A 125,801-nucleotide genomic window follows, 5' to 3' on the forward strand; every position below is an offset into this window, starting at 1 on the left:
AGCTCTGGATCCAGTCCGTGTTTTCCGACCCAGTTTCTGGCTTGCCAGTTTCCGAGCCCCAGTAAAGCAGAGTGGTGCGGTCGGGGAACAAGAAACCTGGAGGTCCGGGGAGACTGGGGAAGGCCAGATGCAAAACAGCAACGACCAATATGATCAGTAAAGGTAAACAAGGCAGGCGAGAGAAAGATTTCATCAAAGTTTATCAAAGACTAAGTGAAGATCAAAGCACAGGAAGCCTTTTGAAATTACTTTATTTTTGTACGAAAAGCTTATAAGTGAGTACACACACACACACACACAGAGTTCTGATTGAGAAGGCTAGATGGTCATCATTATCACTGTCACTAATAATATTATTATTATTGTTGTTAATCTAACCCCTGACTAGCAATGTAGCACCATGATTCGAAAAACTGTACAAAAGTAAGTACGATGACAAAAAGGAGTCATTTTCAGGTCTTCAATTTATTTTCATTTGAGATGGATTCAAGGTATAAAAAAAAAAAACAATCAAGTTTCAAGAATACATAACCCCATTTCCCCATTCACTGTTCCCACATGTATAAAATTAAGGCCACTTTCAAAACTGTATGTCACTGTCCAGCAGGACTTTTTAATGACAATATACAAAAAAAAAAAAACATTCTTTACATGGTGGACGACAACAACAATAATAGTAATAGTCATAATAGTAATGACAACATCATTTATAATAATAACAATAAAGACATTAATATAACAAAAAGAAAATACACTGTTGCATTTACTGCTTTACTCTGATAGAAGTGTATCTCATGCTTCATAAGGATGCAAGCTAATGTTTCCCTTTTATGGTCCCTGCTGCCTCCTGACATGTCGCTTTACCGGAAGATTAAGAAACACAGATGACTGTGCCGCCGCGGTTTCCAGGATTTTGTGTTTAAGTGAGGGTGTGCAAATTAAAAAAAGGGCACTTGGCCGAGCGATGAAACAACAGCGTCTGCTTACGCACAGAAACATGCTGAAATGGATGTCATGAAGATGCAGGTTCGAAGTGGAAAATTCACAAGAACACAAACACTGACCACTGACAAAAACTAAAAATATGACATTGAAAAAGGCTAAAACAAACAGCAATGAGCTGGCGTCAGTAACCGCAAGAAGAGAGGCAGAGTCAGAAAGGAGAGGAGAGGAGAAAAATGGAAAGGGCTGAGTGGTTGAGAGATAGAGTCAAAGGAATCTGGAAGTGGTAAGAAGAGTTGAAAATGCAAGTCTGACAGTTTTCCTTCGACTCTTTCTCCTGTTCTGTCTCTTTCTGTTCTGCTCCCTTATCTGTGTCTCCACCGCGTTTTCTTCTTCTTCTCTCGCCTTCTTTCTCTCCTCTCTTCTGCCCCTCCATCTCTAACTACACCTTGTCCAATAGAGATCGTTGGCAGTAGAGGAGTCGGCGGGGAGTACCGTAACGACGGAAAAACAGCAAGGCTGCCAACGTTGCGATCACACACACTACCAGAAACAGCGGCACAACAAACGCCGCTGCCCCGCTGCCACTATCTGTCTCAATAACTTTCACATCAATTTCCTCCTCCCTCTCAATCACCTTCTCCCTCTCTCTGTCCCTCTCTCTGTCCCTCTCTCTATCTCTAGTTCTGTCTCTGTCTTCCCTCTCTCTCTCCCTCTCTCTCTCTCTCTCCCGCTCCCTCTCTCTCTCCCTCTCTCGCTCCCTCTCTCGCTCCCTTTCCTTCTCCCTTTCCTTGTCCTTGTCATGTCCACCTCCGCCTCTTCCTCCGTCTGTCTTGGGGTCTTCATTGGGGCAGCCCATCCAGTCACGAAGGGCTGATTTTGGATATCCAGGCTCCACTCGCATCACCTGGTTGTTGAACTTCCAGTATTTGTTGGCTTTGTAGAAGTAGGTGTACGCTGAAGGGTGGAAGAAAGACGTGCAAGAAAAAAACAACATGTACCAATAAGTATCCAGTCACAGTAAGATGTGATGAATAATCTAGATAATCTGACACACGCCACCCTTACCTTGATCTTTGCTCATGAAGGCTGACTTGATGTTATCAGGAACGCCCTGCCACACGCTAATAGATTTTGGATAGCCATCGTCAACTGTCTGGGACGCTTCATTGAAACGGTAATAGCTAAACAGGAAACGAGAGGAGAAATGTAGAAAAAAAAGAGATATGGTGAACTGATGATTCGGCCAGTGCTAGAAACTCTCCTCTTTACCCACATGAACAGTTGTGGATGGACTTTGGCTCTTCCTAAAAGACCTGACATTACACTTATCTTAGACTTGTCTCAAACTAAATACACGACTCGGTTGGACTTGAGAACAGACATAGGCTTGGGTTTAGTTTTTTGATAGCTTTAAACTAGTTCAATTAAATTGAACCTGCCACAGATTACTTAGGACTTGAGTTTTCTTTGCTTTAAACGCTTTAGAACTTGGTGTTGATAGACCTGTTTGTGCCTACAGGACTTGAAACTAGGCATTCGTTTTCAAACTAGACCATTTGTAGTTGACTTGTGTAGAGTGACTTGACTTAACTTGAGAACTGTCCTTACAGACCTTAACTAACTTTTCTTGACTTGCTTTCTAATGTAAAAACCGCACAGCCACAGTCAGTGTTGTCTCTACAGAAATTGCCGCTCAACTACCACGAACTCTTCTAGAACCTAAACGACAGCGAGCTGAGGTCTTAGGAAAAGTGCAGTAACGTACGCAGCTATATTCACTTTATAATCCAACTACTATAATTCGACTGCCACATGTCATCCACTTTTTATACCCATGGAAAAGCTCAGCAAGCGTAACAGTTCCTTCAAGGTGAATTTTCTTGTTTAACTGAGAGGCAGATTTGGATTGGATGGTAAGTGTTTGAGTTTACATGTTTTAACCTCATATGGTCAAAACATATCTTTTACCGGCGGTGATGTCAGGGGAAGTTTCCTTGTAATCACCTACTTTTAAAACTTCTGCATATGATAAACACACACACACACAAAACTGACAATGACTAACTTGTTTCCTCTGAAGAAATATGTCTGTCCGGTGGGGGTGTAGTAGAGAGCAGCGTCTATTCGATCTTTGGGAAGCCCTGTGCCCATCTCTTTAAGACTCCTGGGGTAGCCAGAGTCAAGAATTGATTCGGTGAACACCCAGTACCTGTCTCCTGTAGAGCAATAAAACCGAGGACCCGAGAGATGTTTTTTTAATTTCATAATAATAGTAAAACAATTTCTTTGCTGATATATTAAAGCCAGACTTGCCTTTAAAGAAAGCAAATTTCCCATCTTCCCTTTCAAAAGCAGCATTAATATGAGTGGGCAATCCCCTCCAAAAGTGACCAATTGGCATTGGGTATCCGTCCAACACGTGGTTATTACGCACCCGCCAGAACCACTTATCCTGATAGGGAAAAAAAAAAGAGAAAATTCTTAGAAACTTACAAGATGACATAGACAACAAGATAACAATCTATAAATGAAATCGATATAAATGGCCCAAAGTTTCTCCAGCAGCTTTTTACCTTGAACACAAACATTTCTCCCCTGAGGATGGCGATGGTGTCAAAGTGCCCATCGCAGATGTTGGGGCCAAAGCGAGGCTTGTCGGGTGAATATGGGGGATCGGGGGGGTTGTAAGGTGAACGCGGTGTTACAGGTGGGGGCTGTGGACCTGATCCTGACCCTTTGTGAGTAAGGACATCGAACAATTCTTTAAACGACAAAGCCTTAACTTTAAAGCAGCAAAAAAGTCTGTTTTTATCCATCTTTGGAAAGCTGTTACTTGTGCTGTAATTTACAATGTAATGTTTCAGGTTAGTATTTCCCCTAGTGTAGAATAATAATGATTAATTGTGATTTGTACAAACCATAAAGCTGCTGTATGCCTCTGCGGTCATCATCTGGAAGCTGGAAGTTCTCAGTGTCCATCCACTGGTAGAACGGAGCCATGATGGCTGAGGGGTCGTTAGAGTGCTCGAGACCCATGGCGTGACCAAGTTCATGCACAGCAACGAGGAAAATATCATTCCCTGAAACAACATAAACAAGAAAAATTACAGTTTAACAACTTTTTTAAAATTGAGCCAAAGTGTTAGACATAAAGTGGGAGGATTTTGAGACAGAGTCCTAAAGGAGAATGAGGAAAAAGTGCTGTTTCCTCATTTTCAAGTGACTCAGAAGCACACAACTAGACACCAAGCAGTTAAAAATAAAATGAGCAGCAGCTCATGTGAAGATGTGTTAGACTCGAGGAGCTGACGCTGCAGTTTGTGTGTCTGCTGCATTTTCGCACACAGGTACTCACTGCCTGAAGTGTACAAACACAAGCTGGGGCCTGTTGCGGCTTAGGTTTTGCTTTTGACAGCAAAACAGAGTCAGAGAGGTCCCCTCCCAACATTTAAGCTTTTCTTGTGTCAGGTTTTGCGGAAAAAAAAAAAATCCCTCATCTATTGAAATTTCAGTTTCAACATGAAACTTTACCTAACAGGTCCCGGTTTCCAACTGTCCACGGCTCAGCCGAATCAAAGTGAGTGTCTCCACCGATGCCAATGCTAGGGAAATAGGCGTGTGCCAGGAAACCCCCCTCGCCATCAAATGGGCTGCTGTCACCGTGGAAACCCTCAGCAAAGAATATCATGATGTCAGCAAACTCCTCCACTTTGTCCCGTATGTAGCTGTAGGGAATTTCCCGGAAGCGAAGCGGGGTGACGCCCTCCCACACCTTGAAGGCCTTCCTGATGGCCTCGTAGGTCTCATACTCACCCACCTTTGGGGTGTAGTTCTGTATACTAAACAGCGTGTTAAAAAGGCGAGACAGTTAATTCCTTTTTACAGAGACATAATTGCAGGCTGCTTCATGTTTATTTCATAACTCTGTGACTTACGAGAAAGTGATCTCTGTCTTGGGCCACTTCAGGCCCTGGATGGCGTAGCGCTTCCTCCTCAGGTTGCTCTTGAGCTCAGCACCAAACTTATCAGGGACACCACAGCGCGGTCGCTTCATGGCCCTGCCAGACAGTAAGGCACACCGCGCTCATGACAACGTACGCTTAAATGTGCTTGAAAAAAAAGGCACTGCGTGATACTCACTTGACGGTGTCTGCGTCAAAGGTACCACTGACGGTGAGGCCATAGAACCTCTGCATGGCAGCGATGGCGGAGGAGATGGAGTTTGGGGAGCGAAGGGCATGGGTTCTCAAGTCCCCTGGGGGAAGGTAGCCATACTGTTGTAGCCATGACTGCAGTGCAAAACAAGATAAAAAAGGAAAACATGATGAGAAGTCTTGCGAAATATAGCGAGGAAATTCCACTTTTAGCAAAGAAACAAAAATGAAAAACAGACACAAAAACACTCCACACGTCACCTGAAAATGTTGATCATTGGTTACTGGGAATATGAGAACAGGATGTTTTCCTGTGACTGCGATGAAAACACATTCCACGCCGACGGCAAGAATAAGCTCTTAAATAACTTCTCTCTGTGTTTTTGTATTTCGTAGCCAGAGGGAGCAACATCAGTTTCAAGCAACTGGCACGGCTCCATGTCGTGACTAAACACAAAAGCTATTTAACCATCAACACTGGACTCTCCAGTAAGTGCGGCCTGAAAGTAGAACTGGCCTGAGGAGCCAAAAAAAGCTTAAGACAAGGACGGTTCAGGTTTCATCCAAAACCCTGACACAGACACTGAATGAGGACACAGTTAAAGTTTAAAACTCATGTTATTCTGTACCTACATCAGTTCTAGCTAAAGTCATCGAGTTTGTACAATTCGTAAATGAAAGCGTTTTTTTATTATGATGGTCACCGAGTTCTCTGGTGCTCCAAATCCCTCGCTCTCAGCTAAACTTGACCTTATTTTCCCCTGGAAACCCATTTGCCTGCGGTGCTGGTTTGACATTTGGACGGGTGCCGATAGCTCTGCTACGCACCTCTCCCACACAGCTTCTCCTGAACTCCTTCCCTCTCAAGCAAGAGATGAAAAATAACACTGAGGCTATTGTGAGCGTGGTGGAAACCAAGAACGCTCTGATATTCTGCTGTACAGTGACTTTGTGAGCTTGTCGTGGCACGTTCAGGAAGTGTTTTATGGTTTGGAGCCGCTGATGACTTTTGTCTTTGTTTGGCACAGCTTGACGTGACTTTGCAGCTTAGCAGGATCTATTATTTCATCTGGATTCAGAATTACAGGCGTAGTTGCTGTAGAATATGTGCAGAGAAGGACATTGGGAAAACAGAAGAGAAAAAGATAGGGAGTGTCCCAGGGTGAGACTCAGGCCTTGGGCAACCTCAGTCGAGGTCTCCAGTCAAGCAGTAAAGTCAGTCAGTAATTTAACTGGGAATTTCTTCCTCGTCGCATCCAAACCTCAAAGTCAAACTCTTCCCCCCACGTTCGTGTCTCTGTCTTTGCCTTTTCACTCCACCCCTTCTCCTCTGCCTCATCCCTCTCTTATGGAAAACCCACAGACTTGAGGGTAAATACTCATGAACAACCACACCCTGAGCCGCTCGATTATTGTTGTTAATGCCTATCTGCTGCTGCTAATGGATGTTAAACACAGTTAAAGCGAAATAAATCTACTCCCTTATTTTAGAGTTTTCCACTGAAAATGTACAGTAAGTGAATGTGCTGACGTGGTTGTCCGACTCTGGGCTTTAGGTCGGTATTGACGCCCCTGACGTTCATTCAGCTTAGCCCTGAGCTGAATGGCAGCTTTGGAGGCCCTTGAAAGTCTGATCTCTGCCTCTCTGTCTGTCCTAGAGAGACATGGAGGTCTACGTGTTTAGACTTTACTCCTGAATGAGCCCTTTCTCGTCTTGACTCACCCATGGAGCTCCAGTGGACACATAAAGAGTCACTGTTACAGCACGGCCGCATGAGCGGGAAAAAGAGGAGCACAAGGAAGGAAAGATGAAGGCTAGTGGGATTTAGAGGTTGTAATTAACGGCCATAATGAAACGCCTGCAGTTTGCTGGGATAAACAAATAAAGGTTTTGCTTGTACCAGAGTCAAATACAACCATTACAACCATTAGCAACTTGGATAATTTGCCACAAATGTAAGAGATTTTAAGGCCTGATTTGAGCTCGAAACCATATTCTTCCAGTTCACACATTCCCTGTTTTCTTTTCTACAAAAGGCCCAATTTTGCCCTCGGCTCAGTCAAAAGACTGTTGTTGAATGACACTGAACACTTGTTTTAACTTTAAGGCTCCCACGCCTCATTCATGGGTCCCACAGGTGACTCTGACAAAGTCTTATTCACTGTCGCACCACGCTATTTTTGCCCACGGTAATAAGTGGAGCAACTAAAGCTGCAGCAGGAAGAGGAAGTGGTGAGTATTTAGAGAAGAAGAAGAAAGAATAGTCCAAACTAATACAGTCTTTTGATGTGAAGCAGTGGTTTCCAGCTGTTCTTCCCCCCCCCACACACACAACTTATTTACTACCAATGATTTCAAAGCTCAAATGATATCATGTTTCCTGTTCCTTTAGTTGTTGTTAACTATGGAAAAACATGGAGGTGTGACAACTGACTTAGTGTTAGGCTGTCCATTTTAATAGATTTAACTACAATTTGAGTGATGAGCAACACTTTAAACTGATGCCTGGAAGCACTTGTGTTAAATGTAGTCATCACCCCTTGATATTTACCCGTGCACAGACTTAAAAAAGTAGGGCGCAAAGGAACCTTGCCAGTCCAGCACTTTGATGTAAAGCTCACTCATGTGCAGTGACTTACTTTATTGTTTAATGGAAGACCTACAAGAAGCAGACAATGTTTGCTGTGGATGTTTCTAGGCAGTGTGCTCATTTTGCATAGGATGAGAAAAGGAGGAGGAGAAGAAGAAGGCATAGCGAGTCAGTTGTTCCGTTTGCTGAAGGCCAATGGAAAGAAACTCTGGTCAACAGCGATGGGAGTCCAACTGAGGCATGCTCAGTATACAGCGCACACACAGGGCAAGAGAGCTCATCATTACATATCCACCCACTCCATCCAGAAAGCTGGGATATTCTGTCACATGTCTTAAATGTATGAAATTATGACTCCCACTTTACGTGCAACAGCAGGTTACGGGCCTTTTGCGTGCACCCGTGTGTACTTCAGGGAGTTTATTGTGGGTAGGATCCCTCCAACACTTTATTAACTTTTTCTTTTTTTTCCTCTACTTTATAGGCATTTGCCTGCTATGCTCTTGATTCAGGACGGCATTTACAACCTCTCTGACCCCTCTGGCCAACAGCTCCTGCGCACACACAAGCAGAAACCCCTTTGGTTGTGTGTAATCCCCCAGCTGGTGTCTATTAAACAACCTCTCTCTAGCCAACACCAGTAAGAACCGATGACACAAGAGTGGAAAAATTCATCTCTGCCAGTGTCATTTGAGGAGTCAGTCAATCCCAGGAAAAAGGAAGAATTTTATCCTAAAATAAATTGGCCTCTTTGTTTCAGGAACAGGAAATGAGATGATGACTTTGAGCATTACCTTATTTTCAGTTTACACCTTTCCTCAAGGAAACTGCCCAAACACAACTAACTGCTGATTATTAAAACAATGGCTTCCTGGGAAAACTGCACTCCTACTTCCTCAAAACGACTAACAAGACTAGTCCAGCATGGGACTAGTATAAAGTTACCTGTTTAACTGTTCTCTTTGGGAACAGAAGGAGTGTGACATCCAGTACACTCACACAGGATGTGTGCATGACAACTATGATCTGCATCTTGTCTCGTACAGTTGGACAGTTGCTTCATTTTCCGTCTTTTCCGAAAAGATTGCATCACTCCCATCTCCACAATAGCCCCCTTTCTGGTCTGCGACAGGCTCCTCAGTGTCCTCCCTGCCTCGTTTTCATCATCTCATTTCATGACAATTTCATGACAATTAGCTACGAGCTGAAGTCATTCTTTGTACTGAATGACCTCGGCTTGTAACCATTTCTGCAAATTCGAGCACAGGGGAAAAAAAAGATGTGTGTGTGATAGGCAGGTGGTTGCTGACACACCAAGCTGCCCACTTCCTGTCTCTACCACACGCCACAGGAAATGAATTGTGTCCACTCAACCTCTATCTCACAAAACAGACCCACTGACCAACACGTAACCACTGATCTAATTTTATTTATTGTTAATAAAAAAGTAAATAAAAAAAATCCTGCTGACTTGTGGGTTTGTGGAGGCTGGAGATTTCTTCAGCTGTATGGAGAGTTTGGTCTTATGTTAAAAAAAAAAAGAAAAGGAAAGAAAAAGAAAAAAAAAAGCACTTTTTGACCATAACTTAACTAGCGATGGAAAGCCCCACTTCCTGCGGTGCAGACATTTCACATGTTTATCATCCTCATTAACTTCCTTATTTGATTGCACATTGTTGACTGATGCTATTCTTAATAAATGTAATGACAGAAAAGGGTTTTGGGGTTTTTTTGGTTTTGCATGACTTATTATTTTCCAAAGAAATAAAATAGGCAAGACATGTTCATCTAATTAATTGAAGTTCTTCACCGAAGCCCAGATGATCTGCAGCATTACTCGCTTTAATTAAAGAGGCTTATTATGCTCTTCCTTATTTATTTATTTTATCCTGTTATAGCAGTGCATACTCATATTTAACAAGGCCAAAGTTTCAAATGATGAGGTCAGTGTTTACACAAGTAATCCCAGTTGAGCAAAAGCTCAGACTGTTCTAAATACTGGGTTTCAAATCTGTTTTCTCCTCATGGTTCTTTATGATGTAATTGATGGGATATCCCTAATATGGGCATTTCAGATACACAGCTCTGCCTGGGAAAGTTAGTCAATCAGAAGAAAGCTGACTGAACAGGACAGAGCCCTTAAAGTGCGAGGAGCTAAAAGTGATGTTTTTTCAGCTAGCAGATGAACTGGGTGACAAATAAGATTGAGAATGAGAATTATTTTAAACTCTCAGTCGTGCAAAGTTACAAAAGACCCAAAATAAAATATGGAGTTGAAAATCAACCATCATACTAGTATTTTGAAATTAGTAGGTCAAATATCCACTTTTTATCTGGCCTTTATCATACTTGTGGTTCACACTGGTAGCTAATGCACTTTTTTATGAGAAAATTCTGCACTGTAGAGTACTGGTTGTTAAAATGTGCTGATATGTAAAAATTCCTTGAAATTTGCTTGCCTGAAAAGAGTTGACTTAACCGCAAGCCCATCTTGACAAAATCTAATCAAATCTTTCCCAGAATAAGAAAATATTAATCACTTAGATTTACTGCTGCACAGCGTGTGTGTGTGTGTGTGTGTGTGTGTGTGTGTGTGTGTGTGTGTGTGTGTGTGTGGAATGAAAGTTAAATTATGAATTATGTAGGCGACACATTGTTTACATTTTTAGCAGATGGTGCTTTGCAGTCTCTGGTCTAAATGTAGGTCAATTGAGTAACTTTGCTCCATTTTCTTCCACTGGCATAAAGCTGAGCTATAACTGCATCGGCCACAGGCAGGATACTTCAGGCGCCACTGTATGTAACAAAATATGAATTCTTTGATGTCCTGTGTGAGCAAGACCTCGCCGTATTTTTCTAATGGCACTGAAGGAAGCAGGTGTGTAGGAGTATCATCACAAAGTCACTTCCTGGAACATTAACACAGGACTTCCTAACTTTGCTCTGGCTATGGGATTTGAGAGCTGCTGATTCTGCAAGAAAAACAGATCTGAACAGACAAATGAGATCAGAACAATAGAGAAGGAGAGGAGAAAGGAACAGATGTGAACAGCAGGGAAAAAAAAATCTCAGCTGCATCTTCCTTGATTAGTAGCCAGCGCTGTTATTGGAAGAAATTGGAAAACGTTTAGTGCTCAGTCTTTTGTATTTTTCCACAGATGAGAAAGGGTGAGATGCTGCAGAACCTCTTTCTTTCTGTAACTAACCCCCCCACCATTGGTGCTGTACTCAGACATAACTCAGGACAGATGTCAACAATTACATCTCCCCATCCCTTTGAATAAAATTACACCCACAACTCTCAAATTGCCTCAGTCTCTGCAGCGACCACAATACAATCTAATGCATTTCTTTTGTTCTGGCTCCGCTGCTTTTGCCCTCTCAGCATTTCTGTGTTTTCACGAGCGTTATCATCATTAAGGGCTACTTCCTCTAACCCAGGGTCAGAGCCAATTTCCCATATCCCTGTGCCAACAATAGTCAGCTGCAGAAATTATTATCAAGATGCAAAGTTCTAACAAATTCTGCATAGGAGCCATAAAAAAACAAGCTCCACACAAATTTGAAAGATGAATATAATAATAAAGAAAATATGCTATGTATTATTAACTCATAGATAGAAACAGATCTCCTTAAATTTAATTATATGTCACATCTGTCTAACATTATTAACTGTTTTGCTTAATTTCTCAACTCTGAGTGTATTTATTGGAGATATATATGTTCCAAGTGTACATTAGCTATGCCTTTATGGAGTATTCATCCAATTTTAATCCTGTTTATATTTATCTAACTTTAATCGTTTAATGCGCATTCAAACATTATGTGGCTTTAGTCTTGCATTCTGCATGTTTTACTCACCTCTGGATTCAACTGTCGCTCCGTCGCTCCTTGCGCGCTCAGCTCCCACACCACCGCCAGCAGCAGCAGCCGGGCTACCGATTTCAGCTTTAGTGCCATCAGTCAATTCTCAAAAAACTTAACAAACGAAGATGATGTCCTCGGGAAGGTTGCGCGATTCTCTCTCTCTCTCTCTTTTGTCAGAACATTATCTGTGTGGGGGAGGGAAGCATCCCATGGGCAAAACTTTGGACGTCAGCGAGATCAACTTCGCGCAAAACACACAAAAAACTGTTTCCCTGTGCAACCGGTTGCCAGGACGATTTAAACTATTAGACTTGTTTCTCCAGCATGTACTTTCTTCTCGTGTCTTAGTGAATTGGCAAGATTACAATCGGACGTTACTGGAAGCGAGAACTGTGTAAAGGGGCTCTGGAGCCGCAAGCGGTGCGTACTTTATGTCCAAATTCAGCTTGCGGTCTGCTCCGATGTTGCAGCCGACTTTGATGGAACCGTCTTTACTCCTCCTGTCCTATCTTTCTTGTCGGTTTATTTTGACCCCCTCTCTCCTCTGCAGACGTGGTAGTTGATAGCCTACTTTAGTTGGAAAGTAAAGCGATGTGAACCACCCCCCTCCAAAATAAGCCCGCCCCTTCAGAATCAACCGGATGACCCATCGAACTTGGCACGGCTCCTCACTGGGACTAAAGCGTTAATGCGCCCTAAACTGTAGGAAACTGTTGTTGTTTGCAGAAGCGAGCAGCTCAAGCTGTTCCAAATAAGGACAAAATACAAAAGTTTATCTGGGAATGTATTCAAGATTTTAGTTATTTTAGTGTGATCTGTCAGTACAGTCATCTGCTTCCATGAATATATGTGATAATAACCCATCATCTATAAAGCCATCTCTTCAGCCAAAAGCAGCCTTTTCCCTAAAATCTCGTTTCAAGCCGAAGATGGTAGACTGTTATGTTGCTGTTTTTAAAGTCTTTTAATCTTTAACAAATTAATTTTTTCAGATTTTTATTAAGGGTGTTAGAAAAGTTCTCAAATGCACTGTAGACATCATTTAATAATTTAGCTACACTAAGCAGCAAACTGTGCTAAAAAAGGGGGGAATTGCGCCCTCCAGTGCGCTACTTGCACACATCCAAATGTGTGCCTTTTGTCTTGCATGCTTTTCTCGTTTCTTTTTCTTTGTCCTCTGTTTTCCAAAGAGTGTTGCTTTTGTTTCTCTCCATAACTGCAGTCTTGTTTAGTGTGCATGTGTTAAATTCCTCTGGTTTTTCTTGGCGTTCATATAAGATAAAAATACAATAATTAAACAGGAGCACTCAGACGATTAAGGGCTTTACTAAAACTTTGATGTTTTAGGCTGATGTCAGCACTGGTAATATGGAAATCCCCAATAATGCCATCTGTATTGTTTCACAGATCATTTGTGCTGATGTCAGTATTGTTAATATGAAAATCTAGTTTCGCATATAAATCATTTTGTGTCATTGTGAAATGTGTAACATTGTGCTGAAAAAATAAGATTTTAAACAGCTCAAACAAAGAAAGTGCTTGTAGATAATATATTGCTTTAAAGTTCGGAAATGATTCTATGGAAACTAAAGCATTTTCCTAATTCATGTGACCCTGACCTTCGGCCTATGACCATGACGCATTACATACTAAAATGGTGTATTTTGTTATCTTTTTCCTCATGACTGGAGCAGAACTAGCTGAAATCTTTGGCTTCTAAAAGCTGTAAAGACCTGAAATTTTATGATATAGTGTATGAAACATTATGGTGTCACTGTGACGTTGTAGGAATTGAAAAAATATAAAGTGTGTTGTATGGCTCTACCCATGCTCTTTCATATCGTATATTACTCAATATGGATTCTTGAAATTTATTTTCAAGGTTAACTTTGACCTTGGGTGCTAGCAATGAAGGTGAAGGTCAAATATTGTTGTGAAGTTTGAAGATGATCCATAAAAAAAGTTGTGTTTTATAGAAACTTTTTACTGATTTTCAACATTTAATGTGAAGTTGACTTTGACCCAGTTTTCACCTCAATTAAATCAGCTGGAGATGTTATTGATCTCTACCATCATACAAAATTTGAAAATGACATGTTGAAGACTGTGGAGGCTAGAGTGCTAACAAACAGAAAAACTGAACCGACTACATACAACAAGACTGAACAATATATATTTTTTCCCAAATTAGTTTTTAATGTGGAGATACTGAAATAACAGCGTACAACAAACAGACATAGATTTCTTATAGATTCTATACACAAACTTAAAGTTTTAGTAACTTTAGCAACTGAAAGGGTTTTACAGATAGTACTTTTGGACCAAACGACAATCATAATACTCACAAAGCTGAAGGGCAAAGGTCACACAAAGGATCGCGCCCCCACTGGGCTCACAAAAACTGCAGGTGTGCTTCTGGTTTGACAGGACAAGGTAGTAAAAAGGAAATCACAGCAGGAGCAACTAGTTTTAAGAGCCACAGGACGGGGACAAAAGACTCCATATACACCCCCCCTCCCCCCAGTAACACATTCATATTGTTCACCTTGTTGACTTTTACAAAGCAAGATGTAGTTTAGATCCAATAATTTGTTTGCTCATCCTTATCAGCAAAAGGATCATCTTCATATGAAACATTCATGGGTTGGCTGTAGTATTTTCCAAAATATTTTCTTTTGGTTGGCTCAAGTCTCCTTTGGTGCCAGATGGATGAGATTTGGTACATGCCACAACAGAACAAAAGTGTTTACATGTTTACAACACTACCAAAAATGGTTTAAACTGGTTATTGTAGCTTCATTTCCAATGACTCAAAGCCAGTAATATCAGATTTATCTATCTGAGCCTGTTGGGATGTTTAAACGTAATATGAATCATGACCCATACTCTTTTTTAATAACCAAACATTTCAAATTTTACTCTGTTAAGAACTTCAGACAGACAATGGTAGTTTCACTTTTTAACAAATCCAGCAATAACTGGGCTAATTTTGTTACTTTGAATATATGCTTTTTTTATTTGCACTACAGCTGTCTCTTTTTTAATACAACAGGACCAAGCTGATTGACTCACAACTTTAAATATACAAAGATATTATTCTGACTATCATTGACAGGCAACCTGAAATGTGTTAAGGAAGCAGTACTAATGATATGCCCGTACAGTTACACCAAGACGTAAACAACAATCAAAAACACCGTAACATTTACCAGCCAGTTACGGCTATGCGAGTTATGACCCTTCGCTGGACTCTTCCCCAGCTTCCTCGTGGGCTCTTGGATCCATCTGTGACAAAACAGGAGATTTTGACGATTCATTTTCTCCTCGGCCTGCAGTGGTTGGGTCATCAGTTGGCTCAGCACTGGTGTTGAGGAATGCTTGATACTGGTTCCAGAAGCCTGCTGAGCTCCTAGTGGCTGGAATGTTTGAGGAAGTCATAGATGTAGAAGAAGGAAGTTGGTCAGTGGAGGAACGACGACTCCGGGCTGACGGACGTGATGTTTTGGATACCACGCCGTGATGCTTCATGTGACCCTAAGAATGAATGGAGTTGAAAGATTTTTATTTATAATCATCATCTTGTTAAGACAAATCTTGATAGGATTTGGGTAGGCTAAAATTGCACAGCAGAGGTAATTTTAGAGTCCAGCTTAATTCAATTCAGTTTAATTCAATTTATTTAGTGCCAAATCGCAACACCAGTCACCTCAGTGTGCTTTATATTGTACGGTAAAGCACTTGGTGACAGTGGGAATGAAAAAGTCTCTTTTGTCTAGGACGAAATGCTCTGTTCAACACAGTAATTGTGCAAACATAACTACACATTGTTGCGGATTCAAATATTGAGAAGAGTACAAAACAATGATTTTATTTGAACACACGCGCGGGGAGATAATTACTGCACACAATCAGCATGGATCTCCGCCCAAAATACACTTCAGATTGCTTTTATATCATCAGGGTATTATAACGCCCCCTCTTGCATTTACAAGCACATAATTTGCATCTTAAGAACATTATTTGCCTCTTTTACAGACAATGATCAACTTTAAGAGATAAATGCAGACACAGAAGTTCCCCTTTCTGGCATCTTCTTCCAAATGAGGCGATGGTCTCAGGCCTTTGAGGTCCCCATGGAGTTGGCAGTTCGTCTTGTAACTTCCGATTACAAGACGAACTGCCAACTCTTGAGCCACGATCACCCCACAGGACAAGAAAACTTAAGTGATGCAAAATTGTGGCTGATGCAAAATTTGGAGAACTTGTTCCTTACCTTCAGCCCACTGCGACTGGCGTACTCTTTTCCACACTCAGCACAGCAGTAGGTCTTCTTCTCAGGACGAGACATCGGAGACGGGAGGGTTGGAGCAAGGTTGATGGGGCCAGAAGCATCCAGTATTGAACTTGAGCCGAATCCACTTATGCCATCTGCCCGTTCTTCCCTCCCATATGAACTAAAATGAAAGCTTTGACGTGTCTCTCTTACAAAAGTGGCTGTTTTCTGGGGTTCGCCTCTTACTTCAGCGCCAGTGGTGTCTGTATCCTCCAAAGCTGACGTCAGCTTGGGTTCTCCTTCTGGCACAGTTGCTTGGTCTTGCTTTGGTGTTGGGGGTGGAGATGAGAGCTCTTTATCTTTATTTATGGGCTCTGGTGATTGGGGTCTTGGAGAGAGTGGGTCTGATTCCAAGGTTGTTGTTGTATTACCGTCACAAAGATTGGGGTTAGAGGTGGTGCTGGGACAGGTGTAGGAAAAGGGATCATCGAGAGCAGGTGTGCTTTGCAAGTCCTCTACGTTTGATTTAGAGCCAAGGAAGGCATCGGAAGAGGTAGATACTTCATCCTCTCCACAGTCCATCTCAGTAGCAGTAGGTGATTCTGTGGTTTTGGTAACACTGGAAGTAAATGGTGAAGGGGTAGATTTTGGAAGATTGAAACCAACAGTGGCTTGTGGAACTTGGTTGTCTTCGCCAGTTGGTGAAGCTTGATCTGTCTGCTGGGATGCTGGCAAAGGGACACTGACAGTAAGCACAGGGGGGTCTGCACTGCCTGGTGGTGAAGTCTGTGTGGTGGGATTCATAAAGGGGTCAGGGCTAAGGTCAGAGGGGGGAATGTGGTCTGGGCTGGAGGGTGCAGACTTGCCTGGATTTTGAGTGAACTCAGCTGATTTCATACTGTCAGAGGCTGGAACAGAGGCAACTGTTGCAGTATTAACTTGTTGAGTTAAAACTATGCTCTTTGAATGGCCTGCTAGGGGAGGTGTATTACTTGAAGTAGCATTTGGGTCAGTGCACTGGGACTGAGATTGTACCAAGGATATGGCTTTAGATTCAGCTGGCATCTCATGTGCAGAATCCTCTGTGCCATCTGGAGGCAATTGTCCACCAAGGTGCATACGGATGTGGTGCTGAAGCACGAGAGCATTAGTGAACTTACGTTGGCACAGTGGGCAAGAGTTCTGTACACGTGCATTGGGGGGCCGGGCATGATGGGTGGCAATATGGGATCGCAGACTGCCTTTGGTAGAGAAGGATCGTCCACATATCTTACATGGAAAAGGCCGTTCTCCAAGGTGTGTGGCCTGGTGCAGCCGCAATGCTCTGGGGCAGCTCAGCACTCGTAGACACACCCCACACTGATTGGATGTAAGGTTACCAGCTGGATCTGTAATCAGTGATGGTAACATGCCTCCTGCCATGGCACTTGCTCCATTGGCACCCATGCCTAGGGCAGCTACCATTTCGCGAGTGAAGTTTGAAACCGAAGTAGTAACAAGGCTAGAAGATAGTGGAGATGCCATGACATATGTGGTAGAATTGCTGGCATTTGTGAAACTACTGTTTGCTGAAGTTGCTAAAGAGGTAGTGGTACTGCCAGATAACATTTCCATCACAGAATTGGAAGTATTGGAAGAACTCCATGGAGAAGAGGAAGGTCGAGGGGCCTTCTCTAGCTTCTCGACCAGCCTTTGCAGCTTAGAGGTTTCGGATGTAGGAGTGGGGGCTATGGAGGAAGGCAGGGAAGATGCATTGGTAGTTGTGGGTGGACCTGTGACTTTAGGAAAAGAAGAGAAAGGAAAGGAAAGCTGGGAATGGCTTGAAGAAGCATGTTGGTGGGAGCCTGGAGCAGAAGGTAGAGGGGTGCGGAGCAAGCCCAAAGCTGGATGGTTGTAGAGGGATGAGTGTGCAGCTGGGGTAGAAGAAGGTGTGGAGACAGTTGGGAAAAGAAGCTTAGGTAGGTGGGCTAGCTGGGAATAGGCAGCAGGGGAAAGCACCGGGGCATGAGGAGGAGTGTTTTCATCAAAGTGATGCTGCTTGGCACCCTTGAATAATCCTGTGATGGCAGAAGACGAGGACAAGGAAGGGTTTGAGAGAAGGGAGGTTGCGAGAGATGAGGTGGAGGAAGACGATGAGGAGGATGAGTTGGATGAGCCAGTTGTGATAGATGCTGCAGCAGCTACCACTGCAGCTCTATTAAGCTGCAGGAGAGAGTGGGAAATCAATGCTAGATCAACACTCGGGGGCAGGGGTAGGGAAGATGGGGTCGATCCTCCAGAAGCCCCTAGTGGTAGCCCAGTACTAGAACCACTGATTTCCAAACTGTCTCCAGATGTTTCATCCTCAGCCCTATTTTTTCGCTTCTTCTGTATCGTATTCATGGCACTACTACTGCTACCGCTGCTCATGTTTTGTCCCATATCCGATCCCCCAGTAGTCCCTAATGCAATCCCAAACAAAGACGGTGGCAGAAGTGAGAGCGAAAGCTCAGGGTTTTGTTCTCTGTGCCGCAGGAAATGAACTTTGAGGTTGCCTCGTGTAGTGAAGCGGCTGAGGCAGACTGGGCACTGGTAGGGTCGTTCCCCCGTGTGTGAGCGGAGATGTATCTGCAGGGCTGAATCACTGCTGAACATTTTTCCACAAAAGCGACAGGCATGCTGGAGACGGCCGCCAGTGTTGTTGGAACTGGATGCAGAAGAAGATTCTCCTCCATTAGAAGCAGATTGCAGAGCATGTTGTGAGTTTGGGACTATAGGTACTGATGTGGGGAGCGGTGTGTTAAGGAAGGAGAGACCACTGTGCCCGCTCACTGAAGTAGTATTTGGAGACTTCTCATGAAGATACCGACTGGGTAGAGCTAATGACAGTGCTAGTGGATAGGTGGAGGAAGCCACTGTGGTGGCAACAGAGGAAGAATTCAAGGGAGCTGATGAGCGAGAGCTCACCCTTGTGAATCCATGAGCACCAGCTGCCCCACCTGTTTCCTCCATCTGCACCTTGTGAGGCTGCAGGATTTGAGACAAGGAGGTGCATTGCTGTGTGGGCTTGTTGACTGCTTGGGAGGGAAGCAGGGAGGAGAAACATGCTAGAAGAGGAGCCATAGAGGTGGAAGGCTGAGATGCAGTTGGCTGGGTTATTGGACTAGATGCCCTTTTACTGCCTTCCAGGCAGAGCTGAGACACAGAAGGGAGAAGATGTTGGGCAGGTGTGTCTATGCTATAGGAGGCTCCACCAAGGCGTAGGACCTGTCTACAGATCTCCTCTGTTATCTGCATCTGGTGAATTTGTCTTTGCTGCAACACCCGAAGCTCCTCCAGGATCAAAGCTATGCTCAGCTGGGTCCTAGAAGGTGCGCCCGAGGCAGATGACACTCCAGGGCTTGGGGTAGGTGTAACAGGACTCGGAGGGCCTTCGGGCACACGACTGGGGCTTCCAGGGTGTGGTGGAGGACATAGAGAAGCAGAGGATGAGGAGGAGGAGGAAGAGGTTGTGGTGGTGGCTGATAGTCCCAGCTTGGGAGAGGCCATTTGTGAGCTTCTAGGAGGGTACGTAACAGCACTTACAAAAGCTGCGGAATTGCTGGCAAACAACTTAAAGCCAGGTGAGAATTGTATGTGGGATGCGAGAGGGGAGTAAGGGAAGTCTGATGAAAGGGAGGGCTGTAGGTCTTTGAGAGGCTGCTGGTGCGGCTTTATCGGTGAACAAGGTAGTGATTGACCCTCAGTAAGTTGAGAGGCGATCTGAGAGCCCTTGAGAGATGAACAGAGCGTAAGGGGCAGCTGGGAGCTTTGAGGAGAAGACAAAGAGCACAAAGTAGAATCCGTGATAAATGAAAAGAAGTGTGACTTCAGTGCCGAGGTGTCATCTGCAGGTATTGAAAAAAAGGAAAAGAAATTTAGGTGGCTACTTAATGTGAAGGGTATGAAAAAATTAAATGGTCTGTAGGAGGTGACTTTTAGCCTCAAGGGTTAATTTCCAGCCAACTAAACTAAATGTTTTCTCCTGTTCTCTTTGTGCTGCTTCTTTACTGCTGTCTGCACACAGACACACATGCTTGCACACAAACACACACATGCACTCAGAATATACTACTCACCCGCAGAGGAGACCACCTTGTTTCCAGGGAAACACACACAAGACAATGGACTCTACTCTCCCCACCTCCACTTCCCTAATAAAAAATAAGACGCATCCTAAGGCACTCTTTCATCTATGGCTTTTTTTCCTTTCTTTTTTCCTCCATTCAGTCTGTCTTACTGAAGAGCCCATCCCCCATTGGCCCAGTAGGGGTGTCAAGAGTTAGTTCTTAGTCAAGTACTGAACACTTTGCAGGGTATCTGACTGGCTAGTAAAACTGACTTTAAACAGTTGGGGGTCCCATTCCTGATAGGCCAGCCAGAGGAAGAGTTTGTCGTGCAAACAAAACAAAAAGGCCATGACAGACATGACGACTCAGCAAATATGTTCTGCAAGCAAACTCAGCCTGAACTTGCAAAACACAAAGCTTACCTGTCAATTCATGACACACAGGTAGAAAAAAGGTAACACTTTGTATACTCACGTGCACCCAAATGCATACAGAACTTCCTGCTGTTAGCTCAACAGCTACAATTTTGTGACACAATGGGGTCCCTATTCCTGTAACTGAAGTGGACAAGCGGACACAAATACACACAACTGTGTGTACAGACACACATGCGCGCCTTCACATACACGTCTTCGTGGGTATGTTCATGCTTCAGTGGCTAGCAACAAAGCTGAATGGGGACAATGGGCTGTTGCAGTTAGAACACCTTATACAGTGCCCCACAAAGTTTCCTTTTCCTTGACCTTCTCGTGCTCATGTCTTTGCTTCAAACCCTAATCCTTTTCGTAGCACACGCCTTCACCTTGCATTGTTTTTCAGTGATACTGCTTTCGATTTATTGTGTTTTTCTGAAATGTGGGTGGTCTGTGTCTTTGAAACTGGCAGTGTGAGAGGAGGGAAGATACTTGGGTTTAATGGGGCCAAGGAAGCAGCTTAAGGCTGAAACCTGCACAGAAGGAATTAAAGCGTCTGCACTCAAATTATTCCAGCAAGCCATTTTCTTAGCACACCGCTATAACATGCACATTTAACTTTGGTTAAACTTTTAGCGCAAATGAACTCAATTTAAACACTTAAATTGAATTAATTAAAGGCTGATTAAGGGTAAATGATTACATCTCAGTCAACAAAACTTAAAATATAAACAATAAAAACATATTTGAAGTCCCAAAGGAGATAATAGTCATTTTAATTCAAACTGTAAATATACCTCCTAAATAAGCGCTACACTTTTATGTACTTGTACTTGTCCACTATTAAAAGGCACAAACCACATGCTAAGAAAAGGTTACGTCTTCTATACTACGGCATCCAATGTGAATATCGTCTTACTTATTGTTGATCATTGTTCTATTGATTTATATAGTCTATGTCTCACCATGCTCAAGTTTCCGACAGGCACCCAGGGTCAGGCTCATAAGCTGCTGGGGTCGTTTCTGTTTCCGACGGGACATGCTTCAACAGGATGGGACCGACGCATGGGCGCATTGGCCAACACACAACTTTTACTCTGTCTCCCTGCGCACTGAAAAAAGCAGGTAACTAAATTACTTAGACAAAAAAATGAAAGAAAAAAAAGAATTAAATAAATAAAGACAAACTACAGCATGGCTTCCAAAAATCTGACACCGGGTGATCCGGTTCGATTAGACTTAATAAAGTGGCTCCACGTTGGTGGCATTGTGGAGAAGAGGGGGGAATACAAGAACCAAAAAGGCATGTGTGACAGTTTCTCTCAACAAGTCTTTCTATTCTGAAAACACGGCGTTGGCCCTCCTTCTCTGGACACACACAGACACACACACACTCCCACACACGCATACACACAGCTCACTTGTTCATCCACTACTTTGCATTCAAATGGCGAGTGAACACCCCATCTTTTGAGCCGAGAGTCCACTGCTTCTGTTCGGTAAACCCTTACACATTTACGCACAAGTTCATCACATTATGAGTCCTCCCCGAGCTGTCGATTATTAAAACGAGTAAAAGGTAATAGAGCGCATGGAAGGAAGAAATTCATATCCGCTAAAATCTTGCTTCCCGAGACTATAAATCAAACGCACCCTGTCACGGGGCGTCTTGTCGAACACCGACACTTCAAAGTGTGCGTGGGCTGTGTTGCCCCCTCCCGACGCCTCCACAAACAGCCTCCCGCGTGAGCTCGGTGAAACAGAGTGCCTGAAATCAGGTGAAATTTGCAACAATGACGTCGAGGGAGCGCAGCTGAGTGAACATCACCCTCTCCGAGCCTCTCCAACACATAAGGCCACTGACTGGAGACACAATGCTCCCTTTTTAAACCTTATCACGGCTGCTTAGCACGTGGAGTTGGAAAAAAACACAGCCATGGTGAGGAGAAAAATACATTTTCCACTTGGGCCCCGTGACAGTCCCCCACCCAAGAGCATCCACCTTCTTCCCTCTCTTACTGGGGCTTGGGCAGAATAATAATGGAGCCAAAATTCTAAATCAGTAATTAATACGGGTGATAACCATCCATTAGTCTGACGTTCTTAACAGCAATATTATATTGGGCAAAAGGCTCTCTGTCCAAACCAGGCAGTGATTTCGGAATATTGTAGGGATTAAAAAGGAAATCATTTGGCTAATAACCTACGCGTCATTGTGTAATCGCTGGTGTTTTGTAAAAGAGAATGAAGCCATAACTCTAATAGCAGACAAACAGTCGAAGCGGATAATCTCATCCCTTTTAACCTGGGATGATATTATCATCATTCCAACAAGGCCTTCTTATTCTTCTTAATATTGGTATGATTTTCGTGCCATCTCGCCAGTTTGATCGCGTATACAAAGGCTGAACGCGCGCGCGTGTGTGTATGTGGGCACCAGTGTTTGGAAGCCAAGCTCAAAATCTGGCCCTGAGATGCGCGTCCCCGCTACTGTACGGCGACCTGTTGCACGCCACGCGCGTTCCTACATCATAACAAGTTATGATTCATAAATATTATGACTTCTCCGGAAAAAAAAAATGCAGTCCCGGATGTGCATTTCCCCCACAGGCCGCGCGTCGCCGACACAAGCCCGTTAAATATAACACAAAGAAAACTTACCATGTTCGAAACGATGAATTTTTGGCAGCGATATTGTGTAATGACAGGAGAGAGAGAGAGAGAGGGAGGGAGAGAGAGAGTGGGGAAGCCGGGGAGCTTGTGTTGGGAAAGATCGGCTCCGTCTCTCAGCCGGGACACTGGCGCAGCATTTTCCTATTCACTGCCAGGGATGCGCAGTCACACAGCCGCATTTTTTTCAATTATTTATCTCCGTAGAAAACCGCGTTCTTTCTCTTATGACAAAGGGTTATTATGCCTGAGTGTGTTCACCCAGAGTCCAGGGTCAGGAGCGAAAGCAGGACCGGTGCAGATAGCCGTAGCCTGCTCGCTACAAGGGGAGGATTATGTTTTTTTTCCCCCTTAGCCGTAGATTACGTGCCGCTCTTCCTCCCCTCTTTGTATTTGTCGGGGCCTGCTCCTGTCCGGCCTGTCTGCGCTAGCTGCGGTGCTGTCTGTCTGTCTGCTAAGCTGGCTCGGTGTCTGTCTCCCTGTCTCTTATAATTAATGGCCCTCGCCGCCAGACGGTCCTTAGGAAAACTGTGACCACGGTTACCTCCACATTGGCTCTCAGTGTGCATGTCACATAGGAGTGCAGGCCCGGGAGCGCGCACACCTCTGATCCAGACATGAATCCATGTAGGATTTAAGATTTGTGCGGGTGACAGAGGTTCCCATTGATGAAAATAACAACCACTATTGACTCATATTAATAATGATTTCTTTTTTTCTTTTTAAAGGTTAGATATCTCTGTAGATGTAGTCCACAGACTAATGTTGTATTGAATTATCAAAAAAGAAAAAGAAAAAGTGAGCAGCCCACTTGAGCCACTCTATCATTATATTTCGTTCATTTTGGAGACAATAATGTGAAAATCCGTAGAAGTAAGTGATGATATAAAGAAAAATTCTAGTCTCCTCCAGAGTATTTACAGGTAATTTATCTTTCTTTGGTGACCCCTATGAGAAAATATGAATGTTCATGCACCGCTTGTAGTAATGCTAAACAGTGTGAAAAGCTTCTGCTGTGAGTTTCTTTGTGCAATACAACACTTATTTTGTCAGCTAATGATGTCTGTTGTGCCAGCAGCCTCATTTTTTATTAGTATTACTGTCATGATATTGATTTTTGTCTTATCTGGACTCATAAGAATATCTCCCTATAAGCAGACAGGTGCGGTGGTTTGTGTGCTACAGCAATAAAGCCACTAGGTGTCTCTCAAAGACAAAAATTAGTGGCGTGTTAAAAAAGAATACCGGTGCTACGTAATTAGATACTGAACGAGTTTACAATATCTCTTTAAACATAACATTAACTACCAAAGTGGTCAGTAAAAGGAATGCAAGAAAATCCAACTCAAAACTCTACACACAATACTCCGTAGTAAGAAAGTGAAAGTAACTGGCTTGAAATTCTTGCAAATGTATTTAAAACAAAAAAACAAAACAAAATCAAACATCCATCCATCCGCTTCCGCTTATCCTTTTCAGGGTCGCAGGGGGCGCTGGAGCCTATCCCAGCTGTCATAGGGCGAGAGGCGGGGTACACCCTGGACAGGTCGCCAGTCTGTCACAGGGCCAACACACAGGGACAGACAACCATTTGCACTCACATTCACTCGCACATTCACACCTAGTGACAATTTGAATTATCCAATTAACTTATCCCCACAAGCTGCATGTCTCTGGACGGTGGGAGGAAGCCGGAGTACCCGGAGGGAACCCACGCAAACACGGGGAGAACATGCAAACTCCACACAGAAAGACCCCGGCCTGATGGTGGAATTGAACTCAGGACCTTCTTGCTGTGCGGCAACAGTGCTAACCACCGTGCCACCGTGCTGCCCGGAACAAAAACAAACAAACACTCAAAATTGAGTTCAGGTGCATCCTGTTTCCACTGATCTTCTGTCAGTTTCTACAAGTCTACCTGTGGTAAACTCAGTTGATTGGACAATGGAAAGGTACACATCTATACAAGGTCCCATAGTTGACAGTGCACGTCAGAGCTCAATCTGAACCATGACGTCCAGAGACTTGTCTGTGGATCTTCAAGACAGGATTGTATTGAGGCAAAGATTTGGGGAAGGGTAGATCTGCAGCAGGAGGTCCCAGTGAGCACTGTGGCCTCTATCATCTGTAAATGGAAGACGTTGGGAACCAGCAGGACTCTTCATAGAGCTGGCTGCCTGGCCAGTCTGAGCAACTGGGGTAGAAGGACATTAGTTACACAAGCCTCGTGTGTGGAGGAAACCAAGCACTGCTCATCAATTGGCCAATACCATCCCTACAGTGAACCATGGTGGTGGTAGCATCGTAGCATCATCGTAATATAGATTACAAAGTCTGTGAGAGGTGAAAGGTGACTGGAGTGCAGGTCAAACCACCAGAGGAATCATTCACATAGCCTATTGATTCTGAGGCTGTGTCCCCTTTGTGAGAGTAGTAGATTGTGAAATGGTAGGCAAAGAACAAAATTGTGTCTGCTGCCACCGCCAAACCTATAACCCCCTATGGCTTCACTTCTGTCAAAGACTCTCTATCTGGCTACAAATAAGCCTGCAAGGCAGATAACAGAGGACCGTGACAACTAGAAACTAATTTGGTCAAAAAGACATAATCCAGAGTCAAGTAGGCCAGTGAAAGTATCCAAGTGGAAAATGAGATGAGGGTGGATACCATTGCAGTTTTTGTGCAGTCCCACACTGGGCAGGCCATGGAAATACTTCTCTGCAGAAATCAGTAGCATGAAAACCAAACTGGAGGTCAGACCAGTGTGCGCTATTAAAAATTCTGCTTATGATGAAGACAGTTGTGGTCCTGACCTGAATGACATCTGACAGGAGCAGTTTTATGGCAAAGATCAGAACTGCTATGTCTTCTTTTTTTATTAGACACAAGCAAGCATGGCAGGCCATGAAGCTTTCAGGCAGTGCATCTCACATGTTGCAGAGTGTGACGCCTGAGAAAATCCAAAGAAATCCCCCCAAAACATAAATGAGTTATCTGCAGAGTCAAAATCCTACTATTACACCAAGAAATTAACTAAATACTAGGAGAAATATCCATAAAAGTCTAGTAAGTACAGCTGTGATATGATTTAGGTTTAAGTGACAAAACACAAGCTGAGGATCTATTGTACAAACTTATAAAGAGGGTCCATTTCTTTTATTGAATTACTCACCTGTGCATCCGTGGTTTATCCTTTTCAATGGAAACATACAAAGCATTTCATAAAAACTTAAATACAAAATGAATATTGGGAATTATGTTATGTGTTATTGTATGCATATTTGGCTGTGGAGCAGGAATAAATTCTGGAAATCAAACTCAACAAAAGACATACCATACACGATAGCTGTTAGTGGTCACAACGGAAGGGCAATGTGAATATCTGCTGAGTTCCACTTGTCCACAGCTAGAAAACATGTTGGTATTAAAAACACACACGAGGAGGATTAGATTATTAGTCAGTGTGATTATTTTCTTCTTGTCTGTAATTGTCTGTACAACCAAATTTCCCCCTGTGGGACAATTAAATGATTATTCTATTCTATCTATTCTAATGAAGCTCGTTAATGACGGTTCTCTGCTTGGTTGCAACCTGTGGTAGCGAACGTCCACACCTGTACGGCTTACATTTATAACAATGACAGTGTTGCACGTGCTGCAAATATTTCATTTTTCTAGTTCAACAACTGCAGGCATGCACTGTTCCAGTGTGTTGAATGATACAAAGTTGAAAAATAGAAACATCAAATTTCATTTGCTACACAGTGCCTTGTGTTGCTCACATCACTTCCTGTTATCTAGATTGCATTTTACCTTAGTTTGTAAAGTGAGCGCAGTACTCAGTGTTAAGGGGAAGATATTTGTTTTTATTGTTGTTAGGGGCCCGATTGAGCATCGTCCTGACACCATTACATTCATACCACTCTCCAAAAAGAAGGAAAATGGGACAATGGTGGTCTGGCTGGACCTCGTAAATACCTACATGTCCTTACTCAAATAAAGGTAAAGAGACAATGAGTGCTACCATAGTTCAGGGATTATGCTTGACTACTCTAACAACCTCACTCTGATCCTCTTGCCTTGTCATTGAGACTTACGTTAAAAAAGTGAGTTTTGGATGCACCACTTTACTCTTAAGAGTCTAGTGAATAAAGAGCCCTTTATGATCCATCCATCCATCCATCCATCCATCCATCCATCCATCCATCCATCCATCCATCCATCCATCCATCCATCCATCCATCCATCCATCCATCCATCCATCCATCCATCCCACTTTTCCAGGGCGCTGAAAATTATCCTACCTGGCAGTGGATGAAAAGCAGGGTACACCCCAATGGGCCACCAGTCTATCACAAGGCTAACCCACTAGATAGACAACCATTCAGGCTTACATTCACACCTACAGCCAGTTTCAAACCACAAACCAGTGAAGGAAAAGTGTTTGGAGCCTGAGAGACACACTATCCATCCCGGCAACCATGGAAGCCTGGCAAGCCACAGCAGAGAACCCAGACTTATTAGGGGCGGTTTAAGGCCTCTGCTGCTCAGAACCTACTACATGCTGGATATCACTGAGGCCAGAATTTGTTTTAACCACGGGTCCAGAGAATAGTCGCAGTTATGGTAGCACCACATGGGCACGAGCATTATCACCCATCTGATGGTTTTAAGACCCAAAACATCCTATGACCTTAGGAAACATTACTGAGTGAAGAGTCCAGGATATTGTACTTTCAAATTACTCATACTGTTAAGTCAATTAATAAATAACAAAAGAGGTTTTTTTGTTATTTATTAACTTTTAGCTTCATGCCTAATTCTATGAAGTTACATTGTCATTAAAAAAAACAACAACATTTGAATATTTCAGGAGCTAATTGGCTTTTGTATCTGACTGTGGCTCGTGTTTCTTGAATGGATGTGGCAGGTCTTTGAAATTTTGAACCTTTAATATAATGAAAAAATAATGGATGTCATCAGCTCTTGTAAGTTCACACGTCTTAGAGGTGTCTGTTAAAGCATGAAAATTAGAGTAAGATCTCAATAAAGGATGCTTCCTCCAAATGTTTAGATTTCTCATGAGAGATGCCAGGAGAAAAATTGCAAAAATGTTCCCTTGACAAAAGTTCTGTGATTATTTGCTTTTCTGTGTACAGCCTTGTGCACCACATCTTTGTGCACACATTTCAACCTGCCGAAATCCAACCCAATCCAATTTTATACTGAATATTCTGAAGGTTGTGTTTTTAAATGTAAAAAAAAGGCTTGGGGAAGAAAAGAAAAAAAACCCAAGGTCTTCTTTCTCATATCTCTGCATGGAAATGTTGGCAGAAAGAAAACAAAATTACTTTATGTAAAGCTGAAGACCTGTGTTTAAGAGCAAATAACACACATATATTTGTATTCCTTAAAACAAAATGAAAAATTAAATATAGAGGTAAATACCTCGCCCTTCTGAGCTTGCTGCATATATTGTTGCTTTGTCCCCAGTATCACTGACTGAATGGTTCACGTTGATAGTTTTAATTGTGTTGGGCAAATACTACTCTCTTATACAAGCCTCAGTTATAAGTTCACTGGCCCGACAAAGTCAGGTAAAGCAAAGCTCATTGAAAGCTGCAGTCATGCTTCTGAATGACAAAAAACAAGTGTATGGAAAGCATTCGACATGTGGGACACACATGGTGTAGGACAGCTAGAGAGGAAAGCCTTTATAGCTGCTGCGACGCTGACATGTTTTAAATTGTGCAGGGACATGATGTAAGGTCTAACCCTAAACCTTGTGTCTTCAGAGTTACCTAATCAATTTCCCTGCCCCACTCCATCCACCGTTGCCCTTCCTCCCATCTCAGGATCAGCTGACCTCTCTGAGTGCAGTGAATCTGTCGGGATTAGCCTCCAATCGGCAGTCTGATCGCACACAACTCACGCACTCACAGATGGCTTTAGTCTGCAAACACTAGGAAACTAACGGGTAAGGAATGACACTTCTGAGTTTTTTTTAGTGATTTCTAATGATACATAGTTGTTAGTTAAATCATTAAAGTTTTGGGGGAAATACAGAAAAGAAGAGCACATGTGAAGGAAACTGAGCCAGCCATCTGTCTCAGATGATCTCCTGATCCCTCCACTGCAACAGCTTGAGTCTAAGTGCAGTTAATGCTCGTCTACAGTCAGTGTTACAACACCTTTGCTATTATTTTAAAGAAAAGGAACCACTATATATTACACCTAGATTTATTTGATTAATTGCTTTGTTTCATTTGATAATGTTTTAAATATCTGATAGTATATATTATTGTAAAAAAAGAAAGAAAGAAGGGTTTTGTGGTATTCTATGTCATTTCTAGCACTTTTAGTTGTGCTGATATATTCCCTGACAAAAGTGGATGAGGCCTTTCTGATATTTTTGTACACTTTCAGCATGTTTTCTCAGTAAAACTGCTTACTTTGTGAAGTATCTATTCATAGAGCACAGTAGGCAAAAGCCCAGTAGACAGGATTACTAGTCTGAGTGCACAGTTGGAGTGAAACAAGCATTCCCAGCTTGTCACCATTTCAGTGCTGCCTGTGTCTTGTGTGTGGTTCTGTCTTGTCTTAGTCTTTCTTGTACATCACACAAACATGTTAGTGTGTACAGTTGTTGATATTTGTACGTTTTGTGTGTTTGCCACTTAATCAATGTGCTTATTTGTTTTCGTCCTGTTGTATGAAACCAGTGTTTATAGTATCCTTGTCACGATGGGCTCCATGGATGAAGAGCTGACCTGTTCTGTGTGCCGAGACACCTTCAGCCAATCCCAGCCCCTGCCCTGTGGTCACAGCTTCTGTCCTGCCTGTGTCCGGGAGGCCTGGAGCAGCCAGGGTGAAGGAAAAGGTCGCTTCACCTGTCCCCAGTGTCAGGAGGAGCATGGTGAAGTGCTGTGCGACTGCTGCCCTCCTGAGGCAGAGAAAGGACAACCGCCATTGGCAGTTAAGACCTGCCTGAGGTGTGAAGTGTCGCTGTGTGCCGAACATCTCCGGCCTCATCTTGAGAGACCGGTGTTTAGCACCCACCTTTTGGTGGATCCGCTGGGCGATCTGTCCCAGCGAAGGTGCCCTGCGCACACAGAGCTGTTCCGCTACTACTGTGCTGACGAGAGAGTGTACGTGTGTGGCGACTGTCTGCTGGAAGGAGGCCACGCTCAGCACAAAGTGAAAGCACTGAGGCACGTGGAGGACGATCTGAAGGTGTGCTGGATGGATAATCAATTAATGTATGTTTTTATGTTAACGTGTGGTTGCTGTAATAGTTACTGGGTGATTTTACAGGTCATTCTTCAGACACTGCTTATAAAAGCAGAGGAAAAACTGAAAGATGGAGAGCGAATCCTCAAAGAGCATGAGAACATCGATTCCACCATGGCAGTGAGTCCACATATTTATCTGTGCAAAGGAAATCTAATGACTCACGAAGCTGTTTGTACCAAAATCACAGGTCATGTGGTTTGATTGTGTCTCAATCACTGATCTGCCAGCAATCCAGTATTCTGTCCTCATTGGTTCCAGGACTCTCTGAGGCAGGACGATGCCCAGGTGGAGCAGCTGGGCTCAGACCTGCAGGTCCAGGTCAACAAGCTAGTGGTGGCACTGAGAGACATCACCAAGAGGGAGAGGCGGCAGGTCATGGATCGTGTGCATGAAGACTGCTCCAAAGTGAGGGACCACATGCACCAGACCCTAAGAATCCAGCACTATCTGGCCTTATTGCTGTCAGAGACAGATCCTTTCCTGCTCATCTGGGTGAGTGCAGCATTAGGTTTTTCGAGAACTAGGTCATGCAAACGAAACTAAATTATGGCTTAAGACAGGATGCACCAGTTTCCAGTAACGATCCAGTCCAATCTCTGATTGGGAGATTAACTGTTGTGCGACTGCAGAATATCATTTTTAGCCAAGGAAATCCACCACTGTAGTCCTGACTGGAATATGCTGCAATACTGTGCACATATTCACAGTGGCCGGAGAGTGAAGCTTCACAGCAGATCACACATTTGGCATGGCTACATATTAGGGGAATTTGAAAATGCAAAAATGTAGAAATGTAGGAATTTATAGAAAAACTCTACCTGAGCACATTCACACAGACAGCTGCTTTTCATTCTGTTGGTGCATTTTTCTCAGCTGTCCTTGACTTTTCTTTTCGCAGGCCTTTCAGTCAGATGACACAAAGTAAGTCCAGAACAAACCAGTCAGACTGTATTAGGACTCGTCCTGAGCTGTGTTATGTTGATGTGTGTTGGGGTTGTCATGTTAGGGAGTGTTTTTATACTGGAAGCTTGAGAGAAAAAAAAGATAGAGAAACAATGAAAGACACAAAATAATAAAGGTGTTATTTCATTTGTGCTTTTGATTTGTAGGTTATTAGCTGAGCTGAACAGTCCACTTTACATCCCTGATCCCATCAGCGCAGACAGGAAGCACATTCTGGAGGACATCGAGAGCAAGTACCGCGAGTTCATCACTGCTACCCTCCGCTGTCTCAGTGAACTCAAAAGGGAACTCTGTGAGTGGAATGAATGCGTGACGACACTTACCTGCCCCGCTAATGATTTTAAAGAAATAGCTAGACATTTTGGGGAATGAAGCTTGTTAGCTTTCTTGTTGAACTTCAGAGCTTAACCCACATGTCAGAGGTGCTCTGCTGGACTGAGATCTGGTGACTGTGGAGGCCATTTGAATTCCAGTGTAATGTTCAAGAAACCAGTTTGAGATGATCTAAGTTCTGAGTGACATGGTACGTCATCCTGCTGTAAGCAGACATAAAACGTGGCCATAAAGGAGTAGACATGACCAGCAACAATATTCAGGAACGCTGTGGTGTTTAAATAATGCTCAGTTGGTCTTAAGCTGAGGCTCCAGAGTGCAGTCATTTACATATTCAACTTAGAAGTGAAAGGTCCCTGATCCTTTCAATTCCAGGCAGAGTTACATCCCTCTGAGGTTGCGTCAGGAGAAGCGTCCCCCTTAACAATCTACCAAGCCAAACATCCAGTGCTACCTGCTGTAGCAAGAGAACAGCCAAAAGTAGCATTAGTTGGTATTAAGGGGCCCAAAGTGTACCAAGAAAATATTGCCCACACTATTAGACCCCCATCAGTCTGAACCATTGATACAAGGCAGGATGAATTACACACATGAAATACACTTAATTCACCTGGTCAGATGGTAGGAGCAGCACTTAAACACGGTGTGCATTCAGAGAAGCTCTTCTGCATATCTTAGTTACAAGGAGTGGTTATTTGAGTTATTGTTGTCTTGTTGCCACCTGTTGGTATGAGTGTAGCTCATAGCTCAAGTCTGCACGCAAATATCCTTGGGCAAGATACTGAATAGATAGATAGATAGATAGATAGATAGATAGATAGATAGATAGATAGATAGATAGATAGATAGATAGATAGATAGATAGATAGATAGATAGATAGATAGATAGATAGATAGATAGATAGATAGATAGATAGATAGATAGATAGATACATTAGTAGATAGATAGATAGATAGATAGATAGATAGATAGATAGATAGATAGATAGATAGATAGATAGATAGATAGATAGATAGATAGATAGATAGATAGATAGATAGATAGATAGATAGATAGATAGATAGATAGATAGATAGATAGAAAGGACCAATGGCATCTTTGGTATGATGAAGGACTGTAAGCAGTTTTCTATGTATGTAACTATGTAACACCTCTGTAGTATAAGTTCATGTGCAGTGTTCCACATTGGGTCCAGGTAAGAGCAGTGCAGGTGATTGCCCTATGAACTCACAGCGAGCCAGTGAGTATTTCTAGAAGTGACAACATGTGTGAAGCAGATGATCTCCTGTTGTGTGCTCCGTGTAAGAAAGCACAACTTTGGACCTGATTTTTCTTGACATTGTTTGGAGTTCATGTCTGATAAAACCTAAAGAATGTGTTTGTGGGTGCTTTCATTAACACGTAGATGTCATTTGCAAATATTTCTCAGTTGGTTTCTATGGTTCACTGGAGGACACACTTGCCGACACTCAGAGACTGACAGCTTGAGCAAACAAAACAAAAGCTTTAATAAGATGCTGCTGGTAACTTACAAGAGTCTACGCAAATTCAAAAGCAGCAGACAACAAAATCCCAAATAAGGACACAAAATCTAAGCTGGCACTAAAAACAGGAAGACAAACATAGTGATCAACAAAGGCGGGGAACAGAGGAGCACAGACAAATACAAAGGTAGAGACATGAAGCTGAATACACCAGCAATCTGTTTAACAAACTCTGAGTCTAATGCTGACCTCTAATCCCGAGAAGAGAAACTCAGTTTTGATTCCAGAATAGCAAATCAGAGTCAGTTCAACTCTGAATATGTTTGCCTTGAGCTAAATAAAGAAAGCATCATCAATGGAGTTAAAACCATGATTAACCATCTATGAATGTGTTGAATAAATAGCAGATGATGTTTATGTTAAAAAGCACGAGTTTAATGACCTGAATTTTCTTCTTTGGGTAATGAAGTTGGAAGCATCATGTTTGTAATGCTTAAGTTTAAATATATTTATTCAGATGTAACGCAGTGGGGACAAAATGAAGGTGACAGCAATTGAGGATGTAGGTGTGGCTCAAAAGCATATATTTATAAATCTCTGTTTTGCATTTTAAAAGTTCTGTTTTGCTCCATAGAAACGGGCGAACAAGTTTAAGTACTACGAGGAAAGTAACTAAGATTTTTCTCTCTCCTTACAGTAACCAGTCCCTTGAGTCTGGACACAAACACAGCTCATCCTCTGTTGAGCATCTCAGATGACCTGCGCTCAGTTACACGAGTTAAAAACCGCCTGCCCTGCGCTGCTCATCCCGAACGTTTCGACCACTGGCCGCAGGTCCTCACCGTCCAGACCTTCTCCTCTGGGACTCACTACTGGGAGCTGGAAGCCGAGGGATTCTGGGATGTGGGCGTCTGCTACCGAAGTATTGGACGGAAGGGCAAAGAAGGCAATGCATTTGGGAACAACAAGGTACACGTGTGCCGCAGAGCCACAGTGGTTGATCACGCTCATTCCAGTGTTAGATTTTGTGTTTTCTTTGCTAACTAATAGAATGAGCAGGAGCCTCTGTTTGATGTCTGTCCCTGACATCTCTCAGTCTGTTTGGCATCAGTGAAAAAGATGATTTTTGCTTTGAACACCACATCATTCATTCAGTCAAAAGTGAACCTTCTTTCTATTTTCCTCTGGTGCACTAAAGCAGTTCAACAATTGTATTCCAGTTCTATTCTTTCCTCGTCTATTCTTGTGTGTACGTTTAATTTTATGTTTAGGTTTTTTCCTAAAATCACTGCCCTGATTTAACCGTCAGTGATCAAAGCATATTTTGCAGAAGGATGAGAACATTTACAGTGATACATGTCCTTGTCAACCACATGCAATTAAAGATAAAGCCAATACTTCCTTGGAACGCTGCAGTGATTTGTGCTCAATTTAAAATATAAATCAGTTACTAAAATTATCGCCAGATCAATTTTCCCCACATCAGTAATTGTTTGATAGTAAAGTTTCAGCTGACATAAAAACATCTTCCTTGATTAAACCCCTTGTAGGTTTCATGGAGCTTGACACAGCAGCACGACAAAAAGCTAGCCGCCTGGCACAACCGCAGGAAGACCCGCCTCACATACCAAATGACTGGGAACCGCGTCGCTGTAGCCGTGGACTACAGCTCAGGCACCATCACCTACTCAGAGGTGGGACCGTCTAACAACCTGATCCACCTCCACACTTTCTCCACCACCTTTACTCAGCCGGTGTGCCTGGGCTTTGGTCTCTACAAAGCTGAGCTCAACAGTCGGATCACTATTGTTAAAGTCTGATGTGATGAGAAGGACAGCCGGGAGGATGATGATGATGAACTCTGTGCTGTTTTGGCCATTCCAAAATAAAGTGCTGTTGTTTTTTCCCGTCTGTGTAACTTACATAAACCTCTGTTGGAGCCTTTGCCATGAGCTGCTGTTTCTCTGCTCCCTGCTCTAAAACAGAGCTTTACCTCTTCCTCACCAAAGAGACAAAACTGTGTCTTCTAAAGCTGCGATCAGCTGACATGTGAAAACATTTCCAGAAGACACTCAAAGGGAATTTGATACTTCCCTAAACACTAGATGGAAAGGCTCATTTTAAAGGGGACCAATTATGTTCATTTTCAACTAAATATTTTTATATTGTATGTTGAACTGTACTGTATAGACGCACATATGTTGGTGTCATTGTTTGAAACTTTGGCCATGTTTAATAATCCAGCCTTGTAGCAATGGATGTGACAGAAAACAAGGAAAAGCATATTAGGTCCCCTTTAAAAAAGATACAAATTAGCTTTAGATCAGGCTGCAACATTGTTCAGCACTTTGATTCCACAGTGATTAGAAATAAGGATGGCTGTTGTGTATAAAGTAATGTAGTTATAGAAAAGCTGGAAATTTGTTTGGCTGATATTAACAAGATAAACTTGAGCCTTTTTCTCACTCCAGCCTTTCTTAAACATCCCTGAAGCTCTACCTCTGGTTTGTGATTTCCTGTCTGTATCTAGGAGTGTCTAGACATTTAGTGCATGATCAAAGAAAAGCACAAAAGCAGCATCTTTATGGATCAAACGGTGCTGCGGATCCAGGAATCCAGCTCTATTTACCACATGCATAAAGACCTGGAAATAAATCTCGCTGTCTTGAAGATGGCGAAGGATCTTTTGATTCTTGTGAGGAGATCGATGTTTTGTTTGGGAATTACAGGGGGGAAAAGAGGAGAAAACAACTGCCACTCACTTTCTAACTTTGCTCTTTGAAGCTGCTCACACTTATTTATCTTTTATATTACTGTAAAGGTGAGTGGGCGGATGCAGCATAAAGGGTGAGAACGAAGCAGATGGAAAGGAGGGAGAGAGAGAGAGAGAGAGAAGGGAAGGAACAGGGAGATAGACAGAGAGATGAGAGCAGTCTCTATCTTGGTTGCGATCAGCCATGCTGTGAATTAATGTGACAGAGGAGCGGAACAACAAGGATATTTCAGTCCTTCAGATATGGAATACACGATCCTTTGCACGGGAACAGGTGATCTTCTGTTTATTACTTTTATTATTTTCATAATATCATAATTTTGTAGTCAGGTCATGTTTAGTCACTTTTGATGAATAGCACAATGAATTGTGTAATTCCTTGAATGAGGAAGCATGTTGCATTTGTCTCTGAATAACTTTGTTGAAGCTTAGAAGGAAACGTTTTCACCCTGTTGCTGATTTTGCAGAGATGAATGGATGTTATTTCAAAAATGCTACACTTTGAAATGGCATTGGAGGCAGGGGGCTTTGCATTTTACTCATTTCAGTGAGCTGAACCAACAGAAAGTCTTTCGAACCTGCAGAGAAGATGAACGTGTGTACGTGCGGCGGCAGCGTGTATGAGTGTGCGCAACAAGAGGCACAAGTGGGAGAAAGCGCGAGTGTGTGTGGCAGACAGATGGTCACTCAGTGGAGTTGTTCCCCATCTCTCTCTCTCTGCTTTCCTTCTGGGTCCTACATCCTCCCCCTGTCACCTCTCCAAAGTCTTACCTCATCTTTTTTTTTCCCTCTCTTCCACACCTTTTCCATCCTCGTCTTCATCCGTTAAGCCCGGACTTGGATCTTCACTCACCGTTCCGCCCCTTATCTTTTTTCTGTCTCTCCCTCTCTTCCCCTCCTCAGCTACATCTCTGCTCATTTTTTGCTGACGACATCAACTTGAAAATATCAAGAGATTTTTTTTTCTGAGTGTCATTCTGGACCCTGTTGACACAGCACAAAGGACACTGAAGAGATTTGGGGATTTGTGTGGGGGTCAAAAAGGGGGAAACTTGAAAGAAAAGACTGACAGATATGACCAGCAAACCAGTCTGAGTTAAAACTGCCTGGAAAACATAGACTAAATTTAAAAGAAAAACAGGTTTTCTTTCTCTTTCTGTTCTGATATAGAGTGTTTCTTTAGCCATAGCATGTCTATTTATTCTGCAGATTGCCCAGAGTGACTATTGTCCTTAGAAATTAGAGATATTTGAGTTAAAAAAAAAATAAAAAATCTCAGGTTCAGTCATGCACCTCGGGTCAGTCCACCCTGACATCCTGCTCCTCCTGGGCATGCTCCTGTTGTGGGGACCTTTGGGATCCAGGGGCCAGAATGACACAGAGCCCATCATCCTCGAGGGGAAATGTTTGGTAGTGTGTGACTCCACGCCTTCATCCGAGCCCGCCGGAAACGCCCTGGGCATGTCGGTGCGCTCTGGCTCGGGTCGGGTGGCCTTCTCCGCCAGCCGCCAGACTAACCACGAGCCGACAGACATGAGCAACCGCACCATGATCATCTACTTTGATAATGTGAGTTATCAGATATCTGTGTTTATTATGCCCATTTGTAACATACTGTGGCAAATTGTGATAGGTTTACTCTTTACAGTACAGAATGGGCAAATTAACACACACAAAAGCCTCTGTGCTATCATTGGTCAGGTGTCTTCTCCCACTGGGTGTGATGATGAGCTGATTGCTAAACTTTTGAACCTGTAGTGAAGCCACATAATGACAACATGGTTGTATTATGCTGCACAAGCTGCATGTCCATGGACATTTTAGGGGGATGGAGGGATGTATGAAAATAGGTCTCAGTAGTTTGGAAGTAAGCGATCTGAACAGACGAAAAGAATGACCCATGTCGTGACTTTATCATCCCCCCTCTTTTTCCTGCTGTCCTCTCAGATTTTGGTTAACGTGGGCACTCATTTTGACCAAGAAAGTAGTGTGTTCCTGGCACCAAGGAGGGGGGTGTACAGCTTCAACTTCCATGTGGTGAAGGCCTACAATAGACAAACTATTCAGGTACGCCCACTCGACTCTGAGACTTATAGCTGTCGTTCCAGTGGATCACTCTCTTAATCTCGCTGGTTCCCATCTCTTAGGTTAGCCTGATGGTGAATGGCTGGCCAATGATTTCAGCTTTTGCTGGGGACCAGGACGTGACCAGAGAAGCCGCCACCAATGCCGGCCTGGTGATTATGGAGAAGGGCGACAAGGCCTACCTCAGACTGGAGAGAGGCAACCTGATGGGAGGCTGGAAGTACTCCACATTCTCAGGCTTCCTGGTTTTCCCCTTGTGAGAAAGATAGAGGGTTGAAGCGCTGCAAAGTGAGAATGATTAAGAGAAAAAAGGGGAAGAGGTGGTGGGGAAAAAGAAAGGCTTCAATCTGTAACCTTATATAGTGCATGAAAAGATGGCTTTTATGCAAAAATGAGATGATTGTTCAAATGGACCAAAAAGAAAATGAGAGTAGACGGCAAACATAATTTCTCTGAGGAATTCATTTGCTCTGTTTTGTTTTGGGTGTTTTTTAATGTCTAAATGCTTGTTATAGGAGATACTTTGTGGCAAAATTCTAAAGTAGCCATTCAAAACGTGGGCTTCTGTGCTAGAGTACCTAAAAGCTTCTGTTCTTAAGTGTTTCAACACTGCTGTGCTCCACATGCCATCCTGTCAATGTTTGAAAAAATCTCTTTATTCTTGTGTGCTGTATGACTGGTGTTCCCCTATATGCCTGTTAGTATAATGCAACAAATGTTTATTTACAAAGAAATTTCTATCAAAGACCAAATAAAATAGTCTAAATCTGGCTCAGTATTTCACTTGAGTATGCAAGCAGGAATGCTTTCAGACAATATCTGATGAATCACCAAGACTGCGACTGTTTAATCTGCTTATACAAGGCAGTATTTCTCATCCCTTCCATTGTACCCTACCCAATGCCATGGCAGCTGTTTGTAAATATAGATCCCACCAGCAGAGTTGGCGTTGGCATGGACCGAAGGGACCAGCGTGGGACCCGGTATGAAGTGTGGTGTACGGTGGATGCTCCTTACAGGGCCGCAGACAGATGGAGGCTCTGTCGAACAGGCAAGCTCATCTCTGCAGGGCTGCCATGGATAAAGTGTGGTGTGCTGTCACATGTAGTCACTTACGCTTCCGTGGTTCATGCCCACCATCTCTCTCTCTCTCTCTCTGACTTCCTGTGTCATTTTCATCCTTGCGTTAACAGAATTATACATTTATGAAATTAGGATGATGAGTAAAAAATTCATAAAAATGGAAAAAGCCTAGATATTAATTCACGCTGTCATATTAATGCTCCCAATGAAGAATCTCTTATAATATTAACCTCAAGTCCTATGCAGGAAATAATGGCATTTCTAAATAAATCTCAGAAAACACAATGAAATCTTGCAGTGTTTGCGCAAATGTTAAAGTGCTTTTCTTTTTTATACTTTACACCTAAAGGCCACTGTACTGATTGGTTCATTCTTCAGCCATGTAGAGTGGATAACCTCCGTTGTGCCCCCAGCCCCACAAGGACCTGCAAATACAACAAACTGTCTTCAAAGCCATTGGCAATTCATTTACTTCAAGATTTACTCCACTCAAATATAATCGTATCTGTGTGGCATTCCTGTGATCTGACCTCAGAGGGCCCTATGTAGAAATCTAAGTATGAGATTATTTAAGCTTAGTTTACACTTATATGGTCTAATTAATTTGTGATTAAGGAAACTGACAAAAAAAAGAAAAAGAAAAAAAAAAGGAATCTGGGGTAATAAGAGCCCTTTTCTGTCCCAGTGCCCTGAAAACTGCATACATAACAGACTGAAAGCTAGTAATTATATTTTAATGTTAGGCCACTAGAGGGCACCAAAGCTTAATTAAAAAAAAACTGAATCGCTTATGAAAGCGCCAGACCATTACATTAATACCCAGAGGAAGCTAATATTAATGTTCCAGGTGTACCAGTAACCTTGGGAAATATATAATACGCCCTCGTCGTCTGGTTATATATATCTAGAAACTAACAGACCGATATGACAACAGGTCTTCATTCATTTAATGATGTAGGCTGATTTCTGGGCTATGGCCAGTGTAATAAACCGCTGAAAAAAATTGATGGTGTGCCATTAACAAACAGGTCTTTTGACCGTGCAGTCCATGAACACTTCAGTTTATTAAAACAATGTCTATTTTTTTCCAGCCAGCTCTAAAACTGCTGCGCTTCCTATTTCGAGCATCTACAACAGCGAGACAGCAATGTTGAAGATCACCGAGCCAAACGATCCCAACTAGGCCGCATTTAGTGTTACTTCAACCAAACTATGACTCTCATCCCGCCCGGTAGCGGCAGTACGTCTGATGGACAGCTAGTCGAGCCAATGAAATTGCCGTATGCTGCCGGCTCGGGAGGAGGCTAACCAATGATCGTTTCACGGCACCAGAGGGGCACGCTTTCTGAGCTTTCTCTGGCAAGAATGTTAGTTCCTGCTCTCTCCTGGCCGTTTCCTGTAATCGTACAGTGTTGTGAGACTCAGAAAGCCATGTGTGTCGACGCAAAGGTAAATTTAGCACCCTGAAATTATTACTGTGAGAGTTGGGGCAGTAGATATGATGGTTATTTTCACGTATTTTTGCCGAAAATAGACGCAGGCCAGCCGAAACAGCAATGCGGCCTAACCTGTGTCTGAACGTTGACGGGCAATGGTTATTGTGGCACGTTGCTTTGGTTTGGTCCGGTTTGTTGATGATATTGAAGGAGTCCGGTGGACTGAATGGTTGATAGTAAATGACTGGAAAGCGAACTAACGGCGAAGAGGACACAATTCATCGTGTTTTTGAGTCTGAATGTGTTTACGGTGCCACACACGCCTTTGTAACAGGCACATTTTTGTAGCGGTAGAAGCTAATGCTAGCCGACGGTTTTGTGAGAAAGACTGCAATACGACCTGAGAGGAAAGCATCCTGTCTTTCCAGCATCACTGACCTAATCGTATGACTTCACTGCTCGCTATTTTCATTCACTAAATGTTATCTGCGTACTTTCTCTTTATATGTTAACACTTAAGCCGACGAGCACTGTTTTTGTGTGTTTTCAAAGCTTTTAATTTCACTTTGAAAGCGTTTCTGGACGGTGTGGCCACGAGTTGGAGGATGAATTCAAAAACTATACTTTTAATGTTTCGTCTCTAGTTTACAAGCTGCTACATCCTTCTAACATTATTTTATTTTATTTTTTTATGCGGTCCATTAACAGTATTAACCGGATAATTTCCACCACAGCCACTAAGATAAATAAAAGCGTGTTTACATAAAGTGATCCTTGTTTTAGTAAACTGTTCATGTCCTTTTAACCCTTAAGAGATTTCCACTGATTATGATCTTCATATCCACCAGAAAACCAAAATAAAAAAGTACAATGAGTATATTTCTTTGCTTCCCCCCTCCTTAACTTAAGAACCCTTGTACTAACCATTGGAGCCGTCACTTCACAGTTTGATGTACAGGTCTGAGAGACGTTATGCTGTAATAAATAGTGCATTTCTTTGAACAAAGTCAGTAAGAAAATTGTGTCTAACTGTTGTTTCCTTTCCCTTCACAGCTGATTATCTAAAAATTGAGAAGAACTGGACAACAACTATTTAGTTTCCATCTCGGAGTCTTTTTAACATTGTGCCCATCTCCCTGTGTGGAGTGGGCAAGATGGCAGATCCCATTATGGACCTCTTTGAGGACACACCCCTGTTTAACTTGGATGCCCTACAGGACGACTCCTTTTCTCAGGGCTCCTCGGACCCGGTTGAGGAAGCGTTCAAGCTCGCTCTGGGCCAGGTGGATCCAACACCAGAGTCTGAGCCTGCTCCTGAGCTCGCATCTAACACGAGCCTCTGTGTTCCTGTAGAAGCTCCAGCCGTTCCGGATCCAGCCCCTGTTCAAGTCCCCACACAGCAGCCAGTGCAAGTGGCAACTCCTCAGACCATTTCCATAGCTGTAGCGCCTCCTATGACCCCTGCTCCTGGCCCTGCCCCTACTCCTACTGATACTGTGAATCAGATACAGGCCCAGACCACCATACCAATTGCCAGCAATGCCAGTGGGGCCACCAGTAGCACTGTCCTGTTGAGCTCGCCTCTGACTGTTTCTAGCTCTCCATCTACAACCACCGCCACCACCCAGCAGCTCACACAGATAACCCACCAGCTTACTCCCCAGCAGTTAGCTGCCATTACGCAACAGGCTGGTGGCAAAATTGTCATTCTCAAAGGTCCCCAGGGTCAAGCACAGGTGCTACAGACTGTATCAGGAGCCACGGGTCAGACTGGTGGAAAGGTCATCCGTGTAGTGTCTGGCACACCACTCAAACCCGGCATGTCCATCCTGCAGGGCGGAACAGTCTTGAATCAGGTAGGCCCAGGACAAACACAAGTGAAGGTGGGTGGTGCAGGAGTGCAGAGGCTGCTGCAGTCTCCTAATGGACCAGTGAAACAGGTGTTGCTCACGTCCATGCCCCAGCAGGTGCAGCAGACACAAGGCCAGCCAGTTCAAGTGCAGATTCCAGCAACAGCACAGATAACTCAAGGCCAAGTCCAACCCCAGGCTGCCCAGATTCAGGTCCAGGCACAGGGCCAAGTGCAGCTCCAAAACCAAGCTGCTCAGATCCAAGTCCAACCCCAGGCCCAGGCAGCTCAGATCCAGGTCCAGGCACAGGGCCAAGTGCAGCTCCAGCCAGCTATGCAGGCCCAGACGCAGGTAAGCAGACCACAAAGTGTCACCAGGTGACATTTGTTATACCATCAGGATAACTGCTGATTTCATGTTTTTTAATTAGTTCAGTTATAAATGTCCTTCTGCATTTCTCATTCTAGGGTGGAGAAGCGAAACGCATCACCTTGGTTCTTCAGCAGCCCTCCCAGGCTGGCTCTGCAACTCAAGCAGGTCAAGCTGTTGCAGCCCAACAGCAGGTCACCCAAGTCCAGCAAGTTCAGACGGCACAAGGAGGCCAACCTCAGCAGACCCAGGCCCCAACTAAACTGGTTCTGGGTCAGCTCCCCGGGGGAAAACTGGTGCTCCAGGGGAGCCAGCTAGCAGCCCTGACCCAGGCACGAGCTGCAGGCCAGGCTGGAGGGCAGCCCAAAGTTCTCACAATTCAGCTACAGGTGCAACAACAGCCCAATCAGCAAGGTGGTGTTAAGGTGAGAAACGAGTGCTGTAGGAGTTAGAGGTCTCTGCTTGTTTAACAGTGTTAATAAGTTTGAGTTTTGATGGCATGTTTTTGGGAAAATCATTCAAATTGCTCTTAATTTCTGTTGTTTCAAGTAAGTGGGGCCTTGAAGGTCTTTTTGTTGTTGTTGTTGTTTCCTTGCCCATCATCTTGAATACCGGTCTGCTTTTAATTTCCACCATTCCCAAGTACTATAGTCCTGAAATCTGTGAAAGTTTGCTCCTCCTCAAAGGTGTCACTGTGTAACTAATATTTTAGTTCAACATGTGTACCAGAATACACAGTGCTTCAGATGTACAAATGTAATGTTCTGTGTAATATGAGGTGACAAGGCAAAACACCTTGGCTTTGGAAATGTCTTTTAGCCAGGACAGATCAGACCAGATTAATCACCATCTTGGCTCCACTGACCGGTATCAGTTAGTATTCAGAGGTAGTTTCTCTGAACAGCTGAAGAGCATTGATTGTTTTGAAATGCACTTTGTGGTATGTGATGTGGAGGGACTGGCAAGCTTGGAGATAAAGGACGTTGCATTTTAAATATATTGACATTCTCCCCATGTCTTTGTTATGTGATATTTAATGGCTTCAGGTTGAAAAAACAGCAAATTTAGGTCTTTTAATAGGAATGTTAAGTTTATTATTACTCCAAATAATCAGATTAGACACACATGTGTGTCTAATCTGTGTCTAATCAATGTGTTCGTCTTTCTGTCAAGTTATTAGCAATTTTACATGGTCATTGTGGGTTTTTTATTTTTGTTTGTTTTGAGTTTTTTTAAACCAGTTTAAAGCAACATGACAGCAAAATTTTGAAATACCTTTGCTGTGCGTGCGTGCGTGCGTGGCACTGTGAACGATCACTACAGTAGCAACCCAACAGGCAAACCATGAAACAGGAAGGACTCATGCTAGTTTATCTCAAGCATTTGAACTTTCACAATAAGACAGAGCAAACTGTCTACTAGTAAACTGATAACATAAAGGCATTGTTTATTTATTTTTATTTTTCAGGCGTGTGTGCGTGTATTTATGATGTAGCCCACTCAAAGTCTGTATGGGTGGGAAACACCACCTAGCTTAAAGCAAATTTTGGAGTCAGAAGGAAGTCTCATCCATGTGCTAGAGGTTGCTTTTACAATTCATATGCCATCCAGTTTTAAAAACTTGTTAATACAACTTATTCTCGGAAACTTACATTTAAAAACATCTTAATTTTTAGGAAGTGCCTTGTTATGTTTTCTTTTAATCTAATACTCAGTTTGTTTGTTTGTTTTTAAATCAGTCTGATCAATCTGTAACTTGATGTGTCTCGTTCATGTGCGCAGTACCAGCTGGTTTCAGGAGCTGGGAATACCGGCGGCCCTCAGGTGTTGCAAATATCCCAAGGCCAAGGAGGGCAGCGAGTGGCAGTACCACTCAAAATGCTTCTGCAGCCACAGGTAGACCTCTAATCTGCAGATTTCATTTATTCTCTACGTTAGAGTGGGGCTTTTATTGTGAACTCAGAGAAATTAGAGAGAAAAATGTATTTTAATTTTGTAAAAATGTAATGTATTTTTAACCTTCTCTTTAACTCAGACAAGTGCAGCCTCATCCACTGGTGGCACCGTCTCTGTTGTGAAGGTCATCAACACTTCAGCAGCAGGACCGTCTTCTACAACTACCACTCCATCCCAGGCCATCCGCATTACCAAGGCGCCTGGAGAGCCTGCCTCTGTGCGGCGAGTGGAGATTCTCTGCAAGCAAGAGAAAGCTAACCGTATAGTGGCTGAGGCTATAGCTCGGGCCAAAGCTCGTGGTGAGAAGAACCTACCCAGAGTCCTTAACCAGGATGAGCTTCCAGCTACGCAGTCTTCCCCAGAAATGGGGGGTACCGTGACGGTGGTGTCAAGTGCTAAGAAGAAAACCAGCAGTGGAGGAAGTAAGAAGAAAAGCCCTGTATCTGGAGGAACGGCACCCAAAACCGCAGGAGGGCCTGACAAAAAGGGAAAAGTCAAGGCACCAGGGGGAACAACTATAGTGGCGGGAGGCACAGTAATACCCAGTGCTGCGAACAAGAGCAAAAGCAAAGCTAAGGCAAAGTAAGCAAATGAAGATGTCTCATTTAAATGCACAGCTTATTTCTGTACATTTAGAAATGCAGCTTTGAAGAAAACCATATTTAACCCCCCCCCCCCCCCACCCCACCCCCACCCCACCCCCCATCCTACAGTACTATTACTCTAGTTGGAGCAAAGAAAAGAAAGAGAAATGCGTCCTCAGACCACTCTGACGGGGAGTTGAGTCCTGCGTCACCTGCTGCGCTGGAAGATGACATGATTACGGTACAAGCACATGCATGCTGATAAAATCATACAACTAGACACAACAAATAGTGTTGAGCCATCCTTTTTTTTCTTTTTTTTGCCCCACTGTGAACACTTCATAATCGTACTGTTTGTTGGTAGCAATTGTTGACAGTACATTGCTCTGATTTGATGTCTTTGTGATAATAATTGCCACATAAAATAAACAGAAGATTAGGAATATGTGGAGTACTTCCACAGTAAAGACTTGTCCTAATAAAACCACCTGGTAGTTGCAGATGAGTAGCCTCCCTTCCTGACTCAGGTGGTTGACACACATCCAGTTATGTGCTGGGACGTCCCAGTTATGAACCGATTTGGAAAAAGGGGGCATATAAGTCAAGATACCACAGAAATATAATGAATTCTGAATAAAAACTGTCTAATGACACTCGGATCCTGCTGCACAGAATACACGTTTAAATTGCGCCCCTCTCTCATCAGAAGAGACGCTCCAATCGTGTGGTGAAGAGAAAGAAGTACACCGAGGATCTAGATATCAAGATAACGGATGATGAGGACGAGCAGGAAGATGTAGATGTTACTACAACCGCGGCAGCTGTGGCTTCCATCAGCAGTGGGGCACCAGTGCAGCTCAAACAGGAAGTGGAGCTGGATGGTGATGGATTGCCCAGTATGCAGTTCTTTGTGGTGAGTGTGGAACAATACCATTTCTCCTTATTGTCACGATGAGACGGATGCTAGTTGTGTGTATTTTGGGCTGTTTGTTTGTTTTTATTCACATATATGTATGGCTATTTGTGATGTTTGTAGTGTAAGTTTTTTACATGTATATATTTTACAGGAAAACCCAAGTGAAGAAGATGCTGCCATTGTAGACAAAATTCTCTCCCTGAGATTAACCAAGAAGGAAGTATGTTCACTTAATTAATTATAATGATTAAATTACTTAATGTAATTTAAGTTGTTGCGGGCATGATGGCTTCAAATTTGCTCTTTTATTTTTCAGGTGTCTCCAGGCCAGTATACAAATATTGAAGAATTCTTTGTGAAATACAAAAACTAGTAAGTTGCAGTGTCTCTCTGAGCATCTTTGACTCTGGCACGTGACACTTTTTTTTTTTTTATTGCTTGAGGAGATGGGTGAGTGAGTAAAAATGAGTACAACTGCACACTCTGGTTTTCAGTTCATACTTGCACTGCGAGTGGGCCACTTTGGAGCAGCTGGAGAAAGACAAGAGGATCCATCAAAAGATTAAGAGGTTCAAGACCAAGCAAGCTCAGATGAGGCATTTGTTCCAGGAGGTGAGCGGGAAGCACACGCTGAAACCTGTCAGTTCGGGTGTATCTCAGTTAGATGCACTTATCCTCATGCTGTCTGTGGCTAATGCTATTGTTTTCTTTAGGACGAGGAGCCTTTTAATCCAGACTACGTGGAGGTGGACAGGATCCTGGATGTGTCCCACAGTGTGGACAAGGACAACGGCGAGGTGAGAGATGAGGCATTAACCTTTGGCTATGTGGCCTAATTTTGGACATGGTTCTTTTGACCTCCCTTTGCAAAATTGCAAATTACTTGTGTTAATTCCCATTCGCTCTCGTCCTGTCAGCCTGTTATCTACTACTTGGTGAAGTGGTGCTCTCTGCCATATGAAGATGCTACTTGGGAGCTGAAGGAGGATGTGGACGAAGGCAAGGTTGAAGAATTCAGCAAGATCCAAAACAGACAACCTCGCCTTAAGAGAGCGGTGAGCAGTCATGTAAAAGATATAGAAATATATCTGTGTGTAATGTTGGAGGCATTATGTTGTGGCGTCTGATAGTACAACCATGTATTCTGTTGAACACAATATTACAGTGATGATCACAGCCACTGATGTGAAATTGTCAGGCCATAAGCCCAGAAATAGAATTGGTGACTGTAAAATGTGGAAGAGCACGTGATTGTGAAGATGCTGGCTTGGATGAAGATGTGTATCCAGCATCCGTGTTTTAGAATCCCAAACTACACTTAAATTAAACAATGGTGGGAGGAAGATGTAACTTTAAGTTTATCCCTGTGTTTCTCTGTTAAATGTTTAACGTAAACAGTTTAGAGAGACACTTTATGTGTAACAGAAACAAACTGACACAACCCCCAGTGCACAAATCAAAGCTACTTCTCTGCATTTTCAGTGCAGGTTACCATTCACTGTGAACCAGACTTTAGAAAATCCTCAGTTGGTCCAACAGAACTAATCTTCTCTGCATCAAGATGCAGAAATGCTTCTTTGAATTTCTTTTTTTTTTTTACCTTTATCTCCTTCCTTCCTTCAAAACTTGGCTTAATGGAAAAAATGAGAACTTATGTAAAGGAACAACGATGTTTCTTGTGAGTTTTCCATCTATTTTTTCTCTTCTCTCTTCTATTTAGGCACGGCCTCCTGCCAGTTCTTGGAAAAAGCTGGAGGAGACCAGAGAGTACAAGAATGGTAACACACTCAGAGAGTATCAGCTGGAAGGAGTCAACTGGCTGCTCTTCAACTGGTACAACAGGTATTTATCCCACACACTCTTTTGCTTAACACCATGGTCAGAAACATATTTTAACCTTCAAACTAGTTTCAGACAGTGTGAACATACCACCGCGTTTTGCACTCAAACGATGTTTCTTTATTTTAGGCAGAACTGTATCCTGGCAGATGAGATGGGTCTGGGGAAGACCATCCAGTCTATTGCACTCCTATCTGAGGTTTATGCTGCTGGTGTCCAGGGCCCATTTCTGGTCATTGCTCCCCTCTCCACCATCACCAACTGGGAGCGGGAGTTCTCTACGTGGACCAACATGAATGCCATCGTCTATCACGGCAGCCTGGCCAGCCGACAGATGATACAGCAGTATGAGATGTACTGCAAAGATGATAAGGTAGAGTTATTGGTTATGATCGCCAGCGATTTTTTTTTTTGTGTGTGTGTTTTTTGTAATATATTCATAACATGTATAATGAAAATCATGATTTTGTGTGCAGGAGCATTTAATCCCGGGTGCGTACAAGTTCGATGCTCTCATCACAACCTTTGAGATGGTGCTATCTGACTGCCCAGAGTTGAGGGAGATCGCCTGGCGTTGCGTCATCATTGACGAGGCTCACCGTCTCAAAAATCGTAATTGCAAGCTTTTGGATAGTTTAAAGATGCTGGACCTGGTGAGTGGACCACAGCTTATGTTGCTTTATAGCTCTAGATCTAATCAGATGTGCAGAGAATAACAGGAATACTGACATAATGGTGCCCAGCACAGTTTTAATTAAATTTAAATTGTTTTCATTTGCACCCCAAATGGTTTTAAAAAACTTTCAGATTTCAGCTAATCCGTTTTTTGGGGGGATCTTGTTCCTTCTGCATCGTCCCTGGTTTATCACCACACGGTTTTAAACTCGCCCTTCTTTTTTCTTCCATCTCACATTTTGTGTCTTGTGGTTTCTTTCAGGAACACAAAGTGTTGTTGACTGGCACTCCCCTCCAAAACACTGTGGAGGAGCTCTTTAGTCTGCTTCATTTCCTGGAGCCTGCCCAGTTCCCCTCTGAAACTGAATTTCTCAGAGACTTTGGAGACTTGAAAACAGAGGAACAGGTGCGACATGCCTAAATATTGGCATTAGCATCGATAACCCTATTCTGTTTGTCGTTGTTACATATACGCACCTGCTCTCTTGCCCGCTATTGAGCAGATTATTTGTTTTGGTCCTTTAGGTTCAGAAGCTACAAGCAATCTTGAAACCCATGATGCTTCGAAGGCTCAAGGAGGATGTTGAGAAGAACTTGGCACCCAAACAGGAGACCATCATTGAGGTTAGATGGAATAAAATCTTAATGCAAGACATTTTCTTTTCACAAGAACCCCCCCCCAAAAAAAAGGATCTCAATTGATGGTTGCCATAACATCACTGGTGAGCTTAAAGGGGGAAAAAAGCATAACGTGCAATTTTTTCCTCTCAGGTTGAACTGACAGATATCCAGAAGAAGTACTACCGGGCCATTCTGGAGAGAAACTTCAGTTTCCTCAGTTTAGGAGCAAGCAGTAACAGCAATGTCCCCAACCTGCTCAACACTATGATGGAGCTCCGCAAGTGCTGCAACCACCCCTACCTCATCAATGGTATTACATGACTCTTAACGTGTTTTGTTTTGTTTTTTTGTTTTTTTTTTTCCCCTCTAGTGGAGACAGCTTGTTTATCAGTTTATCCTCTGGCATTGATAAACAACATTAGGTCGAAGTTTTTTAGCTCTTTGTACCTTTGGTACATTCAGGCTCATAGACCTAAATTGTGCCATGTAGTTCATATAATCATTTGATATTTGGCAGATATTGTTAGCATGTGATGTTTCTAAAATACAGCAGCAGCACTGCAGGTTTTGCCAGCAGGTACCATATTTATTTAAAATCAATATGTTCTCGTTGTTATGTTCAGGTGCGGAGGAGAAGATCGTAGCGGAGTTGCGGGAGGTGTACGACCCCCTGGCCCCTGACTTCCATTTGCAGGCTCTGATTCGGTCGGCCGGAAAGCTGGTGCTACTGGACAAGCTGCTGCCTCGCCTCAAGGCTGGTGGCCACAAAGTGCTCATCTTCTCCCAGATGGTGCGCTGCTTAGACATTCTGGAGGACTACCTCATCAACAAGAGGTATGATGGCCGCAATGTATATGTTGCAGTTTTTCTAAAATGATAAATAAAAGTTAAATGCATGCTAAGTCATTAAAAACCTTTTTGAAATATTTTTTTAGTGCTTGCAGAATGCTGTGTGGTCGGTTAATGTAATTTGTTTTTACAGATACCTTTATGAGCGAATTGATGGTAGAGTGCGTGGGAACTTGCGACAGGCTGCCATCGATCGTTTCAGCAAACCTGACTCAGACCGCTTTGTCTTCCTGCTGTGTACCCGCGCTGGTGGCCTGGGTATTAACCTAACTGCTGCTGACACTTGTGTTATATTTGACTCTGACTGGAACCCTCAAAATGACCTGCAGGTACAAGACATAAAGTGGCATGAATATAACCAAAAGATCAAACACTCTAAAATATTTTGTGCTTACTTTTAAGCAAACTGTTCAAACTTTGTACTGTCTCCTCATTTTTGTGCAAGTTCTGCTCTCTTGACCCCTTTGTTTGTTTGTTTGTTTGTTTTTAAATGGCTATTTTAGGCCCAAGCCCGATGTCATCGTATTGGCCAGTCAAAGGCTGTCAAGGTCTACCGACTCATCACTAGAAATTCCTATGAGCGGGAGATGCTTGATAAAGCAAGTCTGAAACTAGGTCTAGACCGTGCAGTCCTGCAAAGCATGAGTGGCAACAAAGACAGCAACGTCAATGGGGTGAGAAAAGTCACAGACTCAGACTGCCGTGCCACATTATTGATCAGTTGTAGTATATTTTGTACATTTCTTTTTCAAAACTAGCCTTTTGAAATCCAGTCTGGGTAACTTGTAAATGTCTTTCGATGCCTTTCGACAGATCCAACAGTTCTCCAAGAAGGAGATAGAAGATCTGCTTAGGAAGGGGGCCTATGCTGCCATCATGGATGAGAACGACGAGGGTAGTCGATTCTGTGAGGAAGATATTGACCAGATCCTTCAGCGAAGAGCCACTACCATCACCATTGAGAGTGAGGGAAAAGGTTCCACTTTCTCCAAAGCCAGCTTTGTGGCCTCTGAGAACCGTACTGACATCGCCCTCGATGACCCTGAGTTCTGGCAGAAGTGGGCCAAGAAAGCAGACATAGACATGGACACAATCAATAGGAAGGTAAAGCTATGCTGTTTTATTCTTTTGGTAAAGAAATTCATATGAGAATTGTAAAGCTAAATGGTGTCAATTTGTATTAGATTTATTTAAAAGCACCTATCCTCTCATACACCAAGTTTGATTTGTTTATAGTGTTCATCTTAATATAATGTGTTTCCCTTCACAGAACACTCTTGTGATCGACACTCCAAGAGTTCGCAAGCAGACCCGTCAGTTCTCCAGTCTACGAGGTGAAGGTGGAGACCTGTCCGATCTAGACAGTGATGAAGAGTACCCACCTTCCAATTCCAGGCACTCACGTGCTTCTCGGCGGTCTGACCGCCACAGCGGAGGTGGTTACGGCCGCACTGACTGTTTCCGGGTGGAGAAACACCTTCTCGTCTATGGGTGCGAAGAGTGCATTTCCTGTATAAATATTTTTTTTCTTTTTAATTGGATTTGTCTTTTATTTTCACTCTTCTACCTGTGTTCGTCTTTTTTAGTTGGGGTCGCTGGAGGGACATCTTATCCCATGCCAGGTGTAAGCGGCGTCTGAGCGAGCGTGATGTGGAGACGATCTGTCGCGTTATTCTGGTCTTCTGTCTGCTTCACTATCGTGGAGATGAGAACATCAAGAGTTTCATCTGGGAGCTCATCACGCCACCAGAAAATGGGCGTGAACCACAAACGCTACTCAACCACTCGGGTATGGAGCTGCACTTAGCATTCCCATTTATCCCTCATACAGTTAGGTGCATAGATATTTGAACACTGACACAGGTTTTGTTTTTTGTTTTTTACCCGTTTATTGAAACATATTCCAGTTATAGTATATAATGGATATAATGTGTAGGCTCAACTTTCATTTGAGGGTATCCACAAGGGTTTAGGAGTTTGGCTCCTTAACATGCACCCTCTTTTTAAACGGACAAAAAGTAATTGGACAATTGACTCAAAGACTGTTTCAGGAGTAGGTTTGGGCAACTCCTTCATTAAATCATTATCAGTTAAGCAGATAAAAGGCCTGGAGCCGATTTGAGGTGTGGTGCTTGCATTTGGAAGATTTTGCTGTGAACAGACAACATGAAGTCAAAGAAGCTCTCCGTGCAGGAGAAATGAACCATTCTTAAGCTGCGGGGGGGAAAAAAAACATCAGAAGTTGATACAATATTACAAATAGAAAATTCTACAGTTTGGTACATCCTGAGAAAGAAAGAAGGCGCTGGTGAGCTCAGGTACGCAAAAAGACCTGGACGTCCACAGAAGACAACAGTGGTGGATGATCGCAGAATCATATCCATGGTAAAGAGAAATGGCTTCACCACATTAAACCAAGAGAACAACACTCTTCAGGTGGTAGGCATATCAATACCCAAGTCAGGGACACTAGTGTTTATTAATGATGTGACACAGGACAGAAGTAGCCGAATGAATTCTGAGGTGTTCAAAGACTTACTGTCCGCTTAAATCCAGCTAAATGCAGTCAAATTAATTGTGTGGCATTTTATAATATAGGTGGACAATTACCCAAAACATACAGCCAAAGCAACCCAGGAGTTTATTAAAGCAAAGAAGTGGAATGTTCTTGAATGGACAAGTCACTCACCTGGCCTCAACCCAATTGAACATGCGTTTCACTTGTTGAAGACTAAACTTGAGACAGAAAGCAAACAAACAAACAGCAACTGAAAGCTGCTGCAGTAAAGGCCTGGAGGAGTATTAAAACGGAGGAAACCCAGCATCTGGTCATGTCCATGAGTTCAAGACTTCAGGCTGTCATTGCCAACAAAGGGTTTTCAACCAAGTATTAGAAATGAACATTTTATTTCCAATTATTTAACTTGCCCATTACTTTTTACTGAAATGAAGGGATTGTGTTATTAAAAAAATGCTTTAGCTCCTCACATTTTTATGCAATCTTTTTGTTCAGCCCACTGAATTAAAGCTAAACTACAACTCAGGTGCACTTCACCTGCATCTGAGTTGTTTCATATGGTAATGAACAAAACCAAATTTAGAAAAATGTTCTCTGTCCACATATTTATGGACCTAACTGTGTAATCTGTTAATCTGTGTCAAAGCTGAATAGCAATATTTATTCTTTTTTTGTGTCTAGGCCTTTCTATTCCTGTCCCAAGAGGCAGAAAGGGCAAGAGGGTAAAAGCCCAGAGTACATTTGATGTTCAGAAGGTGGAGTGGATCCGCAAGTACAACCCTGATACCCTGCTGCTTGATGACAGCTACCGCAAGCACCTCAAACATCAGTGCAACAAGTTAGTGAACCAGTCAGCTGTGTGTATGTATATTTGTATAGATTATTTACCATGGATATAAACCTCTATTCTCCCTTGTCAGGGTGTTGCTGAGGGTGCGTATGCTATACTACCTGAAACAGGAAGTTATTGGTGAACATTCTGATTCTGTCCTGAAAGGAGCTGATATCAGGTATCTAATATATATAGACAAGTGCGCACACAAACACAAACAGCACCCAGTCCTGGCCATATACCATACGTTGTTTTCTTTTTCTTCACAGGGATGTTGATATCTGGATGCCTGAGATGGAGCAGCAAGAGGTGCCTGCAGGATGGTGGGACTCTGACGCAGACCGCTCACTGCTGGCTGGTGTATTCAAGCACGGTGGGTTCAGTGTGAGGATCTTATTGTGGTTTAAAGACAGGCTCAGTTCTTGCTCTGTGGTGGTGGTCTAAGATTTAGCGTTTAACAGCCTCGACTTTTCCCTGCTCTTAGGTTATGAGATGTACACCACCATGCGCGCTGATCCTTGCCTCTGCTTCCTGGAGAGAGTCGGCCGGCCTGACGACAAGGCCATTGATGCCGAGCAGCACACTGGTGATGCTGAACTGGGAGACGAGTGAGTGTCGTTGGCAAACTGGGCCGATTTTAGAAGTTATTTGCTTATAGATTTGTAGCAGATTTTCAAATTAACTGTGAGCTTTCAGTTTCACATTTCTGTCAGTTTTGAAAGTTTCAAATGTCTGTCTTTAAGTTAAATTAGATCACTGCATAATTGCATTGTTTACTTTCTTCCTTTTTTTTTTTTTAAATGCAGGGGTGACTACGATAAGTACTCGGAAGACCCAGAGTTTAAGCCTGCATCAAGACACACCAAAGATCTTTTTGAGGAGGTACATATCAGACCTGTCACATTTGGATGTGGCAGCACTGTTCTAATGTCATAGATTTGGATGATGGCACTAACAAATTTTTATTTTGTCCTCCAGCCCGAGTCCATGAATGTGGACGAGGAGATTTCTGTGGAAGATAAGGCACCTCCACCAGTGATCATAGAAAATTCAGCTAGCCATAGCGGTGTCTGTGAATGGCCCTCAAGCTCATCGCTCACAGCACGGCTGCGGCGGTTGATCACAGCTTACCAGCGCAGCTACAGACAAGAGCAGCTGAAGATTGAAGCTGAAGCGAAGGGTGACCGCAGGCGCAGGCGGTGCGAACAGGCCAGCAAGCTGAAGGAAATTGCACGGCAGGAGCGACAGCAAAGGTATACTGCTGCTATATTACTGTCTCAACACACAGTAGTAAAAGCTTTAATCCCACCAAATCACTATTTTGTAAATCTTGCTTAAGATTTTGGAAATATTACCTTTTACAGGTGAAATGCTGAGTTACCGTATCACATTATAAACATGTAGAGAGATTTAAGTATTTTCCATTTTAGTTCAGAATCGGTTATACAAAATGCCGTCGTCATCCTGACCCCTTTCTCTTCTGTTTCTTCCAGGTGGACACGTAGGGAAGAATGTGATTTCTACCGCGTGGTGTCAACTTTCGGTGTGGAGAAAATTAAAAAGGAGCCCGGTCTTCCTGAAGGAGGAGAGCCAGAATTTGACTGGACCCGTTTCCGTACTTTTGCCCGTCTAGATAAAAAAACCGATGAGAGCCTCAGTCGATACTTCCGTTCCTTTGTTGCCATGTGCCGGAGGGTGTGCCACTTGCGCCCAGGCCGTGAAGGTAATTACTAATTGATTGATGCTTGGCCTCTTCTTTTTTTTCCTCTCCTCCTGTAGTCAGTGTCCTACCATATCTACCACTTAATTTAACATATTTCACTCTCACCTTACTCAGATCCAGCAGAAGTTACCCAGACTGTGGCTCCCATCACTGAAGAACGCGCTTCCCGTACTCTTTACCGTATCAGCCTCCTGCGTCGCCTTCGTGAGCGAGTCCTCCCCCACCCCTGCCTGGAGGAACGTCTCGCTCTGGCTCCACCCACCTCCGAGCTCCCTGCTTGGTGGAATATTCCAGAGCACGATCGCCAGCTAATGCTGGGCGCATCACTGCACGGCGTCAGCCGCACTGAGCTCTCCATCTTCGCAGACCCACAGTTCACTTTCAGCCAGGCCCGCGAAGAGTTCATCCAGAACCAGCAGGCCCCACCTCCTCCACCACCCCCTCCTCCACCTCCACCACCCCAGGCACCACCCATCATGACACTCAGCCAGCCCAAGACTGAGGAGCACATGCTTGGGGTGAAGCAGGAGGGAACCGATGAGAATATTGGGTTGCTTGCAGGTGAAATTGGCGCTGGATTGCAGAGTACGCCCTTGAGTCACCATGACGGCAAAATGCGAGGTCAGGGCTGGAGCTTCAAGAGGAGCAAGGTGCGGGCAGAGAAAACAGAAGGGGGAAGGAAGGGGGAGGGAGCGTCTGACTCGGATTCAGACTCTGATTCGGGCTCGTCGTCCTCAGATCGATCAAGTAGCAGCGATGATAGTGGAGAGAGTGAGGCGGAGGTAGAAGGAGGTGAGCTGGTAGTTTAAAAGAAAAAATGCTGAGTGGGGCGGAAGATGAAAATGATCTGTGTGCTAAGTTACTCTTTTCCATCTATACAGGAATGAAGGTGTGTGATGTGGATGAAGATAATAGTTTACTCTCCATGACTATGTCTCAGGATGGCATTCCTCCTCCTGATCCTCTCAGAGTTGACTGGCCCAAGGTAATTTATCTATACATGTGTGAAACTACAACAGTGTGTGGGGTTTTGTCACGGTAAAAGACTCACTCATGGGATTATTTTTGTTGCAGGACCGTGTGTTGATCAACCGCCTGGACAGTTTGTGCACGCTCGTGCTGACCGGTCAGTGGCCCTCGGGCCGGCGTTACGTGTCTGAAGCTCAGCTCAACCCGAACTCGGAGCTGGTGGGAGATGAGATGGCTTACACGCGGGTGATGCGTAAACCCCCCATCATGCCTGCCGTCCCAGGGGCAGATGGAGAAGATGGCGAATTTACTGTAAAACTCCTCAAGGTGAGAATAAGGTTGAGAAATTTGAATTGTTGTAGGGATACACTGGCAAATTCTGTTCAGCTTACCTGAAGGAGTCTGTTAATGCATGTCTGCTAAAATATTGTTGACTGTGATGTGTAGTCTGTGACTAAAAATATAAACCCCCTCCTCTCACTCTGCCAGGAGGAGGGCCTGAAGCTCACATTCTCCAAGCAGGCCTTGATGCCCAATGGGTCAGGGGGAGAAGCCAGTGGCCGGAAGAAGCGCAAGGAGCAAGAGGTACAAGAGTCAGGTTTACATGTTCCTCTGCAACAGAAATCAAGCTGTGTTTGATATCACTTGATAATTTTATCATAATATCTCTTCCTTTCTTTTAGTTTTCTGACATGGATGGACTCCACGATCCGTTGGAGCGGATGCCTCGTCGCAGGGACCCGCCCACGTGGCTGAAGGAAAACCCAGATTACGAAGTGGAGGGAGACATGCTGGAGGTAAATTCATGACTCTTATTCATGTCCTGGTTCATAAACAAACCCTGGTGATAGTTTGTAGCGAAACGGGTACGGGACTATGTTTCATCATATCTCGTTTCTTCAGCTTCTTGTGAACCGGAGCAAGAGGAAGAGAAGGAGGAGGGCAGATAAAGCCATCACAGGCAGTGAAAAGGTCAAACTCATCAACATGAGGACAGGAAAGAAGGTGGGGCGCAGTTGCACACAAGCGTAGACTGGAGATGTTTATGTTTAGGCTTTATGCTGCCCCACGCTAACAAGCATTTAAATGTTTCTCTGTAGGTTGGAGCTGCTTTCTGTCCAATGTTGCAAGACCTGAGAGAATATCTGGAGGAGAATCCCGACAACGCTGTAGCACCGGAGTGGTCCGAAACAGTTCGGAATTCTGTATGTATTAAAGATGCTATAATTTTACATGACTCTTGTGATTAGATGACATCTTTATTGATAATTCTAATACATCATTGGGTAGACTTCATTATTAATTATTCATAACAAAGTAGGGCATATTAGTGTGATGCTGCAATTAAAAAGAGGCACCAATGGAGGTGGAAAGCTCTGTGCTCATTGTGCCAATTTATGAAGACTAATTCAGTCATTTTGTTACAGTAATAAAAAATGTAATCCATGCAGAGCACTGCAAATGAGCAAACCAGAGAGTGCGAGTCATCTACTAGCAACACAGGCACAGCTTGTCGGAAATAAAGCAGTCTAAGGCTAAAGCATACACATTTGATTTTGCTGACCACCTTCAGGACAAAGCCAAAGCTTTTGCACCACACTTGCAGGTGTGGATATGCAGCGGTGCTGTGCTTAAAACTGATCTTGATGCTATGGTTAAGCACAAATGACGGCGTCAGATCATGACCCAGATGGCAGTAAATTGCCTCTCACAACAGTTGTATGATAAATTTCAATGTATCAGATAATTTTTCACTCTGATTTTGTGCTGACTCGATGGATTATTCGTATTAATTCAGATAATATTGATTCTTTGCTTTTTCTCACAGGGCTTTCTGCCGGAGACCCTGTTCCACCGACTGCTAACAGAGCACTCGGAGATCCCGAAGAAAAGCCGTCGCCGTCATCATCACCACCACCACCACCATCACCACCACCACCACCACCACACTCCAGAGCCTACCCCCGAAGACCCCAACCTGGACGGAGTTGAAGAGGAGACTCTGGTGTCAGATGGAGCCTACATGATGGATGAGGAGGACCTGGAGTCCTCTCATCACTTCCTCACCAGTCCAGACTTTGATGTTAAAATGGAAGGAGGAGACAGCCTTTCCCAAGGGGACTATGACAGCTCGGATCAGGAAGCGCTATTGGACGATGTTATCATAGCACAGAAAGACTCTGACTCCTCATCAAGCTCAGAGGATTGACTGAACCCTCCTCTCCAAACACATCTGACTTAGTCCCCTTTTCCAAAACAAATCATGTTATTCCTAATCATTTATTTTTACCATTATGTATCAAATTATGGATTAATTTGTTTCGGGGTTTATTTGTTGCTACATCTTTTCATTTGTTTTACATAGGATTTTTTTCCATATGAGGAGCAGATTTGCACCCATCAATTTATTTTTTGTTTTTTTCCCAACACAATCGTGTCCAGTCCTTATTCTCCTCAATCTTCCTCTCTAACCTCTGATAAAACGGCAAAAAGCTGAGCTTTCTTACCTGTCAACTGGTCATTGTCCTCCACTTCCTCCTAAAGCCTATGAATTCCCATCACATTCCCAACCGTGACCAAAAGGGGACCCCTGCTGTACAGATACACTTTTCTTATCTAAGAACCTCAAAGCTGGTCCTCTAGCGCTACATGAAACTGGACGTGTACTGAACAGAGCCAGATCCCACAATCTCCCCTGGATCTCGTTCTGTCCAGACGAGTCTGTGAACTTTAAAGGGGATCCAGTTTATGGATGTACTGTTAGTGTTTTCACTCTATGGGAGGGTTAGGGGGAGGGAGGGAGGGAGGGAGAGGGGAAAGTGGCGTTATTAGTTACTGAAAAGTAATAGGAGGATGGGTGTATTGTACAATGTAGAGCTGGTCAATTGTGTACTATGGTGCAAAGATGACGGCATTGAGTTACTATTCTTGTTTTATGACCTGACTGTATCTGTGATATGAATAACAGCAATCTACAGTGAAAGCACGTTTGTGTGTGTTATTGCGATTTCCACTCAGCTGAAGCAATAAGGAAGATTGCTGTCTGTACACATAATGTCCTCCTGAACTGTTTAATAGTCATGCCCTGATTACAGCAGACGATGATGCATAAGAGCTCCAATTATTCCCGTTTTCCGTGAACCGAGATATGTTATGCAGTTATTAAGCTATATTGGAAACTAAAGTAGTATTTATTGTGAAGTTTACTCTGTCTCGAGTTCTCTGAGGCTAAATGTGTGAAAATAATGATGTAACACGGATGTGCGAACACTATATTTGGTGCAACTTGAGCTTAGTGTGTTTTTAGGATACAGGTGTTCCTGAGGATTGGGCTGCGATTCAGGTTTATATAACAGAGCAGTGTGAGGAAATCCTGCTGAAAGCCTTAAGTTGGGACAGGAAGCCTGAGAAATAACTCGGATTTGATAAAATTGGTTCATTAAAATCCTTCGCTAAAAGGGGAATAATTACATTCAGTAAATGCTGATAGTGGTGGGAAGCGAGATTAATGGTTAAGTTTTGTTTTTGGTCCCCGTAGTGTGATTGTACACACTATTCACTGGTGGAGGGGAAAAGAGTTGATACAGCGTGGTATCGTAATATTGTATCAATACGGGAATGTTTTGTAAAATACATTAAAATACTCTGGGAACATTACAAACGAGGCCTCATCTCGCCTGATAGGATGCAACTTTTATGCAAACAGTCACAGTGTGACTTGCACTGGCTGCTGTCACACTCAGATTGTTAAAGGATTGCACATAATTACTGTTTGATTTAAAAATGCAGACTGATTGCCAACGTGTTGCCATCAGTCTGAATGGGTCTTTGTCAACAAGCTCAACTCAGCTGGTTATATTCCTATAAAACAAAGGTTGCTGAGTACAAATGTAGTGGTTAAATGTGAATTTCTGTCTATTTAGACGACAACTGTAATATTTCCTTGATTTCTCACAGATAATTGCTGTATTGTCAGAAACAGATTGCATGTAATTACCACTCTAACTGCAGGCTGAGTATGGCTTATGGCAACGTTTATGGCCGGTTTTAGTGACAGTGTTGGAATGTTTGACAGTCAAAAAAAATAACTGAAATTTATCCTAGTGGATAAAATAGATATTGACAAAGTTTAACTTTGAGGACATAATTTGCAATTTCAAAAAAAGTGATAGATTGCAATATATGTTAGCGCAACACTTGGCGTATTGCAAAATGTTAACTGCAATATTGTATCCTGAATTACATGTGATATCATATTGTGGGCTGTCTGGTGATTCCCACCTCTATGACTCACACCACCATAAAAGAACTTGGAATCAAGCAAATATCCAAATTTGATTAGCTGCTTTATGGACATATTTTTTTGCGTATAGAAATCACATAAGTTTAGCCAACGCCAGTAATGTTTAAAGTGGTTAATGGGGATCTTTCAAGTTGTTGCTGCTGACTTGGAGAAAAACTACAAAATAGGTGAGGGGTGATTAAAACTTTCTGCATTTCTGTTGTTTTTACTGTCCATTATGTTGGAATATGTATCATGGTTTTATAAGTAGGCTAGAATTGAGAAGTATATTGATATTCACAAAAACTTAAAGATCAGCAATAGCACCAAGAAAGTAAATGTAGGTTTTGTGTTTAGAGCAGACAATTGCATCTCTAAAAATAAGATTGGGATACATGCATTTGTTTTAGACAAATTTTACATTTGTGATGATTTCAGTCTGAATTGGTCTTTTTCTAAATTTGTAAAGAAAGGTGAAATACACACATGAAATAAAGGGCTCATGAATTATTACAACCGAGCCAATAAAATGAAAGCAAACAAGCACTAAAGTATCTTGATGCATTCTCAATCATCCAGGAAAGTAAATCTCCAAAAGTTGAATCTGTTCATCTGGACGTAGCGTTTTGTGGGAGAAACTGAAGTGGATCATTGGTTGTTTAGAAGTGACTTTTGAACTAATTTTAAATCACTACATGTAATACCTACAAAATACTACCTTATAATAATCCTGATATATCATTTTTATATTGGACAAGTCTGAGGAGGGACATCGGGTGTGAGGTATGGGTAAAGACTCCATGCAAGTATAGAAATATGGACATTGGACATTTGAGTGCTTTCCTCTAGGCCAAAAAATCTATACGCAGAACAAAAAAAAGCGAAACACCTGTTCTACTTTCGTTTTCTGAACAAGCTCATGTGGTATTCGTTCATAGCTGTCAAGTTGCAACAAAACAAAACAAAACACAAAACACAGGCACGGCTACACGTGACAGTTACAATTTTTCCCACGGCCCGTGAATCTAGCACGACATACTGCTGTCGGTTAGGAGGGGGCGCTAGTCAAAGCAGTAGCAGTAGGTCTCCGGTGTTTGAATGGGTGTGTTTTGGGCCTCCGGTAAACTCTGCCTTGCGAGGCTACAATATAACACATAATATTTAACTAATATGCGAGTTTTTGGTTCCTACGAACCTTGAATCACTCCCCTTATCCTAGTTTCCCCCGGGCTTCACGACGAAGGTACATCTCTTCGAACTCAACGTGATGTTAGTCAGCAGTGTTTAGCTAGCTAGCGGCTAGCACCTTTAGTTACCACACGCTTAGCTGCTCTAAATTGGTGTGAGTTTAAAAGAAATATCCCATTTTAAACAAATTGAACAGTGTGTGCGGTAGTTTTACCTAATAATTTATTTCACAATGGACCTCAATTTCTACTCTGAGCTCTCGGACGGTTGTGCTCAAAATGTTGACTCAGAGTTTTTGGACCCCCAAGCATATGGTGGATACTCCCAAGGAAATAAGGTAACTTACCGACACCGGTGTTTTAATGAAAGGTTTATTGGAGTAACGGTATCGAACCGCCAGTTTAGAGCTAACTATCTGTGGGGTTTTTTTTGCTTGTTTGTTTGTTTGTTTGTTTGTTTGTTTTTTAAGTTTTCGGAAGGCAGTGACAGTTATCTCACCATCAGTGGAGCAGGACACCCCTTTTTGTCTTCAGAGGTGAGTGGGTTGCATGAAACTGCATGATGGTACAGTGTCACACGTTTTGGTTATACCGAACCTTCGTCACTCCATTAATTACTAACTCATTACCTCTTCTCTTGCACATACAGCAGACATTTCATACTCCTAGTCTGGGGGATGAAGTTTTCGAGATCCCCCCGATTTCCCTTGATCCAGATCCATCGCTGGGCATCGGTGATGCGGTGGCCCACTTTGAGCTGTCAGATGGGTCAGAGGGAACCGGGGGACCTTCGGGCTCCCGTAGCCTTGTTAGCAACCTTGTGGTAGAAGCCAATGACCCTTCTTTTGCTTCCACCTTTGTAAACTCTGGCTCTCAAAGCCTGGAGCAGCAGAGCCTCGGGGGAATGGGCCAGTCAGGAGGAGGAGCCCTGATGAGCTCTTCAGCCCTGGTAAGTACCTTACCTGTGAACTCGCACACACGATACTGTTTGTTGAATGCTGTAAAGGTTTATTTACAGTATTTTGTGTGTTCTAATTTCTCCACAGGAACTGGGCAACTCTGGTGGTTCACATTTCAGCAGTTCTTCCCCCATGACCATTGATGTTCAGCTCTGTGACATTGGTCATAGTCTTTTGGGAAGTGGTCACCTTACTACTATTAACCAGTCTGAGCTTTCACTGGGTCTGGGAGGTGAAAACATTGGCCACCCTTCAGAGGCGCCCAAGCAGCCTCTGTCAGCAACACCATCCCCAGCAGGTTCCTTACAGGACGAGGACATGGATGACTTCAAGGTAATAAGAAACACCTGTATCGTTTTGCAACACCAGTGTATTATTGGAACTGTAGTTTAGATTACAAACTATTTGCATACTAGTTATAATCCAACTTTTACAGTGAAGTAAACATAAAATTTTGTGTTTATCTTAACACAAAATCAAACAAGGTAACTTGATTGAACACTAAGTCCAGTTTAAAAGAACAAAAAGTGTCCCATTAATAAGTCCTAATAAACAAAAGGATATTGAGATAATTGGTTGCAGCTAGAATAAAAACACCCAGGCCTGGCTAGCACTTGATTAATCTGTTTCCAGAAGGAGATCTTGCTAGTAGCACTCCAGGATAATTAGGTGGTGCAAAATCTGATCTTGGCCTGTTGGTAACATAAACATCATAATCAGTACTGCTCCAGGACCATTCTTGGAATGAACCGATCACCTTTTAATGATGCTATGTCTTCACAACTTTGCAAAAAGACCATACATAAGAGAAGTTCATCTGCCAGAGAGGCTTGTTATATCCTCCTGAGAACCAGCCCAATCATTTATCTCCTCGGTTTTTGGTCTGTATCTTTTAACTTATTTCAGCCCCCATTTAAGTCCTGATATACTAAATAGAGGACATCCTGGGCTTTCCATTGGTATCGCACATGTTTGGGTGGCCTCTTTTAGCACCAAAGAGGAAGGAAATCACATGACTAATATATTTTTTTCCAATTTACTTTTAACCTGACCAAACTCCATCTGATTTTCTTTAAGATTGAAAATAATAGGTAATTCTAAATGAATTCTTTATATGCTGGTTTCACACAGGAACAATACCCACAGTTAGTTTCTGACCTGAGAAGAGCAGCTCAGACTGACAGACTCTCCAATGTGGCTTCAATAATGCAATCATGCAAAGAAGAGTAACAATGTCAGACTGATCTGTAGTTATTGAAAGCATTTGATTGCTGTTGTTGATGCTTAATGTGCCACATTTCGCTCATAAGTTTGGGGGCTGGCAATTACTCCTTAACTTCAGTGATGTAGGTTTTTTTTCTTGACATACATTTATCGCTTAATTTCTTTGAACATCTGACATAGTACATTTAGTAAGAGTTACATGAAGAAATTGGGAGAAGGTGGAAAATTTACCTACACTGTGAATAACAGTCACTGCTGTGTTGGAGATGATGAAGCTAATGCGTGCTCTCCCGTCTCTCCAACCGAATCTCTCCCTTCTCAGAAGAGTGTTCTGGTGGACTCTCCGTTGTCTCTCTCCTCTTCCTCTGGTCTCCCCAACATTTCGTCTCACCCGGCTCCTCCATCATCCATTTCTCCTGCTACAGCCCGGAGGGGTGGGGGTAAACCTGCCACACTAGCATCAGCGAATGTGGTTGCTGGAGCGAAAAAAGGAAGGAAGAAGAAAGACCCCAATGAGCCCCAAAAGCCGGTTTCAGCTTACGCGCTCTTCTTTAGAGACACCCAGGCAGCAATTAAAGGCCAGAACCCCAATGCTTCTTTCGGAGAGGTATCGAAGATCGTGGCCTCCATGTGGGACAGCCTGGCTGAGGAACAGAAACAGGTGTGTGCGTATAGTTATGCCTTTACTGACAAACAAAGAAGGAATATGTAGAATCCCCCCTTTTAAAGTGATTCCTTTTTAGCATGTCAGCATAATAATAATATTTTAGAAAAAAATGCATCAATATAACACAAGCAAACTTTTTTCTTTTTTATAAGGTGTACAAGAGAAAGACAGAAGCAGCCAAAAAAGAGTATTTGAAAGCGCTTGCAGCTTACAGAGCCAACCAGCTGTCACAGGTAACGTCATGTTGTCCTCTGAAAGAAAACCAGTCCATTGCTGTGCTTCTTGCGACTTACTTTTCTCGTGTGTTTAATATGGCCTCATTCTAGCCTGTTACCGAGGAGATGGAAACTGCCCCCTCGCCACCTCCACCTGTGGTTAACTCGATTCCTGCTGCCCTTCCCTCTGCCGGTCATCAGGGAACCCGTGTGGCAAACAGCACCATGGAAGAGAACACCATTACTAACATCTGTGCCTCCAACATCATCCTGGACGTCCCAGAGGTGACCACACGTTCCCGCACGGGGGCAAACAAAGTTTCTGCTCCAGCAGCTTCAGTCGCCCCGACCCAGACCATCACCAAGATCATAATCCCCAAGCACATTCTGCAGGGCGGCGGGCAGGTGGTGACCGTGTTGCCTGGAGGGGTCCGTGCCTTGCAGCCTACCCTCGTGGTATCGAACGCCTCGCGTCAGCCGCCTCCATTGCTGCAGATGCAGAATGCCCCGCCGCCACCCCGGCTCCAGCAGATGGCACCAGCGCCCCCACCTTTACAGGCCAAACCCCGCGAGGGAACACCAGGCCATCCTGTGTCCGTCACAGCTACACCGCCTCCTCCACTTCAGATAAAAATAGTTCCTGCCCCCATTCAGGGCAAACAGGCGCTGCCAATTATTGTCCCCAGCACAGCAGCCTCATCATCTACTGAAACCACATCTGCCCAGGCTCCACCTGTCGTGTCACTGCTGCAAGAGGAGGATTCTGCTGAGACGTCAGGCCATGCAGACGACGACGACGACGATGTTACAGAAGTGCTGCCTTCAGAAGAGGTAAAGCTAGTTCTTTTTAAGGTTCAGTAAACTTGGGGGTTATCCTCTTTTACAGGTGTTAGCACATCCGACTAATTTGTGTTCATTTAATTAACAGATATGTTTCAGTTTTTAAGGGTATAATATCCCTTCAGTGAGTATAGTTCATTCCAATGAAGAACAAATACTGTAATTAATGTTTTAATATCAAATATTCTAATTATTCAAATATTCTGTTCATTTATTCTGCCTGTCCTTTTGCAAACAGAAATGGCATCATAAGTTTTTACATTTCTTTACTCTGGTTAAACATCTATCTAAATATCCATTATCATTATTATTATTATCATTATTATTATTGTTACAAATTGATAGAAATACCCGACAAAATGCAGGAATTTCCAAAAATATTTAAAACTCTGCAGTGTTTCACACAGAATTTGAGTTGGACATTTTTAAACGAATGAATAAAAAATGTGAATAATGGATCGTTCCCCTCAATATTTGGAGAACAGTGGAAGACTCTTCAACAACTGTTTGCTGATTTTCACCTTGTGTTTGACCTCCTCAGTAATACAGCACACACAAACTTGGGGAAAGTACAAATTCCTGTTTGATTTATCAGTCTATGCAGATTTGCATTGCTTGAGTAATTTCATAAAATTGGTCGGGGGGTGTATTTATCTACATCAAATGTATGAAGCAAGATATATGGAATTATGAAGCAAAGAAAAAATGATAAATAACTCTAAATATGTCTTATATTTTATATTTCTTAAAGTAGCCACCCTTTGCTTTGTTGACAAACCCTTGGCCCTCTCTCAATGAGCTTCATGATGCAGTCACCTGAGATGGTTTTCAATTCACAGGTGTGCCTTATCGGGGTTTATTTGTGGAGTTTCTTGCCTTTTTAATGGGGTTGGGATCATCAGTTGTGTTGTGCAGAAGTCTGTTTGGTACACAGCTGACAGCCCTATTTGACAACTGTTAGAATTCATATTATGGCAAGAACCAATCAGCTAAGTAAAGAGAAACGACAGTACATCATTACTTTAAGAACTGAAGGTCAGTCAGTCCGGAAAATTGCTAAAACTATGAATGGCTCTCCAAGTTCAGGCGCAAAAACCATCAAGTGCTACGATGAAACTGGCTAAAATGAGGACCGCCCCAGGAAAGGAATAGCAAGAGTCACCTCTGCTGCTGAGGATAAATTCATCCGAGTCACCAGCCAGTGAAGTTAACATCACCTCAGATTAGAGCCCAGATAAATGGCACACAGAGCTCCAGTAGCAGACGCATCTCTACATCAACTGTTCAGAGGAGATTGCGCAAATCAGGCCTTTATGATTAGACAGCTGCTAAGAAACCACTATTAAGGAAAAGCAACAAGCAGAAGAGATTTGTGTGGGCCAAGAAACACAAGGAATGGGCATTAGACCAGAGGAAATCTGTGCTTTGGTCTGATGAGTCCAAATCTAAGATTATTGGTTCCGCCCACGATGCAGAAAAGGTGAATGGATGGTTTCTACATGCATGGTTTCCACCTTGAAGCATGGAGGAGGAGGTGTGATGGTGTGGGGGTGCTTTGCTGGCGACTCTGTTGGGGATTTATTCAAAACTAGACCAGCATGGCTACCACAGCATCCTATGTGTTCATTCATAGTTTTTGATGCCTTCAGAGAGAATCTACAATGTAAATAGTCATGAAAAGAAAGAAGAACCATTAAATGAGAACATGTGTCCAAACTTTTGACTGGTAGTGTATATCAGCGAGTTTGCTGACTTTGACACAAGAGTTTTCTTTAGAAAACCAACAAAATTAAAGATATATTCTCACTTCTGTTTTTAACATATTATAACATGGAGAAAAAACAGCTGTGGCAAACCTAGACCTGCGTACAATCTGCTGATATTAATCCCCTTTTTTCTTCAGGAGGAGATGGAGGTGAGTGCGTCGCGGGACGCCGTTGCAGTGAAGACTGTGTGCGTAAGGGCAGGTTGCAACAACCCAGCAGTAGAGAGTGAAGACTGGGACAAAGAATACTGCAGTAATGAATGTGTGGCCACTCACTGCAGGTGTGTAGAGGTGAAAGCCGAAGTTGTTTTGTTTTCAGCAACATGTAGAGAAACTTTCTTTTACATGATATTTTCTGTCTTTCAGAGATGTATTTAAGGCGTGGTGCTCGATAAAGAATCAGAACATGGGAACAGTGAAGTAACACAGCTGCTGCTGTCCATCACATCAACAGACTTCTTCATTTTCGTAAGGAACATGTGTTGATAGCTGTAGGGTGGATGCAGAACTGGTGCGTTAGAGAAATACATTTCACATTTCATGATTTGTACACGAAGCATAGGTCTGACAGTTGTTTTTCAGGACAGCTGGTATTGCTGTAATGGCACAGCACAGTAGTGTTAACCTTGTTACTAAAGGCATGTATGCAGTGTAGATAAATGTGTAATGATATGAGTATGTGTGCCATTTTTAGTGAGGCACCAAGGGGCCTTACGGCAGCTAGTGTGAGATATGGTCAAGACAATAATATTCTCTCTCTTAGTTTCTAGTTGTTTATTACAAGTTGTTGACGATCAAAAGAGGACAAAAACAACTCGTTCGGTGCTCACTGATTTTCTACATCAAGGTTTAAAATCAATGGTTTGGCATTTTTAAGTGTTTAATTCCTTTTGTATGAAGAGAGAGAAACTGTAACTGAATGGAATCTTGTTTTGTTAGCAGAAAATGTTTGTATCACTGTATAACCTGTTTTGTACGGAGGACAGTGGCCTTCCAGGCTGATTGTTGCCTTTTTTTTTTTCTTCGAAAATAATCTGAGCATTCTTGAACTACTGTCTATCTCCATGTTTTGTTAATAAATGAGACAAATTGCTCAAACCTCTGTTTCTGTCCATATTTCCCCCCCAGTGCCAGCTTACAAAGGCTTTTATTTAGGAACATTTAACTCTCCTGCTTGTAAATTACACACCATGGCTGCAGAGCAGGAGGAAAAGAGGAAGACCTCAGAGGAGCTTCATGGATGTGGTGTGACAGGTGAGGATGCTAGGGACAGGATGAGATGGAGGCAGGTGATCTGCTGTGGCGACCCCTAAAGGGAGCAGGCAAAAATACACAGCTGACTTAGACGCACATGCAGTTTTTGGTGCTGTTGCCCTAAGTTGACTGTTCTAGCTTTTGTGTTGGCAAATCTTTAGTTGCCAAGTGAATTTATTGACTTTTCGCTCTGATCTAGTTGTGCCTAGACAAACTACACTTTGGCTTTCACAGTTATCCTGTCATGGCTTTTATTCAGAAAAGGTTACAGAATCAGGTTGTTTTGAGCTCATTTTCTCAACAAAAGCTGCAAAACTCTTCATCATGCATGTTCAGTCACGTCAAATGTGAGCTGACATGGCAAGTGAAAGCTGAGATCGAAACTCTTGTGGATTTCTTGCAGGTTTCTAAGAAGTCATCTATTCTGGTTCCCCTATATCTCAGATATCGATCAAACTGCATTTTACAAGTAATCAGTTCAAAGGTTTTAAATCATGTTCTTGCAGCTATTTTTGTTTTAATTTTGTGTATTTTTAAATATAGCGATAATCCAGTACTTAAAATTGTGATGGGGTTAAGGTGCATATTTGTTGCAAAAGTGGCACCATGAATTGTCAGTTGTTCAAATTCTTTCAATTTTTATATCTGGAAGCTATTCAAGACTTGTAACAAGATTTATATTAAAAATAAGTATCTACAACCAGAAAATCAAATATTTAACATAATTTACATGTCATATAAAAATAAATTCCTGAGGTGTGATTTGGCTTTGAGGCATCTTCTCTTTGGTTTAGGCCACTGAACTGGAGGCAGTTTGCACACAGTGTTGTCTGAATGTTGGGACAGTGTGCGGTATTATTCAGGAAGCTTTGACAATGGACGCTCGGCTGGGTGGATCCACGTGATGAAGCCCCAAACCCAGACACACTGGCTGCCTCAGTTCAGCCTTGAATTCGTGCAGCTGTGTGACGGTGGAATCTACAGCGCTGAATGAGATGCTGCCCTCCTCAAAATTAACCACCACTGCTATTCGGCTGTTCTGCAAGGCACGAGATACAGGAGTTTTGGTTTTGTTATGGCAGGCAAACAGGTTCCCTTTGCCTTTGTGCACAAGACTCCAGGACTCTGTGTTGTTTCCGAAGGCGCTGGTTTCCTTGCACTTTCGTTGGATGCTCTTGTAGGATACAGCGATGTCCCAGTGCCCCTCAGCCTCCACCTCCCAGACATGGACACCAGAGGAGAAGCACTGGGAGGAGAGGACCTGCGGGGCTTCATCGAAACGGCTGTTACTGTTGGGATAATCCAGCTTTGCCTTCACTCTCTCAGCTGTTTTGAGATCAGCAGAGACTCCAAGGACGTGATTGACAGTGTCGAGGTCCAACATGACAGCTCCTGACAAACAGACACACGACTATAAGTAAATTTACATACAGTGTTTTGTTGCTACACCTGTTTTAAAATCAAAGTCTATTAAGACTTAGCAATTACCTTGGCTTTGTAGCTAAAGCTAGCTAACCATTAGGAAGTCACCAAATGACCTACCTGCCCTTTTCCCTCTAATTCTCAATCTTGTTTTTTGTTCAATAAATGTTGCAGTCTTACTTTCAATCACTCAATCCCAATATTCATGTTTCTCCTCCTTCTGCCACACTGACAGTTGTCTCAACACAAGCAATACAATGCAAATGTAAAAGTGAGATCAGAGGTCAAATGTGACAGTTGTTGTGATTTAGCACCATATAAGTGAAACTGAATTGAATGACTTTAATAAACCATTATATGGTACTTTATATATCTTGACAATACACACCACACTTGTAAGATCCATAGTTTCTAAGTTATAACACATTTTGTCAATTTTCATCCAATAAATCAGTAAGTTGACCCTGAAAACCTTGATGGATGCAAGCCAAACAAATTGTACACCCCTGCAAAGCTTTATCAGAATTCATTCAAAACTTTTCGAGCCATCAAGTTAAACAGAAAGAATCACACACACGCAAATGCTACCAAAAAAATAACCTCATACGAGTCCTACCTTGATCTTCTGTTTCTTTAGGTCTGTAGCTTTTCATGGGATGATAAACCAAACTTTCTATGGAGGGATACATAAATGTCATTCAGACTTCTGAGTGGAACAGAATTAGAGTTTAGTAATTATAGTTTACAAAAAAGCAGATAAAAGATTTGTTCAGCTCTGCATTACCACACAGACATGAACGTTTTGACTTTAAGGAATACAGTATTCACTATCTTGCCAGTAGATGGATATGAAAGCTGCTGTGATACATAAAAAAGATACTTTACACTCAGAAGAAAGTTAGCCTGGCTTAGTATAAAGACTGGAAGCAGGGGTAGCTTCTAGATTAGCACCCAGCAAACAATGCAGGGCTGACAAAGAAAGATTTGCACTGCATAAATTGCACACTTGAACCCTCATTACCTGCGATGGTGGAATAGATGTCATGCACGCGGTTCTGTTGCTCGTCCAGCGCTTCTGTTAGTGTCTGGTTCTCCACAGAGAAGTTGTAGGCTGGTTGAAAGAAAGAAAAGGCAGACGTGAGTGAATTTACACATAGACACAAAAGAAACACAAGAACAAGGGGCTCGGGGTTCTATTACCGTAATAGAGAACTATGAACCAGAGAAAAAGCAGGACTATGGTGACACCGTTGATGGAGCTAGCGGGGTTCATTTTCTGTTTCTGGGTTCAAAGAAAAGGACATTAGCCACGGGAACAAACTGTAAACACCCTGAAATGAGATATTAAGATGTCAGGAAACAGGACTCACGTTATGATGAATGTCTTCTTGCAGTTTTCTTACAGTGTTGCTGGATTCTGTGATTTGATCCATGAGCATTTTAAAGTGCTGGTCCATGTATTCCTGTTGAATGCACACAATATTACCTTAAATTGCCTTAACATCTATAAATAGCAATCAGTCTTAGGCTGTGATTCAGATTTTCATTTTGTTTTACTCACGTATTAAACAGATATATTTGTAGATATGAAGTTGTTAGTCTCATACATTCATTTTAACAGTACAGCTGTCTGGCTGGAAATGATCCTACCCCTAACCCTAGACTGGTTGCCCGTGACCAGGTGGATTTTAAGAGGTCAATGAATAAATGAATCAAGATGACCTGATTGTGCAACATGGAGTCCAAGATGGTAATTAAACTCACCGTCAGCTGTCTCCGTAGGACAGTGGAGGCCTCAGTGGCCACGTTAAGCTGCTTGCCCTCCAGTGTGCAAATGCTGCAGATGTAGCGTCTGGATGACTTGCAGTAGTACCTCAGCACCTCATCCTCATGCTGTGGGCACCTCCTCTCTGCGAGGTCGCTCAGCGGTCCCACCAGAGGGTGCCCAGTGAACACCGGCAGCTCCTGGTGGTCCTTGATGTGCTCTTTGCACAGCGACACCTCACACTTCGTACATGTCTTGACAGCCAAGATGTTTTTCTCTGGGCAGTAGTCGCAGTACACACATTTTGTCTGCTTTTCCTGGGGAGAAAATGTCAGATATTGACATGAAGAATGATGTATTGCAGTCACGCAGAGTGGTTTACACTTTTTAAGATTGGCAAACAGATTTTAAAAAGTGCATCTAGTGGGTACCCTGGTCCTCCTGCTCAGCCTGAAGTCCTCTGCTATGCTGGCCAGCGCATAGCTCTTCTGCACTGTAACAACCTGACTAAAATGCTCCCTACAGTCTGGGCACTTGAAGGGGACGTCGGAGTCTGAGGAGTGATCCATCAGGCCTTCCAGGCAGGTCATACACATGCTGTGTCCACAGGGCAGCTGCCGAGGATCCTTGAATATGTCCCGGCACACTGGACACATGAGCATCTCCACCATCCGGCTATCCTCTGCATCTTCCATCCTTGAATCTCTGAAAAGAAAAAATAAGAGTGACAGCGAGCGTGGAAAGAGCAAGAAGGAAGGCGTGACATGCAAACTTTTTCCAGCGTCACACTACTGTGGGTCTAAACACTTCCTGTTGAGTTTGTTTTGAATAAACCATCAACCTCAGCATGAAGGCACACGAAGATTTAATCCCTACCTCGTTATCCAAAAGCTGTCGCAGGCTTGTCGGTATTATTCGTTTTCTGTCTTCGCTACATACATTCCTAAAAGTGAAAGCACCTCAGTGTTATGTTTCATGTTCCTGGTGGGCGGGGCTTAGGTGGACTATTCGTTACGTGCTTCCGGTTGCGTCAACGTAGCCTTATTTTTTTAAAATACCGAGTTACACTCTGTTAATGTCATTGCTAGATTTTAAAATGTCAGTAAAATATTTCCAGGTACTGTGCGTGCTTATCGCCAACTTGTAAGCGGCACTACCACTGTGTTTTTACACTTTTCAGATAATTAACCCAGTCAAACTAAAAGCATCAGTCAGTTGTGCTGACTCAATTAATTACCGACATGTCCATGAACTCAGTTACACTTAGTGGGAAGAAAAAAAGCACGAACAAGAAAATGAAGAAAATGGTACATTTTACTCACTAAACCCGCTGAATGAACTGAAATAGTGGTCATAGGTAATTTCACGTTACCTCTAATTGATTAATAAAAGGGAGTATATGTTTAGATTAAAACCGCGCACACTGAAGGACAGGGTCCTGCTGCTTTCTTTGAAAGCCATGTCATCCCTCCACTTTGTTCTACTCGTCTGGTTTTCATGTCAGCGCTTGTCCTCCGCTGTCAGGGAAATTTCAGTTGTTTTCAGAGGAACTGTGTAGAGAACATGCCGGTTAAACACGCAGATATCCTCTCCGAGTCATGTAATAACCCTGTGACCTAAAAGTGTCTTATAAATAACTGAGATAAGAAAAAAAGAAATTTCACACTTCCTGATTTTTTTTCTCTTTTTTTGTGAGAAGCAAACTCAGTGACAATAAGTCTGGAAAGGGTTACAAAGCTGTTTCTAATGCTTTGGGACTCCAGTGAATCAGGGGAGAGACATTATCCACAAATGGAGAAAACTTGGAACAGTGGTGAACCTTCCTGGGAGTGGCTGGCCTTCCAAAATTACTCCAAAAACACATCAATGCCTTGTCCAGGTGGTCACAAAAAACACAAAAATAACTGCAAACCTCACTTTCATTGCGAGCTCCATTCTATTCTATTTATGTACTGTCAAATCACAGGTCACCTTACGGCACTTCATATTATAAGGTAAAGACCCTGAGATAATAGAGACCTCAACAATAAAAAACAAAACCCTATGAGCAAGCACCTGGCAACAGTGGGAAAGAAAAACTCAAATTTAACAAGAAGAAACCTCCAGCAGATCCGGGCTCAGGGAGGGCGACCATGTGTCATGACTGATTGTGGGTGATGAAAGAATTACAGTGTCAGTGAAGGTCAGTGTTCATGATGCAACAATAAGAAACAGACTGGGCAAAAATAGTATCCACTGGAGAGAAAACCACTGCTGACTAAAAAGAACACAAAGGATCGTCTTACATCTGTCAACGGCAAAATATTCTGTGGACTGACAAAAGACGTTTTGGAAGGTTTAAGTCCCTATGTTAGTTACATCTAACATAAAACCAGCACAGCAGACCATAAAGATAACATCATACCAACAATCAAACATGGTGGTGGTAGTGTGACGGTTTGGGGCTGCTTTGCTGTAATTAATGAAACAATGAATTTTGCCCTCTACCAAAAAAAACATATCAGCAAGCCACCTCTGAATGACCCAAATATTGAAAAGCATCAGTTTGCAATGTTTTGACCTTAAACAGGCTGTTCATACTCAAAACCCCTCCAATGTGGCTGAATTAAATTAATTATACAAACAAGAGTTCCTCCACTGCCATCTAAAAACCTCATTGCCTGCTATCACAAAGGCTTGATTGCAGTTCTTGCTGCCAAGAGTGGCACAACTAGTTATTAGGTTTATGGGGCAATTAGTTTTTCATAAAGTGGAATTAAATAGCTTTCTTTGCCAATAATAAATGAAATCATCATTTAAAAGGTGCATTTTGTATTTACATTGGTTGTTTAAGTGTAACATTAAAGTTTGTTCAGTCTGAAAGATGTAAGTGTGGAAAATGTGCAAACCAATAAGACATCAGGAAAGGGGGGAAATAATACTCCACAGCGCTGCAATGCTTTGATCTGCACACACAAAATAAACTTTTTTTTTTTTTTTTTTTTTTATTGATACAAGAGACAAATCTTCATCAGAAAAACTTATTAAAAACACTGAAAGCAAGATGTTATTCAATGCACATGTAGTTAAAAAAAAGAAAACAACTCATCTGTCAAATGAAGACGAGAGCATATTTGTTACGTTTTAACTTATAAAGTCACCATGAAACATACAGGTCATGGAGAGCAAGACATCTACAGACAACGAATAATAGTAACGTGCTACAAAGTCAAAGAGTCAGTAATAAGTGACATAAGTGTTAAGTAAAAAACAAAAACATAGACTTGAAAAACAAATATATAAAAGGTAAGAGTGTATAAAAGCACATCATTTAACAGGAAATGTTGAGGTGGAGAACCCTAGGCTTTCCAAAACAGACAACCACCAGGTATCTCAGGTCTACCCATTAATGCTGTGTTTCAAGATATTTATAAAATGTCCATCTCCGAGGAGCACCAGAGCATTTGTAAGCTGGTGAACTGTGCAGTGGTGGGTGGGTTTCCCTGCAGTTTGATCGTGCGTTTCTCAGGAGGTTTAATGCCAAAACATGTGTAGTAGTACTCTCGCAGTCTCACAGCCCCATTAATAACCCACAATCACAAAAAGTAAGACTATGGCATGAACTAAACACACAAATTACAGTAAAAAAAAAAAAAAAAAAAAAAAAAAAAAAATTAGTAGTACAAGACCCCCAAAAAAAAAATGGAGGTTGGACAAAAAAAAAAAAAAAAAAAGGCAGCTGGACTTCTTTAAGTTTGGAAAGACGTTTCTCATCCAAGAAGATGTCCCAGGTATTGAAACCATAGTGGGGGTTGTCATTGACGTGGCTCATTAAGGGTGAAACCACCTCCCAGGGCCAGTAACCCCACTATGGTTTGAATACCTGGGACATCTTCTTGGATGAGAAACGTCTTTCCAAACCTAAAGAAGTCCAGCTGCCTTCTTTTCTCAAGCTCCTAAGATCCAATTACAACCCAAGTTATTTTAGGACGACTCCAAATAAACAATCAACATAAGCACTCTTATGACTTCACTTCTCTTCTTTAAGTTTCTCGGGACAGCTTCGTTTATAGTGTTTTTAGTGTGAGGTAGACATCCGTGCGGCAGCAACCAGCCGCTCACAGCTGTTCCTACAGCTTCAAGCCGGCGATCGTTCTGAATGAAGGAACGAAGAATTCACAGTGGCTCAGTTTGTGCTTCTCTAGATTCCTCATGATCCTGAACGTCTTGCCGCACGTGGCACAGCTGAAAGGCTTCTCTCCGGTGTGAAACCTCAAGTGCGCTTTTAGGTTGTCTCGCAGTCGAAAGCTTTTACCGCACTGCGTGCAGGTGTGCGGCCTCTCCCCCGTGTGGAACCTCGAGTGGCGGCGGAGACTCTTTCGCAGGGCAAACGTTTTAGAGCACACAGAACACGAGTACGGCTTTTCTCCGGTGTGGAAGCGCTTGTGCCGCCGGAGGATCTTCCTCCGGCTGAATGTTTTCCCGCAGATGCTGCAAGAGTATCCATCTCGGGAGCGGCTGATGACCGTTTGGAGGCGCCAAATGTCATTTGCGCATCTGGTGAAGCAGCACAGGCGATGGCCGGTGTGAAGACCTTGATGACGGCGGAGATCTTTCGGCACAGGCCAACCGTTTTTGAGGTCAACGCTGTGAGCTTTGGCAGTGTCGCCCTGAATCTCTGATTCAGGCATCGTGAGAACATTTACCAGCTGCACTGCGCAGGGACGCAGCAGCTTTGGATCTGGAGATGTGAGTTTCAATTTCATCTGGAGATGGTTCTTTGCTTCCTTCTGAGAGTGGACCCACTCCCACACTCCAATCTGTGCAGGAGTCGCAGCGCCATCAGATGGGGATGGACTGTAGGCAGTGCCTTTAGCTGTGCTGACACTGGCCTGCTGAGGCTCGGCTTGAGCAGGCTTCTCTGATTTATCAACTTTGGGTGTTGGAGACTCCAGCTTAAGGATCAGCGGGCAAACAAACTTCACCTTCTCCCCAGAAGCAGAGTTGTTCGTGTCAGGCTGAATTACAAGAGGCTTCTGCTCAGCTGGCGTCTCTGTCCGTGTCTCTGTGGAGACTGAAACAGATCACATGCATCTTTAATGACACTGAACATTTTCACCATCCATTCATGAAGCTTCCCAAACCCCTTCACTCTCTTACAAAATGGCTCTGCATCTCTCAGTGGCTGCTATGCATGCAAAATAATAGAACAGGAATCATCAAATAACAGGGTCAGATACAGTATTTAAAACACTGTCATTACACGTGTCCACACCTTGTTTTTGTATGTTAAATAATCTTCACAACTGAAGAATTTGACATTATTTGAAACCATAAAATTTAAAAATGCTCACAAAATGCAACAGCGTGACACTGGCAGTCAAACGTTGCAGTACAGTGTACTGATGGAAGCACAACGGTCTGAAATTTATCAAACTTTAACCACAGTAATTATTAAAGACAGGCGACAGAGTGCAATCAGTGACGAGCGGAGCTAGTGTTCTTGCTAATTCATGTAGCTGTGAAGTGAAATGGTCAAGTATCGCTGCTGTTAGCACCACATGGCAGCAACACAACAAAGCATTTCCAAGTGTTAGCACAGCACACTCTCATTATACACTGTTGTACTATTGTACGGTCTACCTTACAATATAAAGCACCTTGAGGCAACAGTTGTTGTGATTTGGTGCTGTATAAATAAAATTGAGTCAAACTTTTGTATTGCTACTCTGTGTATAAAAAAAGCATTTAGCCTAAGCCTAACTTGGTCCACCACATTATTAAACTATTGCGTGGTGCTAAAAAACGATATCTGCAAGAATAACGCCGCATTACAACTTGCGTGCGATACACATCCTGCATCATAGAGGAAAACACACAGGTTTCTCAATGTTGCGGTTTACTGGTCTGAGGGAGCAAAAAGCCACAGCTTTACTGATGACACTTAACATCTGAGCACCCAGAGAGCTGCCCAGCCAGGCAAGATAAACTTTATTCGTCACGATGAGACTTCTTCCCTGTCTCTCAGTCCCTGCATCCTTAAATGTCTCCAGCTGTCCCGAGTTCTCTATGACTGTCTCCTTGGTGCATTTAAACCCCTGTTCCTCCCCGTCCTCGTCGTCTGTTGTCTTCGTCTCCGTTATCAGTCATCATAATTTTACCATCTCTATGCAAGTCTGCAAATTTCTTTCTTAAATCATATGATTCTTAAATTCATCAAGTCTCTCTGTGCCTGGGTCCTCGTCTCAAAACATGACATCACTGTTTTGTACATTTTAACACAATTTAATCCCCACATTTGTGAAAGAAAAGCAAAATACTTTTTTGAAAAGTCTGTAACAAAACCATCAAATCAAAGATAAAGGTTATTTAAATGCTGCAAAAGAAGAATGGATTGGAATAAAAAAAAAAAAAACATATCCTAACCTTAATTACTGGGGGAGAATAATGAATGATGCTCATAGTGAGTAAAAAGTAAACTGAGTGCATTTTTTGGACAGAGATTCACTTTTAATGTGTATGTATAATATAATACAGATACATAAAAAAAACCACTCCCAAAACAGAATAAATTATTACAAATAAAAATCTTTACTGCAGATACTAAATTTACTAATTTAATAATACTAATTTTGTGTTGTAATATTTAATCGGGTTCATGCTTTCATAGTGGTACTTGGGAGACTTGACATTTTTATCAGGTGGTACACACTGTAAAAAGTTTGAGAAACACTGATAAGTTAAGTGTATGTGTGCTTTTGGAAAACATTTAAAGCTGCAGTACAGAATCTTTGAAACAAGCCAGCTTAAAACATTTTTAGAATATAAACAGAGCACTCTGCTTCTCTTTACAGCTCCTCACTCCACCAGGGCTGTTTGGCACTTTCTGATAGTGCACAAATGTGGTGCATGTACTGCAGGACTAACTGGACGGTCCAAAGGTTAGCCTACCTATTACTGGCTGAGGTTTTAGTAGAGTTGTGGCTGAACCACATAAAAATATATCATTAATTTTAATCTCCCCAATCAATGATAAAGTTATGTTGGAATGTTGTTAAAGAGGGTCAAAAGTGTTTCAACCCAGTTTGTTTTGCAGATTCTGTATAGCAGCTTTAATATAGGGAGAACACAACTTCCTGATTCTGTGAGTAAAATCAGGTTTTTTTCTCTTTGTCAGTTTAACAGTTTCTGTTTTGCCTGTCACTGTTCCCTGTCTGTTTTCTTACCTGGTTCTTCCTGACCTTGTACTTTCTCCTCACATTCCCCTCTTTCCTCTCTCCCTCTTTGGACTGACAATCATACACAAATAGATTGTATTCAATTAGATGAAAAATTACATTAATATGAAAAAATACTATTAAGATCACTAACAAAAAGTCCTCTCTCAGTTTACTTTCAACCAAAAGGAAAATAACCAAACCACATGAACATCTAATAAAAGATTTAAATATTGAAATACTAATCCAACATTATTCTTGATTGATGGATCATTTGATCTTACACTTTTACCTGAATGTGGCTCCTTTTTTTGAAAAAACTTCCTTTTATCTATTATGAACCTGGCTGTCTCTCTGTACAAACACACACACACACACACACACACACACACACACACACACACACACACACACACACACACACACACACACACAACAGTTGTTATAAGGTTAATGAGCATTCGGTCAGTTAGCTAGTTAGTATCCATTTCAAACAGGACAGTGGTAACAACAGTAGGCTAGGGACAATTTTAAGTTTTAGATTTTAAATAGGCTGTATATATTTCAATGGGAGCAACAGGACGGTCAGATGTCGCTGATTTTACTACAGAGCAGGACGGATTGTAGGGTAGCAAACATCGCCGGAAAACATGTTTTCAACACTGCAGGTTACCTGGGTGTAATGTTTTTCAGCTAAAAAGAAACATGGCCTGACTCCTACCTAACTATATAAAGAGTAACTGAAGGTTAAATGCAGCTAACATGTCCGGTTTTAAGCCAGGCACTAACACATCCGCTCCGCTGCGTCTCAGCCACCATCGCTCTGACAGCAACGCAACGGCGCTAGAGCCAGAGTAGCTGAGCTGGAACAAACCATTTTGGGAGGGAGGGGGGTATCTATACTTTTGTTGTTAAAATGTTATGTCTCAACCAAGCACTGTATGCTTTTTATATTTTTAGCAGTGTGTCGCACAAACAGCAAATATTGTCAAAAAAAGTAAGAAATCTTTGGGGGTGCTTTGATTCATTTTGGGGGTGCTGAAGCACCCCCAAAAATGGGCTAAAATCGCCCCTGCTTATGATGAATGGGTCATTTCCAAACAGAACTGTACACAGGGCAGATCAGAATACTGCCCATTCTACTTTGCATCAATTATTTATGAATCATTTTACAGCATTTTGGGGTCTTCGCACATTCAGAAGCTAGCCCCATGTCCCTTGCCCCTTTTCAAGATTAAAAAACAACAAAAAACTAAACTAAACAAATGAGTTATGCAACCAGATCAATTGTACACTGACTCCATGTTGGTCCCAGAGCATTCTGTTTAATCTGTCTTTTTTTATGTAGTATGCATGGTGTGTATCTAGCATTCACAATGTGTTTATGCTTCCACTGTGTCAGTGTAACACGTAGTTCTTACCATGCAAATCAACTTCTGTCTGAGCACCACAGTCAGATGGAGACTCTGCTCCATGGACGCGCAACTCCACCATATCCACAACCTGATAAAAGAAGGAACAAGACACATGTGCATGCATGCATCATGGCAAGTGCAATACAGACCTGAAGCGTCGCAGTAATAAAAAAAAAAAAAACGGGCAACAGAGAAAAGCAGACAAGGCTTCATAAAGTGCCTGTTCTTCATTCCACAGGTGATTTACAGCCCCTGTAAATTCTCACTGACCGGATCCTTCAGAGATGACCACTCGGGGTCAGCAGGCCCATTATCTTCAGCCAAGAGGATTTCTGGCGGAATGAGGCAACCCTCCATCACCACCTCCTTGCACTCCCTCACATAATCGCTATCCGAGACAAAAGTGAGCCCTACGGAGTAGAGGGGGGGGGAGGGTTAACGCTGGCAACTACACTTCAGCTTCGTGCAAGATTGCTTGGTGATATCCAAACATGCATCAAACTATTTCTTAATCGACGTCACAGAACTCTGTTAGAATAACTTTCAAACGTTTTTTGTTTTTTTTAACTGGAGCTTAAAGCCCCACTCGTGCACCAGGAGCTGCAGCAGAGCTGTGGACACAAACAGGAAGTAACAGCGTTTAAAGCCTCAGAAACACGAACCGTTAAACAGCGACGGCTCCTCCGCGCTGTCGCCCACTTGCACTCCGATGCTCCGTTTTGTGTCCCCGCTCGATAAAACATCCGAGGTTTCACTTCCCTTCCCGTCCTCACCGCGGCCCAGGTCCACCTCGGATGCTCGGTATCTGCTCTCGAACAGTTTGATCAACTCCACCGAGGCCGCTTTAACCAGCGAGCCTAGCACCGACTCCACCTGCGCCTGGAGGCTCACGACCACCGTCGACATGCTGCCTGTTCCTGCCGTGCAGAAGTTCACACCGTAAAAGAAGTTAAAATTTAGAAGAAGTATTTATTTACCAACCATATAGCCACATGGTTTGCAGAGGGAAGAGGCGTGTCTACTAGTGGGGGAGGAGTGGCCAAAGGGACGGCCTTCCTCTTCTTTCTGTTTGCTAATTGGCAGCCGGCAAAGACGTTTAAGGTGCATTACCGCCACCTTGTGGATTAGCGTGGTTACTGTCGAAGCCCTACTTCTATAATCTAAGTTACAGTTTTTCCCAATTGTTTACACACAATTACTTGTACTTCAAACACAATGGCTACAACATGTAACTGATGCACTAATCCCCTGAACCAATTCTGCTAAACTGCAAGCACGATTCCTGCTTTTTTAAAACACACTTTTTAAAAAACCAGAAAATACTGTAAAGTATGTTTCACGTATTTGGGAAATGTACTCCTACTTTGTATTCCTACATAGTAGGCCTATTCACAGTATTTTACAGTATACTGTTTGTATTGCAGAGCTGAAAGCTTACCAACATGAGGTGGTCTCCTGAACAGGAGACAGAATCATAAACATGGTTTCTAGAAACAAAAACGTCATAACAGTACAGGAAATATAAAGAAAAATAATAGAAGACAACAACATATTTCAAAATATTGATAGTCATCTTATCAACACTGGACCGTCTCTTGCACAGAAATAATCTGAAGATGAACCAGGGTGCCATTTGAACGCAATTCAGAACGAATCAAAGAATTGCTATACAACTATATGCAAGTAAGTCCCACACAATCCCACAATTGATGCATACTCCCAACACTGTATAAATTACAGTACTGTACAGTAATCATACTCTGAACAAAAAAAGGCTTACAGCAAGTCAGCTGGAGAAGAAGTTCTCATAGTGTTTTACATTAAGCACATCAGTGTTCAACTGGTTCTTATAAATGTCTATTCATGTGATGGTTTGTGTGTGTCATTTGAAAACAAAATGCCATTTTGACAAGAAATTACATTGTTTTGAATGTAGCGTTTCATTTACAGGAGAATTGAAGGGTTTTGCCCGTTTTGTGTGTGTGGTTTTTTATTTGTGTGTAGAGTTCTGACAATATGAGGCATGCTTTCAGGAAATGTGTGTAAACAATTGGGGAAAACTGTATGTGATTTCCCCTAAAAATATCTGAGTATCTTCCTTTTTTGCGGATGTAATGTGAAAATACTGCAGTCTTCCCCTGGTATATCTATTCATAATCAAAGCTAATGTTCTATATTCCTCTCATTCGTTTGAATTCTACATTAAATGTTCCGCATTTTCCCTAGTTATCCCACCCTTTTCTGTTTTTTGTGTCCATATTCAATTTCATTTTTATTTTGAATCTTAACATTGCCTTACTTGTTAATATGATTTGCATATACTGTTTCCATGAGCTAAGCTCAGACAAAAGAGAGGTGATTGACAGATAATGGTCGGTTTTGATAACCAAAATTTTACTTAGTTAAATAAAACTTAGAAAGAAAAAATTCTGGAACAGCTTTGTCAGTACATAACGTCTCAAAACTTCATCCTGGATTATGTCCAACCTTCTTGCTTCTTCTTTTTGATGGTGTTTAATAAAGTGACTATCCATAATCAGCTTCTGAACAACTCTAATATATACACTGATCAGCCACAAGATTAAAGCCACTAAAAGGTCAACATTCACTGTGGCAATGTGGCTTCTGGCAACAGGATACTGCATACTAACACAAGACAATAACTGTTTAGGAATGGCTCGAGGAACCCGAAAAGGAGCAGGAAGTGTTCACCCATGCCTCAAAACTCCTCAGGTTCTGACCTGATTCTGCTTCTGTGGGATGTGACAAAATAAGCCTGATCCAAAGGATTCACTGCACTTTAGGGACCTTAACATTGATAGGTAGGTGGTTGTAACATTGTGGCTTAGAGCTTATAGTTTTAAAGTGGCTCTCCATGCTGTTCCTGTAAGGGGAATTTCAGAAATAAACTAAATTCTGGGAAAACAGTTGTGTTTCAGAGTTTTATTACAGCTTTTAGACACACCCAGGACTCTCATATATATATATAAAAAAGTAATTTTCCTGTCCCACCTTCATCCCTCCCACCAGTCAAAACAGGATACACAGGGTGTATGATCTTAAAGACCTTCTGCCCTTGCACAAACAGGTAGGCTGGAGTATTAAAATATTATGGCAATGTTTCTGGTTCGCTACCACAGTGTAATTGTCACGGTTTGACATGGCAGACCGTGGGGATATGGGGAATGGAGGACCCAGGCGCGGTGCTCTTAGTACAAGCAGTGTGTTTATTTACATTGATGGAAAAACATGACAATAAATCCCGTGCTCTCCCGACTCCCGTGACGTGTCCTCTTCCCAGTGTTAGTGCTCCTGTCTCCGCTTCTCCGTGATGAGCACCCCGTGCTCGCTGCCCTCTCGTCTCTCGCTACTCCTGGAGACATAAGAGAGAGGCAGCTGTCAGACACACAATAATGCAGGAGACTCAAACTAAGAACTGGTCGAGAGACTAACGTGAAGCCACGCAATGATCCAGCGTCGGAGAGAGCTCCACCACACTCTCAAGTAGCTCCTCCGACGAGGCCTGATCAGCTGCAGGTGTGACATGGTCTTCAGGTGTGGCCAATCACCTGCCAGGGCCACACCCACCCACCACACACACACACACACACACACACACACACACACACACACACACACACATACATATGTGTGTGTATACACATATGCAGGGAGAACGAGGGACAGCAATACAAAATATATATATTATAAGCCAGTAAAACCAAGGAGCTGGTGGTAGACTTCCGCAGGCACAAGCATCCTCCACTGCAACCACTGAACATCCAAGGTATGGACATTGAGGCTGTGGACAGCTACAGGTACCTTGGTGTTCATCTGAACAACAAACTGGACTGGACTCATAACTCAGACGCCCTCTACAGGAAAGGGCAGAGCAGACTGTACCTGCTGCGGAGACTCAGGTCGTTTGGAGTAGAGGGCCCACTCCTGAAGACCTTCTATGACTCTGTGGTGGCCTCAGCCATCTTTTACGGTGTGGTCTGCTGGGGTGGCAGCATCTCTGCTGGGGACAGGAAGAGACTGAACAGGCTGATCCGAAGGGCCAGCTCTGTTCTGGGATGCCCTCTGGACCCAGTGGAGGTGGTGAGTGACAGGAGAGTGGCAGCTAAGCTGTCATCCCTGATGGACAACATCTCCCACCCCATGCATGAGACTGTGACAGCACTGAGCAGCTCCTTCAGTGGGAGACTGCGGCACCCACGATGTGGGACGGAGAGATTTCGCAGGTCTTTCTTCCCCACTGCTGTCAGACTCCACAACAAAGACTTTAACTGATCAAACACACACATGTGCAATAACACTAAGTGCAATAATCTTCCTGGCGTCGTTGTATTTTTTACTCAGTTGTATATAGCATTTGTATTCTATTTTTATCTTATTGTATATTCTATTCTATTTTATTCTACTGTATATAGTATTTTATTTTATTCTATTCTGTACAGTTGTGTACTGTATTTATTCTTATTTTATTTTATTCTAATTTTTGCTTCATAACTTTTGCACTGTCCACTTCCTGCTGTGACAAAACAAATTTCCCACATGTGGGACTAATAAAGGTTATCTTATCTTATCTTATCTTATCTTATCTTATCTTATCTTATCTTATCTTATCTTATCTTATCTTATCTTATCTTATCTTAATATTAGTCCAAAACTGCTCAGGGTCCCTGGGTCGCTCAGACCCAGGACCCTGACAGTAATTAGTGCTTATCATAAACATAACTCACTCTGATTTTATCTTTTAGTACAGCCACCATCCCAGAGTAACGCTATGTTTTCATTCTTGAAAAAAGCTTTTTCTAGTTTACACTGACTCTTCACAGAAGCACAGGAAATAGGAAATACAAAACAGCAGGGGCCAAAATAGAATCCATCAATATATTTAAACTTATCAAGTCTACCTCTTGTCTGTCCCTGTGTGTTGGCCCTGCGACAGACTGGCGACCTGTCCAGGGTGTACCCCGCCTCTCGCCCTATGACAGCTGGGATAGGCTCCAGCGCCCCCCGCGACCCTGAAAAGGATAAGCGGAAGCGAATGGATGATTTGAAACCTACCTCTTCATCACTGGGGATATCTTTTCAGTGGCTTGACCTCTAATATTCCCACAGAGAATCAAGCTGAAAATCCTCAAAGAAAATTTAATCCCCTCAACCCTTTGAATTCCCCCAAAATATTTTTCTATCCCACCTCTGCAAATCGCTACCTTATCGTGGTGGAGGAGTTTGTGTGTCCCAGGGATCCCAGGGGCTGTGTCCTGGTCCTGGGTGAGGGACCAGACGAAGAGCCCTATGAGTAGAACATCAAGGGAACAGTTCACCCTGCCTGGGATAGGGTTACCGGGGCCAGAAGCGGAGGCCCTGGCAGACCGATCCCCGGGTACCAAGACTAGCAATTGGGACATGAAATGTCACCTCTCTGGTGGGGAAGGAGCCCGAGTTAGTGCGTGAGGTCGAGAGGTACCCACTAGATATAGTTGGGGTCACCTCAATGCACTGCTTGGGCTCTGGAACCAGTCTCCTGGAGAGGGGAGGGACTCTGTCTCAGTCTGGAGTTGCCCTTGGTGAGAGGCGGCAGGCTGGGCTGGGTATCCTAGTATCCCCTCGGCTTGCTGCCTGTTCCTTAGGATTAGGATTTGTTCCCTGCGCCTTTGGGGTTGGGGAATGGGTCCTGACTGTCGTCTGTGCTTATGCTCCGAGTGACGGTTCAGAGTACCCAGCCTTCTTGGAGTCCCCGGGCAGGGTGCTTGAGGGTGCTCCGCCTGGGGACTCTGTTGTCCTACTGGGAGATTTCAACGCTTATGTGGGCAATGATAGTGAGAGCTGGAGGGGTGTGATTGGAAGGAACGACCTCTTGGATCTGAACACGAGATCAGGGGTGTACCTCTGGATTGGTAGACTGGGTGGTGGTTCCCAGCTTTAAGAAGGGAGACTGGAGGGTGTGTTCCAACTCTAGGGGGATCACAATCCTCAGCCTCCCTGGGAAAGTCTCTGCCAGGGTGCTGGAAAGGAGAGTCCGTCCGTTATACAAACCTCGGATACAGGAGGAACAATGCGGTTTTTAGTCCTGGTTGTGGAAAACTGGACCAGCTCTTTGTCCTCTCAAGGATACTTGAGGGTGCATGGGAGATTGCCCAACCAGTCTACATGTGTTTTGTGGACTTGGAGAAGGTATTCCACCGTGTCCCTCGGAGGGTCCTGTGGGAGGTGCTTCGGGAGTATGGGGTGTCTGGCCCATTGCTACGGGCCATTTGATCCATTCGAAGGCAGAAATGAGCTTCCTCCGAAGGGTGGCTGGCCTCTCCCTTAGAGATAGGGTGAGAGGTTCGGCCATCCAGGAAGGACTCAGAGTAGAGCCGCTGCTCCTCCACATCAGAAGGAGCCAATTGAGGTGGTTCGGGCATCTGATAAGGATGCCTCCTGGGTGCCTCCTGGGTGAGGTGTTCCGGGCATGTCCCACCAGGAGGAGGCCCCGGGGCAGACCCAGTGCACACTGGAGAGATTATATCTCTCGGCTTGACAAGCTGGAGGAGGTGGCTGGAGAGAGGGAGGTCTGGTATTATCATGGCAAAATTTCTGCCCCTTGGTACCAGCTGAGAATCATTTAAACACGACAACCTACCTGAGTATTGTTGGTGACCATATTATGACCACAGTGTACTCATCTGAAGGTTGCTTCGAGAATAATGTGCCATGTCACAAAGCTCAGGTCATTTCAAACTGGTTCTTTGAACATGACAGTGAGTTCATTGTACTCAAATGGCCACAGTCACTAGATTTCAGTCCAATAGAGCACCTCTGCAATGTAGAGGAGTGGTAGATTTAGATCATGGATGTGCAGCCAACAAATCCGCAGCAACTGCATGATGCTATCATGTCAACATCGAAGTGTACCTAATGAAGTGGCAAGTATCAAAACTGTATCTTCTTTAGTAATATTTTAACACTGGGTGAGGCTGAAGACATGTCCTTTTTCTTACACAAAGTAGCTTTAAGTGCTGAAAGTGATTTCTGCCTGCTTTGTACCTATTTAGTCTTAGCACACTTGATGAGATGAAGAATTCCTCAGATTGTTTTTTGATGAGAATTCATGACTTGCTATCGTGTATATTTCACACATGCACACACATACACATCTTTAAAAACTATACAGTAGTGAGGTTTCCGTCCAAGCTGTCATTTATTTAAGACTTCACAGTACGTTAAATTCCTCTTGTTACAAAAATAGAATATGGCTGTTGTCATAATTCATCATCGTAGAAAACATCCATATGATGTACAGCACGTTCAGTGTACAGCATTACATTGATTTTACAGAGTAGGCTGGTGATATTCAAGACCTGTAACAAAAGCTTGTTAGCACCCTTGGATCTGACCTCAGTCGTTTCGGTTGTGGGGAAAACAAGAAAATAAGTGAACATAAATAATACACATTCAGACCGCAACAGACTCCATAGATGGATTCAGACATAATGCATAAAACAATGCAACCCTTCCAGTATTAGGAAAATAAACACTTTAATAGTATAAAAATCAATAGAAGTAGATTGCAAGGTTTCAAATCATTCTTTTTTATTGTTACATGTGGGGATAAAGGCACTGTGGCATCTTAGTACTTTGTTACATGGAGGATTAGAGGATATGGAGGTGAGAGGGTCAAATGATTACTGGAATAATGTTCTGATGTGATGCAGAGGGAGGGTGATGAGAAGATGAGATATCAACATGAACTGACGAGTTCAAAGTAAGAACTAGTTTCAAGAAAGGATGATATGACAGTTAGTGACGCTGAGTCTTGAAACTGCATTGGTCAGACTGGAAAAGTAATTTATGACTTAATTGTTTAATAATCATCATCATCGTCGTCGTCATCGTCATCATCGTCATCGTCGTCGTCGTCATCATCATCATCATCGTCGTCGTCATCGTCGTCATCATCATCGTCGTCGTCGTCATCATCGTCATCATCGTCGTCATCGTCATCATCATCATCGTCGTCATCATCGTCGTCGTCATCATCGTCATCGTCGTCATCGTCGTCATCATCGTCATCATCATCGTCGTCATCATCGTCATCATCATCGTCATCATCATCAGGATCGATTTCACCTGACAGAACATCCTCGAGCCAGTCCTCCAGCTCATCTGCAGAGGGCAGGTCCTCACCGTCATCCATGTCCAGCCACACGCTGTCAGCCTGGGAGCAAAAAACCAACAATAACTGCTTTGTTGTGGATTCTTTGAAAAGGTGAAAGTCTGCGCACCAGTGGTTTTACGGTCCAATGGAACGCTGTCTTTCAGGGTACCTTTAAAGACACGATGAGCCTAAGATTGAATGAACCATGGCCATATGCTTTCCTTTTTTCTGTCAAGTGTAAGCTGTTACATTAGTGGATGTGGCTGGACGTGGTTTGTGGTGTGGCTGCAGGGGAGGCTGACACACCAGAGCTCCATCAGTTCATCACGCCTCCCCTGCATAACACGAGCCGGGACCTGAGGGTGGGGTTGTTGTGTGTGTGTGGGACACAGCTGAAAAGCTGTGGCCGTGTGTAGAAAGAACCAGCAACCAAATAAAAAGTGTACTGAGCGAACTATATGGTCAGGTCCGTCAGTGGTGTGCCACAGTGGACACTAACAATAAAAATGACCATTGTAATCCATGTAAGCCAAAATCTCAGCTTCATACTGCTCCAAACCCTCAGTTTCAGACATTTTTTTCTAGTCTTGGCTCTGTGTGATGTCAAAGAGAAGATTTGCTTATTTGGTTATCTGAGACAGATACCACTGACTCTGACCACAACCCCTCCCGCTGGCTCTCAGGTCTTTCACTTTGTGAGAGCCAAACAAAGTAAGCTTAGGTTGGTGGCCTTAATGCCAAGTGCACCATATTTGATACGCGAGTTTTTGTAAGTTTTCATCATCATTGTAATTTTCTCCCACAAAAAACGTCAATAAACATTTTAAAGCAATAAATGGATACATTTTTTTATGTCAAAAGGTTCAATAAATACTAACCTTTCCAAAAATGAAACTAAAATAGCTTGTATCAGATACACCATTAACTGAGAAAGTTCATAGTTAAAGTGTATCTGACATAAGGATGACCTAGAGTCCAAGAATAAAAATATTAAATTGAAAATGAGCAAGTTCAATAATTAATAACTCATCTCTCCTCATTGGTCATGGCAGATGGCTGCCCTTCCCCTAGCCTGGTTGCGTTGGAAGTTTCTTCCTGTTAAAAGGGAGTTTTTTCTTCCCACTGTTGCCAAGTGCTTGCTCATAGGGGGTTGTTTGATTGTTGGGGTTTTCTCTATATTACTGTAGGGTTGTTAACTTACAATATAAAGCACCTATAATAATAGGCGATGGCTATTGTAATTTGGTGCTGCACTGTAAGAAAAAGTCCTAATATAAAAGTATTTTACTGTGTATTTCACAGTTTTGTTCTGTTCTTCTAGAATATCATTAAATTTACATAAATAGACTATGATTTCACATTTCAAATGTAAATTAACGTAAAATCACTGTAATGTAATAAAACATAATTTTCTTGTTTTTTAAATGCATTTGTCTGTACATATGCATATTTAGAATGTTAAAATACATTCACAAATGTATCATGATTTCACAAATATGTGTCCGTTATTTTAAAGATTGAACTGTTAAATTCAAATGTAATGCTATGGAAAAATATATAAAATGATTCTTATAAACTTTTTTAACATCAAATAATTATTACTATTATTGTTATTTAGGGTGATCGTGGCTCAAGTGTTGGCAGTTCGCCTTGTAATCAGAAGGTTGCCGGTTCGAGCCCCGGCTCGGACACTCTCGGTCGTTGTGTCCTTGGTCAAGACTCTTCGCCTACTGGTGATGGCCAGAGGGGCGGATAGTACGATATGGCAGCTTCGCCTTTGTCCCAGGGCATGCAATCCATTATTATTTAAACCAACTGTTAACTGTATATTTCTGTACATTTAAGTATTATTATTCATATTGCCATGTTCATTGACCTTGTTTATAGGTAATTTCATTGTTTAATCACATTAAAATGTTCCTAATTTAATGTTTAAAAGCACTTGAAAAAGGCAAAATCCCATGTAAAATTAGGGCAACAAACTGTATTGTCATTACTGAAAATAACAGTATTTTTTTGAGAAAGTTATTTTCTGTTATTTTCTGGTATTATTTTGGCGCCCCAGCTGCTGGAATATTACTGTTTTTCTAGGATTTTTCTTTTAACAGTGTGTATAAAGAAAGTTCATACTCAAAATATTACTTACATCATCAGCTTCAACAACACCAATCTGTGGGTGTGACAGGTCAATTCCAAAAGTCTTTTCCCAGTGTGGCAGGAGCTGCAGGGGAAAGTAAGCAAAAGATTAGTTGTTGTTATCAACCCAACTGCTGTCAGTAAAACTGTGCAGAGTGCATCACAGCCTCTTGTTTCTAAAGAGCATATTACAGTGCTTCATATTGTTACCAGAGGGAAGTCATCAGGGTCGATCCAGACAATGCTGAGGTCGGGGTTGTCAGTGTTATCCTCGGCAACTTGCTTTAGAATCTCCAGGAACTCGAAACCATCTGAGTAGTGGAAAAGTACATCGCAGTCTAAGCTAAACAGCTATCTAAATAACAAAAACTAAACAGCATTACAGGATGATCAGAAATAACTGTCATTACAGATGCTCATAGATATGTTTTTATACTTCATTTAAGATTCCTTCACCTGGGTCAGACTCCTCTGCAAAGGCAATAATATGTTCACCATCAACATCATCTTCCTGTGGGAAAAAAAGGCCGGAATTTCAGGGAAACTGTAAAACAGTAGGTTGCAATCTTATTAAAGTTATGTCTAGGAAATATAATTCAAGTTTAACATTTCTCACCCAGATCTCATACATGTTGTGGGGCTGCAGCTTCCTCAGGGTAGGTCTAACAAGCAAAGATTACTCAAATCTTAATGCCCTTTACTTGGAACTCAGATCATGAAGCTTGTAGCTCTTAAGATCCTTCCAATGTGGCAAAAATAGGACTTACCTGTCGTGATCTTCAATGAATTTCACCAGTTCCTCCTCAGAGTAAGGTTTTCCTGGGACAACAACTGGTTCATCCATAAATGGTTCATAGAAGTCCACCTCATTGAGCTTCAGGTCCAGAGCCTTGGCGACCTGTAAGACAGGGCCAAAGAACTCAAAGCCTCATCTGACAATAAAGGATATATTAATGGTGTATTATTTATTATTTGTTTTTGCTTAAGAAAAAAGAAAAGTGTTATTAACTTTGGGTTTTTTTTTTGTATATTTGTTTTTAGTAAGTTAGTCAAGGTTTGTGACTAATTGCAGGGTTGATGGTTCAATCCATATGTTAAAATGTACTTGAGCAAAACACTGCAAGCCTAAGTCACTCCATTTAGCAGTTCAGCTAGTACCTTACTCTGCGCTTTTCACCACCACTGATCTGTGAGTGTACGATGGGTGGAGGAGAAACAACAGTGTAAAATGCTTTACTTAACATATACTTAACATCTTAGTGGAAGATCTGTCTGATATTTAGATATATGAAAGATCACTTAGGCCTCACTAACTTGAATGAATTGATTAAGGATACCTTGGAAAGGCTCTCCCCCTGATTCAACGGTATTACAATTACAGCTTCACAAATACTGGTAATCACACAGTGTTTTTATTTCTTGTGTGATGATCACATGATGGACAAATAATAATGTAAGCATAACTTTAATCTTCAAAACAATGCAATTTAAGATGCATCTAAAATTCTTGTTTAAAATATTTTTTAGTAAGCTTTTGTATTTACAGTTGCACATAAAAACTGGATACATAAAATATGGAGTTCCTCACAGTTCAATCTTGGGCCCTTTGCTATATTTTTTTTTTTTTTTTTTTTTTTTGCTTTTTAAAAAATGTTTTCAGCTCATTAAAACAAGCAAGCAAATATACAGCTTCCAAGAAATTCATTTTTAATCTTTCTATGTTTGAGTTAAATTTTTGAGTCTGATCATCATTACAAAAACAATCCCCATATCCATAGTGCTCAAAAGACTCTTTAGCTTTACCAGTTGTACTATTACTAAAGGTGAAACTAGACTAATCACATAGTTGCCTCAAGTAACTTACTTTGATTACTCACCTTGGGATTGAATGTGGCATAGAACAGGATGTGTGGATGGAACTCTTCAGCAGCATCAGCAAAAGCCTCAAAATCTGAAATTCAAAATTTAAAGTTATTTCAGTAGATTGCTCCATGTATGAAATATCTAAGAATGTAGACTTCTTGTTCTCATCATTACTGGTGTTTTTGTGTGCTCACTTAAATCAAATAGTAGCAACTGTAATGAAAACATTCTGATAATATTCCTAGAGTTAGGATGCTGTTTAATTTGCTTGATGTGGAATTATCTAAAAACAATACAGGTTCTCATGCCATCACAGCATCACAGGATTCTTACGTTCTGACTTGTGACTCTTAAAGTAGCCCACCAATTTGATGTCCTCTTCGATGTTTTTAAAGCCTTTTAGTTCCTTACTATTGTCAATTATTTCAACAGGGTCCTCGAGAACCTGTGGAAGAGGAGAAAAGGGAGAGACAACAGAGATAACAGAGAGGAGAATAAACTGAAATAAAGCTCTGTGGGTCATCTTCAAAGGAAGCAAAATGAGTATTTAGAGAGTTTTTATTGCTAAAATAAGGCAGGCTATTAACTGGGAGATTATATCCTCACGAACATCATAGATGAACTCCACAAGAGTGTCAGCTGCAAGCTCGCCATCATATTCTATGACTTCATCCTCTGTGAAGACGAAGATGCTGTCAGACTCGTCAAGGCCTAAGGAGAAAGAACATTTTGTGTTTAACCACGCGGCTTTTGGACAGGTTAGCTCAGATTATATTTTCGCTAACTTGTGTTACAGTAACTTAACTGTGATAGTTTGGCTAGTCTGACTTTTGCACAATAAGCCATGTACCAACTGCCTGCAGCTGTATTTACCTAATTTCTTTGCAACAGCCTTGTCGTGCTTTGCATCAATGAGACCAACTCCAATATCTTCATCGTCAAACTCATCCAGGACCTGGGCTGCAAGCTGTAAAACATTGCACATAAATAATTAAACAATTTGTTAGTTCAACACAAAAAAGGGTGGGGTGGTGGGATACAGGGCCGTGCAAGTGTGTTTTACTCATTTGGAAGGCTACACTATTACACGCCTACACTATTATTTACACCTTTTGACAAAGTTGTCTCACTCAGTAGTTTCATTACCATAAAAGCCTGCTTTTCAGAGCGCCGCTTATGCACTTTCTAAATCTGTATGAAACTTGAACCTCGTGACTGACAGTTGGGTCCACCAATGACAGTGTCACACTTGCAGCTCAGCTGCATTGAGGAAGTGGTTTGAGAGCTGTCTCAGTGCATTTGAAGGGTAAACAGTGCACACAAACTCTCGCAGACACACACGCGCGCACATACATGCACACTGGTGTCAGAAATCTTGAGCAGCTGCTTTACTGGCATAAATAGTTAGACCAACCAGGCTGTCCTGCAGTTTGTTGTGCAGATAATTCTCTGAATTTCTTTTAACCTGACTGGAGTTTCAGATGAGTGGGGCACAGTGAAACAGTTTAAATTTTGTAGCTTAGTTTTAAGTTACACATCACACACACTTATTCCCTTCATTGCACTATACCTTTTTGCAGACTGTGCCCTTTTGGCATTTACACAGACTAAAATAAAACTTCTTACAGGCAAAAGGGATTAATGCTTCATGCTTGTATATATCACATTTACTTTGTTGCATATATTTACAGGATATATTTAGTCTATAAACATATTTACATAAACATATTTAAAAAATATATATGTACATTTTTTTTGGTAGTACCTAGTAGTGAATTTCACCAAATGTCCATTTGAATAAAGCAAATTATTATTTTTACCTAGATACATTTCTTTTGAAAATTTCTTTCAGTTAAAGTATGTAAAGCAAAAGCAAACTGTGTCTGCCTGCTCCTCCTAATCTGAAACATGCAAAGTTGGTTTTGGAGCTTGGGTGTTCTGAATGTGTATTTGATGTGACATGGATGAGATCATTTGGTCAGAGTAATTGAACCTCCCCGACTACATGTAAAGTTAAACCAGCGGGCTCAGTATCTGGGGTGGGATGTCATAGCTTCATGTCTGCGTGCACTGCAGCTGTACATTTCTTTCAGTTTTTGTTCTTGGCTGAGATGTTACAAATTGCAGTGATATTCTGCTGGTGCAGCACCTGACTGTATCTGCTCATTTTGATGAGAAGACTAACAAAGAAAGACATGTACACCTTCATGTATGCCAATCAGTGTCTAAGTGTAAAAGCACCTGCAATCTGTCTGGAGAATGCAGGTGCTTTTCCTTACATTGGTCTACAGCACCTCCCTTGACAAAGCATTCGTAACAGACCTGAGAGGTCACTTTAATAACAAAATCAACCAAGTTCAAATGGCATGGATGAAAGCACTTAATTATCACCATCACAATGTCATGTTTCATTTGACTTTCACTAACCCCCACAGGGCTCCTTGACCTCTGAAATGTTTGCACCTTTTGCAGTTGCCTCTTACTATAAATAAAGCTTCATTAAATGTAAATCATAATACATTCAGAAGGAGAAACACAAGCCATCGGAGCTGAACCCACCACAAAAGCAGCTCAGGATAAATATAGCGCCAGAAGCCACACCAGCCCCAGGGACTATTTTGGTGAGATGGCATTGATGCTCAGTACTCTGGGATCCGCTGACAAGTACAGTACTGCAAGTGTCAATCACAGCGCAGAGCTGAGCCGGCACTACTGGAGCCAGTACCTCAAGCGCTGGCCTGGAGCCCCAAGGCTGAGCAACAGTGCCCTATACGCAGACACCAGAGGGTCTTGATGTGAGAGAGCAGCCTCTCTCGCATCGCTCACTCTCCCGCTCTTTCTGTCTGATTTGTTAATTATATTTTCCTCATTACTGCTATTCATTACTAGTTTTTTTTTAGCCCTTCATCCTTTTTCATTTGTCTTGTTCACATGAGATTTGGTTACTGATGAGATCTGTTGCACACAATTTCTGCTATATTTGTTTAGGCAAACTTAGAATATTTGTCACAATTTTTATTTTTAGGGGCTGTTAAGAGTTCCTTATATGATCCTTTTTGATCTTGAGTTGTCATTAAAAAAAAATTAAAAATTAAACAGGAGTCAACAAACCAGGCTTGCAAATTACAATAATGCAACTAGCATATGGGGTAGCAGTCTTGACATTACACTGTACATTAGCCATGTCAAATGCCATAAAATACTGTTGCTACGTGATCTAGTGCAGGCCATAAATCAGAAATCAACCCGGCTTCTCAGAACTGCAATGTTCAGTGCAGTTCTCAAATAACTGCTTCTTTAAACAATATCAAGTGTGTCTTCAAATGCTCTCTGGGGACCTCTTAGTTCTGCATTGTGTCTGTGATCGTTATAGTGTAAAAATGAATTTTGCTCTCTGTATAAATAATCAGCATGTCTGCAAACATGGAGTCAGCTGCTTGAAGTGACAAATCAAACTTTTCTTGGGAAATGGGATGTGGTTACATTTTACTTATGGTAAACAAGTGAAGGGTTTGTGTGGAAAGGGATGTAGTGTGTTTTTATAGGGAATGTGAACCAGGCTGGCGTGAGGCCTGATGAGCAATCAGATGGGGGAGTGTTAAGTGCATCAACTGCTTGCCTCACACACAGTAGCACACAAAGACACACACAAACAGACACACATCCTCTACACAGGCTCAGCCTTTGCCAAAATAAATGATACCTTGGGTCCTCACAGCTCAGCTCTTTGCCTCGGGGTGGTCGACATGACGACACACCGTAGGCTTGTGACACATTTTTGGGACTTCACTTCTCAGCACTTCTGAATCCAGCAAAGCTATTTTCTACCGCCTTATCTCCTTTTCTCCATAATAACTTCCTGTGTATGTCACTGACAGGAGAGGACTTTATTCTGTCCATTTTTTTTAAACCACAGTTAGACTTTTGCTGCAAAAAGAATGTATTTTATGAACTTATCCACTATGTTAAAACTGGTAAACCAGCACAAGCACCACATATTTTACATCTGCATGATTTTGAATCTGCAGACCTAAGTGAGAAGTCTTAACAGCAGTTTCAAATATGCTGAAAGCATCTGTGTGCTCATGAATAAAGTACCAATATTACAGCTTCCTCATCACCATCTATCCACAGTTCTTATCTTAACCCACCTCAAGGGCCAACTCCTCGATCTCGAACTGTCTCTGGGCGGCGCGGCTGGATCCGGGATGGTCATGGTAGTACACCACCATAATGTCATACTTCTTCATCACGGACTTATAGTTCTTGGCGTTGAGGTCATGAACGCGGTCCTTGCCATCGTACTCAGGGAAGTCCAAGCTGTCCTTGCCCAGTGAAATGCTCCCAAAGGACAGCAAGACTACTACAAGCACCCAGGTCCACTTCATGGCTCCTCTCTAATGTGGATGTATTTACAGTTTCAGAAAGTAAATGAAAGGGGCGAAAAATATTAGAAAAAAAAAAGTTTGGTGAAAGTATGGAGAACCCCTTCCAATCCGCGTCACCCAGAAGAGAGCAAGACAGCCTCCTGCATCCACCTTATTAAAAACCCCACATGGGCAACTGGCAGTGGGCTCAGGGTGCAAGAGGGGTTGGGCTTAGTCTGACATAGGTGTGACCGTGGTCCTATGTGGCACGTAATTAAGCATAGAGAAGATGAGGCAGGGCTGGGGCAGTTGCTGGGGTGACAGCTTTCTGTGTGTGTGTGTGTGCGTGTGTGTGTGTGTGTGTGTGCGTGTGCTTGAGTGTATGTTAGGAACCAGTTAAAGAGGGTGGAGTGAGGGGGAGATGACCAACTTGCTCTCCGCATGCAACACAGAACATACACAGACAGTTGTGGAGATGGAAGGAGAAGGTATGTGAGCAAAGAAAGAAGGCGTCATATAGAATAGGACATAGGTGTGTGAGTGTGTCCGTTTTGTGCCAGATGAAGAAGAACTTTGATATGATGGATTTAGGGGTGGGTACAAATATGAGGGATTCTTTTCCCTTATTAAGTGAAGATGAAGGCTTGGATCCCAGCTAAAAATAATGGATGTAGGACAGAGAAGTACATATCAGGAGGGGGTGCTGGTGTCTAATTTGCTGCTGCTGGCACCCGTGCAGTGCTAGAATGTGGAGCTGGGTCACTCGGGGACATGACGCTGGAGCGAGAGAGAGAGGAGAGGAGAGGAGAGGGCGGTGCACAGGTGTCACTTAGCCCTGACTCAAGAAGAAAGTGAAACATAGCATTTTACAGGGGCTGGGCATGCATGTGGAAGCTTTATTGGAATCTTTGTGAATCTGACACTGATACACACTGAACACATGTGTCCTGTGCAGCGTTTGCATGTATGCTTGAGATGGTTGCCTGTCATATTACTTTACGAATTGAAAGGGAAGAGGTAAGCTATAAATAAATACAGGCTATCGTAATACTTCATCCAGCGCTCAACACTCACACTTAGGTAACACACCCCCTCTTTTCTGTAACAAGACATGCAAGCTTACAGCATTAACGCAGACATTTTTTTTTGTCTAATCAAACGGTTTAAAAGGTGCACCATGCGCGTCTGCGTGTGGCTTAACTGTAGAACATCGAGCTGAACTGTGGTCGGCTGTGTTACTGTAAACACCTAATAAAATGATATGCGAGAGTTGGTTTCAAGCGTGCTTCCTTTGCAAACCATGCAGCGACAGCTTGCATAACAGTTTGAAGTCCTGATTACATTAATAGCCCTAAACGTGAAAAAGTGACAGTCAGCTCGAGCATGCGTGGCTTGATTGAATGAGAAGCGCAATGGGTGCCTCTAATGTTTGAGCACATTAAGTTGAGATCTAAGCAGGTGTCCTGCTTAGATCTCAACTAATTTTGTGGGCCCTACTCCAAATCCACACCTGTGAACAGAGGCATAAAATGTGCTGTATGCTTATGGTTACTAGTGTCAAATCAGCCTACAAACTACTTTGCTTTATAGCACATAACTGTCATTAAGTTCTTCATCCGCAATCTCTGCACCTCTGCTATCAGCATCTCACTCCTCTGGCCATAATTCAGTCAGTGATATCACTTTCAGTCTTTTATTGACAACGGTGATAAGAGCATGCACTGTGCCAGCACTGATTAAGGCAGGGTTGGAATATTAATTTTCCCAAGGGGCCACATGAGAAACTGGAACTGTGGTGCTGTGCCTGTGTGTTCCAGTTTCTCATATAGCCCCTTGGGAAAATGAATTGCCCAATCCTGGATTAAGGTATGCTCAAAAAAGCAAAACCAATTTGCTATCATTTAGTTCTCTATTTTATGGATCATTTATCCTTTGATGGACAGGACACACATGCAAGATTGTTAAATTCATACTACTATTCATTTTATGACACACATATGCAATCAAAAGCTTATAACTTGTAAGTTTTTAAACTTCTAGTTTATCTACTGTAGAACTGATGTGTATAATACACTGTCTCATGGACTTTAGACATACTGCTAAATAATTAAGCTTCTTCTGGTCTCTGCAGGTCTCCTGGAATCTGGTTAAATAAAGACTTTTACTTGTTGTTTATTTGGTTTGCAGTCCAAACAATAGCTAGCTGATGTTTTTTTCTTTTTCAGAATTATTATTTGCTTATTTGCATTTATACCCATGATTGCAGGCTAATTTGTAATAGAACACTTCTAATACTAATAATGTAATATTTTGACAGAGGGAGAATGACGTTCATCCAGTTTCTTCATGTCTGTAGAAGTTACCGCTGCTGACCAGGAGATGGCACTCTCTGATCTACTGTAACTACAGATTGTGTACTGTAGAGTCTGCAGCTTCCAGTTTCTGGATAGATTCCTCAAACCCTAAGAATATTTAATCTCTTTCTTTTGACTGTTCCTGTTAGAGGTCACCACAGCAGATCATCTGCCCCAAACTCACCCTTAACCTGTGATCCTCATTTCCTCATTTGTCCATCACCACTGCAAACAAGAAGGGGCTCAGGGCCCCTTATGTAATGACACATCATGCTTGAACCTTCTACCAGTAGCTGCTACCACAGACCTCACCACTGTCTTGCTGTCATCATTCGTGTCTTTCATCGCCCTCACATTCTTGTCTTCTACTCCTGACTTCCTCATGCAGGACCACAGTTCCTCTCATACCCTCCTTCTGGATCCACAATGACACAGTGCAACTCCTTCTGACCTTCTCTATACATTCTCTCTAATATGCAGCACAATTATTACCGTTACACTAAAAAGAAATGTTTTATTTCATTTTTGCAATCTCCACATTATCTCCATTCAGTCCGCAGGAGGAGGGCCCGGGTTATTGAGACATTTCATTGTGGGCGGTGCCGAAGCTTTCGTAACAAGTTTCGGAATCAAAGTGTCTTGTTTCAGTTCCATTCAGTGGTCATCAGGTGTCTGCTTGTCCTGAGCTGTGAGAACTACAGTTTCAAAATGAATGATTGGACTCCAAACATTTGACCTTTTTGTTTTTCCTCAACACTCCATCTTAACACCTTTGTTTCCCAGCTTTTCTGGAGGCAAAATCATTTATTACATCATTGCAAGAAATGTGATGGCCAACTTTGTTGTTAATACTAATTACTGCCAGTCCACTCAGTCTTTCTTGTGCCATGGAAGGATTGTAGGAGTTTGGAATAGCTCACAGTGCAGTGCACCTGTGTTGACTGTTAACTTAAATTTGCAGTGCGCCATTGGATTTTGAGACTAATGGTTGATGTCTCTAACATCTGCCATCACATAAAGCCTCACACACACAGTAGCTGGTTTATTCATGTGTTGTGAAACTTATGCATTTTTGAAAATCAACTCTTTCAAAAGAGGTACATAAATGAAAGTGTCATTTACTGGAACTTGCTTATATAAAGCAGATGATTCGTTTCTCTTTGAATCATATTGCACTCCCAAATTAATTTCAACTGGGATCCACGTTCAGTAACATCTGACTGATGTGCATTTTGAACATTACATGTATCATCTCCAGAAGTACTATGAGAACTATTTAAATGCGTTCTAAAACCTGCAAAACCTTTAAACTGCAGTGATCATTCATCTTGGGCACAAATGAGAACACATTTTTTGCCTGGGTATAACCCAATGACTGTATAATGCTAAATGATTAGAAGCTTGGTAGCTACACACAGATATATAGCACTGTAATTTGTTTCAAGTCTTTTACACCAGTAGTAAGTCAGCAAGCTTGGAAGAACACACCATTAGCCTCCTATGCTCACGGCACTGTGATGCGTTCAATGGAGGCCAAATGATCACAAATCTCATACTTCGGAAAATAACCTGGGTTACACTTGCACTCAGAATTTTTCATTACACAACAGCAGGAAGCGTAATGGTAAAGACCTGTGTTCTTCAAAGACTAATACTTGATACCTTTAAATACCGTAAATCACTTTTTGGACAGCGATCCCTTTTTGGCACAACATCGGCTCTGATAACAGTGAAAAGCACATTGAAAAACTATCATTAAATGCAAAAAGACCATTATGAATTGTCATTATGAATTTCAGTTATCCATCTTCATTTTTATGAACTGGTGAATTAATGGTTTTTTTTAAAAGCATTAAAACCACAAAGTTTGGCCAAACACCTGTACAAAATACACATGTATTCTGTCTGGTTTTTATTGACCTTCATGCCTCTTCTCTCTAGAGCACCTACCTCCACCTCAGATTACAGTGTCATCTGAAAAATCATCATAGACTATCAAGACTCCTGCCAGACCAGGAGTCTGTCCATCACCACTGCAAACAAGAAGGGGCTCAGGGCTCCTTATGTAATGACACATCACCCTTGAACCTTCTACCAGTAGCTCCTGCTGTCATCATTCGTGTCTTTCATCGCCCTCACACTCTTCTCTTTTACTCCTGACTTCCTCATGCAGGACCACAGTTCCTCTCATACGCTTTCTCTGGGTCCACAATGACACAGTGCAACTCCTTCTGACCTTCTCTATACATTCTCTCTAATATGCAGCACAATTATTACTGTTACACTAAAAAGAAATGTTTTATTTCATTTTTGCAATCTCCACATTATCTCCATTCAGTCCGCAGGAGGAGGGCCCGGGTTATTGAGACATTTCATTGTGAGCGGTGCCGAAGCTTTCGTAACAAGTTTCATAATCAGAGTGTGTTGTGGTGAACGTACTGCTGGTGTAAAAGACTTTAAACGAATTACGGTACGCTGTGGACTACAGTAAACAGGGGCTAAGGTCAGACTTTTCTTTGTGAACCTTTATTTATGCCTAAACAACTCGCTAGTTTATGCTAGCTAAGAGTATGTTAGCTAGCACTCTGCTGTTGTGGTTGCTAGGGTCCTGGCTGTAGCTTGAACGAGTACAAACAGTGCTATATTTCTGTGAGTAACTGCCAAGCTTCTAATCATTTAGCAGGCTACAAGTTGGTGAAAGCTCCGCCAAGCTGTGCTCGATTTGTCAGGTGATTAGGAAAGGTAGTCGAGCGCAGATGAAATCGATATTACCGCTTATCAGCTGGAGAGTTTTGTTACAGTAGAAAACCGACTGCTGGGAAATATAATGAGAGAAATGCCCTGTGAGCGGTCACTAACTCTCTTATGTTTGCTCAAAGCTCAAGCTTTTGAATAACGGAATAATGGTTTGTCATTATAAAATAGTGAGCAATAGAAAATACTTTTTAGCCACATTACAAAAGCGGGAAACAGAAAATGTTAATTTTAAGAGTTGTTAATTTAAAAAAATTTAAACAGTCCACTCTTCCAAAATAATGAAATTAACTGTTCATTTTATTTAAAATTTCTTTTTTTTGAATGTATTTAATTCTTTGTACATTTTTGCAGATGGCTTCAGCTCTGGCTAACAGGGCAATAGGAGCCATCGTGGGATCAGCAGTGGCAGATGCTGCAGGTATTAATAGTGTCACACTAATTTTACATTGATGATCTATGAAAGTAATCATGCTTGTGTTAAATAACTGGAAAGACAGTCTTTATAGGGGACTAAAATGCCGTCCTGTGAAACACTCAATACCACCATACTACTTCCATGGCAGGGTTAGTTTAGTGGTGCACCTGATTAATTGATCATCACAAGTGTGAGCACCTCAGGCACCTCAAAATTGGATCATGCAACAAGACAATGATCCAAGGACAGCAGCAAATCTCTTAAAAAAAAAAAATCGCTGGAAAAATAAAAGAATCAACGTGTTGCGATGGGCCAGTCAAAGTCCAGACCTCACCCTGATTGCAATTCGATTATGGGACCTTAAGAGAGCTGTGCATAAATGAAAACAGACATCAATGAACTAAATCAATGTTGTAAAGAAGAGTGGGGCAGATTTCTTCCACAACAATGTGAGAGATTGATAAACTCTGTCGCCTGTCAAAACTGTCAAGACTATAACTTTTGAGCTGTCATAAGGTTAGCAGGTATCTTTCAGCTGAGGTGAGAGCTTCCTGGTTTGAGTTGAGTACACAGATCTTCAGGTTGTACGAGTGGAAGTGGATTTTCAGTCCTTTCTTATTTTTAACACATCTCCTTAGGTTTTGAGTAATGTCAAGGTTCAGAGTGTAATTATCTTGTCTCTTGCAGCACAGCCTCTCCACTGGGTGTACGACCTCCAGAAGTTAAAGGGGATCCTGGCTCTGAATCCAAACCCGGAATTCCACCCTGAGTCCGCTAACCCTTTTTACAGGAGGGAGACTGGCAAGCAGAGTTGCTATGGAGACCAGGCATATGTCCTGCTGGAGTCCCTGTCTGAATGTGGAGGTAGTGCTGCTGACTTTATCACTAAAATTAAACTAAACTTACATTTCTAGAGGTCATAGTAGGTTTCACATTACTACTATTTACAGCAAGCGAAGTTATGCAGTTGATTCAGTTTGTTGTCAATAGAATTATTGATAAAGTTATGGATGGATTTGCTTTAAATTCTACCAGAAGTAGCACTTGGTCCAACATAAAGGGATTAACTACAACTGGACCCATGAAATTGCCTCATATCTTTACAAGTGATATAAGGAAAATATAAGAAAGTGGGCTGTCCTCAAAGAAATATTACACGTTACTCTAGATCCACATATTCTACATGCAGGGACTGGGTTCGTGCAGTGTGTAGGGAATTTTCACACACTGTCTAAGATGCCTGATCTCTCTGACCAGGTCTAAACGTTGATGACCTGAAGCAGCGCACACTGAAAGTTTTTGGGCCAGGATCAGAGTATGACACGCCCGTCAATGATCCTTACAGAGAGAGGGGAGGTAAGAGAAATCTTGGAGATATCCCTGAGGTCCGTTACCTTTTTGACAAAATATGCAATTTGGACTTGTGCAGGGCCAAGACCTCAGCTGCCCATCGATGGGCCGTGGAGACATGCAAGTTTAAAGAGCTTCCTGAAGAATGTGGATGCAGGCAAAGAGGAGACGGGTAAAGTTTCTGAACTTATTCACAGCTTGACATTATGAAGAGAAATATCTCTAACCTAAACCTGTGCTGCTTTCCTTCAGGCTGTGAGAACGACTGTCAGATTGATGGAATAGCCAAACTGGCTCCTATAGTGGCTTTTTATGCAGGACAGCCTGACATGCTGGAGAAGGTGGAACAGGCCATCCGTGTCACCCAGAACAATGATGAATGTGTGGCGGAGACTCTAGCAGCAGCGAGGTCAGGACATCTTCCAGGCACACCAATTTCACTTGTTTACACATATTGGATGTGAGAATTGGCTAATTAAGGGTTATTAATAACAACTTTGTTTTTAACCTGGAAACCACAATAGACTATTAGATCTGGTAATTAAAATTGGGCATAATAAGAAGTATTTGGAGCAGAGAGTATAAAAATAGGGAAGAGAACACGTTTCACATTTTAATAAACTGATCAGCCACATGAAAGCTGATTGTCTCTAAAGATCATTCCAGTTTGGCTGCATGGTTGATTACATCTTTCTCTGTAGTGAGGCAAAATCAGAACGCATATTTAATACTGTTCTACAAAGATGTATAAAGAAAAACATAAAACGGAAATGTTCCACACTGACTTCTTTTCCCAGGTTTCTGGAACATTTCATCCTGAATGGTCCAGATCCAAAAGCCTTGGACGCGGTGCTCAATCAGCTTAATGACCCAAACAGAAAGCAGCCTCAAGATTTAGACAAAGCAGTCATCGGTACGTGAGGCCAGCAGCATATTTCCTTCCCTGTGTTAAAGTCATGAGACCGACTCATGTGATCAAAGAGTTTATTTTACCTTATTCTCTGAAGGTTCAGTGACATAACGATGATAGGATAAAGAGATATGCAGAGAGTTATGTTTAGTATTTCTGTTAACATCTCATCTTATGTTTGACTCACTACTGCACCCTCTCTGCCTGATTTCAGGACACATCCACCAGGTGAAGGAGAATTTATCCAAAACTCCGCAAAAGCTGATTCCCTCTGTCTTCACAAATGCATGAGGTATCTTTGATAAGCTCCCTCAACCTTTGACATCAGTGTAGTCCTTAACAGTAACATGTGGTATAAGAGCACTATGTGTAATTTGGATAGCTGTGAGACAAACCAGGAAAAATGCCTTCATGCCATTCACATCTGCCTCTGATGTTTCAGGTTTGCCGGGTGCGTTCCAAGCCGCGCTGCACGGAGTCCTGACAGCCACTCACTATGAGACGGCTGTCAAAGACACCATGAGCTGCGGGGGATGCACCTGCAGCAGAGGATCCTTCATAGGAGCCTGTCTTGGGGCTCAGGTGGGGCTGCCTGTTAATCTAATATATTCACGTGCACATGTTTTAAGTTTGATTTATTAAATGTTCTGTTCTCATTCTTCTAGGTCGGACTTGAGGGAATCCCGGAGTCCTGGAAGTCCAAGACCCTGCAATACGACTTGGTGTTGGAGCATGCCAAGAAGATAACCAAACACCTGTCGGCGTAATGCCTTTTAAGAAGGCTTAGAGAGAACAGTGTGACAAACTGTCGAGCTTTGACAGAACAGCGAATGATGGTTCCTGTTTAAACGTTTGGACGGCAGGAGCCAGATGTTTTTGTTTCTGTTAAAGTAAAACAGGTTGGTTCACATGTTCTGTGACAAGATATGGTAAAGATCATCATTATTATAAAAATGAATTACTATTTTAACTACTATTTCTGGGCTCCGTATATGTCATTTAAGCATTATTCATACTGACAGTGTGATTTGTGGTCCAACACAAAATATAGGAGTTTAGAGAAAAAGACTCCATGCACCACAGTTATTGCAAATGATATTTTTCCAATATCCAGTACTGCATTTATGTAGCCACAGGTTGTATCAAGAGCCCATAAACTGCAGGAAGCACATCAGAGATGTAAAGGCCATCAATAAAAAGAAAAATAATACCTGCCTTTATTTATTTTACAGTGTGCTTTTATAACTCACACATCTGTCTTTCCTTTTAGTAGTGAATGAAAATTTTCTTTGAAGCTGTAATAAACTGCTGTACTTGGCCTTCCAGTGCCAGTATCATAACATTAATAAAACATTAACAGGAGCTGATTGTATGAGTATACTGAGATTCCATGTTCCATATGGAGGTCACATTTTTCTTTTATGTCATTTTAAACTTTCAGCAGCTCGAGAGTGATTTTCATTTACACCAGATGAATATTTTGTAATCTCTTTTAAAATCTATAACCACACAAAATTAGTTAATAAAACAGGACGCTGTGTGAAATGTAATTAAACACAGAATGCACTGATTTGCAAACTGCATAAACCCACATTTTATTCACAGAACACAGAGAACATGAAATGTTTAAACTGAGAGGATGTACCATTTTAAGACAAAAATAAGGTTGTTTTAAATTTGATGACACCAGCATGAGGACAACAAAAGACTGGAAAAGTAGGTGGCACTGAAAAGAAACGGGTAGAGGAACATTTTGGAACTAATTAAGTTAGCTGGGAACAGGTCATTAACAGGACTGGAAATAAAAAGAGCATCTAGGGGCAAAGCTTCTCAAGTAAAGGTGGGCAGAGGTTCACCACTATGTAAAAAAACAATTTTAAATTGTGAAACGGTTTCATTATAATTTTCATCCCAATGGCTTTGAATATCTCAGCATCTACAACTCATAATATGATCAAGAAACTGTCTTGAATTGTGTGACTGCGCTCTGAGCCGGTGGCACTGCAATAAAAACAGGCATGATTCTGTCATGGAAATCACTGTGAACACAGCTCACTGTACCATCCACAAACATAGGTTAAAATGCTGTCTTCTTGGGGCCACAGCTCCTTTGAAATTGAGTGAGACAAAGTAAAAAACTGTTTTGTGGTCAGACTAATCGAAATCTCGAAGTTCTTTTTGGAAAAGAAAACAGTACTCAGTTCAAAAACCTGATTCTCCGATCAGGTCTATGAGGGTGTATTAGTGCATCTGGAACTGGTAGGCTGTACATCTGGTTCCATCAACGGAACTCTGCTACCTTAGGGCGAGAAGCGGTGAGCACCGTGGACAGGCCTGATTGAAATCATTAAGGAAATGCGCTGATGTCCCTGGTGCGGTGATGGCGGTGCTATATTTATTTCACATATACTTCACACACACACTTTGTGGCTTTTCGCTGTAAACTGTAAATTGTAATGTTAATGTAGTGAGTACACTGAATAGGACCCCCCCCCAACAACGCATAGATGGATCGCTCATTAAATCTAATATATATATATATATATATATATATATATATATATATATATATATATATATATATATATATATATATATATATATGTGGAAGTGGAAGTGAAGTGTTGTTTCAACTTTGCGGTTTGGCACTGTTATCATACATGCGTTATTACGCAGTGGTTTTACCTGTGCGACAACATGAGATAAAACTAGGCGCAGTGTATGTGGCCAACAAAATTTAAACTGTAATTTTCTTCACGCAAACGCTCTCGCGGGGATTGTCTGCCACTTTGCGTGCCAGCGCAATAATACTGTTAATAAAATTGTCCCGCTGCAGCTGCCGTAGCTGTGTCTGACGAAAGCGTTTAGTACCTACTACCTGGGAGTCAAACATGGCTAGTAAGGGGGGGAAACAAAGTCGGTCGGCGTCTGGCCTTTCAGGCAGAAAAGGTGCAGGAGACCAGGAGGAAGAGGACCAACCGCTGCAGGCGGTTTTAGTCGCTGACAGCTTCAACCGGAGGTTTTTCCCAGTGACCAAAGACCAGCCGCGGGTAGGCAGTGAGCTAAGCTAACCGGAATGCTAATGGAGGCTAGCTTGTGTCCATGCTGTAAACAGTGACAGGGCATCACTCACACGGATGATGAAAGCATTTAATCAAACGACACTTGAACTCGTGCTTGTTGCTGTCTGTACAGTAGTTGATAAAATGAGAGAATCACGCGAGTCAAGTGATTGTTTAGCTCCAGTTAACTGTCACATTTTCATTGATGACAGGCGCTGCTGCCGCTGGGTAACGTTGCCATGATCGACTACACCTTGGAGTTCCTCACTTCTACTGGAGTGCAGGAAACATTTGTCTTCTGCTGCTGGATGGCCAGTAAAATCAAGGCGCACTTGCAGTGAGTTTCCCTGCTGCTGCTGTGTGTGTGAGCTTTTGTTTTCTGAGGCTTACTGTATGAAAACTTATGAATATTGTGTCTGACAGGAAATCAAAGTGGTGTCGACCCAGTTCTCCAAACACTGTCCACATCATTACTTCGGACCTGTACCGCTCCCTTGGGGATGTGCTACGGGATGTTGATGCAAAGTCCCTGGTGCGCTCAGACTTTGTATTGGTTTACGGAGATGTGGTATCCAATATTGATATCAGCCAGGCTCTGCAGGAGCACAGGTAAAAGTCCACCGGCCAGCCTTTTTCTACATGAGAAATGGTGTTGATCTAAGTGTTTCCACAAGGCTGAGTTTTTGCGCACTTTAGGCATCGCCGAAAGATGGACAAGAACATCTCAGTGATGACCATGATCTTTAAAGAATCGTCGCCGGGTCACAGGTCTCGTTGTGAGGAAGACGATGTAATTGTGGCCGTGGACAGCAAGAGCCAGCAGATTTTACACTATCAGAAGACACAAGGGCTCAAGAAGCTACAGTTTCCAATGGTAAACGGTTGTATCTTTGGCAGTCTGTTATATCTTTGATGCATTTTGGGGTTTGATTGACTTTTTGAGTTTTTGTCTTACTTGCAGAATATTTTCCACAGTGGAAGCGATGAATTTGAAATCAGACATGATCTCCTGGACAGCCACATCAGTATCTGCTCCCCGCAGGTCGGTTTTGGTCCACACAGGGGAAATATTTAACTGTCATTGTTGGCTGCAGTAACATTTTTGTTTTTGGTGTCCTTTCTTTTAGGTTGCTGAGCTTTTCACTGACAATTTTGACTACCAAACTAGAGATGACTTTGTTAGAGGGCTTTTGGTCAATGAAGAGGTACTATGGAAGCATTATTATGTTGAAATTTGAATAATGGCACAAAAAAATATTTAGAGCATTTCTGACCCTTGTTCATTTTCTTTGTTTAGATTCTGGGCAACCAGATCCACGTGCATGTCACAAAGGACGGTTACGGTGTCCGAGTGTCGAACCTTCTAATGTATGACTCAGTGTCGTCTGACCTCGTGCGGCGGTGGGTCTATCCCCTGACCCCCGAGGCCAACTTCACAGACCAGGAGGGACATAGCTGCACATACTCTCGCCACAATGTCTACAGGGCATCTGGTGTCAGCCTGGGCCATGGCAGCCAGATGGAGGAGAACGTTCTTATCGGCTGCGATACCAGCATCGGTGCCAACTGTTACATCTCGAACAGTGTCATCGGTGACAACTGCATCATAGGTGAACTCTCTGGCAGCACCACTCAAAGTGCTTCAATTTTTAAGTTATAGAAGTGTAGTTAACATTTTTCTTTTATTGGTTCACTGCAATAGGTGACAATGTAGTCCTGGATCATGCCTACATCTGGAATCATGTTCACATTGCCAGTAATGTGGAGATCATCCAGTCTGTCATCTGCGACAAGGCGGAGGTCAAAGAGGGCGTGACTCTTAAGAAACAGTGTGTTCTAGCATACGATGTAAGCTCCACATCATCTTTTATATCCAATTGCAAAGCAAACTCTCTCTGGTGTCAAATTGATGTTGCATTTTAAAGGCGTTATAGCAATTTTGCATAGATTTTAAGGATATTGCATTTTGCCATCAAGACTGGCAAATTTTCCATTTTTCTTGACATTTTTTGCTCTTTTTTAGAGAAAACATCTGCAGATTTGACAAAAACTTTTAAAGGATCTAAAATGGCTTGTTATTACAGAAATATAACCACAGCAAATATCTGGTTCTTAACTGGATTTTGTGTAGTAGCTGTGACACTCTGGAGTCTAGTAGAGATGCCACAAATCTGGGCAAATGGGCAAAAAATAATCTGACATATATCCACTGCAATGCCACACTATGTCAGATATTGAGCAATACTGATAGAAGAATTTTGGTTTTAGTGTCTGTGCAAAGTTCAGCCAACCAGTTGGTTGGCTGTTTCCTTCATATTTAGTCTTCTGTGTTCTTTTTTATGTCCAAAAGTAGCTTTGATTTACACTAAAAGAGAATGATTTTACTAGTCTTAATCCAACTGGAAACAGGGTTTCAGATTTGGCTCACAGTCTGCTGGCTGTTGCTCCTTTGCACCTTCCTGCTGCAAAAGAGAAGTAATTACCCATAGTAGTACTACAAATGTATAGCTATTGGTACACGTGCTTAGTTCAATGCATGAAATCAGGGACGTGCGTTCAGTGATCGTCTTGTAAAACGTCATCAGATATGAAGTCATATTTGCAGTATCTGCATATTTGAATGTTTCTATGAACTGTTTTACAGGTGGTAATTGGACCAAACATCTCTCTACCAGAAGGCACCGTGGTGTCTATGCACCATCCAGAGGAGGAGGAGGAGGAGGATGACGATGAATTCCTCAGTGATGACGCTGAGGTTGGCCATAGATCGGACAAAACCAAACAGAAAGGTGTGTATTAAGTCTGTATTAGATCAGTTTATATGTTATCAAGCTGCTTGATGTGAATGTTCTCCTGTCTTCCAGTTTTCAATCCTGCAGAAGTTGGAGCAGAAGGAAAAGGCTACATCTGGAAGGCCAGCAGTCTGGATGACACAGAGGAAGAGGAGCTGTCGCAGTGTCTCTGGGGTAGAGCAGCAGTTCATCGTCATGGAACTGGCATTTCCCATGATGCTTCAGCTGAAGTCCCAGCATGCTTCTTTTCGTGTGTTCCCAGGCTTGGTGTTGAACCCAGACCCTGAGAGTGATAGTGAAGATAGTGAGACTGATGGGCCCGATGACCCGGTGATTCCTTCCCCTGAGATGGACGATGTCAAAGGTGAGAGGGCATGTCTCATTTAGGGATGATTTGATATCGTCGTGTTGGTGTTGTTCCCAGATCATCATGAAAATGTTGTTCCAGGATCAACATTGCAAGTGACCAATCGGAATGTTGTGACGTTATTCTTTTGTGCGCCAAGCCATTCGTGCATTTATGAAATTCAAATGTTGCAAGGACAATATCAATTCTGCTTACCGTTTATTAAAGGGTTAGGGTCAGGGTCCGTTGATCGGCGGACAGAGGCGGTTTCTCGCAGCTTAAGTACAGTTTTTTGTTTTACAGCGGTTTTTCCCGAAGTCGCAAAACTATGACGTCACAGCATTCTGATTGGTCACTTGCAATGTTGATCCTGGAACAACATTTAGTATGATGATCTGGGAACAACACCAACACGACGATATCAGATCGTGCCTCATTTAGCTAGCCTGCATGTGAAACTATAATACTGCCCCCTACTGGCCCAAAAATGACAACACAAACTGCAAAACCAATAATAATACTAATACATTTTTTTTCCCTTATGTAGTCTTCCACATGGAGGTGCTCGGGACCCTGCAGAGAGGTTTGGAGGAGAACATCAGCTGTGACAACCTCGTACTTGAGATCAACTCGCTAAAGTAAGGGGGAATTGACTCACACCTGTGTTGCTCCTCTTTGCAGTGATTGTTGCTTAGTATGACATTTCCCACTCCCCCTCCAACCCCTCCTTTTCCAGGTATGCCTACAATATCAGTCTGAAAGAGGTGATGCAGATTTTAACCCGAGTGGTACTGGAGTACCCTTTCCAGCAGCAGGGCTCACATCTCACCCCTTCACAATACGTTGCTCTGCTTCTGCCGGTGAATAAGATATAAGTCTATTACTTTTAATATGACAAAACAGAAGCTCAGAAAAAAAACGAAAAACTCTTAATTATTTTCCTTCTTTTTTTCTTCTTTTTTCTTTGTGTGGCTGTCAGCTTTTGAAGAAATGGGCGCCGGTGTTTAAGAATTATGTGAAGAGAGCACAGGACCATCTAGACTGCCTGTCTGCCTTTGAGGAACACTTCCTGGAGCAGGAGAGCCACTGGGCTGCTATGGTCAAGGTCAGGAGCAATTAGCACTGATACGTGCAAAACTGCATTGTTAAAATTAATTGTTTGAATTGTTTGCTGTGTCTTTATCCAGCCTGTTAGGATGAGGATGAATATGCTGCTTTGTTTGTAACTCAGGTTCTCATGAATATGTACGAGCTGGAAATCTTGGAGGAGGAAATGATACTGCGCTGGTTCTCTCAGGGAGCCACCGGTGACAAAAGCAGACAGCTCCGCAAAAACCAAGGGGTAAGTACAGTGTGAACTACAGTCTACAGGAGACAGCACAGAGCAGCAACTGAGTTTAAGCTCAGTATTCACGTTATGAACAAGTTTAGTGTAAATTTATGTATATATAAAGAAAGGAATTACAGTACTGTGCAAATGTACAGTTGAGCTACCCCCAATTTTTTTTATATTTTGTTTCCAAGAGAGCCAGACATTCCTGTAATATTTTAATTGTCCAGGCTTTCTGAAAATCTTTCAGTCTTTCTTTGGACATTGGCTGCTTTTTCACTCACTTTTAGTCCAGTCCTTGTACCTGATCTTTTTCAGAGGAATCTGTTTTGTCTGTTAAGCCACTTAACACCAACCTCCTTTAGTCGATCCATCTACTGTTCATGAAGCCTCATAAGAACCTGTGTCAGTAGAAGAGTGGCTGTCAAGAAGCCACTCTTATGGAAGTGAAACAGGGAGACAAGTCTGAGGTTTGCAAATTACACAAGAAGTGCACTGAAAATTATTGGTGACAGATCTTACAGACTGATGAAAGCAAATTTGAAACTTTCTGGTTCACATTGTTGATAGTATGTATGCAGGTCAAGAGAGAGGTACAACAGTCAGTGTCTGCAGTCATCTGTATTACACTGTGGAGGCTCATTCATGGTTTGGAGATGCATTGCTCCCAGTGGTGTTGGAGATCTTGTCAAAATTGGTACTCTCAGATTTTGATTCCTAATACAGTAGCATCTGATAGGCAACAACTTCATCTTTCAGCATGATAATGATCCCAAATACGCTACCCAAGCATGGGGCGACTGTGGCTCAGGGGGTTGGGAAGCGCACCTGTAACCGGAAGGTCGCCGGTTCGATCCCCGGCCTTTCTGTCCTGGTCGTTGTGTCCTTGGGCAAGACACTTTATCCTACCGCCTACTGGTGTTGGCCAGAAGGGCCGATGGTGCGATATGGCAGCCTCGCTTCTGTCAGTCTGCCCCAGGGCAGCTGTGGCTACAACCGTAGCTTGCCTCCACCAGTGTGTGAATGTGAGCGTGAATGAATAATGGCATTGTAAAGCGCTATATAAATCCAATCCATTATTATTATTAAAAACACACCTGTGACTATGCTGTATCCACACCTGGAGACAAAAACATGCAGTGAAACACTATCATTATCATGGACTGGCCTCCCCAGAGCCCACATCTAACATTATTGAAGCAGTGTGGGATCATCTTGATAGAGAACAGAACATCTATGTTTAAGAAACAGCCTATAAACTGCTACATATATTCTTTCCTCATTTACTCACTCGTGCTCACACCTGAGCACGAGTATAGCTTTATATTCACCGCTTCTGCAGCAGTTTCAAAATTTCTAACAACCATTTATCCGTTTCTCTCCAACAGCTGCAGAAGTTCATCCAGTGGTTGGAAGAGGCTGAGGAGTCTTCAGAGGAGGATGGAGAGTAATGAGGAGCAGTTTAAGTTATGACAAGGTCAACTCTTACCCTTATGCATCTAGTTACCATCCGGACGTGCTCTGTACAGCTGAAGTGGACATATTTTAATCACATTATGCCACGCCGTGTAAAGGCTGGTGTGAATGTCAGTATCCAAATAAAGGACCTGTGGTCTGCTTGGAATAAAGGGTTTTAACAAACAAATGTGTGTTACGAGTTCAAAGTATTGGAGATGGATACAAGAGGAAAACCAAAATAACAATACTGGTCCGGCCGGGTTGAGTCAAACGATGATTTTAATGAACACGTGTGGGAGATGGGACACTGCATGCAGACAGCATCAGATCTCAAAATGGTGGAGCATTGCTCAAACTCTTATAGCCTCTAGTGGCCCCCACCTAGTCATAAAAGCTTAAATATTCACATTCTTTCTCTCACACGGCGCCTAAGCTATGACCTTGGCTCCCTGTTTATCTGCTCCTGCTGAGATGGGGCAGAAAACCTCTCTGGTATGTTCTGTTCTCTTCTAATCAGACAAATAAGATCAAGACTCTCTGAAAACAGTATTTCTTATAACTCAGCCGTATAATGCATCATAAAACAATATCATTCATTCACAATAAATCAGCAGTCTAATGTAATGCAAATCAGTTTAACAAATGTAATAGTTATCACCTTCTTCTAATTCAGGAGAATGATGCAAACTAAAACTACATAATACTTCACAATCTTTAATTAGGGGTATAACATGGCATAAGGTAATATTATAATCCCACATGTGTCACTCAAAATCAAACAGACATTTCTAAACTCTGATGTTACAAAACTAAAATCATTTTAAAGTTTGTGTGCATTTTTTTTTTTTAATTTAATGAAACTGATTGTTCATTTTAAAAACAGAGCAGAAGGAAAGAATCCAAGAGGTAGGAGATTGTAGTACAATAAGATTTCAAGCTTAATAATGTTTGACAAAAATTAAACATTTCATTAATTCTCTGGGCATATTCGGAGAATGCTTCTCTTTATGCAAACATGCTTCCTTGCTTCCTTCCATCTTGGCTACTCTATGCGAGGATGTAAAAGGCACATGGAAGGACACCCCTCTTTACTTTGGACCATAAGCTGTATTAAAGATACTTGAAGCCTCTTTATGGTGGAGGTGGAATAATTTCATGGTCAGGAGAGGACAGCGTTTGCATAAGGAATGCGCCAACAGTAAAAGTAAAGCATAAACTACAATCATTAGAAATTATTACAAATAACAGCTTGAATGTACAGTGTGTGTTAACAACCCAAGAGTAAAATTAAACCTACTTTAATCTCAACTAATTAGAAAAATAAAATTTAATGACAAAAATAAAGCATCAATTTTGATGAAATTGTTACATGAAAAGTGAAAAAAAAAAAAAAATCACAGTAGCGCACAGGTTTCAGCCTGCCTGTAACAAACCAAACCAGTCTTTAACTCCTCTTTAAGCATGTTTAGAGAACACTTATTACAATTTTCATTTAGCAGATCTACTTCAAAATATAAAACCAATGCATTTTAAGATGCAAAACTATTATGAATTTGGCTTCTTTTTTTGTTTTACTGTTGTCACATTTACAGTTTTGTTTATGTGTATTGAGAAAAGTTTAATTCGCACCAGCGTTTCTAATTTTTCACCCCCATGGTCATGACTGGAAATCCCTAAGTTTGCCTTGGAACATGACAGGAAACTGCTCAAAATATGCAAGAGAATTATGTCAGCATAACACAACTTTAGCAACCAGTAAAACCTGCACCAAACCCTTCGTCTTCTGCTCTAATTTGATCGTTTGTCTCGTTTATCCATCATGCTATGAATGACACAGGCTAGAACTGCAGTTCCAGTTATCCCAGTAAAGGCAGACAGCGTCTTCCACATGGTGGCTGACGACCTGTGGCTGTTCAAATAGCTATTGTAGTCAGTGGGCACCAGGATGTATTTGCGGCCATCCCTCGGGGCCTGTAGCCTCATCACCTGGCCTCGCTCCAGCACAACCTCGCCGAACCCCGTCATGGTGGTCCCCACGCGCAGCATCTCCTCCGTCTCCTCCTTCGACACTGGTTTCTCCCCACCCACGGTTTGCAGCAATGAGTTCACAAGGTCCTCCTCAGCATTTCTCATTTTGTAATAAACCCTTTCCAGAAAGCAGCCGGAGGCCTCCAAAGGATTGTGCACCCTCACACTTGCATCAGAGATGTAGGCACCTGGGCTGATCAGACTGAAGGGCACAGAGTTGTTGCTCTCTTTTTTGTACCCTGTCCGGGAGTTCCTGTAAGAGAATGCATTCTCAATGGAGCAGAAGATTAATAAACAGACATTTGTGGTGTATTATTTAGTGGTATTCACCATTTCGCAGCACTGGAGTCCCAGTATTGCCAGTGCTCCACTGCAACAAGCTTCTGAATCACACCGTAGCATCGTGGGATGAACTGGCTGGTCAGAGGCTCCCCATCTGCCTGGACCTGACCTTAAACCAGATATGTAGGAAATCATAAGTCTTCTTAAAACTATCTCTCCAGGACTGAGCTCATTCAGTGTGTTGACATATTTCTACCTTCAACAGCAACATACTGGAGCCGCCTGTGGGGAGAGGCATTCAGCACCCTGAACAAATCTTCATCTGGTCTGAAAACAGGGATTTCCTAAAAATGGAGACGATTGATTTGAATGATAAAGGTCAGACTTTGTAAGATTTACAGCAGACATGTCACTTGCCTTTAGCGCTTTCAACTCTTTCTTCTTCTCTTTGTACAGGTGATAAAACAGGCCGGAGAAGCCAAAGGTGGACCCGATACCAATCAGAACCAGAGGGTTCACGGGAAGGTCGCTCATATCTGTAGCTGTGAGGAGAAAACACACACAGCTGAGTGGAAAGGAAACAGATTCAAGTGAACCAGTGATGAGCAGTGTCACTGCTGCACATGGCAACCCCCACCTTAACGAAACGGGTCCGGGAAGTTATTTCGAGGTTGTAAAGTTCGTCAACACAGAAAAAATAAACAGCACGTACAGATCCACCTGTCAAAACCTCTGAAAATGTTCGGTGACTTTGGTTTTAAAACCCGTTTAAAGCCCCACTGCGAGATATGATTTTATCAGCATCTTTGCTGCTACAGGATTACTCCACGGAGTTCAGTTCAGTGCTGCTTGACTGTCATGTCTCTCTCTTATGACGTCTCTGCCTTCGCCTTATGCCTATAGATATCTTGTAATGCTGCACTGTCATTACATGAAATTGCGGAGAAGTAACACAAAGCTTACCTGTTAAAACTACCAAGTAAAAGAGCCACACTTGCCTACCGAAGGAACAGAAAACAAAAGCTGTCATTTACTTCTCCTACACTTCCGTTTTTACCGGGTTACGTCACGTTTAATTAACCAATAGAATGTGAGCAGATTTTTTTGCAATCACGCCGTTTGACCACTTCGTGGCAGCACGGCATATGTGGTTAGTTTATTAGGCTTAAAAAAACAAAAAACAAAACAAAACTGAAATATATAAAATCAAAGGATTGGCATGCTTGGTATAAACTTTATACCAATCAGGTAAATTTCATTTGATTCTATTAAATTTAACGTTTTTCAAACCTTCGTGGAAAATTTACATGTAATCATATTAGTTAAACACAGCATTATTCTTCCTGGGGTCCAAAAAACCTTGCAGTGTTATAGCTGTACACAGATACATGTAGCAGCTTCACCTGTGACTGAAAGGTTTTTTATATATTTTTTATTTACTTATTACTTGTGTATTTTTTGAGCATTTTTTTACTGTTGCTTGTATGATTTATATTTTGTTCTACATCGTTATTGTTGAGAGCTTTGAAAAAAAAGAAAATCAGATGTACATGCCATCCACCTATCAAAGCTCTCCTGTGTCATTAAAACTACATTTTGCTAGGTACAGTTGTACAAGTGCTCATTAACATCAGCCAAACACATAGCAGCAACCCAGTGGATTTAGGTGTGCAGACATAGTTAAGATCACCTGCTGAAGTTGAAACCAAGCATCAGAGTGGGGAGGAAAGGTGTTTTAAGTACTTTGAATGTGGCATGGTGGCTGTTGTCAGAAGGCCTGGTCTCTGGATTTTATAAACTGCTGATCTACTTGGATTTTGCTGTATAATCATCTCTAGGGTTTACAGAGAATGTTTGGAAAAAGACCAAATATTCAGTGATCCCTCAGTGGAGAATGGCCAGACTGCTTCGAGTTGACAAGAAGGAAATAGCAACTCAAATAACCACTTGTAACCAACCAAGGTACAGAGGTGGGAAGTAATGAATTACAAATACTTACTGTTCTTAAGTTTAGTTTTCAGGTATCTGTACTTGAGTAGTTTTTTTCTGATTACTTTTTTTTAAGTGTCAGCAAATTTCAAATGCAACATTTCTATGGGCAACATAGAAATCAGCAAACATCAGAAAACACATAAACTGTTTGTGTGTGGTTTGTCTCAGTGTGTTGCTAGCTAAAGGTGCAGCCCCTATGCAGCTGCTGTATTTCACAGGGAGAGAAAAGACAGAGAGCTAACTTCACTCAGAGATGGAGAAAGATAAGAAAGGGGGCAGGAGAGGAAGAAGAGAGGTTAGTTTTAAAGATAAGGACTGATCAGTGGTGTTTGATTAACTGGAAAATTTAAGCTAAGCTTACATAAGTAAGGCACTAAGTAAGCTCTAAGTCTTCATGTTTATAAATCAACATTAGGTCTGTTTTTTATGGTGTGAAACCTGCTGCAAAACAAACGGAGGTAGACTGATGTGTTATTTAAAGGCTGCATGAAAATCCTCAGGAGGCTAGTGCAGTATAAACAGGTTAGTTTGCTGTACTGTGATGGGTTTAAAGTAAAGAACAGAGTTAGGTTACATGAGCTGTAGCAGAGATTCATATAGATTTTCGCTGATGATGCTTAGATCCATTGACTGAATTCCACCTTCATACCAACTTTATATCTTCTAGAAAAAAGCCAGCATAAACGGTGTACTGTCAATGCAGAGGATGGAAATCAGCCAGGACAACTCATGAAACATCTGCTCACATCTGGTTGAAGTTGTGCACATCCACAGAGAGCAGCAGGTCTGCTCATCACAGCCTGTAAACTATGAAAATCTGCTGGAGCTCTCAGTAGAATTTATTGTGACTTATGTTTCTTTTCCCACACTGAGCCATTACAACCGATTTTAGGGTTCCCCACATGATAAATCCCTGTTTAACCCCTGACTGTACACAATTTTCTGTTTATAGGCAAAGTCACCCTCTAAAATGATGCCGGTACTTTTTTATTTTTACTTGACTAAAAAATATGGATCAATATTTCAAATTTTAGTGGAGTATTTTTTAACAGTAGTATTTACACTTCAACTTAAGTACAGACTGTCTGTACTTTTACCAAGTATGAGGTATGAAGAAAAGCATCTCTGAACACACTTGTTGAACCATGAAGCAGATGGGGTACAGCAACAGAAGACCACATCGGACACCACTCAGGAAACAGAGGCTGCAGTTCACATGGGATTGGAAAAATGTTGCCTGATGACATTTGGATGGTAGGGTCAGAATTTGGAGTAAACAACATGAAAACGCAGATCCAGCCTGCTTTGAATCAGTGGTTCAGGCTGCTGGTTGTGGTGTGGGAGATATTTTCTTGGCACACTTTGGGCCCCTATTTACCAAGCGAGCACACAGCCTACCTGAGTATTGTTGCTGGTCATGTTCATCTCTTTTTTACCACAGTGTACCCATCTTCTGATAGGTAGGATAAATAGGATAACACACCATATCACAAACCTCAGATGATCTCAAGCTAAATCTGCAGAAATTGTGTGATTCTATCATGTAAATATGGACAAAATGTGTAATGAGGGAAAAGGAGAAAGAAGAGGGAGGTCCTTTTCCATCAGGTGGAGAGGAGTTTTTAAACAAATCAAAGGGTGGTGGTAGGCAATAAGTCAAGAGTAGCAAATAAAATAATTTATTTACAATAAGACAATCCCAGGGGATTTTAAAAACTAAAAACTAAACCCAGGCTACAAGTCACAGTTATATATCACATCACATGCACAGGTGCAGGTGCAGCAGTCTTGAAATAGATGCCCTAGCACCAGCCATCACAGAAATCACTTTGTCTATCGGTTGTAGCTTGCTGGGAAAGGCCTTACTGGGTCCAACTCATTTGCCATGCAGAATACACACACAGAATAAGACATTAAAACTACATCCCCCCCCCCCACACACACACACAAATGAGAAGAAGAAGAAGAAGCAGAGTCCTTTTTATTGTCATTATGTTTGAAGCTTCTTGTTTAATCTTAAGAATTAAGAATTAAGGCTGTTCTGAAGGCAGTTCAACCTAGTGCTAGTAAGGTGTACCTAATAAAGTGTCCAATTAGTACTGATAATAATTCTACTATATAGTGACATTAACTCAAATCTGTTGATGGGTAATGAAATGCCCATAATTAGTCATGTAAAGTCAGGTTTATTTATATGACCACATACTGATGGACATAGAGTCTGTCAGTGGGTTTTACAGACTTGCAGCAGGACTAGGAGAGGTCAAGATTATTAACAGTCAAGAAATAAGAAAATTTTGACTTTGTAGATGACAGCTTGGACTTACTCATTTTGGGTTAAAATCAAACATAAAGACAAAAATCCCCTTTAACTGCAAGTTAAAAATGTACAACTTATTCCTGTGCATCCCACTACTTTTACTGGATTTTTATCAGTTACATTTCCTGTAAAAGCCCTGCTGTGTTTTTTCATGCCTTGTTCTCTGAGAAGACAGCTTGTCCTTCACACAACTTCAAATGTTTACTACTGCTTGTTGTTGTGGTGTTATACTGATTAATGCTGCCAATCTCAATGATTCAGTCATGCCTGGTGATTTACAGACATGAGCCATGATGGATTTGGGAGGCTGAAACATTGTACCTCTTCTCATTACTGGTTGCATATACATAAACTTGGTAGAAAAATGAATAAAGTTTGTGTTTGGTCACTATGTCTGTGTAAGTTCTCAGTCATCCAGATCATGCTTATATAAGCAGCTTGGAAAGAAAAGCAACCTGACTTTTTAAGTTTCTTGGAGACGTTTAACCTCTCATCTCAGAAGCTTCTTCAATTCTAGGACCAAATGGTGGAAAGTCCCAGATTTTAACCCTAGTGGAAGTTGTCCCTTAATAGGGTCGTTGACCCACTGTTGATCACGTGCCTCATCACATGAGCCAAGGTGTGGAAAAGGGTGTGGGTCATTATCAGCAGAGGTTTTGGGTGAAACCATTGTGAGACCTTGCCTCACCCTATCATGTGATCCATTGAGATCAACGGATGCAAGATATGAGTGGGCATTAAGGCGCCTGGGAAGGGATCTCAAACCTGGATTGTAAGTGGCAGAGAGTTGGTGTCGTAAGCCACTTACGTCTATTCAAAGATGGTCGTTCACAGTGAACATAGATGGCTTCTTTTACTCTTCTTTCTGTGTTTGTGTTGGTTAATCTGGTAGAAACAGCACGCCCAAGCTGATCCAACCACTGTTCAGCATGGTTAAGGTCATTAACATCCTCCCCACTCCCAAATTCTGGAAGTAGTCTCTGATAAACCCCAGTCTGTGGGGGCGAGCATTTTCATCTCGAAGGATAGAGTTCAGACACAGACTGTGGAGATGTGGGATTACCGCTAGTTGCAGAATCTCATTTTCGATAATTCTCTGGATTTAGATTGCCTCCAATGATTACAAGCCTTGTTTGAGACAAGTCTGCACTCTATCATTGTATCCATCAGAAAAGCATTCTCCACGTCTTCTCCACACTTTGACCCTACGGTTCTAACACCATAGGCAGAATCTGGATTCATCACTGACCCTAATGTCCTTCGAGATCTTCAGGTTCCAGTGCTCATGTTGCTGACACCTGATGGGCCTATGAGACCGGAGATTGTCTGGATAGAGAGCCATATCATCCTGCAAACCTTGGATGCAAATCTATAGACAGCTGCCTAAAATTCCCAAGGGCTGACAGGGTGAGGAAACTTCTTGTGGTGACTTTTTCTTGGGATGCCCACTTTGCAGCCTGTTTCTGTCACCCCCTGTTGGCCTTCAGTTTGAAGATGGCTCTAGGCCAGGTCTCCAATTTCGGTCCTCGAGAGCTACTGTCTGGCAGCTTTCAGATGCATCCTTGTTCCAACAAACCTGAATCAAATGAATGACTTCTTACCAGGCCTTTACCAAACTTGATGGCACACTGAAGAGGTTATTCAGCCATTTGATTCAGCTGTGTTCGAGTTGGGCTGTAGCTAAAAGCTGCAGGGCAGTAGCTCTCAAGGAGTGGATTTGGAGACCCCTGCTCTAGACCCTATCCTGTGCCACAGGGTACTATCCAGATCAGTTAAACGTGGCACCCACTGACCACTATAGCAGGGTCCATTTTCACAAATGCTGCTAATCAGGCACTAATCAGGCACCTGAAGGTCAGCACCTGGGGTACCAGAACCAGAACTGAGACAGTAGAATAAGCTGTTTGACATTAGCACAGAAAATATGTTTTATATGGCACAAACCATATATTCAACTCTGCTGCTCAACTCAAATGCATTTTCCTTACAAATCTGCAACCATTTAAGAGGAAATAAACAATCTCCAAAAGTTGAATCTGTTCATCTGGACGTAGCGTTTTGTGGGAGAAACGTTTCGTCACTCATCCAAGTGACTTCTTCAGTCTCAGCTGACTGCAGGTTTCCCCAAACCTTATAAACAGTACATTTGCATAATGACTGAAACCAGCCCACTGAAGGAACAATGGATTTACTTTCCTGGATGATTGAGAATGCATCAAGAGGAAATAAACAAGCTTTGCAATGGTATAAGATTTATTGCCAAGAAGCGTTGTTACAACAAAGAAAGAATCAACCAAACAAACACAAGTTTCCTTACTGTTGTGCTAAGTTTATTAACTGTCTATTCTGTGTTCTGGGTGGGAAAAGTCACTCTTGTTCTCTCTTGGTCATGTTCTTTCCTAACCTGTCAATGATCTCAGATTTATCTTGTGTTTCCTGGAGAGGGCCAGGTCACCGGTCTGCAGCAGATAAGCCTCAGACTATGCTTCATTCACACTGATCAGGTGGGGCCAATCCACTAATGAATTGTCAGCCAAAGAGCCAGCTTCCTTTTTCTCCGCTTTTACATAATGCTAATTACAACACTATATGCTCTTTTGGTAAACAACATTTGTCTCTGAATACAAGCCTGTTTTAAATGCGCACTCATATTTTCTCATGCCATTTGTTTCTTATGTTCCCGCATTGTGTCCAGGTTAATGAAAAGAGAACTGAAAATGTGTCTCCTCGAGACAGAAGTATTTTCTCTGCATTCAGTTTCACACACATAGAAAGAGGGAGAGAGCAGTGCAGAGACAGCAAGGAGAGGCGAGAGATGACATAGAGCGGAAGAATGTCTTCATTTAAAGCTTCTTTTGTGTCTTTATTTGTGTACTTAATGCTCATCCTGATTCAGGTATTGCTTCCTCTTCAGTATTTCTGTCCTTGACTGTCCACTGAAAGCAGAAAAATGGCATTCATCTCACAGTAGTGACGTCAATTTTCACATTGTTGGAACACCAATCAAACAGATGTAGTGGCACCGCCAAAACCCCAGGGCAACAACCCACTCTCATGGCAGCAGTGGGCACAGATAACTGATCAAGTTACACAGCTGGATGAAAACTGTGAACCTGAACTGCTTTGGCTCTGTGGGAATGAAGAGGCTTAAAAAAAGGAATGGTGCAATCCGGTCAAAATAAAAAGTCAGACATAATCTCGTCTTTGGCTAATGATTAGTTGCAATTCTTATTTAAAGAGCAGAAAGTGTTCCAGAATTCTGCTATCTTACTTTCATATCACTAAATCCTCTAATGTTTGTTTTAAAGTTGCACACACCCTTTGGCTTTTCCTTTCAGTGGAAAGTGAGAACTGGTAGAAGACACACTGTTTCATGGCAGCCGGTGTGGTTGTTTATTTCCTGCTGTTACTATTTATAATATTTCTGTTTAAAATAACCAGAAATTAACATGTGATATCAGTTTTGTAGTGATAAAAATTCCCAGTCATGCAAGAGCTCTGCAAAGCTGTTGTATGTCTTGGTGATGCTTTGAGCTGCATGCTGATGTCAGTATTGCTCACAATGCCCTTGTCAGGCCTTCAGCTGGATTTTTGATGGACGTAGCTTTGGAACTTTCAGAATTCATTAGTCAAAACAAGATTATTCCAGACTTAATATTGTACTGATTTATTTTTCAATTTATTATTTAGGCGAGTATTTTCACACACAGATCAGTTCAGGCACACAGTTGTTCTCCAGCCAAACAGCATTACAATAAATGAGCAGTTGTCTGATTACCTGAAACAGCCTCCTCGTGCCTCCCTCCCAAAACTCTCTCTGTCTTTGAATTTAAGGCTGTAGTAAAGGGGAACAGAACACTCCATGGAGAGATGGCTTCCTTAATTGTAAATAAAGCTACTGTATAAGACATTAAATAGAAAATGTGAACAAAAAGCTTTGTGTTAATTATTTACAATTGAGATTGTGTGTCCCAAAGTGCCCTCGCCCACATGACTTTGTCATGACTTTTTTATTCCCACCTGTGCCATCCTGTTTAACAAATCCCAGATCAAATCATCAAATCACACATCATACTTCTGGGGCCATGCATATCTTTATGCAATTGAGTGCAAATCCAGCTGGTATGTAGACGCAGTCATGGTAAAAAGGGAATGAATCCTCCATGATTTCAAAGTTTTTACATACAGTGTATCCAGAAAGTATTCACAGCGCTTCACTTGTTCCAAATTCTGTCGTGTTACAGCCTTAATCCAAATTCATTTTCATCTCAAAATTGTACACACAAGTTTAATAAAGAACAAAAATATAACATGCACACAAGTATTCATAGTTTGTGCCATGACAGTCAAACTTGAACTCAGGTGCACTGATCTGAGAGCAGTTTCCACTGAGATCTGGTGAAGAGTACAGAAAAATGTCTGATGCAATGAAGTTCTCAATGAGCCCAGTGGCCTCTATCATCTGTTAATGGAGGAAGTTAGGAGCCACCAGGTCTCTTCCTAGAGCTGGCCGTCGGGCCAATCTGAGTGATTGGGGAGAAGAACCTTCGCCAGGGAAGTGACCAAGAACTTGATGGTTTCTCTGACAGAGCTCCAGCATTGTTCTGTGGACAAAGGAACACCTTCCAGAAGGACGACCATTTCTGCAGGACTCCACCAACCCGTACTGTACAGTACATTACAGTCCACCTGAGGTTGTCAAAAGGCACCTGAAGGACTCTCAGACCATGAGAAACAAAATTCTCTGGTGTAATGAAACTAAGATCAAACTCTTTGACCCTAATGCCAATCCTCGTGTGTGTCGAGGGAACCAAGCACCACTCATCAAATGGCCAATACCATCCCTACAGTGAAGCATGGTGGTGGCAACATCATGCTGTGGGGATGTTATTCATCAGTGGGAATAGTCAGGCTTGAAGGAAAGATCAGTGCAGCAATGTACAGAGACATCCTTGATGATAACCTGCTCAAGAGGACTCTGGCAAAGTTTCATCTTCCAATAGGACAACGACCCTAAACACACAGCCAAGATAACCACAGAGTGGCTTCAGGACCAATCTGATTGTCCTTGAATGACCCATCCAGAGCCAGACTTGAACCCTGATTGTACATCTCTGGAGAGATTTAAAAGAAAGGCTGTGCACTTACGCTCCCCGTCTAACCTGATGGAGCTTGAGAGGGTCTGCAAAGAAGAATGAGAGAAACTGCCCAGAGATCGGTGTATTTTGTGTGTAGCAGGTGAATTTAGAGGTTAAAATGTATTTATTCTGTTTTGGAAAAAGGTTGTAACAACAAAAAAAAGTCTAAAAAAAATGGTAAATAAAACCTCAGTTAAACAACATTGTATAACACATTATACAGTGTCATTATTTATTTAACAAAAACGAAGCAAAAATTTCTGAAGCAACGTGTAAAAGACTGACCTTAGTTTTTACACATTGCTTCAGTGGCTTGTAGAGACACTTTTAGCAGAAATAACATGACTATAATTGTTTTGTTTATGGTTTTGTCAGTCTCTCACATCATTGTGGAGGAAATTTGGC

General features: G+C 42.3%; 12 protein-coding genes across 25 annotated transcripts; 6 read left to right on the top strand and 6 right to left on the bottom strand.

Annotated features, from left to right (window-relative positions):
• Window positions 1-234: 234 nt before the first annotated feature.
• mmp14b (matrix metallopeptidase 14b (membrane-inserted)) lies at window positions 235-12,144 on the bottom strand. The gene is made up of 10 exons (XM_031757021.2): window positions 11,552-12,144; window positions 5,086-5,234; window positions 4,881-5,003; window positions 4,477-4,784; window positions 3,864-4,025; window positions 3,519-3,679; window positions 3,259-3,397; window positions 3,011-3,161; window positions 2,011-2,126; window positions 235-1,899 (listed from the first exon to the last, which is right to left on the bottom strand). The coding sequence occupies exons 1-10, from the start codon at window positions 11,648-11,650 to the stop codon at window positions 1,385-1,387; spliced, it is 1,923 nt and encodes a 640-aa protein (XP_031612881.1). The 5' UTR covers window positions 11,651-12,144; the 3' UTR covers window positions 235-1,384.
• A 1,586-nt stretch (window positions 12,145-13,730) lies between these two features.
• sall2 (spalt-like transcription factor 2) lies at window positions 13,731-23,362 on the bottom strand. Of its 6 annotated transcripts, none has more exons than XM_039602820.1 (4): window positions 22,993-23,362; window positions 21,297-21,443; window positions 15,831-19,696; window positions 13,731-15,091 (listed from the first exon to the last, which is right to left on the bottom strand). In XM_039602820.1, exons 2-4 carry the CDS (start codon window positions 21,370-21,372, stop codon window positions 14,789-14,791), a joined length of 4,245 nt encoding a protein of 1,414 aa, XP_039458754.1. In that variant the 5' UTR covers window positions 21,373-21,443; window positions 22,993-23,362; the 3' UTR covers window positions 13,731-14,788. The 6 variants fall into 6 exon arrangements, with proteins under 6 accessions (XP_039458754.1, XP_039458753.1, XP_031612905.1 ...); XM_039602819.1 differs by lacking the exon at window positions 22,993-23,362 and adding an exon at window positions 21,985-22,405; XM_031757045.2 differs by lacking the exon at window positions 22,993-23,362 and adding an exon at window positions 21,753-21,836.
• A 6,383-nt stretch (window positions 23,363-29,745) lies between these two features.
• trim110 (tripartite motif containing 110) lies at window positions 29,746-34,964 on the top strand. The gene is made up of 7 exons (XM_031757046.2): window positions 29,746-30,234; window positions 30,316-30,411; window positions 30,553-30,786; window positions 31,193-31,215; window positions 31,404-31,549; window positions 33,773-34,044; window positions 34,626-34,964. Exons 1-7 carry the CDS (start codon window positions 29,746-29,748, stop codon window positions 34,893-34,895), a joined length of 1,530 nt encoding a protein of 509 aa, XP_031612906.1. The 3' UTR covers window positions 34,896-34,964.
• A 1,035-nt stretch (window positions 34,965-35,999) lies between these two features.
• On the top strand, window positions 36,000-38,983 carry cbln12 (cerebellin 12). 2 transcript variants are annotated; one of them, XM_031757026.2, is made up of 4 exons: window positions 36,000-36,122; window positions 37,128-37,417; window positions 37,796-37,915; window positions 37,996-38,983. In XM_031757026.2, exons 1-4 carry the CDS (start codon window positions 36,092-36,094, stop codon window positions 38,191-38,193), a joined length of 639 nt encoding a protein of 212 aa, XP_031612886.1. In that variant the 5' UTR covers window positions 36,000-36,091; the 3' UTR covers window positions 38,194-38,983. The 2 variants fall into 2 exon arrangements, with proteins under 2 accessions (XP_031612886.1, XP_031612887.1); XM_031757027.2 differs by having other exon boundaries at window positions 36,010-36,122; window positions 36,752-37,417; window positions 37,996-38,980.
• Window positions 38,984-40,334: 1,351 nt separating this feature from the next.
• On the top strand, window positions 40,335-58,951 carry chd8 (chromodomain helicase DNA binding protein 8). 5 transcript variants are annotated; one of them, XM_039602560.1, is made up of 40 exons: window positions 40,335-40,465; window positions 41,506-42,308; window positions 42,417-42,653; window positions 42,770-43,096; window positions 44,454-44,567; window positions 44,707-45,209; window positions 45,341-45,452; window positions 45,918-46,124; window positions 46,279-46,347; window positions 46,444-46,499; window positions 46,622-46,739; window positions 46,841-46,924; window positions 47,045-47,182; window positions 47,848-47,969; window positions 48,096-48,339; window positions 48,443-48,619; window positions 48,904-49,047; window positions 49,167-49,265; window positions 49,413-49,572; window positions 49,886-50,096; window positions 50,245-50,440; window positions 50,615-50,785; window positions 50,925-51,215; window positions 51,382-51,602; window positions 51,698-51,900; window positions 53,311-53,467; window positions 53,550-53,639; window positions 53,731-53,834; window positions 53,946-54,069; window positions 54,268-54,343; window positions 54,440-54,714; window positions 54,955-55,184; window positions 55,299-55,976; window positions 56,066-56,169; window positions 56,259-56,480; window positions 56,643-56,738; window positions 56,837-56,950; window positions 57,057-57,158; window positions 57,254-57,358; window positions 57,982-58,362. In XM_039602560.1, exons 2-40 carry the CDS (start codon window positions 41,607-41,609, stop codon window positions 58,360-58,362), a joined length of 7,764 nt encoding a protein of 2,587 aa, XP_039458494.1. In that variant the 5' UTR covers window positions 40,335-40,465; window positions 41,506-41,606. The 5 variants fall into 5 exon arrangements, with proteins under 5 accessions (XP_039458494.1, XP_031612861.1, XP_039458492.1 ...); XM_031757001.2 differs by having other exon boundaries at window positions 42,420-42,653; XM_039602558.1 differs by having other exon boundaries at window positions 41,506-42,653; window positions 57,982-58,951.
• Window positions 58,952-61,445: 2,494 nt separating this feature from the next.
• On the top strand, window positions 61,446-68,390 carry tox4a (TOX high mobility group box family member 4 a). The gene is made up of 9 exons (XM_031757007.2): window positions 61,446-61,960; window positions 62,093-62,158; window positions 62,272-62,571; window positions 62,669-62,914; window positions 64,128-64,466; window positions 64,625-64,705; window positions 64,799-65,518; window positions 67,431-67,573; window positions 67,659-68,390. The coding sequence occupies exons 1-9, from the start codon at window positions 61,856-61,858 to the stop codon at window positions 67,714-67,716; spliced, it is 2,058 nt and encodes a 685-aa protein (XP_031612867.1). The 5' UTR covers window positions 61,446-61,855; the 3' UTR covers window positions 67,717-68,390.
• Window positions 68,303-72,753, bottom strand: LOC116333793 (E3 ubiquitin/ISG15 ligase TRIM25-like). Its single transcript, XM_031757051.2, has 8 exons — window positions 72,610-72,753; window positions 72,165-72,438; window positions 71,733-72,050; window positions 71,339-71,431; window positions 71,169-71,250; window positions 70,990-71,079; window positions 70,585-70,641; window positions 68,303-69,938 (listed from the first exon to the last, which is right to left on the bottom strand). The coding sequence occupies exons 2-8, from the start codon at window positions 72,426-72,428 to the stop codon at window positions 69,406-69,408; spliced, it is 1,437 nt and encodes a 478-aa protein (XP_031612911.1). The 5' UTR covers window positions 72,429-72,438; window positions 72,610-72,753; the 3' UTR covers window positions 68,303-69,405.
• Window positions 72,754-75,446: 2,693 nt separating this feature from the next.
• Window positions 75,447-81,368, bottom strand: si:rp71-1g18.1 (uncharacterized protein LOC559922 homolog). Its single transcript, XM_031757050.2, has 4 exons — window positions 81,007-81,368; window positions 80,615-80,754; window positions 80,351-80,432; window positions 75,447-76,786 (listed from the first exon to the last, which is right to left on the bottom strand). The coding sequence occupies exons 1-4, from the start codon at window positions 81,248-81,250 to the stop codon at window positions 75,843-75,845; spliced, it is 1,410 nt and encodes a 469-aa protein (XP_031612910.1). The 5' UTR covers window positions 81,251-81,368; the 3' UTR covers window positions 75,447-75,842.
• Window positions 81,369-87,515: 6,147 nt separating this feature from the next.
• On the bottom strand, window positions 87,516-97,098 carry casq1a (calsequestrin 1a). The gene is made up of 11 exons (XM_031757020.2): window positions 96,647-97,098; window positions 93,369-93,462; window positions 93,106-93,206; window positions 92,829-92,940; window positions 92,510-92,583; window positions 91,400-91,530; window positions 91,249-91,294; window positions 91,089-91,143; window positions 90,843-90,943; window positions 90,643-90,717; window positions 87,516-88,556 (listed from the first exon to the last, which is right to left on the bottom strand). The coding sequence occupies exons 1-11, from the start codon at window positions 96,881-96,883 to the stop codon at window positions 88,203-88,205; spliced, it is 1,380 nt and encodes a 459-aa protein (XP_031612880.2). The 5' UTR covers window positions 96,884-97,098; the 3' UTR covers window positions 87,516-88,202.
• A 4,465-nt stretch (window positions 97,099-101,563) lies between these two features.
• On the top strand, window positions 101,564-105,858 carry LOC116333760 (crystallin J1A-like). 3 transcript variants are annotated; one of them, XM_031757009.2, is made up of 10 exons: window positions 101,564-101,719; window positions 102,325-102,391; window positions 103,076-103,252; window positions 103,646-103,744; window positions 103,818-103,910; window positions 103,991-104,147; window positions 104,536-104,651; window positions 104,863-104,940; window positions 105,091-105,230; window positions 105,314-105,858. In XM_031757009.2, the coding sequence occupies exons 2-10, from the start codon at window positions 102,325-102,327 to the stop codon at window positions 105,413-105,415; spliced, it is 1,029 nt and encodes a 342-aa protein (XP_031612869.1). In that variant the 5' UTR covers window positions 101,564-101,719; the 3' UTR covers window positions 105,416-105,858. The 3 variants fall into 3 exon arrangements, with proteins under 3 accessions (XP_031612869.1, XP_031612870.1, XP_031612872.1); XM_031757010.2 differs by lacking the exon at window positions 101,564-101,719 and adding an exon at window positions 101,879-101,945; XM_031757012.2 differs by lacking the exon at window positions 101,564-101,719 and adding an exon at window positions 101,940-101,958.
• A 1,624-nt stretch (window positions 105,859-107,482) lies between these two features.
• On the top strand, window positions 107,483-113,823 carry eif2b5 (eukaryotic translation initiation factor 2B, subunit 5 epsilon). The gene is made up of 16 exons (XM_031757029.2): window positions 107,483-107,698; window positions 107,923-108,047; window positions 108,134-108,319; window positions 108,407-108,584; window positions 108,672-108,752; window positions 108,838-108,915; window positions 109,008-109,320; window positions 109,413-109,558; window positions 110,355-110,499; window positions 110,575-110,676; window positions 110,765-110,866; window positions 111,396-111,486; window positions 111,585-111,708; window positions 111,828-111,953; window positions 112,080-112,190; window positions 113,567-113,823. Exons 1-16 carry the CDS (start codon window positions 107,540-107,542, stop codon window positions 113,627-113,629), a joined length of 2,130 nt encoding a protein of 709 aa, XP_031612889.2. The 5' UTR covers window positions 107,483-107,539; the 3' UTR covers window positions 113,630-113,823.
• Window positions 113,824-114,334: 511 nt separating this feature from the next.
• On the bottom strand, window positions 114,335-117,021 carry LOC116333782 (mitochondrial ubiquitin ligase activator of nfkb 1-A). Of its 2 annotated transcripts, none has more exons than XM_031757039.2 (5): window positions 116,910-117,021; window positions 116,364-116,488; window positions 116,203-116,290; window positions 115,995-116,115; window positions 114,335-115,917 (listed from the first exon to the last, which is right to left on the bottom strand). In XM_031757039.2, the coding sequence occupies exons 1-5, from the start codon at window positions 116,974-116,976 to the stop codon at window positions 115,425-115,427; spliced, it is 894 nt and encodes a 297-aa protein (XP_031612899.1). In that variant the 5' UTR covers window positions 116,977-117,021; the 3' UTR covers window positions 114,335-115,424. The 2 variants fall into 2 exon arrangements, with proteins under 2 accessions (XP_031612899.1, XP_031612900.1); XM_031757040.2 differs by lacking the exon at window positions 116,910-117,021 and adding an exon at window positions 116,584-116,903.
• Window positions 117,022-125,801: the final 8,780 nt, after the last annotated feature.

Source organism: Oreochromis aureus, linkage group 18 (genome assembly GCF_013358895.1).
Source record: "Oreochromis aureus strain Israel breed Guangdong linkage group 18, ZZ_aureus, whole genome shotgun sequence".
NCBI classification, from domain to species: domain Eukaryota; kingdom Metazoa; phylum Chordata; class Actinopteri; order Cichliformes; family Cichlidae; genus Oreochromis; species Oreochromis aureus.

What these genes read in the sequence shown, in the direction of transcription:
- eif2b5 (XM_031757029.2), top strand. Translation starts at nt 107,540, where the DNA reads ATGGCTAGTAAGGGGGGGAAACAAAGTCGGTCGGCGTCTGGCCTTTCA. An exon ending in CAGGCTCTGCAGGAGCACAG is followed by an intron (nt 108,320 to 108,406) that starts GTAAAAGTCCAC and finishes TGCGCACTTTAG; the next exon opens with GCATCGCCGAAAGATGGACA. An exon ending in CGGTGACAACTGCATCATAG is followed by an intron (nt 109,321 to 109,412) that starts GTGAACTCTCTG and finishes TCACTGCAATAG; the next exon opens with GTGACAATGTAGTCCTGGAT.
- casq1a (XM_031757020.2), bottom strand. Translation starts at nt 96,883, where the DNA reads ATGAAGTGGACCTGGGTGCTTGTAGTAGTCTTGCTGTCCTTTGGGAGC. An exon ending in GGCTGTTGCAAAGAAATTAG is followed by an intron (nt 93,207 to 93,368) that starts GTAAATACAGCT and finishes CTTTCTCCTTAG; the next exon opens with GCCTTGACGAGTCTGACAGC. An exon ending in ACCCTGATGACTTCCCTCTG is followed by an intron (nt 90,718 to 90,842) that starts GTAACAATATGA and finishes TTTCCCCTGCAG; the next exon opens with CTCCTGCCACACTGGGAAAA.
- si:rp71-1g18.1 (XM_031757050.2), bottom strand. Translation starts at nt 81,250, where the DNA reads ATGTCGACGGTGGTCGTGAGCCTCCAGGCGCAGGTGGAGTCGGTGCTA. An exon ending in GGAGCCGTCGCTGTTTAACG is followed by an intron (nt 80,755 to 81,006) that starts GTTCGTGTTTCT and finishes TCTACTCCGTAG; the next exon opens with GGCTCACTTTTGTCTCGGAT. An exon ending in GGTCATCTCTGAAGGATCCG is followed by an intron (nt 80,433 to 80,614) that starts GTCAGTGAGAAT and finishes TTCTTTTATCAG; the next exon opens with GTTGTGGATATGGTGGAGTT.
- LOC116333782 (XM_031757039.2), bottom strand. Translation starts at nt 116,976, where the DNA reads ATGACAGCTTTTGTTTTCTGTTCCTTCGGTAGGCAAGTGTGGCTCTTT. An exon ending in TTACTTGGTAGTTTTAACAG is followed by an intron (nt 116,489 to 116,909) that starts GTAAGCTTTGTG and finishes TTCTCCTCACAG; the next exon opens with CTACAGATATGAGCGACCTT. An exon ending in AAGAGTTGAAAGCGCTAAAG is followed by an intron (nt 116,291 to 116,363) that starts GCAAGTGACATG and finishes CTCCATTTTTAG; the next exon opens with GAAATCCCTGTTTTCAGACC.
- chd8 (XM_039602558.1), top strand. Translation starts at nt 41,607, where the DNA reads ATGGCAGATCCCATTATGGACCTCTTTGAGGACACACCCCTGTTTAAC. An exon ending in ACTTGAAAACAGAGGAACAG is followed by an intron (nt 49,048 to 49,166) that starts GTGCGACATGCC and finishes TTGGTCCTTTAG; the next exon opens with GTTCAGAAGCTACAAGCAAT. An exon ending in CTCAAACATCAGTGCAACAA is followed by an intron (nt 53,468 to 53,549) that starts GTTAGTGAACCA and finishes CTCCCTTGTCAG; the next exon opens with GGTGTTGCTGAGGGTGCGTA.
- tox4a (XM_031757007.2), top strand. Translation starts at nt 61,856, where the DNA reads ATGGACCTCAATTTCTACTCTGAGCTCTCGGACGGTTGTGCTCAAAAT. An exon ending in ACCCCTTTTTGTCTTCAGAG is followed by an intron (nt 62,159 to 62,271) that starts GTGAGTGGGTTG and finishes TTGCACATACAG; the next exon opens with CAGACATTTCATACTCCTAG. An exon ending in GAGCCAACCAGCTGTCACAG is followed by an intron (nt 64,706 to 64,798) that starts GTAACGTCATGT and finishes GCCTCATTCTAG; the next exon opens with CCTGTTACCGAGGAGATGGA.
- trim110 (XM_031757046.2), top strand. Translation starts at nt 29,746, where the DNA reads ATGGGCTCCATGGATGAAGAGCTGACCTGTTCTGTGTGCCGAGACACC. An exon ending in ACGTGGAGGACGATCTGAAG is followed by an intron (nt 30,235 to 30,315) that starts GTGTGCTGGATG and finishes GTGATTTTACAG; the next exon opens with GTCATTCTTCAGACACTGCT. An exon ending in ACATCGATTCCACCATGGCA is followed by an intron (nt 30,412 to 30,552) that starts GTGAGTCCACAT and finishes CATTGGTTCCAG; the next exon opens with GACTCTCTGAGGCAGGACGA.
- mmp14b (XM_031757021.2), bottom strand. Translation starts at nt 11,650, where the DNA reads ATGGCACTAAAGCTGAAATCGGTAGCCCGGCTGCTGCTGCTGGCGGTG. An exon ending in AGCGACAGTTGAATCCAGAG is followed by an intron (nt 5,235 to 11,551) that starts GTGAGTAAAACA and finishes TTTGCACTGCAG; the next exon opens with TCATGGCTACAACAGTATGG. An exon ending in GAGAAATGTTTGTGTTCAAG is followed by an intron (nt 3,398 to 3,518) that starts GTAAAAAGCTGC and finishes TTTCCCTATCAG; the next exon opens with GATAAGTGGTTCTGGCGGGT.
- LOC116333793 (XM_031757051.2), bottom strand. Translation starts at nt 72,428, where the DNA reads ATGGAAGATGCAGAGGATAGCCGGATGGTGGAGATGCTCATGTGTCCA. An exon ending in TCCTACGGAGACAGCTGACG is followed by an intron (nt 71,432 to 71,732) that starts GTGAGTTTAATT and finishes TGCATTCAACAG; the next exon opens with GAATACATGGACCAGCACTT. An exon ending in AAGAAGACATTCATCATAAC is followed by an intron (nt 71,251 to 71,338) that starts GTGAGTCCTGTT and finishes CTTTGAACCCAG; the next exon opens with AAACAGAAAATGAACCCCGC.
- sall2 (XM_039602820.1), bottom strand. Translation starts at nt 21,372, where the DNA reads ATGTCCCGTCGGAAACAGAAACGACCCCAGCAGCTTATGAGCCTGACC. An exon ending in CTGTCGGAAACTTGAGCATG is followed by an intron (nt 19,697 to 21,296) that starts GTGAGACATAGA and finishes CAATACCTGCAG; the next exon opens with ATGACACCTCGGCACTGAAG. An exon ending in CCAGTCGCAGTGGGCTGAAG is followed by an intron (nt 15,092 to 15,830) that starts GTAAGGAACAAG and finishes ATTCATTCTTAG; the next exon opens with GGTCACATGAAGCATCACGG.
- cbln12 (XM_031757026.2), top strand. Translation starts at nt 36,092, where the DNA reads ATGGAATACACGATCCTTTGCACGGGAACAG. An exon ending in GATCCTTTGCACGGGAACAG is followed by an intron (nt 36,123 to 37,127) that starts GTGATCTTCTGT and finishes AAAAAATCTCAG; the next exon opens with GTTCAGTCATGCACCTCGGG. An exon ending in TGATCATCTACTTTGATAAT is followed by an intron (nt 37,418 to 37,795) that starts GTGAGTTATCAG and finishes CTGTCCTCTCAG; the next exon opens with ATTTTGGTTAACGTGGGCAC.